Source organism: Puma concolor, chromosome B3 (genome assembly GCF_028749965.1).
Source record: "Puma concolor isolate L17-30 chromosome B3, mPumCon1.1.hap2, whole genome shotgun sequence".
NCBI lineage: Eukaryota > Metazoa > Chordata > Mammalia > Carnivora > Felidae > Puma > Puma concolor.
The window spans coordinates 60,602,988-60,747,166 of record NC_141672.1 but is presented as its reverse complement, the minus strand read 5'-3'; the positions used below and the strand labels follow the sequence as shown (position 1 = coordinate 60,747,166).

At 37.4% G+C, this 144,179-nt stretch overlaps 4 protein-coding genes and 1 pseudogene across 12 annotated transcripts in view; 2 read left to right on the top strand and 3 right to left on the bottom strand.

Annotated features, from left to right (window-relative positions):
* The window catches only part of SEC23A (SEC23 homolog A, COPII component), a 66,365-nt gene extending 12,688 nt beyond the window's left edge, over positions 1-53,677 (bottom strand). Inside the window, exons 1-19 of one of the 2 annotated variants that reach the window (XM_025918989.2) lie at positions 53,539-53,677; positions 47,711-47,952; positions 45,841-45,898; positions 45,550-45,636; positions 44,425-44,661; positions 40,230-40,309; positions 39,326-39,470; positions 36,955-37,113; positions 35,694-35,809; positions 30,098-30,221; positions 27,317-27,397; positions 26,106-26,195; positions 24,807-24,913; positions 17,677-17,830; positions 9,166-9,243; positions 6,049-6,210; positions 4,017-4,103; positions 2,338-2,493; positions 16-81 (exon numbers count right to left, since the gene is read on the bottom strand). In XM_025918989.2, the coding sequence (XP_025774774.1) occupies positions 16-81; positions 2,338-2,493; positions 4,017-4,103; positions 6,049-6,210; positions 9,166-9,243; positions 17,677-17,830; positions 24,807-24,913; positions 26,106-26,195; positions 27,317-27,397; positions 30,098-30,221; positions 35,694-35,809; positions 36,955-37,113; positions 39,326-39,470; positions 40,230-40,309; positions 44,425-44,661; positions 45,550-45,636; positions 45,841-45,898; positions 47,711-47,931 (2,208 nt within the window). In that variant the 5' untranslated portion in view covers positions 47,932-47,952; positions 53,539-53,677. The remainder of the gene's footprint in view (positions 1-15; positions 82-2,337; positions 2,494-4,016; positions 4,104-6,048; positions 6,211-9,165; positions 9,244-17,676; positions 17,831-24,806; positions 24,914-26,105; positions 26,196-27,316; positions 27,398-30,097; positions 30,222-35,693; positions 35,810-36,954; positions 37,114-39,325; positions 39,471-40,229; positions 40,310-44,424; positions 44,662-45,549; positions 45,637-45,840; positions 45,899-47,710; positions 47,953-53,538) is intronic. The other variant, XM_086709866.1, reaches the window with a different exon arrangement.
* A 13,099-nt stretch (positions 53,678-66,776) lies between these two features.
* Positions 66,777-93,909, top strand: GEMIN2 (gem nuclear organelle associated protein 2). Of its 7 annotated transcripts, none has more exons than XM_086709859.1 (10): positions 66,777-66,937; positions 67,329-67,413; positions 69,416-69,505; positions 69,788-69,847; positions 72,181-72,294; positions 74,098-74,142; positions 75,692-75,760; positions 80,042-80,152; positions 83,148-83,206; positions 93,021-93,909. In XM_086709859.1, exons 1-10 carry the CDS (start codon positions 66,801-66,803, stop codon positions 93,055-93,057), a joined length of 807 nt encoding a protein of 268 aa, XP_086565985.1. In that variant the 5' UTR covers positions 66,777-66,800; the 3' UTR covers positions 93,058-93,909. The 7 variants fall into 7 exon arrangements, with proteins under 7 accessions (XP_086565985.1, XP_086565984.1, XP_086565983.1 ...); XM_086709858.1 differs by having other exon boundaries at positions 93,018-93,909; XM_086709857.1 differs by lacking the exon at positions 93,021-93,909 and adding an exon at positions 85,087-85,476.
* Positions 93,910-95,106: 1,197 nt separating this feature from the next.
* On the bottom strand, positions 95,107-110,349 carry TRAPPC6B (trafficking protein particle complex subunit 6B). 2 transcript variants are annotated; one of them, XM_086709865.1, is made up of 6 exons: positions 110,250-110,349; positions 101,870-101,937; positions 100,774-100,891; positions 99,404-99,487; positions 97,511-97,604; positions 95,107-96,545 (listed from the first exon to the last, which is right to left on the bottom strand). In XM_086709865.1, the coding sequence occupies exons 1-6, from the start codon at positions 110,253-110,255 to the stop codon at positions 96,514-96,516; spliced, it is 402 nt and encodes a 133-aa protein (XP_086565991.1). In that variant the 5' UTR covers positions 110,256-110,349; the 3' UTR covers positions 95,107-96,513. The 2 variants fall into 2 exon arrangements, with proteins under 2 accessions (XP_086565991.1, XP_025775313.1); XM_025919528.2 differs by lacking the exon at positions 110,250-110,349 and adding an exon at positions 106,644-107,038.
* A 215-nt stretch (positions 110,350-110,564) lies between these two features.
* PNN (pinin, desmosome associated protein) lies at positions 110,565-117,661 on the top strand. The gene is made up of 9 exons (XM_086709856.1): positions 110,565-110,767; positions 111,441-111,512; positions 111,894-111,962; positions 112,453-112,525; positions 112,627-112,721; positions 112,886-112,961; positions 113,955-114,110; positions 114,193-114,331; positions 115,028-117,661. Exons 1-9 carry the CDS (start codon positions 110,655-110,657, stop codon positions 116,560-116,562), a joined length of 2,328 nt encoding a protein of 775 aa, XP_086565982.1. The 5' UTR covers positions 110,565-110,654; the 3' UTR covers positions 116,563-117,661.
* A 6,697-nt stretch (positions 117,662-124,358) lies between these two features.
* LOC112855739 (transcription factor BTF3 homolog 4 pseudogene) lies at positions 124,359-140,034 on the bottom strand (annotated as a pseudogene).
* Positions 140,035-144,179: the final 4,145 nt, after the last annotated feature.

The window sequence follows — 144,179 nt, the reverse complement described above, 5'->3', positions numbered from 1 at the left end:
ACTATCTACACTTACCTGTCCCCAGGCATACATATTATTATGAGTCTGGGAAGGGTTGACTTTTGAAAGCAGGAAACGGGCCTTAAAAGCAAAGAAGAAATAACATCCATCAAAAATAGATTTAGTTAATATGAGCCAAACAAATACATTATGTGATCTAAAATTTAATTAAAAGGCAACTTTTTAAAAATGAACTAATTTTGGAAATATGTAGGCCACTACATGTTACAAATAAATATACCCTCTTCTCTCTAAATCATACATTCATAACAACAAATAATAAATTAGTCAAAAATTCAGTATATAAAAATTATGTGTGCAACAAGTAGGACAAGATTAGTGTGAATTTTACTAAACACTTGGTCTAAAACATCATCAGAGGTTTGAAGTTCCAAAAAGTGACCTACACATTCTTTAAACAATGACTCTCAAACTTTTTTAAACTGCAGGCTATTCCATAAGACAAGTTACCTAACATTTTAACCATCTATCCATTAAGTCATATCATTGTAAAAATAATAACCAAAATAAAAGCAGAAAATAGCACTATACATGGTAAGATGGTAAGACATTGATGAGAGAACCAGGCATGAATATAATTTCATATTGGAAGAACACAAGCAGTCCTATCTTTTGAAATTTAGTACCACACAAAATCATTTTCTACTCTATGAGTAAGCAGCTTAACACAAGAAAATTGGCTCTAGAGTCAGAACACCTAGATTCAAATCCCAGTTTCTCCATTTACTGTGTTTCCTTGGCGACAAGTAACCTAAGTCTTGGTTTTATTATCTGTAAAATGGAGGTAACAACAGAATTGTTAGGAGGGTCCAATGGGATAAGGTGTGTAAAGTACTATCAGCTTTGCAAATTCTCAATACGTGGTAGCTCCTATTATAAATATAATAAAATCCTAAAAATAACTGCTATCATTTCTGAATAATAGTTACTGATATTTACCACCTACTTTATAATACTGCACTAGGCACTACGGATACAACAATAAATGAAGCAAGATCCCTGCCTTTAAGGAGAAGAGAAACAAACTTATAATAATTTATAATTACTTTATTATAATTCTAATAAAATTACAAGGGAGAAGTAAAAAGTGTTTTCAGAGTGTACAGAGGCACCTGAGGCACCTGGGTGACATAGTCGGTTAAGTGTCCAACTCTTGATTTCTACTCAGGTCGTGATCTCATGGCTTATGAGACTGAGCCCCACATCGGACTCTATGCTGACAGCACAGAGCCTGCTTGGGATTCTGTTTTTCTCTCTCTCTGTCCCTCCCCTGCTTGCTCTCTCTCTCAAAATAAATAAAAACAAAGTTAAAAAACAAGTGTATGGGGGTGTCTGGGTGGCTCAGTAGGTTGAGCATCCAACTCTTGATTTTGGCTCAGGTCATGATCCTAGGCTCATGGGATTGAGCTCCACATCAGGCTCCATGCTGAGCATGAAGTCTGCTTGAGATTGTCTTTCCCTCTGCCCCTTTCCCCCACTTACTCTCAACCTCAAATTAAATTTAAAAAGGCGGAGGGGAGGAGGCTCTTGAGTGGCTCAGTTGGGTGTCCAGCTTTGGCTCATGTCATGATCTCACAGTTTATGAGTTTGAGCCCCACGTTGGGCTCTGTGCTGACAGTTCAGAGCCTGTTGCATGCTTTCGATTCTGTATCTTCCTCTCTCTGTCCCTTCCCTGCTTGCACTTTCTCTCTCTCAGAAATAAACATTTAAAAAAAAAAAAAAGAGTGTATGTTAAGGGGTCTTCAACTTAGCCTTCTGAAAGGCTATATGCACACATATATGTACATGTGTATATGTACATGTATCTAATTTAATCCTAATAATTCTAAAAACCAAAAAGCCTTTTGTAATATCATAATGTTTTCCTATTACATGACATTTTCTAAAAAACTGAAATGACAGAATGAAGAAAACAAAAAATTGTTACCATAAACTTCATATTCATAGACTTTTTCATTAAATACACAGATTAAAGAAAATTACACTGAAAAAGGTACACTAAATTATTTTCCAACTTGCTTTTCTTGCTCAGCTAAAGCAGACAAACCACCATAACACCATCCTGGCTCTGTTATTAAATCTGGGCTGGTAGCAGAAGATGGGAGAAACTGCTAGCTTTAGGTAACGAGTCAATAACCACTGCTTTGCACTCAAAGCTAAGGCAAAAAGCAAGCATATTTTCCCTTGTAAACCTCCTCCTATCCATCTCCTCCCTCTTTTACTTGCTTTGGGAAGCAGTCTATTCAAATTAAAGTCAGAAGGCAAATAGCAACAACTCATTACAAAACTAGCAACAAGCAAATTAACTGTACTTACCTGGCTACCTCCGTGTTCAGTATCAATGTATCTTGGCATTGGAAATCTGGAGTGAAGAATCTCCTGGGCATCATCCACTGGGGCTTGTAGAAGATGGCGGAAATTTTCATATTCTGGCATGTCTTGGTATCCTGACTTGCGCCACTGTGCAATGGTCTAATTTTAAAACAATTAAAGGAATTATTACTTTTAATTTCTTACCTATTCAAAATCTTTAAGAGATTTTTACAAAGGAATTAATCTTCAGAAAATAAGAAAACTATAGATCATTATTTCATTTATCTCAGGTTTTAAATTAATACTACGTATTTTTGAGTAAATACATGAAAAATGAGGTTACTTCTCCTTTAAAAGTAAAAAGAAGTAATAAACCAGAAAATTTGCCTACAGAAGACTTCCCAGATACTTCAAAATTAATCACTGACTATTATAAAACCTTTATCAATGGAGTTACATTCTAGCAAGACATGAAAACATAAAAACTTTAATAATAATAGCAATAACACTATAAATATGCCTGGAAAGAGCATCTGAGTCAATTCTTTTATTAAGGTAATGGCTCCAAAAAGCATGGGATTAAATCAACCAAAAATTTAAATTTGGTTTGGTTTCTAACTTAACTGCATCAGTCAATACATACTCTGCATCACTTTATATCTTTGTAGTTAACAGAGGAACAGTCATGTGCATTTCAGACTTCTCCTTTAATTACATTAACAAGCTACTTAAAATTACACACACACACACACACAAAAGCAAAATATTTCACTCTGTCATGTAATAGGCATTATTCTTAAAAATTAAAGGACATTAGTACTGATATCAATTAAAAACAATAATCAGTAAATCTTTTAAAAGGTCTAGATAATATTACTCAAAAGGATATTTTGAGTAACACCTCTACTCTTACAGTGCAAATCTAAAATCACAACTAAAACAATTGGAAAAGTAAATCTGCACAAGTTACTATAATTCTAGACTAGAAGTTTGAGTGTGGGTCTATGAAAAACGAATCTCTATCTTTCAAGGCATCCAGAAAACAGTACTTTCTTATACAGAGAAAGCATTTAATTATTGCTGAGTGAGTAAGTGCAGGAATGAACAGACCTCTGCTAAAGAACTGAATTAAAGTTTACTGACTACTCAAATATTCTTCTCTTTTCAATAATTTACCATTCCAATTAAGAGAAGGTATAAATTTTAATTCACTTATGCTTTAAATGAGTTTTTAGATCATGTGGAATATTTTTAAGAATAAAGTGCTTTATACACATCATACAGAATACTTTTTAAATGATTACGTGAAATAATGAAAGGGAAAGCCTGCCTACTGACAAAGGCAGACTTTTCTCCTGTTGAGGTCTTCAGGTAAAATCAAAAGTATTATACTCCTATGTTTACATCAATGTCCTTACTTTCACAATACTATGCTTTGTGTAAAATCCACTTGTTGAATCATATGTAGACAAATGGACAAAATAACCACAGGTGGGTAAACTGCAAATGAAGTCTAAAAACCTGTAGTAGGAAAAATCATATTTAAACCTATTTTATAAAAATGGAAATAAAAGTTTATCATAGAGGAAACAGTAGCCATTTAGTGAAGAGGGGAAAGTTTCCATAAATAAAAAGACTTTATTGCACATACATGCATAGCTTTAAATGCTATGGAATCTTACCTCACCATGGTAAATCAAAATCTGGAAGAACGTGTCCATGAGAAGAATGCGATCTGCAAGAATACTGCTGCTATCAAGAAGAACCGGCTAATGGAAGAAAACAATGAGAGAAGAGGAAGATGGAAAAATAAATTATTTAAAGATACAAAATAGATCTTTCCAAGATATTTTTAAAACTTTAAATTTCTACCTTACAACTTAAGACATCTTGCTTTCATGAATTCTTACAGTATATTTTAATTTTCTGAGAAATCACAACAACTAAGGTAACAATAGAAAACCAGAGTAAAGCCAAGAGAAAATCAGGGATAACTCCTAAGTCTGGTGATGACCCCACTGAGTGACAGACAAAAAGCTTGGGAAAGGGGAAATTTGGAGACAGAAAAATAGTTCTAAATAGAAAATGAAAGGGAGTGGCCAGAATTAATGACATAAATTTGGGTATCACATGCATAAAGATGGTAATTAAAGCTATGTGATTATACTGTATCACTCAGAGAAAGGAAGACAGAGAAGAATCCAGAGATAGAGCCCTAGAGCATGCCAACGCTTAAGAGATCTGAAAGGAAGAAGTCAGCAAAAGGAGACGGAGAAGGAACAGGCAGTGATTAGGAGGAAAACTAGTAGGTACTGCAGGTGTCAGAGAAGCCTAGGACAACAGGTTTCTAAGGACAATCCTCATTAGGTAAATGCTGTTGAGAGTTCTGGCAAGATGTGGGACATTGGTAGCTGCTTGGTAAGAGTTGTTTCAGTGTAATGTTAGGGACAAGAATCTGAATAATCTAGGTTGAGAAGAGAATGTGAGGTGAGATCATACAGTTACTCAGGTAACTTACTGAGTTTAGCTGCAACTGAGACCAAAGAAATGAGGTGGCAATTAGAAAAAATGTGAAGCCAAAGGTGGTTCTGTTTGTTGGTTTTTAACGTGGGTGCTATTTAGGGTTCTATGTTAATGAGAATGATCCAGAGGAACAGCAGGTGATGATGCAGGAAGGAGGAAAACTCCAAAAGCAAAGCCCTAAGTAAATGAAGCTACTGGCGTTCATGGATTAAATGGCAAGGTTAGAATTTAACAGCAGCAGGTAATAGGGATGGTGGGATTCCAAATTTCTTCTAAACAGTAATCTACATTTTACAGGTATCTAAATTTACATATATTACTCTGAAATTAGAAACAAAATCTCTAAAACTTTCTTTCCTGATTCAAAGAACTACAAGACCAAATAAATAACTAGACCATCACATTAACACCTTGTATTTTCTAGAAAAGTAGAAACTATGACAAACTACTAAAAAAAAATTATAGTAACAAAATAGAATGTTTTATAAACTATTTTTTACAAAACAGTATATAAAGGCATCACGAGAGATCATGAATCAAGAGATATTATAAATACCCTCTTTATACGGACCATTCTTCAATATTATTTTCACATATAGTCATTATATACTTTTAAGTGGTAAAACAGACAACATTAGCTACAAAATAGAAAAAACTGTTTATTTGATAATAGGTTAAAATAAGTGGGACAGTTTGCTAGGAATGGCATAGCTTTATCACGGATAACTTTATCATCACCTAAGCATACATCTTTATAATCAACTGTATCTCATGTTCAAGAGAGGCTACAAGAAAATGACATTTTAAGCAAGAAGCTTTGTTCAGACAGAATGTCCTGTCAGACACTAAACCCTGGAATAAGCTACAGGTTCTAGAATCATTACCTCTGGGCACTGTTAAAGATATGAGAACAATCATAAACCCTACAGAATTTGATCAACCAAATAACTGCATAAATTGATCTTAAAAGTTTCTTCCACCTCAATTTTTCTATTTTTTTAAATGATTTCCTAGTGCAATCTAGCATATAATAAGCACTCATAAATATCTGCAAATATATGAATAATGTAACATAACTTCTTAAACTAAATTCTTATATGTAGTAACTATATTCCAAGAAAAACTTAATTGTTTTCACTTTTTGATGACACATCACAGCAACAACCAATTTTTGTTTTCTGTTTCTCTTACCTCTGGTGGTCCACTAAAAGAATATGCATACAGAATAGGCTGAATCATGATTAGAGACTGAGTCAAATCTTGACGCATAAAATGATGACGATAATATGAACTCTCATCAGGACTATTGTTAAAAACTTGCAAGAAAGGAGATCTTCTTAAATGAAACATAAACTACAAGAAAAAAACATGTGAGATAGGTTTTACTGATTTCATTGCAACAGTTTACTATTACAAAAGCATCTGATTATAACTATTAACGCAATAAAACAAGTTATAATAAGAACATTCTAAACTGTACTCCTCAGAATCTTACTATGATCTTTATCAGTTATTTAAAAATACAATTCAACAACAAGACACTCGGTTGAGTGTCCAACTTTTTTTATTTTTTTTTTACATTTTATTTTTGATATATATATAGAGAGAGAGAGAGAAACAGAGCACAAGCAGGGGAGGGGCAGAGAGAGAGGGAGACACAGAATCCGAAACAGGCTCCAGGCTCTGAGCTGTCAGCACAGAGCCCGACGCGGGGCTCGAACTGACGAACCTAGAGATCATGACCTGAGCAGAAGTAAGACACTTAACCGACTGAGCCACCCAGGCGCCCCATTGAGTGTCCAGCTCTTGATTTTGGCTCAGGTCATACTTTCAGGGTCACGGTGTCCTACACACAGCATGGAGCCTGCTTGGGATTCTCTCTTTCTCTCCCTCTGCCCCTCTCCCCAGCTCACATGTGCACTCTCTCCCTCTCAAAAAATAAGTTAATTAAAAATATGTGTGTAGGTGTGTGTGTGTATGTATATACAAAACAATAAAAAAATTAAAGTAAAAGAGGTGACTCAAAAGGAAAACAAAAATAGGAACAAAAAACTCCTTGCTCTGGTCTAAGTTATACTACATGGTGCATTATCAGCATCCTTTGTTTTTATTCCTCATGTCTTTGGCCACAACTCTGAACTTTTTTATTACTGTTCCTTACCACCATCAAAAGACTCCAAGAGTAAAAGTAGATTAACAGATTTTCTACTTTTTGTAGGGCTCCCAAAAGTTGTACTGGGAAGGGTCAGCGATGACAAAAAAAAAGAAAGAAAGAAAAGGACTTACATATATTCACATTTTTAAGTTCTTCCTCATCCCTAAGAAACATTCTCTAGACTTTTTTTCATTACTTCTTTCTCCTTTCACTTTCCTTCTACCCACTCCTGATATTAAAGAGCTCAAAAGAGGGAGAGTTAGGCCTGAAATAGAGTCTCAGATACAATCAACAGAATCAGCTCTCCAAAGAACTCTTATTTGTCTTGGAGTTTCCTCCCAACTTCCTTCAGCCCTCAGGGCCCAAGTGCTTGTGTGTTGCTCCTGCCTGGGACTCAGTCCACGCTTCTCTCCCAGCAAAGGCAGCTCAGTGACATTCTCATTCCTTTTCTGTTTTCAGTGATCAGAACTCACTGAGAGGCTCTCTCATCCCTCACCACTTTAGCCATTCCTTACTAACAGAAATGTGTAATTGGTAAATTTGGGGGTAAATATTTTAGAAATAAAGACCTTCTTTAAATGTAAGCTATGCCACCTTTTGGAAGACCATCAGGCTTTGAAACCCCCCCAAAAAAATTATTTCTGGGCCCTCTGCTATTTCCAATAGAGGGGAAAAGATGGGATGTCCAGATCTCTTGGGAGATCTATCAACTATCAAAAGCCTAAAGAGAAGGTTTGGAGTTAGGAGAGAAGAAAAAGGAAAGTGTATGGCTTTCAGTCAAATACTTATTAGGCTAATGCCTTCATTCTCTTTCCTATTAGTTTCTGCTACTAATAGGCCTAAGGATTCCCAAATCAGAAATGTTCTGTCTGCTTTAAAACAAATAGACTCTGCCTTTTGCTAGTTCTCCAAACCTGCAACCAGAGGTTTAGGGAAGTCTCCCTGCATAAACAACAAGTTTCTACACCAGAGATCAATAAAAAATGTTCAAAAAAAATATTAATAAGAGTAGTTCAGAAAAGAAAGCTGAAGGTTTAAGCAAAGTTTTCATGGGCAAAATTTAAATTTCCACATCTCAATGTAATCATTATTCCAGACTGAGCTAAAATGCTCCTTCTTCTATAAAGGTGTATCACAACATTCACTTGGAAGGATTCCTCTAAATTTCCTTTAAGTTTTGCATATCTCTCATAGCATTTCTCTCTTTCTGTTCTGCATTAGGTATATTTCAAATGACACCCTTCAAACTGAAAGATCCTTGAAAGGAGGATCCATGTCAGCCATCTTTATTCTCCTAAAGTTCCCTTCACACAGAACTCAGGTGAATAAATGTTATCTATGCTATTCATCATATAAATAAGCAATCTAGACTTTTTTAAATATCGATCAAAATAAGACAGGTAGATTCAACTACCCAAGTGGAAAAACTTCACTAAGATACATAAAATCAGCTCTTTCTAGGGGCGCCTGGGTGGCGCAGTCGGTTAAGCGTCCGACTTCAGCCAGGTCACGATCTCGCGGTCCGGGAGTTCGAGCCCCGCGTCAGGCTCTGGGCTGATGGCTCAGAGCCTGGAGCCTGTTTCCGATTCTGTGTCTCCCTCTCTCTCTGCCCCTCCCCCGTTCATGCTCTGTCTCTCTGTCCCAAAAATAAATAAACGTTGAAAAAAAAAATTTTTTTTTTTAAATAAATAAATAAAAAATAAAATAAAATCAGCTCTTTCTATTTACCTGGTATATCAGATTGTTCTGTAAGACCAGCTGACCAGTAAAGTTACTTCCTTTTGGTACTACTGTAATTAGATCCTTTATATTAGATGGAAAGTTGAAAGTTAATCTGCCTGACATCTGATTCTACTCCACACTAGGACTCCAGTGTAAATTTCTACTCACCACAAACAGATGAATATTTTCAAGGCCATCATAAAAATACTATACATTTAGGGGTGGGTGTAAAAAAAAAAAATACTATATACTTTTCACTGACTACTCAAGCACAATAGTGATTTCTTAGCTATCCCAAACTTACAACATTACCAAAAGAATAACCCAATACAACAGGTCCTATAAGATGAGTAATAAAATACAACAGGAAAAATGAGACCCAATGCTACTGTCAACACTAAGAAAAGAACATGGACCTTTTATCTACTCACCTGAGGGTAAAGGGAGAAAGTTTCTGAAAATCTGAAGGAGCTTGGATCATCTTTGTGATATTCTCCAAATTTCTGACACTAAATAAAATAAAATGTGTTAGCAATATTTTCCCTGGCACACAGCTAAACAACCCTCTTGCCTATATGTTTTCTATTTTTAAAAAGCTATTACTCTTTAGAAGGCAGATAATTGATATAGGATAAAATCTGAATATTACTTATAGACTTACCAAGAGAATAATTACAACTAAAGAAATACATTTGAATTTGAGAAGCAAACAACATATTGCTCCAATGAAGTAACCAGTCTTCTTCAAATGTTTGGATTTTTTTTTTTTTTTTTTTTTTTTTTTTGAGAGAGAGAGAGGGCACAAGTGAGAGAGAGTGGGAGAGGGAGAGACAGATAAGTGGGGCTCACCAAAAGCAGGGCTCGAGCTCACCTGATGTGGGACTTGAACTCACAAACCATGAAATTATGATCTGAGCCAAAGTCAGATTGCTTACTGACTGAGCTACCCCAGCTGCCCTAAGAAATCTTTTTTTTTCTTTTAAGTAAGCTCTATGCCCAACATGGAGCTCGAACTCATAACCCGAGATCAAGAGTCACATGTTCTACCAAATGAGCCAGGCAGGAGCCCATTGTTGTTATACCTGGGTAACCAGTGATATCCACAAGGCTAATTTTCAGAGTAGGGCATGTTTGAGACTTATGTCCAAAATTTTCCTTGCATTATTAACATTTTGTATATCACTAAATATAATCTATTATTCCATTGAACATTTTTCATATCACTAAATATAATCTATTATTTCATTTTTAAAAGCTGACTAGCATTCCACTACATTAAAATATACACCATAACAATCTTATCTAATCCCTCACTATTAGCATATATATTTATCCTGTTATATATTTAGGATAAATTCTTAGTGGTAGAATTTCTAGGTAAAAAGAAGTTTTTAAGTTTTTGACATATGTCACCAGCTACCTTCTACATATAAGGTTATACAAATGTTTATAAAAGTTGTGCAATTCAAACCAACAAGCTATGATGCTGTTTCCCTGAATACTAACCAATTCTTAAGCGTTACTGTGTTTTTCTAATTCTTACCGGTTTGACAAATATTGTTGTCTTTTTCTATTTTCTAACTTTGATTATAAATAAGATTGATAATTTTTTCATATGTTTACTGGTCACTTGCATTCCCTCTTTTGCTAATTCCTTGCTCATGACCTTTGCTCTTTTTGCCCAAATCTTATTGATTTATAAGAGCACATATACATGAATATTTCCATATTCTGCCAAATGTAAAGAATATGTCCTACATACAAATCATACATAAAAGATGGCATTAAATTCTGCTAATGGTATTTTTACCACAGATTTTGTTTCATTTTAATACATCTATTAATATTCTTATTTAATGCTCCTGCTTTTCATTTCATGTTAAAAGTCCTTCTGCCTCCAGGTTAAATGCATATTAACCTATTTCCTGATAAATATAGCCTAAAGTATAAACTATATATACAACCTAAATAAAGTATGTATCGGGTATAAGTATATATGTATAGGTTAAAGTTGTATAGGTTATACTATAAATAACAATATAAAACTTGCATAATATATATATATATATATATATATATATATACACACACATACATACATTTCTAATCTTTGCATTACTTCTTAAAAAAATTTTTTTTAATTTTTTTAATGTTTATTTATTTTTCAGAGAGAGAGAGACAGGGAATGAGTAGGGGAGGGGCAGAGAGAGAGGAGACACAGAATCTGAAACAGGCTCCAGGCTCCGAGCTGTCAGCACAGAGCCTGACGCGGGGCTTGAACTCACAGACCGCAAGATCATGACCGGACGCTCAACCGACTGAGCCACCCAGGTACCCCACTTCTTAAAAATTTTTTGAACATTTATCAAGTGCCCTACATTAATTACTGGAATCATGAGGAGCAGTCTTATACAACCTAACCAAAATATAAATATAGATGGGAAAAAAAAAAAGATTGAAGCATAAAGGAAGTGTATCAAAGATTCATGGTCTGACTTACTCAAGAGTTAATAAAACCAGGCAGATAAAGCAACAGTAATATAATTTTCTTGAGGAAAATAACACTTGCAAGATATCTAGTTCTGTCTTTAATTCAGTAATTATTTATGCATAAAGGCATACAAATAAAAGGACCCTAATGGTCAAAGTCTAACCTCTATAAGAAAATGGTACTGGGGCACCGGGTGGCTCAGTCGGTTAAGCGTCCGACTTCAGCTCAGGTCGTGATCGCACAGTTCGTGGGTTTGAGCCCCACGTCGGGCTCCGTGCTGACAGCTCAGAGCCTGGAGCCTGTTTCGGATTCTGTGTCTCCTTCTCTCTCTGACCCTCCCCCGTTCATGCTCTGTCTCTCTGTCTCAAAAATAAACGTTTAAAAAAAAATTAAGAAAAAACAGGGGCGCCTGGGTGGCGCAGTCGGTTAAGCGTCCGACTTCAGCCAGGTCACGATCTCGCGGTCCGTGAGTTCGAGCCCCGTATCAGGCTCTGGGCTGATGGCTCAGAGCCTGGAGCCTGTTTCCGATTCTGTGTCTCCCTCTCTCTCTGCCCCTCCCCCATTCATGCTCTGTCTCTCTCTGTCCCAAAAAAAAATAAATAAAAAACGTTGAAAAAAAAAAAATTAAAAAAATAAAAAAAAAAAAATTAAGAAAAAATAAAAAGAAAATGGTATTGACAAATGTGGTCATCTTTTTTTTTTTAATTTATTTTTTAATATTTATTTATTTTTGACACAGAGAGAGACAGAGCATGAACGGAGGAGGGGCAAAGAGAGGGAGACACAGAATCTGAAGCAGGCTCTAGGCTCTGAGCTATCAACACAGAGCCTGACGCGGGGCTCAAACCCACACACCGTGAGATCACGACCTGAGCTGAAGTCGGACGCTCAACTGACTGGGCCACCCAGGCACCCCAGAAATGTGGTCATCTTTAAAAACAACACATCTAGGGGCGCGTGGGTGGCTCAGTCGGTTAAGCGGCGGACTTCGGCTCAGGGCATGATCTCGTGGTGAGTTCGAGTCCCGCGTCAGGCTCTGTGCTGACAGCTCAGAGCCTGGAGCCTGTTTCAGATTCTGTGTCTCCCTCTCTCTGACCCTCCCCCATTCATGCTGTGTCTCTCTCTGTCTCAAAAATAAATAAACGTTAAAAAAAATAAATAAAAAAAAACACACCTAAACTGCCTTGTCACACTAATGTTAAGAAAAAATTTGGCTAGGGTAGCATTTAGTAGGAAAGTCCCAAGAGTCTTAAACAAGAGACATTTCCTAGGCCAAATCTAATCAGATGAACTGAACAGGGAAAATACAATTATTTTCAAAATAACTAACAAAACACTTGTTAGTGGTAAACCAAAAGTCTAAAATGGAAAAAAAAAAGTCAAATATCAAGTTTAAGTTGTAAAAGGATGTCACTCAGTAGAAAAGGTCAGGAATCAAAAATGTAAGGAACAACAACAAAAAAGGTAAGAAACAAATCCATGAAGCTGGGCATAAATAAGGTGGACTCAAAAAGAGACTGAGGATGGATGCAACAAATCATATGTTGATACCAGTGTCTTAAGTGATTCTGACAAAGGGAAGCAAAGACTTACAGTAAAAGTGTCAGAAGCAATTGTGGTACAGCACCGATCTGGCCATACATTGCCCCATCATCTACAAAACAGTCTTTTTTAAAAAGATGTTGAGGGGCGCCTGGGTGGCACAGTCGGTTAAGCGTCTGACTTCAGCCAGGTCACGATCTCGCAGTCCATGAGTTCGAGCCCCGCGTCGGGCTCTGGGCTGATGGCTCAGAGCCTGGAGCCTGTTTCCGATTCTGTGTCTCCCTCTCTCTCTGCCCCTCCCCCGTTCATGCTCTGTCTCTCTCTGTCCCAAAAATAAATAAACGTTGAAAAAAAAAAATTTAAAAATAAAATAAAATAAAATAAAAAGATGTTGGGTTTCGGGGCACCTGGGTGGCTCAGTCAATTAAGCATCCAACTTTGGCTCAGGTCATGACCTCACGGTTCACAGGTTCAAGCTCCATGTCGGGCTCTGTGCTGATAGCTTGGAGCCTGAAGCCTGCTTTGGATTCTGTGTCTCCCTCTCTCTCTGCCCCTCCCCCTCACACACTCTGTCTCTCTCAAAAATAAACATTAAGGGGCACCTGGGTGGCTCAGTCGGTTAAACGGCCGACTTCGGCTCAGGTCATGATCTCACGGTCCGTGAGTTCGAACCCCGCGTCGGGCTCTGTGCTGACAGCTCAGAGCCTGGAGCCTGTTTCAGATTCTGTGTCTCCCTCTCTCTGACCCTCCCCAGTTCATGCTCTGTCTCTCTGTCTCAAAAAAATAAATGTTAAAAAAAAAAAATTTTTTTAAGAAAAATAAAAAAATAAAATAAACATTAAAAAAAATTTTTTTTAAGATGTTTGTTTTGTTTTTTGGGTTTTTTTTATTTTTTTGAGAGAGAATGCATGCACACAGGTTTGCATGCAGGAAAGAGACAGGACATAGGGAGAGAATCTTAAGCAGGCTCCGTGCCTAGCTCAGAGCCTCAGATGTCACTACTGTGAGAGCAATGACCTGAGCAGAAATTAAGTAAAACACTTAACTGATAGAGCCAACCAGGTGCCCCAAAAGATGTTTATGTTTAACAAAAATTAGAGTCATCAAGAAAAAAAGAAAATTATATTCACTATGCCAAATTAAGGCAAGAAGTTTAATATAATTTCATAGATTTTTTTTCATTAGCAAAAATTTATAAAAGTATAGTACCTAAAAGGTATTACTAACCCCTTCTCTATTTGTTATAATTGCTACAGCTAAAATTTCAGCAGTGCGAAATCAGTACAAAAGTGTTTAGCTTCCATAACTAAGGTTCATTGGTCATCACCTGAAGCTTCACTTCAACTGTATGCTAATATTCAATCAAAGAAAAATGTAAAGATCACCTTCTCACCACATTTACCACATATGAGGGTCTCTTAGTCACTAGGGGTTCATAAGAGACTGTGATTTTGTCAAAAATTGGTGTTTGCATACCATAAAATGCCAGCCACGATGATGGACAGTTTTCTAAATCCTATTAGCAATTTCTTCTAGCCATCTTACAGTCCTGTGTGGCACTATGCAGTAGGACTATGCTCACTTGGAGAACTCCATTTCCAGTTTTTGATGTAAGACAAGGGAGGCCACCAATAACTGGTGAAAGCTATTTTGCCCAGAAAGCAGGGTGATAGTCTGATAATGCCAGCCTCTCCTTCCCAAATTACCTCTACCAATTTTCTCTTACACACATTTGCCAACTGAATTATAGGAAGAGACAAGCTAGGGGTGCCTAGGTGGCTCAATCATTTAAGCGTCTGACTCTTGATTTTGGCTCTAGTCATGCTCTCACGATTGAGATGAAACCTTGCATCAAACTTCACATGGAGTCTCCTTGGAATTCTCTCTCTCCCTCTCTCTCTGCCCCTCCCCTGCTTACATGCATGCTCTCTCTCTCAAAATAAATATGTTTTTAAAAAATGGAAGATATGGGGCACCTGAGTGCCTCAGTCGTTGAGAGTCTGACTTTGGCTCAGGTCATGATCTCAGGTTCACGAATTCAAGCCCCGCATCGGGCTCTGTTGCCGACAGCTCAGAGCCTGGAGCCTGCTTTGGATTCTGTCTCTTCCCTTCCCCTGCCTGCACTCTGTCTCTCTCTCTTAAAAAATGAATAAATGTTAAAAAAAAATTTTTTTTTTAAAAAATGGAAGAGACAAGCTATACTGGTGTGACAGAAGAGTAAAATTTTTAGCATGCCATGAGTCATCTATTCTCTATCCCCAAAAGCCCTGCACTGCCGTTGTAATGCTATAAAACTGCAGAATGTGCAGACGTGAATTATAATTTTAGGTTTTTGTAATTTTGTATTTTTTGTTTAACTGTCTCATTTAGTTCTTTACAAGGCCATTTTGTTTTATATTTTAATAGTATTTGTTTTACAAGTATGTCAAACAATGCAGCAAATTTTGAAGTTCTGGTATAAGATAGAAGAAAAAGATTCTAGACATAAGCCCACAAAGAATTCTAAAGAATTATAATCTTCTGAGTCATTTCACTACACTCGTGCAGCAAAGGACACAGAAAAGGTCTGTATTTACAATGAAAGCTACTTATCAGTGGGTTTTATGTGGACTGATAACCAAGTTGTACTATTAAATTTTATGTCATATTTGATAACCTACAAATTCAGAAATAGTTCTAGTAAAATGCAAAAGCACTTTCTTACAAATCACAGCCATTTAGCAAATAAAGGTGCTGATTACTTCAAATACCTTCTTTTCAAAACAATAAAGTGTTTATTAAAACAAAGTCACCTTCATTGAAAAGGCTCAGGAAAGGGGGTGCCTAGCTGGCTCAGGAGGTAGAGCATGAGACTCCCAACCTCAGGGTCACGAGTTAAAGCCCAACATCGGGTATGAAGCCCACTTAAAAATATAACAGCTTCTCTATTCAGTTTGATGAGTCAACTGATTTCACTAATGTCATGTCTAACTGCTAAATGATAGTGAAATTCAAGAAAATGTTTCTGCTGTCCTAAACTAGCAAAAGTCAAAATATATTTAATATTTTATCTTCCTATCTAGAAACAATGGTTCATCTTAGAGGAACTGTGTTGGTATTTGTACTGATGGTGTCCAATTAATGGTTGACTCTATGAGAGGTTTTACCTCTTTTAAAAAGACATGCTGATGTTGTAACACTGTTTTCTTCACAGAGAGGTGCTAGTATAAAAACACTCTTCAAGTTAAAATGAAAAAAAAAGTTCTGGATGATGCTACTTAACGACAAATTTTATTTTATTTTTTTAATTTTGTTTTATTTTTGAGAGAGAGAGAGACAGACAGAGCACAAGAGGGGGAGGGGGCAGAGCGAGAGGGAGACATAATCTGAAGCAGACTCTAGGCTCCAAGCTGTCAGCACAGAACCTGATGCGGGACTTGAACTCATGGACCACGAGATCATGACCTGAGCCAAAGTCAGACGCTTAACTGACTGAGCCACCCAGGCGCCCCTCTGATCATATTAAACAAAGACTAATTCACTCAATAATGTGTTAAAAACTACACAAAAATCTAAACAAAGAGCACAAAAAACTCCTGCTAGAAACAGAAATCTGATAGCTTAGGGGCGCCTGGGTGGCTCAGTCAGTTAAGCGTCCAACTTCAGCTCAGGTCATGATCTTGCGGTTTGTGAGTTCGAGCCCTGCATCAGGCTCTGTGCTGACAGCTCAGAGCCTGGAACCTGCTTCAGATTCTGGGTCTCCCTCTCTCTCTGCCCCTCCCCTGCTCATGCTTTGTCTCTCTCTGTCTCTCAATAATAAATGTTAAAAAAAAAAAAAAGAAATCTGATAGCTTAGCAGAGAGAGTTCTCAACAGGGTGTCTGACTAAAATAATAGGCCAGAGTTTGCTGAGTAAAAATGGGGTATTAAGAACAGAACTTAATTGGGGTGCCTAGGTGGCTCAGGCAGTTAAGCATCTGACTGTTGATCTCAGCTCAGGTCATGATCACATGGTTCATGGGATCAAGGCTCACATTAGGCTTTGTGCTGACAGCACAGAGCCTGCTTGGGATTCTCTCACTCTCTCTCTCTGCGCTTCCCCTGCTTGCTCTCTATCCCTCTCTGTCTCAAAAAAAAAAAAAAGAATACAACTTAATTGGGGCACCTGGATGGTTCAGTCAGTTGCACGTCCACCTTCAGTCATAATCTCATGGTCTGTGAGCTCAAGCCCTATGTTGGGCTCGCTGCTGTCAGCACAGAGCCCGCTACAGATCCTGTGTACCCCTCTCTGTCTGCCCCTCCCCTGCTTATGCTTTCTCTCTCAAAATTAAATATTTTTTTAAAAAAACTTAAAAAAAAAACCAGAACTTAATTAAGCATTCTAGGTCATACTGTAAATAATGGGTTCCTGCCGTATCAAAAACCCAAATATACCATCATTATCAATAACTTTACTAACACATACTTTAGTAACATAGATCCAGATAATCAAAACTTACCCATATTTTTGTATGTTAAAGTGTATAATTTTTATATCCCAATTAACTTCTCTTAAATAAACACAGAAAACTAAAACCATAGCAATGAAGAAAAATATGCAAATAAGCACTAAAAAACAGTCACAATAATTTAGGATCAAATTTGGAACAAATGTGATACCAGCACCCCCCACCAAAAAAAAAAAAAAAAGAAAAAGAATAGGTTACATAATTGTCACTCTTTCATTTTAAAGAAAAAGGTATTTTAGCTCAGTTGGAGACATAAAGGTACTTACAATTCATTCAAGCTGCCTTTCTCAGCAAGTTGAATAGGTATCCCTCATACAGTCTTGCAGTTAAAGTGTTAAGTATGTTGAAAGAGATTATCAGCAACAAATACTTATGACAAACAAAAACATACAGATTGAATAAAGCACCATGTTTCCATCTTACCAGTCGAATGAGCTGTCTGTCGAGCCATCTAAGTACATCTGGTCCTTCCTCTGTTTCCGCCCTGTAGATTGCCAGCCGGGCCATAAGAATGGCAGCTGCCTCCTGGTCAAAAGATGCAGCAATGTTTTGGATTTGAGTTTGAGCATCCGCCCAGCTAAAGCCAAGAAGAAAGCATAGAAATGCGCTGTATTATTATATTCACAATATCATAGTTGACTATGACACAGATTTACATTAAAATGATGCAGAAAATTACTCCAATATTTCAAAATTCCAACATCATCTGGAAAATTAACATTTTAAAAATCACTAACAGCAGTTTCAGTATAGCATTATTTTTCAGAAAAATATATCCAAACCTAATAAAGTCCTCTAAAGTAATTATTTATGTTTTTATTTTATTTTTGAGAGAGAGAAACAGAGTGTGAGCGGAGAAGAGGTAGAAAGAGAGGGAGACAGAATCTGAAGTAGGCTCCAGGCTCTGAGCTGTCAGTGCAGAGCCCGACATGGGGCTCGAACTCACAGACTGCGAGATCATGACCTGAGCCGAAGGGATGCCCAATTGATGTAGTCACCCAGGCACCCCAAGTCCTCTAAAGTAATTATAAAGACAAATCTCCAAACACACTCCTTAAGACATTAACATTTTTACAACTAAGAAAATAGCACAGGTATGTGTGTGAATGTGCACATGTGCACATAGAATCACAAGTCTCTATATCAGACTTTAAATTGTATTTCTTCAAGGGCATCTGGGTGGCTCAATAAGTTAAGCCTCCGACTTTGGCTCGGGTCATGATCTCCTGGTTTGTGGGTTTAAGGCCTGCATTGGGCTCTGCACTGGCAGTACAGAGACCATTTGGGATTCTCTCTCTCTCTCTCCCTCTTTCTCTGCCCCTCTCCCACTTGCTTTCTCTATCTTATTTAAAAAAAAAAAAAAAAAAAAAAGAGGGGGAGCCTGAGTGGCTCAGTTGACTGAGTGCCCAACTTCGGCTCAGGTCATGATCTCACGGTTTGTGAGTTCGAGCCCTGCATCGAGCTCTGTGCTGACAGCTCAGAGCCTGAAGCCTGCTTCAGATTCTATCTCCTTCTCTCTCTGCCCCTCCCCACTTGTGCTCTGTCTCTCAAAAATAAATAAATGTAAAAAAATTTAAAAATAAAAAAATAAAATAAATTTTAAAAAAGGAAAAAAAAGAAAATTTATTTCTTCAATTTTTTAAAGGCAGAAACATGGAAATATAACAAAAATAAGTAACTCATTTACTAAACTGTAAACTAAAAATTATCAAAAATTATTTTCTCATTGGTATTTAATTCAATTAATGGAAAAAATGATACAATTATAGTTTCTATGTATTCTTTTCCCTCCATGCTAAATGTTAGTAAAAATTTTAGTCTAAGGGATTAATTTGCTATTACACATAAAATAGCAGTAATCTATTAAATTCACATGTTCTATAAATCCAATCCAGTCAAACTCATCCTGGGGAGACCCAGCAACAGTTTTTGTCTAATGTTTCACAGAGTTTTGTAATACTTCAGCTGATTCTAATTCCAAAGTACCTCACTTTAAGCAAGTCTAGAAAAATTTAAAGATTTTTGAAAAGCTAGACCACTTTTGCATGACTCAAAGATGCAAGAAGTCATCCCCCAAGATTTAGGCAGTAACATATTCAAAATTCTTCCTTTTTTCTTTATTTTTAATTTTTTTCAAGTAGACAAATAATTTTTTAATATTTTCCAGATAACTGTTAAGTATCTCAGTCTAGAGAAATAGCAAGAGGCAAAAAAGAATGAGAATCAGTAAAAGAATAAGAACCAGCAATTTTGAAATTATTTTTTAAAGTAATTTAAACTTGGTGGTTATACTAATGGTTTACACTATTTTTTAAATTTTAATTTAAAAAATTAATTTTAGGGGCGCCTGGGTGGCGCAGTCGGTTAAGCGTCCGACTTCAGCCAGGTCACGATCTCACGGTCCGTGAGTTCGAGCCCCGTGTCAGGCTCTGGGCTGATGGCTCAGAGCCTGGACCCTGTTTCTGATTCTGTGTCTCCCTCTCTCTCTGCCCCTCCCCCATTCATGCTCTGTCTCTCTCTGTCCCAAAAAATAAATAAACGTTGAAAAAAAAAATTTTCTTTTAAAAAATAAAAAATTAATTTAAAAAAATTTTAATTTAAAAAATTTAATTTAAATTTTAATTTAAAAATTTTTTTAAATTTTAAATTTTAATTTAAAAAAATTAAAACAATTTTAATTTAAAGAACTAAAACCAAAATTATCTAAATCAGCATTTTCCCAACTAAGATGACCATGATATTCTCTTGCTGCAATCTGAAACATAAAGGTGACATTTTAACTACATTGACAAGTAAGCGCATGCAAATTCACGAATTAAATCTTATTTAGCTATAAATTAAAAATTATGCTCTTAAAATAAAGTTTAAAGAGTTTGTTCACATTGTAAAATCTATCTTATTTCCAATATCCCCTCCTCACTGTAATTCTTACAAGTAGTTTTAAACCAAACTTTCCAGGTCAAAGTTGTTTTCTATATGAAAAATAGGGTAACTTTTGACTGTATCTCAGGAACCTGAGTTCTTTACTTTCACATGGCTCACTTAAACAAGTACACTCGCCTAGGCCCCTAAAATCATATTACTAATAAATAAAGAAAAAATAAGTGCTGATTATTGAAAATAGGATAAGTTAATTTGAAAAGATGGGTGTTTGGGTAAGACATAATGACATAAATAGCACCAAAACATACATGATATATAGCTCTACAATGGCCTCATAAATTCTGTGCAAACTGAAAATATATAGGGGCACCTGGATGGCTCAGTGGTTAAGTGTACGACACTTGGTTTCAGCTCAGGTCATGATCTCGCAGTTTCATGGATTCAGACCCTACACCGGGCTCTGTGCTACCAGCGCAGAGCCTGCTTGGGATTCTCTCTCTCCCTCTCTCTGACCTCCCCCACTCATGCTGTCTCTGTCTCTTCTCAAAATTAATAATAAAATAAAAACTTAAAAATATATAAACCCATGAAATTTCTCCAAGAAACTCCCTTTCTCTTAAAAGACTACCTATTCTTGTTTGTTTCACGTTTTTATTTAAATTCCAGTTAGTGAACATATAGTGTCATATTAGTTTCAGGAGTAGGATTTAGTGATTCATCACTTACATGTAACACCCAGTGCTTATCTCAACAAGTGCCTGCCTTAATGCCTATCACCCACTTAGCCCATCCCCCACCCATCTCCCTTCCACCAACCCTCAGTTTGTTCTCTATAGTTAAGAGTCTGTTTTATGATTTGTCTTTCTTTTTCCCCCCTCTATGCGCATCTGTTTTGTCCCTTAAATTCACATGAGTGAAATCATATGGTATTTGTCTTTCTCTGATTTATTTCACTTAGCATAATACATTCTAACTCCATCCATGTTGTTGCAAATGGAAAGATTTCATTCTTTTTGATGGCTAATATTCCACTGTATGTATACACACCACATCTGTATCCATTTGTCAGTCAATAGACATTTGGGTTCTTTCCATAATTTGACTATTGTAGATACTGCTGCTATAAACATCAGGGTGCATGTGTCCCTTCGAATCAGTATTTTTGTATCCTCATGGTAAATACCTCATAGAGCAATTTCTCAACTGTAGGGTAGTTCTATTTTTAACTTTTTGAGGAACCTCCATACTGTTTTCCACAGGGTCTGCACCAGTTTGCACTTCCACAAACAGTGTAAGAGGGTTCCCCTTTCTTCACATCCTCACCAACATCTGTTGTTTCTTGTGTTAATTTTAGCCATCTGATAGGTGTAAAGTGATATCTCATTATAGTTTTGATTTGTATTTCCTGATAATGAATGATGTTGAGCATCTTTCATGTCTCTATTGGCCATCAGCATGTCTTCTTTGGAAAAATGTCTATTCATATCTTTTGCCTTTTTCTTTTTTTTCCAGAAAGAGAGCGAGAGCACGAGTAGAAGAGAGAGGCAGAGAAGGAGAAAGAATCTTAAGCAGCCTCTACACTCAGTGTGGATCAGTCATGGATCCCATGACCCTAGGATCATGACCTGAGCCAAAATCAAGAGTCAGAGATGTTCAACCAACTGAGCCACCCAGGAACTCCTCTGCCCACCCCCACCCCCCCTTTTGAAGTTTATTTATTTTGAGAGAGAGAAATGAAAGAGATAAAGTGTGAGCAGGAGGAGGGGCACAAAGGACAGAGAGAATCCCTATCAGGCCCCATGCTGCCAGCACACAGCCTGACACAGGGCTTGAACCCAAGAACCATGAGATCATGACCTGAGCGGAAACCAGGAGTTGGACACTCAACCGATTGAGCCACCCAGGCTCCTGCCTGGGTGTCCTGCCCATTTCTTCACTGGGTTGTTATCTAACTTTTTAAAACTTTTCATTTTAAAAATATTTTACACATAAAAGCTATGAGTAGAATAAATTCCTATATATCCATCATCTAGATTTATCAATTGATAGCATTTTAACATATTTGCCCCATCATTCTCTCTTCCTTTATACATAAACATACTTTTTCATTTGCCAAACTTTTTGAGATTAAGTTAGAGATATTATGACCCTCTCCCGTGAACACTTCAGTATATATCTCTTAAGAACAAGAGTATCTTATAGTCTTATATAGCCTTAATTATCAATTCATGAAATTACACATGGATTTAATATTATCATCCTATACATAAACCATATTCAAATGTCTCCAACTGTCTCAATGGCATCCTCTATAGCAAATATTTTCCTGACACAGGATTTTATCCAGAATCACATATTGGCTTTAGTTGTAACATCTCTTTAGTCTCCTTTAATCTGGACTGGTTACTAATGCTTTTCTTGCCTTCCAAGACATTTTTGACAATTCTAAGCCAGTAGCTTTGTAAAATATCCCTCAACTTGGTATGTCCAGTTGTTTCCTTAAGTAAATGTTCTGAATGTCCAATTTAAGTTGCACGTGTGTGTGCATGTGGGTGTGTGTGTCTGTGTGTGTGTGTTGAGGGGCATAAATAAATTGACATGTTTGCCAAGAATCAAACTTCCAAGTTCCTGATATGAAGTATTAACAAATCTAAGTGAATGCTTAGTCAGCTGGGATATTTAGCTCAAATGAATAATATATTCCCCTGACACTGATGCAGGATTTTAAGTCAAAGCAAGGTAACAGAGGAGGACAATAAATAAATCTACGTATAATCCTGTGATAAGTAACAGACCATACAACCAATACTCAGTTCAAACATAAAGCTAATGTCCATCACTCACCAAAACAATCTCATGATTTTCAGGAATGAAGCCAGAGTATAAATACAGTTCAATAAAATGAGAGCTTCAGATGTCTCTGTGTTCATTTTCTAGCCCATGCTTAAATCAGGTAAGTTTATACTGATCAACACTTTCCCTACCCAGACAATCAAGTTCAAGACAAACAGAAATAGACCAAAAACTGGTTTGCCTCTAGACACACCTCATCTAAGAATCCTTTCCTGACTAATTTTATTCCAAAATGATCTTCCCTTTGTTTTACATGTCACAAATATATACAGAGGGGTTATCAAAGGAGCTGAGAAATAATTTATTTCTAAGAAAACAGAGGGGCTATAGGTTCAGTTCAACCTGTTCTCTGTGCAAATGCTGTGCAAGAACACGTCACCAAATATATGTCTTATTCAGTGAATACATCATATAGATACGAACAAGAAAAGGCATCTGTCATGCCTAATCACTTCCTTTCGGAAACTTAACTACATTAATAAATGTAGGACATGGCTTTGTTACACAAAATACTACCCTATAATATTAACTGTTAAGAGACTTCACCTTTTGTGGTCTCAACCAGTGCTACTCAAAGTGTGGTATACAAACCTAGTATCAGTTCACCATGTGGTAAGAACAGAAACTGAGACTATATGTTTACTAATTTTTAAGCAATTTAACAAAATAATTTTTTGTCTAATAAGTCTAATAATAAAAACAGGGACCTGCATTGTGAATTTTTTAAATTTCATTTTCTAGTAATGCATTTTTAGTGTATTTACAAGTATCAGTCTCCAAAAAATTGGAAGGAAAAAAACACTGTCCCCTCACTAACAGAGAGGTTGAGGACTGGACTCTTCCATATCATATAGCAGACCAAGTATGTTCAAGTCCTTTGCATTCCATACCCTGCCCCAAAATTACCTATGCCACAAAGAAGACACTGAATGAAGATTTGGTAAATGAATTAAATGACATTATAATAAGAGTTGAAAAAACATACAATGATAATAGTAGCTAAGAACTTTATCATCAATTGAAAAGTAATGCTATTAATTATTGTGTTATATGAGGTATGTATATACATATTATTATTGCCTATAATAGGATGTTTATTAGCATTTCTCCTCCTCTCAGAGAAATATGGTAAATAAAGGAAATTTTTTTTTTCAACGTTTATTTATTTTTTTTGGGACAGAGAGAGACAGAGCATGAACGGGGTAGGGGCAGAGAGAGAGGGAGACACAGAATCGGAAACAGGCTCCAGGCTCTGAGCCATCAGCCCAGAGCCTGACGCGGGGCTCGAACTCACGGACCACGAGATCGTGACCTGGCTGAAGTCAGACGCTTAACCGACTGCGCCACCCAGGCGCCCCAGGAAATTTTTTTTTAATGTTTATTTATTTTGGAGAGAGAGACAGAGACAGAGACAGAGAGAGACAGAGTGTAGCAGGCAAGGGGTAGAGAGAGAGGGAGACACAGAATCCAAAGCAGGCTCCAGGCTCCAAGCTGTCAGCACAGAGCCCAACGCAGGGCTCTAACCCACAAACTGTGAGATCGTGACCTGAGCCAAAGTCAGATGCTTAACCACCCAGGTGCCCCAACAAAGGAATTATTTTGAAGAATATGTCTTAGGAGTAGTTTTTTAAATTGCTTTACAGATCCTAACAATGAATATTCTGGCAAATAAGCTAAATTAAAAAGAAATAAAATGCTATTAGTCATAAATATTCATTTTATAATTATGAATGTCACTCAAAACAGTAACCCAGTTTGGAAGCATGACCCAGGATAGTTTTGATACGTAAATTAAATCTCTAAAAAATACAACTTACTTCCTAGCAATGGTGGTCACTCGGATGCGTCTCTGTCCACTTGAATGCTGATACTGAGTCACAAACTGGATGGCACCACGCCCTCCTTGAGGAATTGGAGCATTATGCTATGTAAAAATAAGAGTAAAAACTAAGCAAAATCAATTACAGTCTTATCATATAGTTACCCTAGCATTAATGAAATTCATTCTAAAATCGACCAGAGGGATGCCTGTTGCCAGTGCACACCAAACAGCTATGATTTGCCACATAAGAGAAATGGACCTGGGAAAGGGGGAAAATGATGAAGGATAGAGACATGACTCCAGCTATGATATCAATTGCAAGTAATACGCAATTCAGAGGGACATGAAACAAAATGAAGGGAGAAGTATTAAGAAATGATGAGATACAGAAAGGCATAAGTAAGGCAATTTTGCCTAATAGTAATTGGATAAAGAGAAATTGAAGCAAGTTCTCCTCCCCTCGTTACGAAAAATGAAAACACAACTTTTAGGAAAATAATCACCTGATGAAGAGGTGACCAACAGAAAACTATTAATGAGAAAAGCCCAACAGTAGTATATAATAATGGTCCTCAGAAAGAAATAGCAAGTGGTCAATAAGAGAAACTTTCTTCATGACCTTTGACAATTAGCATTCTTGCTTTTTTGATTTTTTTTTTTTTTTTTTTTTTGGTAAGAACAACTCTTTTTCACATATTTTGACGCTTAAAGAAAAAAAATGCCTGTACATGTCTTAGGAAGGCTATTAATACTTTGTGGTTCATTTTATGCCTAAAAACTATTAACATGTAAGTCAGTAATTTGTACATTATATCGTTCTTTAATATGATAACTTCTTCCTGCAGCAGAAAAAAAAAAAATCTTTTCAAGTACTGGAATCTTTACCTTCCAATCCTTTTTTATGAATTTTGACATATTAAACTTTCTTGTAGAGATTTCATGTATCATTATATACCTTGTGACAACCAGGAGGAGCTAGATGCCTAATTACAAAAATGCATAGCTAGAACAGAATTTAAGATTTATTTAATCTTCAATTTTATATTAAAACAACAACAACAACAACAAGAAAACTGAGACTAAAAGTTGGGTTGTCCAATGCTGGGAATTTGCAGGTTTCCCTAACATCTCTTTCTATTATAGTTTATCCTCTCACCAAAGAGTTTAGTCTTGAAAAACAGAAAATGACAAACAAAAATTCCAAAACAGAATAAGCTCTAGGTCATAATTACTATTAGAAAAAATATGAAATATTTATGGCCTAAATTGAGTACTTCAAGATAAAAAGTCATACCTGATTGACAACCTCAAAATATATGGCTAAGGTTGTAGTGGGACTGAGTCCACATATCTTCCATTGACAAGTGCCACCTGTTCCTATCTCCTGTAAAAAAAAAAAACAAAAAAACATAGTATGTTTGAAAGCTAGAGAACACAATTTTTTAAGATTTTATTTTTAAGAGATCTCTATACCCAAGGTGGGGCTCAGACTCACAACCACAAGATCAAGATTCACATGCTCCACCGACTGAGCCAGCCAGGTGCTCCCAATTTATTACTATAATATATATTAAGGTAAAAGGGGGAGAAAAAACTCCAGTAAGAAAAACTAAATTTCAGGTGTCTAACTAATTTAATGAATGTTAAAAGTCTAAGATTTTTAAAGTCATATAAACTTATCATGAAATAAAATCAAGTAATTTTTACACAACAAAATTATAAAACAATTGAAATTCTTTCTAAATATTGATACACATTCTTAATATTGTAGACTTTAACAGTATAAACTATTTAGTGAAGTAATTACAACTATCTTTCTATCCAACTGTTTCATTGATATAAAGAGATATTGACTTAACACATAACATATGCATATATAGAATACAGGTTCTCTAGAGCAGAATTCCATAAATCAAACACTCTGATTCCCAAAAAAACTTCTTAGATAAGAATTTTTACCATGCAAACTGCTTAAAATTAATTTTTAAACTCTGACACTTTACAGATGATTACTCACCTTATTTGCTCCATCATCCTCTCTACAGGTACATAATTCTACCATTTTAAAGTATACTATACATCCACTAGATGGGTAACAAAAAAGAAAGGAATTGAAACTAAAATCTGGCTAATTTGGTTACTTTGTTGGAAATCCTACTAACAAAAAAAATTTCAGATTTGACTTTCAGAAGTCTCCAAATTTCCAAATCACAGTTGTTGGGTTTTTTAGGCACACTGGGGGAAGGAATAACTTAGGCATAAAAAAACAAAAGACTGGTGACAGCACGAAGGTTTTAATTTAGGGGTAGATGGTAAAAAGGGTATGCATAAAGAGCAACCACAAACAGATGTATACTAATGGAAATGGAACCACATTCTACTGAAAAACTTAGCCCACACAATAATTTTGAAAGGATTACTATAGGCTGTCATTCCAAGTCTATTGTTGGTCTGTCCTTTGAATTAACTAGATTTTCTTTTTAGAGTAAATTAAAGGTGACTTACATTTTCAGACACACAAGGTCCTTTAGAATTGAGAGACACACAGGGTCCAATAGCTCCTGAAATCTTTATTTCCCTTGAGGTCTGCAAAATAAGCATACAGTGAACACTTTAGTGTCCTCAAAGATAAGTTCAAATATACATTCAACTATAAGTACATAAGAATAAAGACATCTGGGGCGGCTGGGATCAAGCCCCATGTCAGGACCCACACTAAGTATGGAGCCTACTTAAGATTCTCAGTATCTCTCTCTCTCTCTCTCTCTCTCTCTCTCTCTCCCCCTCCCTCCCTCTGCCCCTCTCCCCATGCTCACACTCTCTCTGGCTCTTTAAAAAAAAAAAAAAAAAACGAATAAAGACACCCTTCCACATTTATAACCCAGAGGTTAATGAAAACAAACTAATGTTAAAAATAATAGGGGCGCCTGGGTGGCTCAGTCGGTTGAGTGTCCGACTTCGGCTCAGGTCGTGATCTCGCAGTCCGTGAATTCGAGCTCCATGTCAGGCTCTGTGCTGACAGCTCAGAGCCTGGAACCTGTTTCAGATTCTGTGTCTCCCTCTCTCTGACCCTCCCCCATTCATGCTCTGTCTCTCTCTGTCTCAAAAATAAAGGTTAAAAACAAAAATTAAAAAATAATAATAATAATAAATCAGGGGTGCCTTGGTGGCTCAGTTGGTCGAGTGCATGACTCTTGATTTTGGCTCAGGTCATGATCTCATGGTTCGTGGGATCAAGCCCCACATCAGGCTCTGCACTGACGGTGCAGAGCCTGCTTAGGTTTCTCTCTCTCTCTCTCTCTGCCCCTCCTCTGCTCATGTGCATGTACATACACTCGCTCTTTCTATCAAAATAAATAAATACACTTAAAAAAATAACAATAATGAAATCAGTGGACACTTCTAGGTTTATAACTCCCAAATTTACGATCTAGCCCTGACCTAACTTCAATACTCTATTTCCAGCTGCCCATAGGAGGTCTCCATTTGGTAATCTCACCCTCAATTCAAAATAATACCATACCCAAAATTCATACATCCTAATTCTAAACTTTAAACACTATCTTCTGTTTTTCCCCCTGTAGAAAATTTGTCACCAAGATTGGTTTCTTTCCAATCTCTGACACCAAAATTTAAGCCACTGTTAGTTTCCATCTAAGAAAACTAGAAAACCTAATTCACTTTTCCTACTCGAGATTCTTCTTCCTGACAAACTGAATACCATTGTCAGACAAATTTTACCTGAAACACTATTCTTTATTAACTTACAATTGCTTCTTCTGGCTACACATGCATCACCAAAATACAACTGACCACATAATTAAAACTATTTCCCTTACACTGCAATACAAACCATCCACTCTCACTGAAGTTTCCCCAAATATACCACGCTGATTCTCACTTCTTTACCTTTCCTCACATGGGATCCTACTAAAATGTGTTTTCCTCAACAAACTTAAATTCTGCCATCTTTCAAAACCACTGTAACTCACTATAAAACCATTTATCACCAAGAATAAATTGTGTCCTGCATACATTCATTTTTCTTCCCTAAACCTTTATAGGACTTTTATAATCTACTGTTATTTCATTCTATCACAAATGTTAATTTTATCTATCAAAACTAAGTTTCTTTTTTTTTTTAATTTTTTTTTAACGTTTATTTATTTTTGAGACAGAGAGAGACAGAGCATGAACAGGGGAGGGGCAGAGAGAGGGGGAGACACAGAATCTGAAATAAGCTCCAGGCTCTGAGCGGTCAGCACAGAGCCCGACGTGGGGCTCGAACTCACGGACCGCGAGATCATGACCTGAGCCGAAGTCGGATGCTTAACCGACCGAGCCACCCAGGTGCCCCAGTTTCTTTTTTTTTAAAGTAGGCTTCCCACCCAATGTGGGGCTTGAACTCACAACCCTGAGATCAAGAGTTACATGCTCCACTGACAGCTAGCCAGGTTCCACAAGACTTAAGTTTCTTCTTAAGAAGCACTGTGCCTTATATATCCCTTGAGATCCTCATAATTTCCCTGCCTAATGCTATACACATAGCAAGCATTCAATAAAATAAAAAGATTATGAAGAAATATTTAATGGAAGTTCAAAGTCAATGATTTTGTAATACGCTTTTATAACACTAAACTTTTGGGTTTTTTAAATCAAAATTTGAAGTGAACAGTATCAGGGAACCTGGGTGGCTCAGTTGGTTGAGCACCTGACTCTTGACTTAGGGTCAGGTCATGATTCCACGGTTGTGGGATCGAGCCCTGCATCAGGCTCTGTACTGGGCATGGAACCTGCTTAGGAGTCTCTGTCTCTGCCCCTCCCCTGCCCACATGTACACACATGCGCATGCACTCTCTTTCTCTAAAAAAAAAAAAAAAAAGAAGTAAATAATATCAACAACCTACTAATCAAAAAACAATTACTGATTATCCAAATGGAATAGATTTCTCTTCAGTTACTGATTCCCAAAATAAAATAAATCTAGCACTCACAGAAGCAAATACAGCACTAAAAAAGAAAAAAACACACTTAAAAAGTTAAATCCTATATAAAGAAAAAGCAGTTAAAGGAAATTTTACCTATATAGTATCTCCTTTTCCAATAATTATTTGTAAATGCTCAAGTAAAATTTCATGTACATTTAATGATGATATATTTTTCTGGTAAACAAAATCTCTACTTTTAAAGTCTATATTGAATTTGATTAATGATATTTAAATATTATGGTTAAGACTACAAATTTCTTTTAATAACATACCACACATGTCAAGTTTTGATGCTTACCTTTATTTCTAATGTACCACCAAAGCCCATTTTAAACTGTCCATGCATATCTTTGGTAAAAACTCTTTGAAAAGTCTGCTTGAATAAGGAAGTGTTGAAAGAGTCACCCATTACCATGTATCCTCTGCACAGAAAGAACAAAAAATAATATATGTGACACAAGTACTGGGCCTATGTGTTAAAACCAGAAAAGTAAATTACCTCTCAATACTACCAACAAATTTTAAAGATACTTTCTAAATGTACTCTACTACCATTAATTTTAAAAACTCAAATATATGAGAATATCTTCACCCTACAGATAATCTCAATCCTGAGAGCATCTGAGTGCCCCTAACACTTGCATTTGTTCTCAGTAATTTATTAACATTATTTTTTATAAATAGATAACACATCCACATACTACAAAAACTCAAAAGATACAAAATGGTACACAGTAGCAAATGTGTCTCTTCCATCCCAGCCACCCAGTTCTCCAGCACACATTCTCATTCTTGAAAACAAATATATACCTGCATATGTATATATATGCATATACTGCCTGTATGTATCAATCACATCAGACATAACAGGATCATGAAACTTAGCGAAGAAGAATAGGAGGATGCTGTGGAACGATTTTCACTTTAAGCACTATGTACATGTACTGTACAAATTTTTTCAGTAAGCATGTACCTGTTCTCATTTTTTTAAGTTTTAAAAAACATTAACTATCAAATAAAAACAGTTCTGAGGTACCATTTTTTCTCTAATAGATCAGCAAAAATCACAGTCTGATGACATAGTCTGTTGGTGAGGCTGTAGAAACAGTTACCCTCATACACTGCTGGTAGGAATGCAAAATGATGCAACCTCAACACAGGGGAATTTGCCAATATCTAACAAAATTACACTTGTGGTTTCTCTTTAATCTAGCCAACCCACTATTAGGAATCTATCCCAAAAATATTCTGGCAACAAAAACAAAAAGCAAATATATGCACAAGGGTATTCAGTATTACTAGTTATAAAAGATTGGAAACAATCCGGAGGACCATCTATTAGAGACTAGTTGGGTAAAATATGGTACATTCACACAATGAGGTAATATAGTGCCGTAGACTACTATCTAGAATATAAGTGAAAATGCAAAGTGGATAAGGATATGTAGAATTTTCTCCTGTTCTACAAAAAGGGGATAGATACACCCATAAACTCATATGCATACAAACATTTACATACATTTGCTCATATTTTTAAAATATTTTAAGTAGCTTTCAAACAATACAATAAAAATTAAAGTAGGCAAAAGAATAAAACTGATATGGCATAATTAATTAATGGTAATTTTATTTTTGATACTGGATTTATGTTATCTCTGATGTTATTATATATTATATATCTTTTTAGATGTTGTTTTATCTATATTTGTCACTGGTATACAAAAATATAGTTGAATTTTGTACAACGACCTTGATCTAGAAGTCTTGACAACTTAACATATTAATTCCAACAGTTAGTAAATAGGTTCTTTTAGATTTTCTACTTTTATAAACATCATCTATGATGATCTATGTTATCACTATACCTGGTGATATGCATCCTACATTAAAGACAACTTACACCACCCTACTTATCTTTTCCTTTTCACAACAAACCTCCATGAAATAACTGTCTATAACCTCACTACTCGGTGTGGCCCTTGGTCCAGCAACATTATTATCAGCAAGGATCTTGTTTGAAAAGGAGAATTTCAAGTCCCATCCTATGCACAGCCAATCCAGAATCTGTACTTTAACAAGATAACCAGATGATCTGCACATGAAAGTTTGAGAACTTGTAATCTCTACCAGCTGTTTCCATTCCTCTCTTTCTGTTCTTTTTTTTTTTTTAATGTTTATTTATTATTGAGAGAGAGAGACAGAGCATGAACATGGGAGGGGCAGAGAGAGGGGGAGACACAGAATCTGAAGCAGGCTCCAGGCTCTGAGCTGTCAGCACAGAGCCAGACTCAGGGCTTGAACTCACAAACCACAAAATCAGGACCTGAGCCAAAGTCGGACGCCTAACTGAGCCACCCAGGCACCCCTCTGTTCTTTTTCTAGTTCACTCTAAGTCAACTTGCACTGCTCTTAGATTGCTAAATCTTACAATCTCATCCATTTTTACTGCTATTAAAAAAAACACCAGTGGGGTGCCTGGGTGGATCAGCTGGGTAAGCATCCAACTCTTGATATCCACTCAGGTCACGGTCTAACGATTCATGGGATCAAGCCCCATGTTTGACTCTGCACGGACAGAGCAGAGCCGGCTAGAGATTCTCTCCCTCTCTCTCTGCCCCTCCCCTGCTCATACTCTATCTCTCTCAAAATAAATAAACATAAAACACACACACACACACACACACACACACACACACACACACACCATATTCTGACAACTCCCACATTTATGTCTCCAGCCCAGATCTATCTTCTGTATTCTATGTTATAATATCAAACTGCCTACTCAACATCTCATGGATATCAACTGGCATCTTAAACCAAACATGTTCAGAACTAAACTCCTAATCTTCTCCCCAAATACTCTTCTTTTCACAGTCTTACTCATTTCAATAAAAGGCAATTCAATTCTTCCAGTAAATTCCTTTGATTTTCAGTTTTACCCAAACCCTGATCCAATCTATCAGCAAATCTTCTACTTCTAAATATATCCAAAACCCAACCACTTCTCAGCCACCACTTGGTATTCCTGCATTCCTATTCACCACTGAAGGTAAATGGAGTCAGATGATCCTTTTTACAGCATTACAGATCATATCACTCCTCTACTGATCTTACTCAAAGTGAAATCCAGGGGCGCCTGGGTGGCTCAGTCAGTTAAGCATCCAACTTTGGCTCAGGTCATGATCTCACAGTTCGTGGGTTAGAGCCCCGCATCAGGCTCTGCACTGACAGCTTGGAGCCTGGAGCCTGCTTTGGATTCTGTGTCTCCCTCTCTCTCTGCCCCTTCCCCGCTTGTGGTCTGTCTCTGTCTCTCTCAAAAATAAATAAACATAAAAAAAAATTAAAAAAACAAAAGTGAAATCCAAAGCCCTTACCATAGTCAAAAGACCATCACAATCTGTCCCTCTCACTCACCCTACTCCACTACTGTGGCCTCTTTGCTATATTTCAAACGCCCTATGCATGTTCTCAACTTTGCCCTTGCTATTCTGTTTGAACACTCTTCCTTCATCTATGCATATGGCTCACTACCTCATTTCCTTAGGTCTTTGCTAAAACCTCATCTTCAATGAGGCCTTCCCTTCTCACCCCTTTAGAACTGCAAACCTCATTTCCTGCGTTATTATTCTCCTTAACGTTTGTTACCTACTGACATCCTATCTACTTTACTTGTCTCATCTCCTCTCACTAGAACTGTGCATCCAAACATGCGGCTATTTAAATTTACATGTAAATGGGGCACCTGTGTGGTTTAGTCAGTTAAACATCCCACTTTGGCTCAGGTCATGATCTCGTGGTTCATGAATTCAAACCTTGCATCGGGCTCTGTGCTGACATCTGAGCCTGGAGCCTGCTTTGGATTCTGTGTCCATCCTCTCTCTCCATCCCTCCCCTGCTCACACTCTATCTCTGTCTCTCAAAAACAAATAAACGTTAAAAAATTTTTTTTTAATTAGAAAATACAAAAACTTACATGTAAATCAATTAAAATTAAAATTTTAAATTCAGTCCCTCAGTCACACTCACCAGATTTCAGTGGGACAACACAGAGAACATGTTCAATAGAAAATTACACTGAACACTCCTACACTGGAAGATAAGCTCCATGAGGGTAAATTTTTAGGTTTCGTTCATTGTGTATATCCAATACCCTGAACAGTTTGATACATAGTAAGTGCTCATTAATATTTATTAGATGAATAAAATTAAATAAATAAACCTGAGAAATGAATTGACATACATAATTAAGTTTTTTTAATGTCTTTGTATTTTTTTTTTTTAACGTTTATTTATTTTTGAAACAGAGAGAGACAGAGCATAAGCGGGGGAGGGGCAGAGAGAGAGGGAGACACAGAATCAGAAGCAGGCTCCAGGCTCTGAGCCATGAGCCCAGAGCCCGATGCGGGGCTCGAACCCACGGACCGTGAGATCGTGACCTGAGCTGAAGTCGGACGCTTAACCGACTGAGCCACCCAGGCGCCCCTGTATTTTTTAGAGAAAAAGAGTGTAAGCAGGGCAGAGAGAGAGGGAGACAGAGGACCCAAAGCAGCCTCTGCATTGTCAGCACAGAGCCCAATGTGGAACTCAAACTCATGAACCATGAGATCACGACCTAAGCCGAAGTCGGATGCTTAACCGACTGAGCCACCCAGGAGCTCCCCTAATTGAGTTTTTTAAAGCCTATTTAAATTATCCCCGAAGTAATGCTTACCAATGCAAGAGGAAGGAACACTTCCCAACTCATTTTATGAATCCGGTATTACCCTGATGCCAATACCAAAGACATCACAAGAAGAAAAATAAAACAACTATAGATCAAGGTCCCTTAAGAAGATAGACGCAAAATCCTCAAAAAATATTAACAAATCAAATCCAGCAATATATAAAAAGTATTATTCACAAATGAGATTCATCCCAGGAATACAAGGTTGGTTTAGCACATAAAAATCACTGTAATACAACATATTAATAAAAAAAGGACAAAAACCATGTGATCATCTCAATAGATGTAGAAAAAGCATTTAACCAAACCTAACACCCTTTTATGACAAAATCCTCAACTAAGGATAGAAAATCCTTCAACCTGATCAAGGCATCTACAAAAACCCACAGCTAGGGAGCCTGAGTGGCTCAGTCGGTTAAGTGTCCGACTTCAGCTTAGGTCAATGATCTCACAATTCGTGAGTTCGGGCCCCGTGTCAAGCTGCTGACAGCTCAGAGCCTGGAGCCTGCTTCGGATTCTGTGTCTCCCTTTCTCTCTGCCTCTCCCTGACACACACTGTCTTTCTCGCTTGCTCTCGCTCTCAAAATAAACATCAAAAAAAAAAAAAATTAAAAAAAAAAAACTCACGGCGAACATCATACTTAATGGTGAAAGATGAAATGGTTTTTCCCTAAGATCCAGAGAAGGTAAATCTATAGACAGAAAGTAGATTAGGGGTCTAGGCTGAGAGAGAAGGAGAAGGAAACCGCAAAGGGCATTGACTGCTAATGGGTACAGTTACTTCTTGGGGTAATGTAAATGTTCTAAAACTAAATTTGGTGATGGTTCCTCAACCTGTGAACAGATCAAAAAAAACCCACATTCAATTGTATGCTTTAAATGGGTAAATTTTATGGTGTGTGAATTATAGCTCAAAAGCTCTACAATAATAAAACAATGACTGCAGGACATCAAGATGAACTTTTCAAACAGAACTTGTGCGTTTATAACTGAATTTTAGAAAAAAATGTAAAGTGAGCTTTACTGAAAGCAGTATCAAAAACTGTTAAGAGTTGTCCTGGAGTGGTAGAATGATGGCTGTTTTTCCTAAACTGTCATTATTGGTCTATATTTTGTAAACTAATTATTAGCCTATAATCCTAAAAACTACAAAAATTTAAATACATACCCAGTAAGGTTGGGACAGCATTTCATCTCCAGGAGACCTGTCTGATCTAACGCACAGGCATAGATATCAATAACATGACCAGTTGTAGCAGCTCGATTAGCCAATGCTTCAAAATGCTACAAAAGATTTTTTAAATCAAATCAAATCAATGTATAAACTCAACCATCCTATAAATCATTTTTCCCATAAGGAGATCAAAATGGCGTAAAAAAAATACTAAAACTATAACCCATAATAATTTAAGTGTGCTATGTTCTAATTTTCTATAATAGAAAACTCCTCATAAAGTGATACAGTAACTTCTATAAGTCTGACACTTTCACATTTTTAAGGCATTCTAATAAACTCCTAAATTAAGCTAAACTTGGAGAAAAGGTATAACAAATATCTTGCTCTTCATACATAAACATAGTAGAAGAGGAACACAGAACTCTTTTTCTTGGCTGAGTCACACCCAGATAACAAAAACACCAAAATACAGAAAAACACTAACAAAAGCTGTAAGATAAACAAATACAAAACATTTTTTGAACCTCTAAGAAAACTTCCAACCTCAAAAGGGAAATCTGGTGGCAGGAAAAAAATCCAGTAATAGTGACAAAAATTATGTTATTATTTACACTTTTAAAAATATTATGACTACCAAAAAGAAGTGTTAATATAGTACAACTAAACTAAAATTGTAAACTCCAGAGAATTTTTTTTTTAAAAAGGAACACTAACAGCAGAACCAATTCAAGGGAGTCAATAGTCAAAAGTGAAAATGTACTAGCACAAACTCAAATAAAATTAAAGTTACATGAACAGAAAACAACTCATAAGTCAATGATGGACTATTCACCCTCTGAACAAAATACATATCTAGAGGAAGCCTCTTACAAATGAAAAACTGGAAAATTCAAGAAATTTTTCCTGAAGCAGGAAAGATATTCTTTAACGTGAATATCAAAAAAGGCACACAGGGTTTCTCTCAGGAGTAATCTTTAAAGAGACACTTATTGGGGAAAAAAATACAACCACAAAAAAAAAAAAAAAAAAGAGTTACCTACTGGTGCTACTATTAAGTCTTTAAATATTTACAAGCAGAAAAATTGTAACTTAAACTATCAAAAAAAAAAAAAAGAGACTATTTCTCCAATTCTGAACAGTAGTTACAGCATCAGACTTCACAATATCAGATTTCTTATTATAAAGTATGCGTATTCTTCCTCTTCCATCAAATGAAATTTTTCTATTAAAACAAAAAACTTAACCAAATTACCTTTGTTCCCTTTTTAACATATTTGGCATTGTCTTTTTCAATGTCATGCCATGATCTTATAGGTGTCTTCAATTCATCTCCAACCACCATTCCAGGCCCCTGAGTGGCTGGACCGCCAATGAACATCATGATACGAGCACCAGTGTTGGGAAAAGTACACTATCAGAAAAAAGTAACTTGTCAAAAGAGTTTAAAGGCAGATACAAGGATATATATTTCTAAAAGTGAATTCTGATATATTCTTTCTAGAAAACAAGAAAGCATAAATTATCCAAGAATAATCAAATGTTTAAAATGAAATTTAGGGGCGCCTGGGTGGCACAGTCGGTTAAGCGTCTGACTTCAGCCAGGTCACGATCTCGCGGTCCGTGAGTTCGAGCCCCGCGTCAGGCTCTGGGCTGATGGCTCAGAGCCTGGAGCCTGTTTCCGATTCTGTGTCTCCCTCTCTCTCTGCCCCTCCCCCGTTCATGCTCTGTCTCTCTCTGTCCCAAAAATAAATAAAAACGTTGAGGAAAAAAAAAAAAATTAAAAAAAAAAAAAAAGAAATTTAAACACATGGTATTTGAATACCTTTCTTTTGAAATCTTATCTTAAATGATAGTGCCTTCCTAGCTTTAAAATAATTCATATGGGGTGCCTGGGTGGCTCAATTGGTTAAGCATCTGACTTCGACTCAGGTCATGATGTACAGTTCATGGGTTTGAACCCTACGTCAGGCTCTGTACTGACAGCTCAGAGCCTGGAGCCTGCTTCGGGTTCTGTGTCTCCCTTCCTCTGCCCCTCCCATGCTCATGCTCTGTCTCTCAAAAATGAATAAATGTTAAAAAAAAATTGTTTTAAATAATCTATAAGCCTGATCCCTATAAATAAGGATGCTGCTCCTGCTTAACCAGTCCTAGACTGGAAGGAGTAGAGAAGAAGTAAGAAAAGGGACATCTTCCTGTTTTGCTGCTGTAGTTCTATTTTTCTTTTTTATGTTTAAAACATATGCATGGTTTATCTTTCTAGTTTAAGATGATGGACTGAGTATTCCAATCTACCTTTCCTTCTTCCAAAGTGAAATGAGAAAAATGGTAGAATTTTTAAAATAAATAACTACATAAATGAAAAATAAGAGTGCTATCAGTAGACTAGAAATTTTGAGGACTCAAAACAGACAGGATTGCAAAAGCTGTATCATTTACATTCTTTTCTGAAGCTATAATGTAACTTGAAAAATGTGCTCTGTATTTTTGTCCAACAACTGCTTACGGATATTGCAAAGTATTTCTAATATAATTATATAAATACCATTAACTGTGGAACAAAGTAATTATACACAGAAAGAAGGAGATGTAAACTCCATAATGATATTAATAAATAAATATAGAAACTGAAAGTTTTATGCAGAATGGGATATTTGCTTGGTTTCAAAGACTCTCATTTTCCAATGTTTATTGATTACAAAAGGAGGGGAAATAAGAGTAATTTTACAGTGTAAAAATGTGGCAGACACAATCTTAGTAAGTGATCATGGTGATTATATCACCTTGAATGGGGCAAATGAAAATCATGTGCCACCTGACAGGGTGTAATGAGAACACAGCATTATTTCTATGATAGTCCTGCTGCTATAAGACCTGAATCTAATTGTGAGGACATATCAAAACAAAAGTAATTTGAGAGTCTATAAAATAACTGGCCTGAATCTTCCAAAGCATTAAAGTCATGAAAGTCAAAGAAAAGTTGAGGGACTGTTCCACACTGTAGGAGACTAAATAGACATACCACTAAATACATGTCTCTGAATGTATTTTTAGTAAAATAAATTTTTAATGAGATTCTTTTTAGTAAAAGAAATTATTGAAATAATCTATAAAACTTGAATGAGATCTGAAAGCTAGGTGATAGTAATGTATCAGTGTTAATATTATGATTTTAATAATTATATTGTAGTTATATACAAAAATATCCTGATTCATAGGAAACAACTAAAGTATTCAAGTGGTTAGGAACATCATGTCAGCAACTTAAATAGTTCAGAGGGAAAAATGTTCTTTACAACTTTTCTGTAAATTGGATAGCATCTCATTTTTTAAAAAGCTTTTTTTTAAAAGTCTCTTTTCTAATTATAAAGCTAAGGTATGTATAGTGTAAAATTTTCAAATTCTACTTAAAAGCAAAATTCCCCTTATTCTACCACTGTTAACATTTGGATGAACAAACACCCTTCCAGATGCATCTCTATACACAAAAAAATATAATACCACAGATCAAATTTTAAGTATTTGCTGTCTTAATGACCTAATTTTTTCACTCAACATTGCCTTGTAGGTATCACTGATACACAAACATACACGTTTACATTCCAAAACAAAGCTATTGTCACTACCTCAAGTAGTCCTACAGCTATGGAAAGTGCCACCCCAGAGGAACGCAAAGGTCTCTTCCCCTGTGGTACAGGCCAAGGGTCTCGCTGCAGTTCTCCCAGAAGATCTGTGAGATTCATGTCTATTTTCTGTACTGGCTGCAAGAATCTGCAAAACAAAATTAAATCAAAAGTCATTTATAAATATTTATGGGTAAGACTGTAAGAAACAAACTGTTTCCTTTTTTAGAAATAGAAAAAAGTAATTTGAATACATGGTAGACCCATGGTTCTCTAACTTTTGTGTGCATAAGAATTGGTGGGAGGACTCATTTTAACAGATTCCAGGGTCTTGTTTCTGCAGGTCTGAGGTAGGCCCCAAGAATGTGCATCTCAAATAAGTTCCCAGGTGATGCTATCTACTGGTCCACAACCAAAGTTTTAGTACAACCACTGTAAGTGAAACACTCACACCAAGTATTATATCAGGACTACGTCTTTCATTTACCAGTTAGTCAGCCTTAGGGCTACTGAAATAATTATGAGAAGATATGTCAACTCAATTTTAGTAATACTACTTCTGATTAGTAAGTTTGGGGAGGGGGAAACTACCTCTAAGGCTAAATGAAAAGTTTTTTAGGCCCTACTTTTGTTTGGCTGCCTTCAACTAGTTTATGAACTTAAAAACAGGAGATCAGGAATATATCAAAACTAAAAAAGTCCTTAACACTGTAATAATAAGAAACCAACTATTTCAGTGGCATGATTCTGCCTCAACTTTTTAGAAGATGTACTAATGCTGTGTATTTATATTCCTAAAAATATAACAATATAGTATTACTGAATGTCTATGTTCCAGTTAAGGGTACAGGATGCTTAAAAGAGCTGCACAAATTGTAAAATTCTCTTTGCCATATTTAATAATTACCTATTGGAAGGAGGTGGCTGTTGTACCTGAGGACCACGTGTAGCTTGAGTCACGGGTACTTTAGAGAGTCCCAGCATTTCCTGTAAAGAGATTATTTTTGTGATATCCATTTAAGTACTCCTACAAAGATGTATCAACTACTTACCATATGCAAAATGCTGTGCTAGGTATTATGAACACAAAAATAAAGAACATAAAGTCTCTTTCCTTAGAATGCAAAAGGTCTAGTTAGAGAGACCCTCAGGTAAACAATAACAATGCAAGGAAATAACAAGCATAAGAGAACAAAGTATAAGGTGCTATATGAGCAAACAGGGATACTAGCTCAGAAATAGTTTATTTCTAATTAAGAGTCAAAAAGTTACTATGTAACATCAATGTCTGTACTTCTTTTAAGTTTTATCTTATTTATTTAAAATTTTTTTTTTTTTTCAACGTTTATTTATTTTTGGGACAGAGAGAGACAGAGCATGAGCGGGGGAGGGACAGAGAGAGAGGGAGACACAGAATCGGAAACAGGTTCCAGGCTCTGAGCCATCAGCCCAGAGCCCGACGCGGGGCTCGAACTCACGGACCGCGAGATCGTGACCTGGCTGAAGTCGGACGCTTAACCGACTGCGCCACCCAGGCGCCCCTTATCTTATTTATTTAGAGCGAGAGAGCACGCGAGTGCCAACAGGGGAGGGGCAGAGAGAGAGGGATATAGAATCCCAAGCAGCCTCCGTGCTGTCAGCAAAGAGCCCGACACGGGGCTCATCTCATGGGGCTGTCTCATGAATGTAAGATCATGACCTGAACTAAAATCAAAAGCCAGAGGCTTAACGGACTAAGCCAACCAGGCGCCCCACATGAATGTCTATATTTCTTAACTTGTATTCATCCATCCCTTTGAGCAACTATATTTCAAGTACCTGCTATGTGCCAGGCATCTAATGGTAAAAAATATATATATAGCCCCTGACATTATGAAATTAAGATCTGGTGAAACAGACAGCAGTTAATAAAATCATTAGCTAAAAAAGTATAAAATTACAATTGTATTAAATGTTATAAAGGAGAGGTACATGGAATCGTATAAAGGGGGTTATAAGATATACATATGTATGTCTATACTTAATTTTCTGACTTAATTCCTAACCAGTTTTGTTTGATTTTTAAGTGTACAAAATTCCTCTCTAGACACATGAAAATAATGTTATTTTACTGAAGTTTTCTTGAATCTTGGTCACGAAGTAAGAGTAAAAGTATACAACAGAAAATCAGAAAGTCTAAAGATTTGCAAAGAAAAAATTATTGAACTAATCCTATATTTCCTACACTCCTAGCAGGAAGAGCAACTTTTTCCTAAGAACTTACTACGTGCTAGACTCTGTGCTAAACTCTTCACATATACTATTTCTTCACAGAATAATAATGAAGAATATTTTTTAATCCCTGCTTTATAAATGAAAACTGACACTCAGAAAGGTTTTTAACCTGCTAAAGGTTACACAACTAGTAAGTTGCACAGCAAGATATTAAGCCAGGGTTTGCCACAAAGCCCTGTAAGAGTTAACACTATACTGACTGTTCTTACATGATTTCCCTTAGCATGAATAGTAACCTGGTAAAGTAAGAATTATTTACCCTTTTCCACAGAGGATAAGAAAACAAGCAGAGATCAACCCAATATTACACAACTAGAAGAGTTTCAGATTTGAATTCAGGACTATTTGGGGAGCAAAGACCAGGCTCTTTTCAACCAAATGGATAGAGAAGGAAAACAAAAACATTTCATCACAGCACAGCCCAACAATAGTTAATGCTTAGCCATGGGGACCATGGGAACTTTCTGAAGATGATGGAACTGCACTAGGGTTGAAACTAATGGCTGTAGAGTTGTGTTTTTCAGCTTGAATCTCACCTGTGATTTAGTTTTGTTTAATGTCCTTTCATGACTTGATTTCTCTCATATGCCAATGTATTTGTAGGTTTCCTAGATTTTATTTTTAGGGAGTGGGGTAATAATATCTTCCCATTTTTTGATTAAGCTGGTTCAGCTATGGTGCTATTCAGTAGGTATCTTCAGTGTCAGGTTCCATAGCTGAATGCCATTGTTATTATAATAATTACTTGTAATCACATTGTAAGCTTGAATTTGGGCTTATACCTGCATCTTTAGTATTTTGTACATTCAGTTATTTAGACTTTGGGAGACCTCCTAATCAACTTTGTAGGTTAAATAGACTTCATCAACTACAGTCTATTTTGAGTTTATAGTTTAATTCAGAATTGTATTAAATTGACATTTTGCATTTGACTTCATTTTACATTAGTTTGAAGTAAATTATTTCATTTTTGGATTCTGGAATTTTGAACATTTACTGTAATTGTTAATATAACTGCCGTGAAATATTTGAATAAAGATGGCAAAAAATAAAATAAAATAAAATAAAAACATTTCAATGGAGGAAAATATTTAGCCTGTAGGCATTTATTGCCTGCAACAAAAAAGCAGGTATCTTATGTGTTTCATATGCAATAACATAACTCAAGTAAAATGTACTCTACAATCAGAAGTAACACTACAGAACTTTAAATAAGTTTGCAGCTTCAAAATAACAATAGCAAACAGTTACAGGCACAATCCATTCAATTTTCATGACCACTGTATAAGGTAGACACTATTATTAACTCTTCCACAGATGAAAAAAACTAAGGCACAGAAAGATTAAACTTGCCCACTTTCTGTCCTGTCTCATGGAAACTGATGAGCCTCTTCTCCAAGGTACTCTGCTTCCTCTCTTCCTGAAGGCATCCCTATCATGTCCTCTGAAAGCTCAGCTCACTCTTGCTTTCAATTCACCCTCTTTAGTCTCTCTTCCCCTTCTATGTATAAACACATTCAAGTTCCCTTCCTAACCTAAACCTGTTAACTCGGTTCTCTCAAATTCCCACACTATCGTCTTCCTTACCTTCAACAAACCTCTGGAAAGAGCACAAACTCTAATTTTCTTCACCTCCTCAAACCTTATTCGTGATCTTATTCACTGTTCATCATCCTCCCCATCCCAACTTGCAAATTCTTCCACTACTTTCTATCTCAGTTAACTGCAGCACTACTACCCCAGTCTGCTAAGCTTCAAATTAGAATCATTTAATATTGTTCTCAAAATCTTCTTTTCCTTTTCATTTGGGATACCTGGATGCTCCAAAGTCTGACTTCCTAGCTGTCTACTTTATGCAAGACTTACCTGCCATCTTCCAGGGTAACTGTTCTTATCAAGATTGTATCAGAATCATTTATAAAGTTTTTCAAATGCCTTACATGAACAATCCTACCCTCTCAACAGCCTCCCAAAACAAGCACACGTTCACTTATTTTCTCATGGTTTAGCAAAATCTCTGGGCAAAACATATATATATATATATATATATATATATATATATATATATATCCCTAGATGATCCTAGTAAGTCACACATAACCTCTCTGCCTTGGAAGATAAAGCTTCAATTTACTCCAAAAATAAAAATGTTGTCCTAGTGTATGAAAAAATATGTACTCTTGGTTCATACATACATACAACTCTCAAGACTTAAAATACCTCCCCCTGCCAAACATAGTAAGAGTGTTCAGGTCCTAAATGAGATGTCAAAAACAAAAGCTAATATTCTGTGGTTGCTTTCCCTCAGTCTTCAGCATGACTCTCCCATTAGCCCTTCAAATCTCTAGCAAAACACCTTCAGTCTCACCATTAAAAGTGAGGGGTCTTTGGGGCACTTGGGTGGCTCTGTTGGTTAAGCGTCTGACTTCGGCTCAGGTCACGATCTCACCGCTCATGAGTTCGAGCCCCATGATGGGCTTTGTGCTGCCAGCTCAGAGCCTGGAGCCTGCTTTGGATTCTGTGTCTCCCTCTCTCTCTGCCCCTCCCCTACTCACATGTGTGCACAAACTGTCTCTCTCAAAAATAAATAAACTTAAAAAAAAACTAAAAAAAGAAAAAGTGAGGGGTCTTCCATCTGTATAACAACAATTCAAGGGCAAATGAAAGAAAACTGATGTCAACATTAAATAAAGCCTTTGTCATAATACAATTATATTAGTCATTCACAGTAAAAATATTTTCTAGAAACTTAAATCCAGAAGGCATTTATAGACATTTATGGAGTGATGCCCACAGATAAGGCTGAAACTACCATTCTTGTTGTTTACCTGCAGTTGTTTGGCAGACAAATCTTTTGTTCCTCTGAACACGTAGCTTTTTGAAATGCCCTCACATCCAAGTTCATGAACCTGTACCATTCTCCCAAAAGTAATAAGTCCAACCAAAGCTGTAGGTGGTAAAAGACTCAATGACATCTGCATAGATTCTTTCAGGGCTTGTAAATCTTCATCTTCCATGCAAGTATCAACCACATAGAGGAATATCAAAGGCATCTGAGGACCACGCTTTTAAAAAATGTTGTAATAATTAGGAAATAATGTATTAACAGTCAGCACAATATACAAGGATAATTAGTAGAGGATAAATAATTTACAATACATTCATAAAATGAAATCTTAATAAAATCATTTCAGAAATGAGAGAAGTTATCTATGCATGGAGAGATATATGAGACATATCAAAGGAAAAATTAAGTTTAAAAACATTATTTATAATTACATAAAGGAGACTTTCATCTTTGATCTGTTTAACTGCATAAGGCTTCGTTTCTTATAACAAGTATTTATTTCTCCTAAAATAAGGAAACAGTAGTTATAAAGCTTAAAAACAAAACAATAAAGATCTCAACCTGAATTAGACCATAAGAGAACTGGGAACTAGCTAGGCTGCTACTTCCTGGCACATGTGAACCATACTCTGCTTTCTCTACTAGAATCACAGAGGATATCGTTACTTTACAACTTAAATACGTAAACAACTACGTAAAGCTGTTCAGAAAGGGAAGAAAAATGATTTTCTTAACAAGGACCAATGCAAAAGTAACTTACAGTTAGACTTGGGGATATATCATCAGGTCCTAGCATCATAGTAACTTAACTTTTGTGAACTGACCTTCCAACCACACAGCAACATTGAGAGTGTACTGTTTATTGATCTACTCAGTATAGCAAATCACACCACACCACTCAATATCCTAGCCACCCGTTAAATAACTACAACAGGGAAATTACCTTGTTCAAATTGAATAGGACAGTTCTTATCTCTGAAATGCTCCATCAATTCAATGTGGGAATCAGGAACAATGCCCTTTAAGTCATCTCAATTTAACAATTCTATTGGTATAAAGTAAATCGCTGAATATTTAAGACTTTCTTAAGGATTTATGTTCTTACCAGAACTACATATTCAATGCTAGAAAACTGAGGTAAGAGCTCCGCAGGCTGATTCAATTCAGATATACCAGCGTAAGTAGGTGGAAACTACAGAGAGAAAACAATGAACATTTTGAATGAATTATTTGCCAGAATGAAATTTTAAACTGCAAATAATTTTCTGATCACTTAACTACTAAAAACTATTTTTCATCATATGAAAAATTATTTCATCTTTGTTTAAAATATGCATTTTTCTACATATTAAGACCAGTACTACAGCATTAACATCTGCATTGGGGGTTTTCTTACCTGATTCCTTTGATAACAAAAGTTGCAAGCCCAGAGTTTTGCTCGGTAATCCACTTGACTGTTTTAAGAAAAGATACAATAGAGCTCATGTTTCAGTTCCATCGTACAATGATCCTAATTTTAATAAAATTAACTTCTTTCTAAAAGAACTCATATTTTTAACTGTATATACAAATGTTCAGTTAAATGAACATATTATTACTTTTAATATATAGCAAACATCAGTAAAAATAATTTTTTTTTCAAATGATTCAGTGATTTCTACACTCAGATCTAGAAAACATTCATTTAATTCAAAAATGTATTTATTCAATGCTTAATATGTACCAGCCATTATCCTAGGTGCTGGTGATACAGCAGTAAACAAGAGATCAAAGGTCCCTGCTATCATGGAGCTTATTCTGGAACAGAAAGACATACAAAAAGAAAGTAGATGTATAAATACAAATGATACTTTCAGACAGTAACAATAACAGACTAAAGATAACAAAGCAGGATGCGAAAGTGTGTTTGGGAGGACTACATTATTTATTTTTTAAAGTTTATTTATTTATTTTGAAAGAGAGAAAAGGGAGGGGCAGAGAGAGAGGGAGAGAGAGAATCCCAAGCAGGCTCGGTACTGTCAGCGCAGAGCCCAATGGGGTGGGGTGGGGATCAAACCTAGGAACCATGAGATCATGACCTGAGATGAAATCAAGAGTCAGACACTTGACAGACTGAGACACCACGGCCCCCTGGGATGGCTACTTTAAAAGACGACCTTCTGAAATAAACAATTGAAATTTGATCTAAATGAAAAGGAACAGGTCACAGGAAAATCTAGGGGCAGAGTAATCCAGCAGAATATACAGCTATTATACAAATTCCAAGATAGGCATAAATTTGGTATGTTCAAGGATCAGAAAGAGGGTAAGGTATAAGGTAGATAACAATAAGGGAAATGAATGATATAACACATAGTGTTTTGTAAGTCTTAACTAGCAGTTTGGATTTCTCATTCTAAGTATAATAAGACAAAACTGAAGGATTTTAATAATCTGATATACATTTGTAACATTCTAGCGTCTGGATAGAGAATAAACTACTGAAAGACAAGAATGGAAACAAGGGGGCCAGTTAGGTGGGTAATGAAATTGTCCAGTAAAAAGATGGTGTATCTTAAAGTAGAGCGTACTAGCAGCAACTGAATACAGGAGACAGAATCAGTAATGTTCTGGAGGCAGAATCAATCTGAGTTGCTAACGGATTGGGTGGGGAGACAGAATGGAAACAGGAATAAAGGAAGATTCTAGATATTCTGGTTTATGCTATAAGAAATTGTAACATTTTCAATTCAAACACCATACCAATCAATTATGACTTTTCTAATGACACGAGATGGGTCTAATGACACACAGCATCTAGATATACTAGTGATTGGATCTAACAGTTCATATAGTGACAATTTTACATTTTGTCTGTAATCAACTCACTATAACTAGAATATCCTTCAATTTCACAGCTCTTTGGATTTGACTATCCTAATTTGAAAAAATAACTATAAATAAAAAAGACATTTTTATATAAATGAACAAGAAACTACATTTTTAAATCATATTGCCACAGGGGCGCCTGGGTGGCTCAGTCAGTTGAGCGCCCGACTTCGCTCAGGTCATGATCTCGCGGTCCGTGAGTTCGAGCTCCACATCAGGCTCTGTGCTGACAGCTCAGAGCCTGGAGCCTGCTTCAGAATCTGTGCCTCCCTCTCTCTGCCCCTCCCCCACTCATGCTCTGTCTCTCTCTCTCTGTCAAAAACAAACTTTAAAAAATAATAATAATAATAAAAATAAATCATATTGTCACATTAATTGTTTCAATATATTTTAATTACCATAAAGGATTCAAAACTGCACGGCAAGTGGTCCTGCTACACAGAACAGGTTCATACTGAATAGGTGGTAAATCAGGTCTCTCCTTCAGTGGTGTAAATAAGGCTGCTACCGGAACAACCATTCTTGTAGCTTCTAGTCGACTTGATGGCCAAACATTCCAGCTAAATCGGACTCCATCTCGTTCTTCATTTTGTTGGATGAATTCCAAATAGGTTGTCATTGTAGAGCCTGATTCTTATTTCTGTGACAAAATTTAAGATGTTTAAAAATCCTCATAAGGAAATCTAAAATAAATGTTTTTCCCATGTTCAGCGATATTAATCCACAAGAAATCAAAATGAAATAAAAGTATTCATCTCAGAAAAAAATTAGCAAGCAACAATAACCTCACTTATAACAAAAATAAATCACCCTCCAGAACCCAATGCTCATTAAGCCCAGCAAGAGGTATTTTATCCTTATTTATTCATTCCTGAAAAAGCTAGAGCAAAAAATAATAATAATAATGAAATATGTGTCCTATTTATTTAAGCGTGTATAAGAAACAAAGATAAAAATGGGGGAAAATTTAGATCCTATGTTTTCCATATCAGCCTTGTAAGTTATATTATTCTAATGAACAGATTACTGAAACCATTAAATTCTAAAGTTCATATGGTTTTGTATGTAGAAAATGACAAGTTTCTACTAAACTTGCTAGAAGTGAATGCTTAACAGTGCATAACAAAAAGATTTTTCTAAAACTAGGTACTTCTATTTTAGACAGGTAATCTTTTCATTGTGCAAATATAGGGTATTTGTGGCACAATAAATAAAATGCTTAATAAGTGGTGTTCCCTATGATTTATATGCCATTTAACTTCTTTTGCAGAAAATTAAGCCAGAATATTTTTTTAAAATGTTTATTTTTGACAGAGAGAGCACATGTGTGGAGGAGGTGCAGAGAGACAAGGGGACAGAGATCTGAATCGGGCTCCATGCTAACAGCAGAGAGGCCAATGTGGGGCTCGAACTCATGAACCATGAGATCATGACCTGAACCGATCAGACACCCAACCAACTTGAGCCACCCAGGTGCACCTCACCCAGAATATTTTTAATATTCCAATTTAGGAGGGCATTTTTTTTTTATTATTTTGGAAAGTGGGAGAGCATTTTAAACTCTAATTTGAGATATACAATTTCAATATAATCATTTACATTTATTAGCAGGGGGAAGAGGATGCCACTCTGGTTCGGGCCCAGTATCAAGAGACATCTCCATCTTGTTACTCTCTTACTGCCTGTCTAGAATGCCAGCTTTCCTACCTAGGCAACAGTTCTATCTCACAGTCTCAAACTTCAGCAGTGATCAGTGTTGGAAGGAAATTGCAAAATACACAGTTCTGAGAGGACAGAGAGTTTCAAGTGTTAGGTGGCTGGCCAAAAGATTTGTAGGAGAGATGAAGGACATCAAGAACTGAAGAATTATGAAGGTAGGATGCCAAAAGAGCCAACATGGAGGGTGAAGTTGCAAAGAACAACAATAGGATGAGGAACTGATTCTAAAATGTAACTGAGAGAAGAAAAGGTATTTGAAAAAAACATACTGAATACAATAATTTTAATTTCAGAAAATTTTTCAAAGATTTGATAATAAAAATTCCAAAAAGTGAAGCTCAACAAATATGACTACCTTAGCAGCTAAGAATTTTCTTTTCTTTGAAAGAAATAAGAATGTTATATATTAAACATACCTCAGTTTAAAAAAAAAAAAGAAAAATTAAACACTATTTTCTATCAGAAGCTCAGACACAACTAGAGAATTTTACACTAATCAAAAACAGACACAGAGTTTTCAAAGGCTGATAAGGATAAAGAGGAATCCTAAGGTAACTAAATTTGTTTAGAAAAGATTATCTTTAAACTAAATATAGAAGGCAGTTTGGAGAGAGAGACTATGAGTTTTCAAGAAAATGTGGGTGTTGAAAAATAATGATAAAACAAAGATCTGGGATAGTCAGAGGTGTGTTACATGCCAATCTCAGTTTTATTTGTTTATTTTTTAATTTTTCTCACATTCATTTATTTATTTTGAAAGAGACAACATGAGAGTACAAGCAGGGAGGGGGTAAGGGGGCACAGAGAAACACACAGAGAGAGAGAGAGAGAGAGAGAGAGAGAGAGAGAGAGAGGGAATCCTAAGCAGGCTCCAAGTTATCAGTGCGGAGCCCCACATGGGGCTCAATCTCACAAACCGTGGTATCATGACCTGAGCTGAAATCAAGAGCCGGGTGCTTAACCAACTCCGCCACTCAGGCACCCCCCCCCCCACAACCTCAGTTTTAAAGGAGAAACAGGGGCACCTGAGTGGCTCAGTCATTTAAGCATCCAACTTGGGCATAGGTCATGATCTCATGGTTCCGGGAGTTCGAGCCCTGTGCTGAGCTCTGTGCTGACAGCTCAGAGCCTGGAGCCTGCTTCTTAGTCTGCAGATTAGCAATAGCTTCTGTGTTACAGATGTGAATATAAATTCCGGGACTATTCAATCCTTCCCATAATTTCTACAGAATGTTAAGCAAATGAAGTTTTCTGTTTATTACCTAATTGCATGTATAATCTATGTCATCTAAAATGCATCACCAAAAAGCATTAAAATACCAGACCAATCAGGGTTTTTTATCTGAACCACAAAAACACAAAAAAATGTTTTGACTATTTTCTCAATTCTCCAAAACTGGTACATAACTAGTAGTTAGCTATGTGGCATACATTTTCTCAATAATGTTGAAGTGAGCCTGTAACCTGGAAAATAATTGACAGTATTTATTAACAATGAAAAAATTTGAGTTTTCAAGCAAATATCAAAATTTTTGAAAACCTTGGGTCCACTACCATGAGCTTCACAGCTTGCTAATATGTAAAGATTTTTCTGAGATCAGGGATGTTATTATCGTGATTTTTCTATTATATAATGAACCATGTCCACATTTAGAAAATATACCTTACTCAGTGAAGCAAAATCTCCCAAATGATCAATTCATGATGTTACAAAATCATGCACAGGTAAGGATCCATGCATGAGTAAAGACCCATTCAAAGTGCAGAACAGACCAATGAATTTTAATGCAATAGAGTGCAAAAGTTCATTTCTAAGATTTCAAATTTCACACTGCTATTAACCCTTGATTTATGAATTAAAACCATCAAGTTGTAGTGCAGTATCTCTCTCTCTTTTTTTTTTTTTTTATTTTTTTTAACGTTTATTTATTTTTGAGACAGAGAGAGACAGAGCATGAACTGGGGAGGGTCAGAGAGAGGGAGACACGGAATCTGAAACAGGCTCCAGGCTCTGAGCGGTCAGCACAGAGCCCGACGCGGGGCTCGAACTCACGGAGTGTGAGATCGTGACCTGAGCCGAAGTCGGCCGCTTAACCGACTGAGCCACCCAAGCGCCCCTCTTTTTTTTTTTTAAAGTGGCTCTGCACTGGGTGTGGGGCTTGAACTCCAAACCCCAGCGTGGAGCTCACACTCATCCTCTTGTAGGGCTGGGATCAAGACCTGAGCTGAGATCAAGAGTCGGACGCTTAACCCACTGAGTCACCTAGGTACCCCTGCAGTGTAGTATTAAAGAAGAATATGCAGAATTATCTGAAAAAGCTATTAAAATACCCCTTTTTCCAACTACATATCTATGTGAAGCCAGATTTCTTTCATACAATTCAAGTATAATAACATATCACAATAGACTGACCGCAAAAATAGATATGAAAATCAACCTGTCTTCTATTAAGGCAGGCGTGTGGTTTTTCTTTTTTGTTTTTTTTTAGAACCTCAGTAATGTTTAAGAGTCTAAAGTGGTCCTAAGGACCACCATCTTAGGACAATAGGGCTTACTTAATTCGATCAAGGATCCCAGTAGAGAAAGGCTCTATGAGACTTAGCATAAAGACATTTACACACAATAACCAGATTGTAACTCCACATCCTGACTTTTTATTATGACACACTAAATACCACCTGTATATTTTGTGCACAATTAACTTCCTTTTCCTCACTTTTTCCTTTCAATCTCTCTGTTCTAAGATCATATATGCTCACTAAATAACATGTTTTATTTTGTACGTTCTCACTTTCCAGTATTATTTTTTAAAAAGTCCCACCTGTTTCTTCTGAACTGGTCCAATTACATGGCCATGCACAACACCTCCTTGACTTCCCTCACCTTTCCACGGTAGGTATTGTGCCTTTTCAAAATCACTAATTCTAGATTTTCTAGGTAGTGTTTTTTCTAGTGTTAATTTCTAGATAGCTTTCTAGTAGAACACCTGCCAGGCTGGGCCCCATATCCAACAATGGCATATCTGAAATAAATTCTTTTTACAGACTAGCTTTTTATAAAATATCATTATTTGATCAGCACTCTCTCCCCTAAAATTATGTTAAAGCCAAATAAAAATGATTCAGACACTATATTAGGATGGAGATTTAATATAGTAGTCATATTTTTTTAAGTGGTACAAATACAAAAGACCATTCTAAACAAATGTGTCATTTCCCAGCACAACTTATTGTGAGTGGGAGTTACTTTGGTTAATTAATTTCTCCTGGTATAACTAAAAGCAAAGAAGCAAAACACTTAATGCCTCTTTAACCTAGCATATCAAATACATGCCCACAGTATTTTTAAAAGCTTCACTTATTCAATAAATAATTGGAAATTTTCAATATTAGAGCACTTTTATAGACTCTAAATGAAAAATATCCTCAATTGCAAGTAAAATTTGAGTTTCTTCCAATCAGATGTATTTAACAATTAAGTGTGCCTCTCTACTTTTCAATTGTGAAAACCTCAATAAAGTGTTTTCAATTGCTTTCCATAGCTGTATGATCTTGGACAAGAGCTTAACCTCTATGATCCTCAATTTCTCATGAAAAAGATAAGGGGCTTAGGCTAGAAACTACAAGGCCCCTTCTAAATCTAAAATTGTATGAGTCAAATAAAAATGATCAGACTTCCAAAACGATGTTAATTAGGCTACTGAAAAGGAGAGAGAAGGGAGACTTAACATTTATATTTAAATCTAAAACTTTTTTTAACCAAGTTAGTTTGTCTAGGTATACATGGCTTTGCAGGGCGGAGGTCGAAGAAATTCATGTGAATTCAACAAACCTCAGAGGTTACATGTAGATTGACCATGCTTTTCCCTTCCCACCAAAACGGGAAGAAAACACGAGCACAACAGAAAAGACTGATCGGATCTGAAAACTGAACTCCACTTGTAATTGAGGCCTAAGGCGTTAGCTTTACCTGGCAATTAATTCTCCTTATCCCCTTTGACTCCCAAGGCCGAACTACCCGTGACGAAGTCACCTGGGTTCAAAGTCTAGGGCACTTCAGATCCAGCAAGGTAAGAACCAAGAAGCCCAAGGGTCCAGAACCGGTGATAGGCTGGAGTAAGGAAGGCAGATCGCCCGGGAGGCGGGAGTGGGCGCTGGGCGAGATGATGAACTACCTTTTTTTCACCCGACTTCTATCTTTCGCACCTTATCCAAGGGAGCTTGGTGAGGGGACCGGGCCCCCAGGCCCCGGAAAAACGAAGCAGAGCGGTTGGTGACAGGGCGAAGGGGTCAGGATTCAAGGCTGCCCCCCAGAGCCCGCCCGCCACCGCAGGCGCGTCCAACCTGTTCCCGAGTATCATGAAGGCAGAGCGGGCACCATCCCGGAGACCCCGGCCCGCCCGCCCGCCGGCCCACAGCCGCACAGCTGCCCCTCCCCCGCTTTCCGCTGAGAGCCCGCGGCCCCTCCAGGGAGCCGGGAGGAGGCGGCCCAGAAGTCAGTCCCTACCACCGTGCCCCCAGACAAGATCCGCGCCGGTTGCAACCTCCGCCCAGCAAAATCGGTCCTTTCCGACGAGCTGGAGCAGCCGTGGCACTCGATCAGGGCCGGCGCCGCCCCGCCCCCGGCCTCCGCGCAGAACACGACTGGGCCAACATGGCTGGTGCCGCCTCTGCCACGTCAAGGGCTGGCGGGGCGGGGCGGCCGCGCCGGGGAACTTAAGGGGAGAGTGCGGGACCCGGCAGAACAGAGCGGGTATAGGGCGCGAGGGGAGAGGAGGGAGGTGGAAGGGGCGGGGACGGAGCCGGGGCGGGGCTACCAGGGGAGGGAACTAATGGTGAGAGTGCGGGACCCGGGCGGAGCCGAGCGAAGGGTGGGGAAGGAGAAGAGACTGGAGGGAAGGGAGGCTACGGAGCCTGAGGGGCGGGGACAACCGAGACAAACCAGACTGGGAAACGCCAGAGGGCTAGGGACCCCAGCGGAACTGGAGCGCCTTAATCCTTTCCCAGGAACCGCGGCCGACCCCACTCCCTGAGGGCCGCAGGCCAGAGTGGCACCTTCTGCGGCCACTCAGACAACGTCCAGTAGGAGGACATCCTCACCTGTAGGGCCCTGGTTGATTCCTAGGACTACAAAACCGCATCTCCCCAAAAAAATACAAAGTGAGAAGTTCGTTTGTTCACTTAGTGCAACAAATATTTACTGAACATCTACAATGTGCCAGGTACAGTAGCAATGCTAGTGATATTGATGTAGGCAAAACAGGCCAAAATCCGTGGCCTGTATATTGGATTTTTGTATTCCTAGACAGTCTACCTCTTGCCTGCTACACTACATCGGCCACCTCTCCTCCCCACTACTGCAATCTCTGGCTGATTCATCTTAATGCGTTTTCTGCTTCTCTTTCCCAAAGGAAGAGCTGAGCAAAATGGGAGAGACAGAAACGGGTTGGAAAGACATTACAGCTTGGCGATCTCAAGCACCCCATCCCTAAGTGAGGTTGCTCATGGAATTAATTCCAGACATGACTACACCTAAAACCTTGCCAGGCTTCGCCTTCGAAGCATTTTAAGGAGTTGGAAAAAAGATCAAATCCTTGTTCTTCATTATAGTTGAGAAATAAGATGTGTACCAAACATGTATTTTCTGCCTATAAAGTGTATGCTAAGGTTGTTTTGTAAGGTAGAAGAGGATGACTTTGTCTGTGAAATTTGAATAAAAGTCTGAGGAGGAAATGGGAATCAAACAAAATTTAGGGGTGCCTGGGTGGCTCAGTCTGTTGAGCGTCCGAGTTTGGCTCAGGTCATGCTCTCCTGGTCTGTGAGTTGGAGCCCTGCGTAGGGCTCTGTGCTGACCGCTCAGAGCCTGGAGCCCGCTTTGGATTCTGTGTCTCCCTCTGTCTCTGCCCCTCCCCCACTCGTGCTCTGTCTCTCTCTCTCTGTCAAAAATAAACACTAAAAATTAAAAAAACACTAAAAATTTTTTTAAAAACCCACAAAATTTAGCATAGGCCTGCAAATAAGGTGAGCTCAGGATGCTACCTCAAAGAGGATTCTTGACTGAAAGCACAGCAAGTAAACAGCTGTGGACTATGGTATAAAAGTGGAATAAGGACATTCACAAAAAGAAACACGATCCAAGAACCAATAGACATAGAAGAGAGGATCCATGGGGATCTTGGAATTCAATGAGGAATAAACCAAAATATAGTACCTTCGGTAATTTCATTCATTTCATTGTCCCCAGAAATGTGTCTTGCCACCATGCAGCTCAATGAAGACTAAAAAGTCATAACTCCCTTGTTCTTAGCTGAACAAAAGCCTCTGTTCCCTGTTACAATGAAACAGATGTTAGGATGGGTAATGAATTCATTTAGATCTGTCTTTATGTTCTTTAAGATGAACTGGTTTGCATTTAACCATCAGATACAGCATCAAGATCTACTGGACCCAACTTTAGTTTTCTGGAATTTTCTTTTTTTTGGAGTTCTATATGTAAGAATCCATACTTAATGACTTTTTAATCTTTCTTAGAGATCTTCCAAAGAACACAGAAAATAATTTTTTTAATTTATTTATTTGAGAGGGGAGTGAAGGGGGAGAGGCAGAGAGAGAGGGAGATGGAGTATCAATCCCAAGTAGGCTCCATGCTGTCAGCACAGAGCCCAACATGGGGCTCAAACCCACGAACCATGGAACCATGAGATCATTACCTGAGCCGAAAGCAAGAGTCAGACGCTTTTTTTTTAAAAAAATAGAATAAAACTTGCAATTGCTTTATGAGTCCATTGGACTCTTGTAAATCTAGGATACATTATGGGATCTTAGTGATCTTATTTTTCCTATATCTTGAAACATTCTGCTAATTCATCATGAAATGATTTACTCATCAATTATTCCAACTCTTCTTTTAAAAAGACTAAAATAATAAGAAAACCAGAAAAATGATAGAATTACCCAAGACGATACAATAGTGGAGTAAGCTATCATTCTTGCATTTTCTCTTTGCAATGCCTAAAGTAGTGCAGCATTTTTCAAGACCTTTGTACATGTTTTTAGTTATCAATAAATATAGTTGAGAATTCAGAATTTGGAAGATGAATGCCAAGAGACAGAGAACAGCAATCTAGATCCTGATAATGACTGTGAAATCTTAGACTGTTAATTTTTGGATTACCATCTCCTAGATGAATTTCTCAAACTCAAGGATCATCGTGTTAACATTATTTCTAAGGTCAAAAAATGTTATTTTCATCCAGTTATTCATTCAAAAGGATAACTTGATTACACAATATTTTGCAACAAAAATCTGGACCATCTCATTTTGCTAAGAACACATATTACAGTATTTCTTTCATCTTTTATGATGTTTATGTGGATAAATTTACTTAATAAGATTCTTAAGTAGACAAATGCTAATGGCAGCTATGTATATACAAGATGATATCTAAGGAAATAGATAACCTAGAAATTAAAAATCCTTTTTTTTTTTTAATTTTTTTTCCACGTTTTTATTTATTTTTGGGACAGAGAGACACAGCATGAACGGGGAAGGGGCAGAGAGAGAGGGAGACACAGAATCGGAAACAGGCTCCAGGCTCTGAGCCATCAGCCCAGAGCCCGACGCGGGGCTCGAACTCATGGACCGCGAGATCGTGACCTGGCTGAAGTCAGACGCTTAACCAACTGCGCCACCCAGGCGCCCCTAAAAATTCTTTAGGTTGATTACTTATAAAGCCAAAAATACAAAAGTCTTACAATTAGGGAGCAAAGATGGCTGTCCTTTCTTCAACAAAATTATGAGCCTTTAGAGGTCTCAAAAAATTCTTCAAGTCCTGTGTTTTGATGATACAAATGCATGAAGAACCAGAAGTAACAATTAGCTAGGATGTAGTAGTGATGCATCTGAAATCTGCAATCACTGTTTACAAAATAGGTATGTTCCAGATTCATGTATCACAGGCAATAAGCTGGTAGTTGCATTCAGAGGACATTGCCCATTTTGGATATGTCTTCAAAACCAGGAAAATATGAAGTGGGTGATGGGCATTGAGGAGGGCACTTGTTGGGATGAGCACTGGATGTTGTATGGAAACCAGTTTGACAATAAATTAAAAAATAAAAATTTAAAAAACTTAAAAAAAGGAAAATATGGAATGAAAATTGGTATTTGCTATGCTTAGATACTTATTTAAATTTTCAGTAAAGTTGTTTTCCATTATCCCTTTACTCTTTTTATAACAGCTTTACTGAATATCCCTTTACTCTAATTTGTATAAATTCATGGAATGATATAAAGATATAAAAATTAAAAAGAGTCAATTAGACCCAGCTTGTAAATGGTGAAGACTATTTTTCTTGGTATACTGAAAGTTAAGAGGTTTTGGGTTGAGGAAGAAGAGAGAGAAAAAGAGAGAGAGAGGAAAATGTCTTGAGCTCCCAGAAAGGAGAGTCAGACTAGGAATTGGAGAAAGGGGACTCTCCTAAAACAACCTTCTCTGGCTTTCTGACTAAACTATAGACATTCCTGGACCAAGGCATTTGAGATTAATCTGTGAATCTGAAGGATATTTGTTAAACATTTACCAACATGCAACTGATTGCAATTGTTTGCTCTCATTACAGCACTTTGTCAGATCCTGACACAAAATGATTGTTCCTTAAATATTCATGAATAAGCATGATAACCTAAACAATTATAAATTATTATCATCACTTTAATGTTTTGAGATTGACTATGAAAATATAAAACCTGACATAAGCCCCCCAAAAAATTCCTTTTTATTTTCATTATTTAAAAACATTTTTTTTTTTAATTCCAGTAGTAGTTAACATACAGTGTCATATTAGTTTCAGGTGCACAAAATAATGATACAACAATTCTATACATCAGTCAGTGTTCATCACAGTAAGTGTACTCAATCCTCATCACCTATATTACCCATCCCCCCACCTACCACCCCTCTGTTAACCATAAATTTATTCTGTATAGTTAAGAGTCTGTCTTTTGGTTTCTTTTCTTCTTTGTTCATTTGTTTTGTTTCTCAAAATCATATGAATGAAATATGAGTGAAATCATATAAATGAAATATGAATGAAATGAGTGAAATCATATGGTATTTGTCTTTCTCTGGCTTATTTCACTTACCATTATGTAGTCTCTAGATCCATCTATTTTGTTACAAATGGAAATATTTTATTCTTTTTTATGGCTGAGTCATATATACACACATACACTTACATATACACTTCTTTATTCATTCATCTATCAATGGACATTTAGGTCATTGCAAATAATGCTGCAATAAACAAAAGTCTTTGTTAAAAGCCAATACTCTAAGATCATTACTTCCTCAAACTGGCATTTTTCAAAATTCCAGAGAATATTACAAAGAGACAGGGAGGGGTGGCTGGGTGGCTCAGTCAATTGAGTATCTGACTCTCAATTTCAGCTTAGGTCATGATACCAGGGTCTTGGGATCAAGCCCCACATGCGGCTCTGAGATGAGCATGGAGCCTGCATGGGATTCTCTCTCTCTCCCTTTGCCCCCTCCCCCCTCCCTCACCCCCAAATGCTCCCACATGTGTGCTCTTTCTCTTTCTCTAAAATTAAAAAAAATAAATAAATAATAGAGAGAGAGAGAGAGAGAGAGAGAGGTTCTATAGTCAAATAAAGTTGGGAAACACCAGTTAAATTATGAAAAACTTGGTCTTTTGACTTTCCAGGGATTTTAGTATGCTAACATTTATTGTGAACCTTTAAGAGCAGGATTTAAATACATTTCCCAAAGATATTTGATCTTGGAACTTTTTTTCCAGGGACTATCTGGGATCAAGTATTCTAAACACCCTATGACTTTGTTTTCAGTCATTAATTACCTTAAATACTAGTTAATGTGTAACAACCAGTATTTTTCTTCCTACTTCTGAACTCACAGATGTTTCTAAACTGAAGATTGTAGCCAGAACTTCAAAGATAGTCAAGTGAAGTATATCATAAATTTCTTGGAATTTTACATGGTTACCACCAGATGGCGCTTTCACCTGTACTTTTTCTTTTTGGTTTAATCCATTTCCTAGTACAAATGAAGCACTTTGCGTTTTTTTTTAACATGGATTCTCTTCCATTTGTTCAGATGGTGACATTACATGGCACTGGCCAACTCTTTTTGTAGTACTCCCTAGAAAAACAATAATCAGATTGTTCTAACTTTGAATTTTCAGCATCAATAGGGTGTCAAGTCCATACATAGGATATTATGGGTCTGGTGCTCTAGTATGCACACACAATTACTACAATCACATTAGATATAGTAATACTAAACAAGGCTAATTAATAAATTACACAGGAGAGTTACGGAATTCTAAATTCAAACAGACCTTAATGATCATTTGGTCTAATCCCTGTACATGACAATGAATGTAAAGATAAGAGAGGTTAAATTGCACATCCAAGGTCAAGGTGCTGAGGCTCACTTAAAACCTACAACACTGACGGGGCGCCTGGGTGGCGCAGTCGGTTAAGCGTCCGACTTCAGCCAGGTCACGATCTCGCGGTCCGTGAGTTCGAGCACCGCGTCGGGCTCTGGGCTGATGGCTCAGAGCCTGGAGCCTGTTTCCGACTCTGTGTCTCCCTCTCTCTCTGCCCCTCCCCCGTTCATGCTCTGTCTCTCTCTGTCCCAAAAATAAATAAACGTTGGAAAAAAATTTAAAAAAAATAAAAAAAAAAATAAAACCTACAACACTGTTTTCATTTTATGGCTGTCTTTTCACCTTGAAAGGCTGACAAGACTTGCCTTTAAACTTTCCAGCTCTTGTTCAAACAGCAAGTGCTTCTGTTCCACAGAGTGACCTACCAGCATGATACTCCAACATCACTTCATTCTGCCACTCTGACCAACTCCAGAATGATTACTAAGAGTTTTATTTAATCAAGCTAAACAAAGGAAATGCTTTCATCTACTCTTTTTTTTTTTTTTTACATTTATTTATTTTTGAGAAACAGAGTGGGACAAAGCGTGAGTGGGGGAGGGGCAGAGAGAGAAGGAGACACGGAACCCGAAGCAGGCTCCAGGCTCTGAGCAAGCGGTCAGCACAAAGCCTGATGCGGGGCTCGAACCCACGAACTGAGATCATGTCCTGAGCCGAAGTCAGACGCTCAACTAACTGAGCCACCCAGGCACGCTCTACTCTTTTTTTTTTTTTTTTAATATAATTTATTGTCAAATTGGTTTCTATACAACACGCAGTGCTCATCCCAACAAGTCCCCTCCTCAATGTCCATCACCCACTTTCCCCTCTCCCCCACCTGGCATCAACCCTCAGTTTGTTCTCTGTATTCAAGAGTCTCTTGTGGTTTGCCTCCCTCCCTCTCTAACTTTTTTTCTCCCTTCCCTTCCCCCATGATCTTCTGTTAAGTTTCTCAAGATCCACATATGAATGAAAACATATGGTATCTGTCTTTCTCTGACTGACTTATTTCACTTAGCACAATACCCTCTAGTTCTACCCACATTGCTGCAAATGGCCAGATTTCATTCTTTCCCATTGCCAAGTAGTGTTCCATCGTATATATAAACCACATCTTCTTTATTACTTTTATCTACTCTTAAACCATTTACAGTGACACAAAGAAACAAATAATGGATATCTTTTTAAATACACAGGGTTTTTATTTTATTTTATTATTTTTTTAACGTCTTATTTATCTTTGAGAGAGAGAACGTGAGCAGAGGAAGAGCAGAGAGAAAGGGAGACGGAGAATCCCAAGCGGGCTCTGCACTGACAGCAGAGAGCCTGATGCAGGGCTTAAACTCACAAACTGTGAGATCATGACCTGAACCGAAGTCAGATGCTCAACCACTGAGCCACTCAGGTGCCCCTATTTTATTTGATTTTATTTTGTTTTGTTTTGTTTTATTTTATTTTGTTTTTTGTTTTGTTTTATTTTATTCTACTTTTTTAAGTAGGCTCCATGCTCAACACAGAGCTCAAACTCACAGCCCTGAGATCAAGAGTCATGTGCTCTACCAACTGAGCCAGCCAGGTGCCCCTTCTTTTTACCTAATATTTATATTTTGATTTGTAAAGAACATAAAAATTATTAAAACTCATGTAGCAAAAAAGGGAACTTCTACTTCAAAAGGAAGAAGCTGCGTTTGTATTTTTACTTAAAAATATTTTTTTAATGTTTATTTTTGAGAGAGAGAGACACAGAGCGTGAGCAGGGGAGGGGCAGAGAGAGAGAGAGAGAGAGAGACAGACAGACAGACAGACAGAATCTGAAACAGGCTCCAGGCTCTGAGCTATCAGCACAGAGCCTGATGTGGGGCTTGAACCCATGAACCGTGAGATCATGACCTAAGCCAAAGTTGGATGCTTAACCGACTGAGCCATCCAGGCACCCCTGTATTTTTACTTTAAAAGAGGAGTAAAGTTTTGGTTTTGTTTCAGGTTCTATAATTAAACTAGTCCTTGACTTGATTTTCTGATATCAAGTTAGCTTTGTAGTCTTCTTTGTGAATCTGTACCCCAAAGGTGGAGGACAGCATTCTCAAAGAGAATGAGAGATGGAGACCTAGAGACAGAGAGATAAAGAGACTGTTCATGTCCAGAGGATGTATATTAAGACACACTCCTTATATTTATCTTTTCATTGCCTCTCTCGGCTCTATGCCTCTCTCTGCTCTGGTCATTAAGTCTCTATTTAGCTACTAACTTTTATTGAGCTGTATCTTGTGAAAAATAGGGATTTAGAGCAATGGCTCCTTAAGTCTGACCACGCAGAACAGAATCTCAACTGCATCCACTTCCTAGTTGGGTGACCTAGGCATGTCACATAACTTTTCCTGAGTTTCCAGAGTTTCCATAGTGTCTTCATCTGAAAGCGAAGATAAATACAGTAACCTGCCACTTAGGATAACAACATATTGTAAGGATTAAATGAGATAATCTATATAGAACTTTTAGTCCTGAGAAAGAAAAGGAACTTCTTTTTTTTTTTTTTTTTAATTTTTAAAAAATGTTTATGTATTTTTGAGAGAGACAGAGACAGACCATGAGTGGAGGAGGGGCAGAGAGAGCAGGAGACACAGAATCTGAAGCAGACTCCAGGCTCTGAGTTGTCAGCACCGTGCCCGATGCAGGGCTTGAACCCACAAACAAAGAGATCATGACCTGAGCCAAAGTCTGATGCTTAACCGACTGAGCCACCCAAGCGCCCAGAAAAGCAGCTTCTAAGAGCCTGAAACTGGCCTGGCTTTATCAACCAGGCCTAGGTGTTTTTAGGAGCTGTCCTGGCACCCACAGCAAGACCATATTGTTCTCCTGTTAAATATAAAACAATTCACAGCACACCAGCATCAGACAAGGTCACTTAGTGTCCCTGAAGGATCAAGACAAAAACAAGACAACTCTGTAAACGTGTCTGAACTCAGACAAATCAGGAAGATTGTCCAAACCACAAAATGACCAAATACCTCCCTAACTGGCTATTTTGAGTGACTGCTATTTCTTTACCAATTATAGCATTAGCTTCCCTTTTTCATTCTGCCTTCTATATAAGAAATTATTAAGATACCTAATCACAGAATTTGTCAAGTGCTCAGATGAGCTGGAGAGAGAATTGAGCTGCCAGATGTCAGAGTAGGCAATTAAAACAAAAATGAGCCAAAATGGAAATAACAGTGAAGCCTCTAATTACTTACTATGACTGTATAAGCAAAAGAGTCTGTCCCATTACCCCCTGGAACCAACTCTCCCACTGGTTGAGGGTCAGGTGGATCAGTGCAAACCTGGAGGTTATCTCACTATTGAGGGAGTCCCCAACAAAAGCTTTCTGCAGATTTATGGAACCAGGGCCATTGTCTGGGGAGGGGGGAAGGGGAGAGGGTGACAGGAATGGAAACGTACTGCATAGTGACAGAGTGGGTAAGTTTCCTGATAAGGAGACCTCCAAATGGGAACACCTGGCTAGGAATGCAACTATGCACAACAGCAAGGCCAGCCAGGTGGGACTGAGTCTTTGACTGCAACTCCCTTCAGAGACTGCAGTGCACTGGCTGTGCACCAAGCTGGTGCAGGAGGGCAGTTTTGCCCTGTGAAGCCTACCAGGTAAAGCCTTTTTAACTGCTTACGGTCAGGCACGAAAATTCACCCATACGTTTTTAAGCAGCAGTCAGACTCAAAACTATCCTCAATTCCTCCACCATCCCCAAATCACCAAGGCCCCAATCCTACGATAAATAAGTTAGTATTAGCATCCTTTTACTGAGACATACCCTGGTCACATAATCATGTGACTACAGGAGTGTTCCGGTAGCCTTTGGTTGGAGGGCATTGATAGCCCCCAGCACACAGCAAGAAGGTGCCCCATGCATAACTATAAACAGCTACATTTCTCACAACCCTGTCCAGGTCCATTCACTCCCTACTTTCTATGCATCAGCCATACTGACCTCCTTCCAATTTTTCCAACATGACCTACTTCTTCTAGTAATAAGGTATTGAAAAAACTCCTCTACCTGCTGAGATTGAATATACAAATGGGCAACGGCCAGACCACATATATATAAAAATAGAGGACTCTGACCTACAATCTGCAGCAACCATCCCAGGAAACCAACCTATTATTCTACAGTAACCCGCCAGGGAAAGCAGCCTAGAAGTCAGACTTGTAGGATGTCATATGGCTATCTCTAGCAACAATCCAGGAAGCCAAACAAAAACCTCATAATAATTGTCCCAGAACTTGATTAACAGTTGACAGCTTTTCTAATATTTTCCCCTGATTCCAATTTAGGATCAACCAACCAAAGAAAGCCAAATATGCACCCCAAACCAATTTCATAGGATGTCCCTCTTCTAAGTAGAATAGGGGTTCAGAGCATGCCACCCCCAAATATGCCACTTTGGCACTTAAAGGCACTTTTTAAAAAAGCATATGCAAGAAGGACCTTCTGACCTTCCTTTTCCTCTTTCTTCCTGAAAGCAGGAAATAAAACTCTCATGTGAAAGGTAACCAGGACTATCACCAGAGACAGGGGGACTTGAAGCCAAGATAAACATGTACAAACAAACCTTGTTAAACTCAACTCTTATCTTCCTACTTTCCCGCAATTAACTGTGCCAGCCCAGACCCTTTTGTCTTGTTACATTTTTCAAAATGTACTACTCTTTGTGCAACCTATTATATAAGCTTTCAGTCCTGACTCGTTTAGGTCTTGATTTTTCTTGTGAAGCGCCCCACGTACATGTAAGAAATACTGAACAAAATTTGAATGCTTTTCTCCTGTTAATCACTCTTATGTCAGTTTAATTATTAGGCCCAGCAACTCTTATAAATTTTTAATTTACTTTCCTCTTTCCTGAATGAACTCATTCCTATGTATTTAAATCTTTACGGGCCCCTGGGGGAGGTTCAGTCGGTTAAACGTCTGACTTTTGATTTCCGCTCAGGTCATAATCTCACGATTTGTGAGGTCGAGCCCTGCATCAGGCTTCGTGCTGACAGTGTGGAGCCTGCTTGGGATTCTCTCTCCCTGTCTCTCTGCCCATGCCCTGCTCACTATCTCCTTCTCTCTCTCTCTGTCTCTCTCTCTCTCTCAAAATAAATAAATAAATAATTCAAAAATAAAACAAAAATTTAGAACTATTTCAATTCATTCATGTACTTAATTACTCACCTCTTCTTTGGAAAATAATTATTTCCCAGGACAACCTTTGTTCCATTCCGCTATTCTCCTCCTCCATGCATGGTTCTGCCACATACTTACACAGTGAGTCCAGTGTTAAGCATGGTTCCACTGGTGGTTAGTCTTCTAGGTAATCACCTGTTCTTTTCTCCAAAAAATGAGTGGAAATTTCTAACAAGTTAGTTTCAAAAAAAAAAAAAAATTGTGAGAAAATCCAGAAATGAAGTCATTACTTACTGTTTCTAATTTTTTCTTGATTATTACCAAAACACTTAGGGACAGAAGTCTCCACATTTTCCTCTAAGTTTGTCTCTTACAAAATCAGTAAAAAAAAAAAATTGTTGTTTTGAAATGCTAACCACCATAAATGTAGTTACCATCTGTCACCATACAAAGTTACTACAAAATCAGTAACATTTTTAACCAAATAACATTCTAGTTTGACTGCAGCCAAGCAATGTGTTTCCAAGTCTCCCAATTGTTTAGTTACTGTTCAGAAGTACAAATTCTTCAGCACTTAACCTAAGGAGTGTGTCTTGACTTTATCTTCAAATGAGAAAGCTGCGTTCTGGTTTTGAAACCAGTTGCCTTGAGCACCTGGGTGGCTCTGTTAGTCGAGTGTCTGACTCTTGATTTTGGCTCAGGTCACAATCTCATGGTTTGTGAGATCGAGCCCCTGCGTCAGGCTCTGAACTGACAGCACAGAATCTGCTTGCGATTTTCTCTCTCTCTCTCTCTCCCCCCCTCCCATGCACGTGCAAGCACTCTTTCTCTCAACATAAATAAATAAACATTTAAAAAAAGAAGAAATCAATTGCTTGCAAGCTAACAGCAGTCTTTAAAAAAAAAAAAAAAACCTTAAAAATAAACATAAATCTTAGAAAATAAAAGTCAATTGTATTCACTCAGAGCTTGTTTAGAAAGAATGAAATATAATACTTTCATTGTTTCTTGGAATTTGTTACCCAGCGCAAGTTACTTAATCCATTTCTGACTTGTTTCCTCACCTATAAAATGGAGATATAACAGTACCTACCTCACAGATTGGCTCTAAGATTAATCATGGTAACTTTTGAGTATTGGCATTAGCTTTATCCTTTCACTATTTTTATTTAAGCAAAGGGATCTTTCTAGAAAAAAAAAAAGAAGAAAGTGATGGCTACTCAAGGACTAACATTCATTTCAGACAAATATAAAGTGATCTTTCAAGTAACCAAGCACAAGAAATTTCTCTGGAAAATTAATTTTTCATTCATTTGGCATCAGATAAATCTGGGTTGGAAATGGCTCTTTCTTTTCGGGAGAAAGTCACAGTTGTAGTATTTAACCCCTCTTTGCATTGATTTCCTCCCCTACAAAACGTGGATAATATCACTTACTTCAAAAGATTGCTGTAAAAATTACATGAGTAAATATAGTTGATGTGTCTACCAGGAGTTTAAGAATCTAGAGCTGAGAAAGAAGGAAAGAAAGAAAGAAAGAAAGAAGTTTCTTGAAGACAATTAAAAAAAAAAAAAAAAGAATCTGGGAGCGCCTGGATGGCTCAGCCGGTTGAGCATCGGACTTCATGTCACGATCTTGGGGTTCCTGAGATCCAGCCCGGTATCTAGCTCTGTGCTGACAGCTCAGAGCCTGGAGCCTGCTTCGGATTCTGTGTCTCCCTTTCTCTCTCTCTCTCAAAATAAATAAACGTTTTAAAAAATTAAAACAAAAAAGAATCTGGAACTCAATAAATGGTAATTACAGTAACATGCTCGTTAACTCAAAAAAGTTCAAGAATCCCTCATTACTGCAGATGTATAAAGGTTAATAATCCTCAGTCTTTACCCTCGCCTTATAAGAGAAAACAAAGGGAAACACGAAGAAATACTTCAGAACCATCTTTGCAAGAATCGAAATTCACAGTCTTCGTTACACTACCGAAACCTTAACTTTTGGACAATCCGCAGGCTTCCTCAAGAACAATTACGCCCCCTAAGCCCTGCCTCCCTCAACTCCGCGCCTAAGGTGCCTACTTCTGCGCCTGCGCCGTGACCTAAATTTGGCGCATGCGCCGGATGGGACTGCTGGATTAAAAACCATGGCGTGGATACCAGCAGAGTCTGCAGTAGAAGAGTTGATGCCCCGGCTGTTGCCAGTGGAGCCCTGCGACTTGACAGAAAGTTTTGATCCCTCCGTACCCCCGAGCACGCCTCAGGAATACTTGAGGCGGGTCCAGTGAGTGATCTGACCCTTGAGGGTGGGCTGGTCGTCCTCTCTGCCCCCTAAATGTGATAAAGCGCTCTGCCCCCGCCTCTGTGGCCGTCCCCAATCTCTCGCGAGGTAGGGTCGAATCAGGATCACTTGATTATATCTTTATATGGGCGAGTTTTACCTGTGTCAAGTTTGGTGCTCTTAAATCCCTTGCTTTCAGTCCAGTTAATTTCAGAAATATATTGTTTAGTACTTTAATTGCAATTCTGAACTTTGTTTTCTAATTTCGTTAAGAACTGTAGAAATGGATCGCTTGTTTTTTTTTGTTTTTTTTTTTTTATGGATCGCTTGTTTTACTACACATGAACAAAGCACAGCCGTAATCACATTTCTTGGATTTATTACTTGTTTGTAGGATTGAAGCAGCTCAATGCCCAGATGTTGTGGTAGCTCAAATTGACCCAAAGAAGTTGAAAAGGAAGCAAAGTGTGAATGTTTCTGTAAGTTATATTACCCAGCGGGGGATTCTTCCTCCCCGCCCCCGCCCCGCCGGAATTGAAAGATCAATGCTATGGTATCCCACAGTATCTCTGATGGTATATGTAAGATTTGACTACTCCCTGTGACTTTAGACATTAACTTGTACTTTTTCCCCAAAAGGACAGTTGGCATTTACTGCTTCCAGAGAGGTTTTCAGTAACCCTGGCATTCATGAAGACTTTCTGATCATATTTTAAGGAGGTGATCCAATCCTAAAGGACTCTTTAAATAGGTTACTTACACTATCCTTTATTTTTAGGGAACCTTTTCCCAGTTGTCTTCATAATTATTCTTGGACTGGTGTTTAATCTTATTTAGTATAGTTTGCATGTTTTGAATTTGACTGGGTTTTGTTTTTTAAAAATAGAAACTCAAATTTCTTACATTTTTCTAACTACTTGAACACCTTGCACATGTTTTTCATTTATATTATCCAGAGTATTTTTTTAAGTGTTTATTTATTTATTTTGAGAGAGAGAGAGAAAGCAGGGGAGGTGCAGAGAGAGAGGAAGACAGAGAATCCCAAGCACGCCTGATATGGGGCTTGAACTCATGAACTGCAAGATCATGACCTGAGCTGAAATCAAGAGTCAGACGCTTAACTGACTGAGCCATCCAGGCACCACATATCCGGCATATTTTTTAATTAAGCAACTAGGTTGTGCCACTCACTGGGAATACAACAGAGAATAAGACAGAAAAATCCCTACCCTAGCAGAGTTTACATTCTCTTGAGGAAGACAGAGAGCAAACAAGCAAAGTAATAATTATATATTGTGACTATTGCTATGAAGAAAATTAAATGTATAATGACCAATAAGTAACAAGATAAAGTAGTCACAGAAGATCTCTTTGGGAACTTACTATTTAACCTAAGGTCAAAGGAAAGCAGCAGTTTGTAAATTGTGTTAAGTCCTTTTCCTTTTATGTTCTAAGTAATTTCTTTATCTGATGTTTATAATCAGGAAATTTTAACTTAGATACTGTAATGTTTCATATCATTCCTATTTATAAGTTTTTAGTTGATGGAAGAGAAGGTCTTATATACTTAGCTTTTAAAAAGTGGCCGTACTGTTTTATTTCAAGGCGGTATGTGATTAATTTTGAACTGTAGTGCTGTCTTAGGAAGCTGAAGTAGCCCTTGTAAAGTCAAGTGTCTTAAATTATTTAAGAACATTCTACCCATACCAAAATCCTTTATTTGTGATGTATCTATTTGTTTCCAAAGTTTTGTTATTTTTTTTAATGTTTTTTTTTTTTTTTAATGTTTATTTATTTTGAGAGAGAGACAGAGGGAGAGCAGGGGAAGGGCAGAGAGAGAGAGAGGGAGACAAAAAAATCAGAATCCGGCTCCAGGCTCTGAGCTATCGGCACAGAGCTTGATATGGGGCTCGAACCCACAAACCGTAAGATCACGACCTAAGCTAAAGTCAGACACTTAACCAACTGAGCCACCCAGGCGCCCCAAACAGTTTTGTTATTATAGAAAGATAGGACTAGATTATATCTTCAGGACTCATATAATATTTCTTAGTTTAGAAACTTCAACTATGAACCATTCCAGATTGCTCTTATTGAAGTGAGTATGCAAGGATCATTTCCTAATGTTTAATGTGTGTTTGAGAGAGAGAGAGAGAGAGTGAGTGCGTGCGCTCAAGTTGGGGAGGGGCAGAAAGAAAGGGAGACACAGAATCCAAACCAGGCTCCAGGCTCAAACTCAGGAACCATGAGATCATAGCCTGAACCACCCAGGCTCCCCGTTTACTAATGTTTAAATTTGAACATAAATAGTAAAGTGAAAGGCCTATGTTTTGCATGTGCAAAAAGTATAGTATTTTTCTTATATGGTCTTCATCATCTACTTTATTACTCTTCATCTTGATTCTGCTTTTACTTTATAGAGGCATGAGATTCTACTTATACCACTGACATTTGCTGTAATATTTATGAATTGATCTCTAGCTTTCAGGATGCCAGCCTGCTCCTGAAGGATATTCTCCCACTCTTCAGTGGCAACAACAACAAGTGGCACAGTTTTCATCTGTTCGACAGGTAAGTGTACTTTATTTAAACCAAATTAAACCTCTCTCCCGTCCCTCCCTTCCTCCATCAAGATTTATTTCTGTTCTTAGGCCATAGTTGTAAAAATAAGATTCATTATTCTGAAGGATGAAGTTAAAATATTTATGAATCAATTACCAAATAATAATTATTAGAGATAATACAGTTTGAAACATGTTTTCCAAATTTCAGGATTGTTAGAATGTTGCACAGCTGATTTCTTTTTAGTTATCCATTCACTGGAGATCACTTGTCTAACTTCTCTTCCTTCAGAGTGTGATCAGACATAGAAGTCACTGGAAATCACAACAGTTGGACAGTAATGTGACCATGGTATGTAAGTTTAAGTTGTACAATGTGTACCTATTTGAGATGGTTCCTATTTATTGCCAGTCTTTAAAGATTCACCTACTTAACCTATATTATTTTTGTTCCTTTTCACTGACCATTAATAGAAACAATTCCATTATATTGGTGGTCTTAAAAATATAGAATCAGTAATGCAAGTTGTTATTTTATGACAGTTTTAATCCATAGCATCTTGAGAGGCTTTGGATAGGTATTGTTAGGCCTCTACAAATTTTAAGAGTTCTTCTAGACATTGCTTTTTTAGAAAATAAATATATTTTTTAAAGAAAGAAAATAAATATATTTTCAGTATTTACAAAAAGATTCAATGAGGTAATGGTGCCATACCACAGACATTTTGCTAAAGCCCGTCATGCATACTAGAAAGTAGTATTTTCTGTGCTTTATCAACTTAGATATAATTTTAAACTCTTCGGGAGTAGTCTCTGGACTACTGAATAAAAAGGGGAGTTGGGGAAGAGATGGATACATTGTTCCAGGACAATATTTTTAATGTTTTAGGGAGTCTCATGTTCTTCCTGAGAATCAAACGCAAGTTATTTATCTTCAAAGGAGAAAATTGTGTGCCCCAGCACACAGTTTTGCTCACAGTTTCAGGTAGCTGGTAGATTCCAGGTTTTAGAAGCTTCCTATAGGCAGTGCTTCCTAATGTCTTTTACATGGTGACACATTGGGATAAACGGAGGAGGCTGCTTGCATAGCCTTGGACTACCAGCTGAAAGCTGAGAGATTCACTATATAGACTCTACTTTCTTCTCCATACCAATTGAAAGCTCTGCTCTAGGAAAAGTGTGAAATGAACTAATGTTACTTGCCCACAGTCATTTAACTCATAAAAGGGATAGCTGAAATTCAAATTGAAGTTTGTTTGGCTATAAAGCCTTTTGCTGTGTTGTGAGGCCTCCTGGTAAAAAGGGGGTAGGGGAGGAAGGGTAGATGTGTAGATTTTTTTTTTTTTTCTTGCTCAGCATCAGGACTTTAGGGTACATGCTTACTAATTTAAAAAGAAGCTGCATCAGTAACATTATGACAACGTAATTTTGTCAAAAATGTAAATGACCTAACATAATTGATTGAATAAATTCTGGTCCATCAAAACAGTGGAATATTAATAGCAATAACATGTTCATCATGGCAAAAGTAATCGTTACGTAAATAATGAAATGAAAAATGTCTAAAGCATTCTGACATTTAAAGCAACTATGTAAATATAAACATTTATTGATCTATTCAATCATTTATTATAAAGTACCTGCTGTAGTTAATAATCTGGGAATTATTCAGTGTTACCTGAAGCAGAAATAGTCTCTGACCTAATGGAGTAATGGAAAGGGCAAATACATTGTTTTAGTACAATAGACTTTTTCGGGGTCTCATATCTGTCCTGAGAATCTAATGAAAGCTATTTATCCTCAGGGGGAAAAACTGTACCTATGCAAAGTAATGTGCAAGTTGATATGTACAAATAAAAATTGTTTCTTAATGTGGTTACATTGAGCTGAATGCCTCTCCCCACTGGTCCTACATTTGATGGTGTAGTATAAACCTATTCTTTCTTTGACTGAACTGCCCTTCCAGGTATGCGAAGTACGTCATCCTGTCTCTTTCCCTGGTATAAACATCCTTTGTTCTTATAAACATTCTTAGTGTGTTTTTTTTCCATACCAGTTTCCATCTTTATCACCCTTTTCTGAGCCTACTCTTGTTAGTGTCCATTAAAGTGTGATCCAAACTAGACATGTCCCACGTAATGTGTAACGCTTGGGCACTGTATTAGTTTGCTAGAGCTGCCATAACAAAATACTACAGATTGGGTGTTTTAACAAACAGTAATTTATTTTCTCACAGCTCTATAGACTGTGAAGTCTCAGATCAAGGTGTTAGTAGGTTTGACTCCTCTTGAGGCCTCTCTGGCTTGCAGATGGCCGTCTTCTCGCTGTGTCCTCACATGGTCTTTCCTATGTGCACAAGCATCTCTAGTGCCTCTTGGTATGTCTGAATTTCCTCTTATAAGGACAGTAGTCAGATTGGATGAAAGCCCACCCTAAAAACCTGATTTTAATATAATCCATTATAAAGGTCCTGTCTCCAGATACAGTCACAGTCTAAGATACTGGAAGTTAGGGCTTCAACATACGAATTTTGGTGAGACAAAATTCAGCCCATAACAGGTACCATATCTTTGTGTTGAAGTTGTGGGAATACAGAGGACCTCACTTCTTTTTTTACTATTCAGTAAAAGAAAAATACATAGAAATAAGTAAATTCCTTTTTTTTTTTTTTTCTTTTTCTTTTAGCCAAAGTCTGAAGATGAAGAAGGCTGGAAAAAATTTTGTCTGGGTGAAAGGTTATGTGCTGAAGGGGCTGTAGGACCAGCTACAAGTGAAGGTCCTGGAATCGATTATGTACAAGTAGGTGATATGTGGATAAACAAAACAAAAGTGTTCTAATTTTGGTGTGTAATTTAACATAAAGACTTCACAAACTACAGCCTAGGCCGAATCTAGTCTGCAGCCCGTTTTCGTGCAGCCAATGAGCTACGACTGTTTTTTATAATACTAAGCGACTGAGACCGTGTGTGGCCTGCAAAGCCTAAAATACTTACTGTTTGCCTCTTTACAGAAAATGTTTGCCAACCTATGACTTAGTTAAGTGGCTCTTTAACTTAAAAATGTGCAGCCCAGTTTTTGAAACAGTGTACTGTGACCTTTCTTAGGTGGGCTTCTTATCTCTTAGGTTTTAGCTATGTGATAATTTTGTGAGTTAGATAAAATTCAGGGTTTTTGTTTTTTCTTTTTAATGTTTATTTTTATTTTTGAGAGAGAACCACGCACACGTGCACATGCGTGCAAGCAATGGAGGGGCAAAGAGAGGAGACAGAGGATCTAAAGTGGGCTGTGTGCTTTCAGTGCAAGGCCCAATGCGGGGCTGAAACTCAGAACTGTGAGATCACGACCTGAGTGGAAGTCGGATGCTTGAGCTGCTCAGGTGCCCCCAGGGCTTTTTTTTAGCCTGGGTTATGAGTTTTGAGTCATCAGGGAAACAAAGGAAAACATGACACAGATGCTTAAAAATGCTTAGTAGATTTCAGGGGCACCTGAGAGGCTTGACTGGTTAAGCATCCAACTCTTGACTCTTGGTTGTGGCTCAGGTCATGATCTCACGGTTCCTGAGTTTGAGTCCTGCGTCAGGCTCTGCCCTGACAGTGGGAAGACTGCTTGGGATTCTCTCTCTCCCCCTTTCTCTCTATTCTTCCCCCACTTGCATGTGTGCACTCTTTTTTTCCTCTCTCAAAATAAATAAATAAACCTAAAAAAAATACTTAGTAGATTTCATATTCTGGAGATGAAGTGTTAACAACACTTCACAAAACAACAAAAACTAATTGGTCCAAAAAATGTAAAATCTCCAAAAATCATGAAAAGATCAAGAACCCAATTAAAACAGAAAAGGCTAAGGATATAAGTAGCTCACAGAAAGAAAAATATGAATTTCTGTTACATGAGAAGATGCCCGCATTCACTTGTAATAGAAATATAAGTCCACTGAGCTGCTATTTTCCAGCTAACGTTGACAAAGGAAATTTGATAATCTGTGTCAACAAGGGTTGGGAAAATAGGCACTCTTACACATGGTGGTAGGGGTATAAGTAAATTCAGATCTATAAGCTAGCTATCTTGACACTGTTTCTTACACAATCTGTTGTTCTTCTGGGTAATATCCATAATGTATGTTACATTTCAAAATGTATTTTAATTTGACAATTAAAACTTATTAAAATTTATTGTATTTATTTTACTTATATATACAAATAAAATACATCATGTGAAAGAACCATTTAACGACGCAGAGTTAATGCATATCCTCTTAACTTTCTCAGAAATCAGTGCTGTTTTCATAATGAGGGATCCCAGCATTAAACTTCAGCGTACTTTTTTAACTGAATCAGATTAGGTTTGAAAAAAAATCACTCTAAGTCAAGTACCTTTAATTCCTAAAATGTTAGCTTTAGCTGAAGATTTTGAAAAAGTGTATACAACATGTTATTGTCATAGTATCAATTTTTTCATATTATCATTTTAAGAAATTTCATACTTTAACATTTTAATTACTAAAATCATTATCTTTAAATTTATGTAGTCAAATTGAAAAACATTTTTCAATACCTCCTTTATAATACCATTTAGTAAATTTCAGTCTCATTTTTCTTTCAGATTGGTTTTCCTCCCTTGCTTAGTATTGTTAGCAGAATGAATCAGGTAAAATCCATAATAAGGATGTATTTATTCTTTTATTTCCAATGTGTATGAAAGTATTATGAATACATTTATTGAACACTTACAATATGTAAGATCCTGTCCTAAACTCTTTAACAGTTCTTATTTAATCACCAATATAACCCTTTATGGGGAGTTATTATTAATATCCAACTTTTATGGATTAGGAAACAGAATTGGAGATGGTTATTCAGCAAAATTTAATGGCAACACTGGGATTCAATCCCAGTTTGACCTAATTCCAGAGCTCATGCTAAATCATTTTGCTAAACTATTCAATTGTGTACATTTCAGTTATAAGTCTTAGATTTTGGGATTTGAAGTAAAATGAAGGTGAAATTGCTATGAAATACACAGGGGCACCTGGGTGGCTCAGTTGATTAAGCCTCTGACTTCGGCTCATGTCATGATCTAGCAGTTAGTGAGTTCAAGCCCAACATTGGGCTCTGTGTTGACAGCTTAGAGCCTGGAGTCTGCCTCAGATTCTGTTTCCTTCTTTCTGCCCCTCCCCTGCTTAAGGTCTGTCTCTCTTTACCTCTCAAAATTAAGCATTAAAAAAAAATTAAAAAGAAAAAGAATAAAATAATTTCTTAGACAAAAGGGGAGAAAAATGGACTTTGGTTCTTCAGTCTTTTAGGATGAGGAATTCTATTACCTACTTAAAGAGCAAGTAAAAATTTTGATTGTTTTGCCTTCACATAGCACTAGGTGCCCTTGGAAGATAAATTTTTTTAAGGGTCATACGCTGTTGTAAATCATATACTGGCTAACAGTTTCACTTACTTGATCATTTGCATTAAATGCTGTAGTAGTCATTCTCAGTGTCCAACTATACTTGAATAAGCGAGAGAATATTTTCAACAGTTTAATAAATTCTGTCTATATAGCTTTAAAACAGATCTTTCTGGGGCGCCTGGGTGGCGCAGACGGTTAAGCGTCCGACTTCAGCCAGGTCACGATCTCGCGGTCCGTGAGTTCGAGCCCCGCGTCAGGCTCTGGGCTGATGGCTCAGAGCCTGGAGCCTGTTTCCGATTCTGTGTCTCCCTCTCTCTCTGCCCCTTCCCCGTTCATGCTCTGTCTCTCTCTGTCCCAAAAATAAATAAACGTTGAAAAAAAAAATTAAAAAAAAAATAAAACAGATTTTTCTCCACAGTAACTTTTTTTTTATATTTTCACTTTGACTTAATGAAAATAACTTGAAGGTATTTATGCAAAGATTTTTTTTAAGAGCACATGGAATTTTTCGAGTATTTGTAAACTAAATTAGTAGTTACAAACTAAATCCTAGGATTTAAACCAAGATATTGATACTTGAAAGTATATAAGAATATTTGTCTAAAAAGTCTTCTCACTGAGTGAGCCACCTAACCAATTACTAACTACAGTCATAATTTTCTCTGGAAGTCTAAAGAATGGGACCATTTTAAATATCAGAGTTGTTTTCTAACTAAACTTAATGAAACCCATGTTGAGCTTGTCTTTGTTTTATTACTAATTCATTTCTTCCACTTCCCCTTTCTCCTTTTTTTAGGCAACAGTAACTAGTGTCTTGGAATATCTGAGTAATTGGTTTGGAGAAAGAGACTTTACTCCAGAATTGGTAGTATTGCTTCTTTTTATTTTAATAATGCAGACAAAATTATACATACTTATTTCATATATGAGATATGACTAACATGTTTATGGATAGGTGTATGTATCATACCTGTGTATAATTATGTGTATGATGTAAACTATGTTTGTTTGCACTGAAATTAGTAATTTATGCTAGCATGCAAATCAACATGCTACTTCTTTTGTTGAAAAAGACTTGCCTTAGAAAAAGTCAACTAAAGAGTTGATTTATATCCTGAGAGAAGCAACATATCTCATGGCAGTGTAGTAACAAACAGTCACAAACTGGCATCCAGTCTGGAGGTCCCATTTTGACTGGCTTAACAAAGTTTGAAATACATTTTCTCAAATGGCTTTGAAATCCAATCCACAAAAGAATAGTAAATGCCAACAATAATACCAAGCACTATGTGCCAGGCATTACTCTAAGAACTTTGAATATAGTGACTCCTTGAGTCCTCCAGTAACCTATGAGCTGTTATTTGCATTTTACAGATAAGGAGACTGGAGCACATAAGGATTCAGTAACTTGCTTAAGATCACACATCTCATAACTGGCAGAACAGAGATTCACACCCCAGCAGTCTGGCTATACTCTTAACAACTACGCTTCAATGGCCCCTCTACTTTATAGTTTTATATTCACAGCTCATTTTTCACCTTCAAAAACGGGGTCAGTTTGATGGGCATTATATAAATGAATTATCTGCATTAATCCCCTAGTAAGAAATTTTATTGTCCTTTGAAGCTAGATTTGATTTTTAGAAACATGTATTTTTTTATAGTTAAAGATATTTGTAAAAGAGTGTACCTGAGGCTCCAAAGCTCCCTGTCAAAGCATAAGATATAATCTTTGCCCTCCAGAAGTTTAGAATCTGTCTGGGAGAAACAGATAAACCAACATTATATAGTGTACAAATTTCTAAGCTTGCCATTCAGCCAACTGGCTTAGATAAGGCTCTTACATAAGTATGATGGTGATATCCTTTATCACTAGATTTTCATTTTTTGTTTTTGTATTTTATTCTTTTAAGTCTCTGCTATGTTACATGTACTTTTCTTAAGGGGAAAACAATGTTTAAAATCACTGCTTCTAAAAAATAAATCAAAATAAGTCACTGTTGGGGCACCTGGGTGGCTCAGTTGGTTAAGCGTCCGACTTTCGCTCAGGTCATGATCTCACGGTTTATGAGTTTGAGCCCCAAATTGGGCTCTGTGCTGACAGCTCAGAGCCTGGAGCCTGCTTCCAATTCTGTGTCTCCCACTCTTTCTGCTCCTCCCCAACTCGGGCTTTGTCTTTCTCTCTCAAAAATAAATAAAAGCATTAAAAAAATGTTTTTAATTAAAAATAAACAAAAATTAAAAAAATAAATCACTGTTTCTGATTCAGTGCTCAAACATGTCTTTTACATAGTGTAATTAACGTACTATTCTGGAATTTTTAGCTCATATTACATATATATGTTTCCGTATGATAATATAATTCACATAATTTCCATTGTCTTAATGCCTTATAGTTTACTTTGATTCTCTCATTATGATCATTTGAGTTCTTTCTTATATTTTACAATCATGACTAAATTATAAACATTTATATTAATTTCATTTTAATTGTCAATTTCTTAGGATATTGCTAGAATATAATTATTGGGTCAAGGTTTTATAAGCATTTGTAACACTCTCCCAGATTGCTTTCCAAAAGGAATGAACTAGTTAAGAATGCCATCAGCAAAGGATTCTTATTTCTTTTCCCTGCAACTCTATTTTTCTGGAACCATAATGCAATTGCTATTTCTGTAGTTTAAAAACATTTGATTATCAGTAATTCAGTATGGTTCAATCTAACATTTTATAATTTCTGTTTTCAAATTGAGTGGATTTATAGTAGTATTTCAAATTAAAGACAATTTATATTTCTTTCAGTGTCAGTGAAACAATATTTTTCCCATGCATTAGTATATTAGCTATACCTTCAATAGAAAACTTTGTTCGTATTCGTGTTACTTGTTCATTGGCATCTGTGTATTGAACTCTAAATTCTGTATCAATTCTTTCTGTCTGATAGTGAACTTTTAGCAGTATTACATGACCTGTTTTCCTTCTCTTCCTTTAATCTTTATTTTTTTAACTCTGTGCTGTAAGATTTTTTTTTATTTTTATTTTTTAACTTCTAAAGATTACTCACTGAAGAGGGTGGTAAGTTTGGCTTTTCCTATTAATTAGTGAAAGCATATTACCAAAAAGTAACTGTATTTGCCAGAGGAACCATCGAAGTGTTTCTGAACCAATGACAACTGCTTTACTAACTTGTAACCTAGTTAATCCTTTGAGTCTAACTTTGAGTAACTGTCTCTTAAATCAAAGTGTTCAATTTCTGTATCCAAGTAACCATACCAACAGAACACTCCTATTGAGAATATCAGTGTTTAAAGTAAAAACCTAGATCATGAAGTTTGCTTATCATATACTAACAAAAGGAAAATGGAACTCTTTTTGAAAATTTCTGTACTTGGGATTACTTTAATATTTTTTTGAGAAATACAGCCTCATTTTTCATCCAAATATAAAAGTATTAAGGAAAATTTTTTGCTATTTTGTGGTGGGTTTTATGTTTTAGTATTGCCACAGTGTGCTCACTGTTTGCTGACCTTTGAAAAAAGGAACCTCTCAGTATAAATCTTAGACAATCAGAGGTTTAAGCACCATTTGAATACCTGAATGCCAGCTATATATAGTAAATGTGGTGCTGAACATGTGAGTCAAGTTTAAATGTACAATAGCTTTTTTGATATAGAAGAGAATTCCACTTACTATTTATTTAAAAAAACCTAGATGTGAATCTTTTGTTTAGGAAAAAGTTTTATTGATTTTGGGGTTGCTTGAGGAGCTAATTTACTTTTGTTGCATAAATTGCTATGTAACCGTTGTTCTAATATTCTTTAGGTTTCTCCAAAGTGATGTATTGCTCAGATTAAACTCTGTCATATACACTGCTGGTAGAAATATAATTGGATACATCTTTTATGGAGTAAAATTTAGTGGTTATATCTCAGAAACCTTTATGAACATACATACGCTTTGATACCACCATTTTATTTCTAGGAATTTAGCCCAAGAAATCAATGAGAAATGCTCTAAAATTTATTTTAAGGATATTTATCACACTATTTTTTATATAACAGCAACAAATTAAACCTCTTAAGTGCTCAATAATAGGAAATAGGCTAAGTAAGTTTTGGTGCATCCAAAATGGAACATTCATTTCACAAATATTTTAATTAAGCTCCTGTTGTGTTCCAACTCTAGACTGAGTCCTGGGGGTATAATATCTATCATTATAACCTCACAGAGTTTGGGGGAAAGAAAGAATAAACCAGCTATGATAGGAAAGTATGATAAGTACTTGGTTAAAGAGTATTTATATAAGTGCTATGTTGAGATTAATAACATTCCCTCGTTAATCCCATTTAACAATGTTGGGAGATATTTATTATGTATTGCAAGTAAAAGAGATGGTAACAAAATGTTATTACCCCACTATTAATGTTACAATAATGATAAAACTTTATCTTTTAAAAGTTGTATGTGTAAACAGGAAAAAGATGAACATTTTTTAAGTTTTAGCAAAAATTTTATCTGAATGGTGGGATTGCAGGTTTATTTGTTTGTGCTTTTTGTATTCTTCAGTTTTTCTGCATTAAGTATATATTCCTTTTGTAATTGAAAAAAACCTATTTTATTTTATTTTTAGTGGTCTGAAAAAACCATTTTAAAAGAGGATGGGGATAGATTTCATTTGCCATGGTACTTAATAGAAGTATAGAAGTATCAAAACATTATTTCATCTAGAGTATAGTTCCTTTGTATAGACACAGGGGACAGAGTTATAAAATTATAAAATTATTCATGTATCTGTCTATGGACGGAAGAGGAAAAAATGTATCTTAATTTTTGCATGGACTTACACACTTCTTAATGTAGTTTTCTGGTCATGAATTAGGACTTCATTTATAGTAAGAACCTCTGAAATGAACTCTTTAGGGCTAAGGGTATTTTGAAGTGTCTGATGTTCTGTGTTTCTAGTAAGAGGATACAAAAGAGATCAGCTGGCTGTCTAGATGATCCTTTGTTGTCTGTATCCAAACATAATACAGTTAAATGTTACATAAAGTTATCCATAGCAAATAACCAGACACAACATTGGACATTTTAAGTTAAACTTATAGTGTAGTATTTGCTACTTACTACCTTTTAAAATCCTGTTTAGGGAAGGTGGCTTTATGCTTTATTGGCTTGTCTTGAAAAACCTTTATTACCTGAGGCTCATTCACTGATTCGGCAGCTTGCAAGAAGGTGCTCTGAAGTAAGACTCTTAGTGGTAAGTTACAACTTACTATTTCAAATTGAAAGCACTCTTCAATTTATATGGTGATAAGAAGGATCCCATTGAAATAGGAAAATGTGGAATATTTTATTAGTGGAGGTTAGATTTAGGCACATAATAAAAATGGGCCTAAAATAACAGGTTAAACAAAATGGAACTGTTTTTTTCTCAGATAAAAGAAGTCTGGGGGTGCCTGGCTGGCTTAGTCTGAAGAGCATGTGACTTGATCTCGGGGTTATCATTCAAGCCCCACATTGAGTGTAGAGATGACTTAAATCAAGTTTAAAAGAAATAAATATTAAGGGGTTCCTGGGTAGCTCAATCAGTTAATTGTCTACCTCCTAGGCTTGATCTCATGGTCATGAGTTCAAGCCCCAAATTGGGCTCTGTGTGGAGCCTACTTAAAGAAAAAGAAAAATTTAAATAAGGGAAGTCTACAAGTGGATAGATCAGATCTAAGATGGCAGTAACCCAGGCCTTTCAGTTCTGCTTCGTGGCTTCCATCTTCAAGCTCACCTCATGATCCAGGACAGCTGCTGGAGCTTCAGCCACTATATTATTTGCTTTTGGGAAGCTAGAAAGAAGAAAAGGTATCCTCTAATAAAGTTTCCCAGAGGTTCCACAAGCACATCTGGCTGTATAGCTCATTTAGCCAAAATTTAGTCACATGGCCATAAAGAACTGTGGGAAATGTTTACTTTTAGCTGGTGGCAGTGTCCTCAGCTAAAACTGAGCTTCATTTGCTAAATAGTAAGGGGACACAAGCTGGAATGGTCAACTAACAGTCTCTGACAAAATGATTATTTTGAATTTCTCCAGTCAGATGCTTAACTAACTCATGCCTGCAGCATTATAAATAAATTTTATGCTGGATTAAGCCCATTTGTAATTTTTTCTTTCATCCCTTCTTTCCCTTCCACAAAATGTATACTTGTTCTCCACTGACTACTCCAAAATATTTTTATTAAACATCCATGCTATGGCCGAAACTAACTTATATGGCCTGTACTCCAAGCCAAATGTACTTGCTACTAATACTCAGTAAATATTTCCCATGTTTTGTTCCTAGAATTTATTTCCTCTACAGAAGTGCCTTTTCAGGCTTCTAGTTCTGCATCTAAATACCATTTACTTTTTACAATCTGGCTCATATTCTACTACTTTTTTTTAAGTTTTTATCGATTTATTTTGAGAGAGAGAGTGCAAGCCGGGGAGGTGCAGAGAGAAAGGGAGAATCCCAAGCAGGCTCTGCACTAATAGTGCAGGGCTAAAACTCATAAACCTTGAGATCATGACCTGAGCCGAAGTCATACACTTAACCAGCTGAGCTACCCAGGCCGCCTCATATTCCACTACTTTCTATGATACTTTCCCTGACCCTAACAATTAAGAAGAATCTCTGTATCCTCTATTTTCCCAGTATACTTTGTATCTTTTTTATGGGCACTTAGCACATTTTTCCTTTCATTAAAGTTAATACAGATATTTCATCTTCTGTGCTATTAGCAAGTAGTAGGTTTTATTTAGCTTTGTTCCATATAGCACTTGACACATAGAGTTGAGTACACTAACACCATGGAAGTTTGTCCTGAGTTTGAATTAACATGGGATATGTCTGTTACAACATTACTCAATAGGTTATTGTGACTATATCTTGAAATGTATAAAAATAAATATCAGGGGCGCCTGGCTGGCTCAGTTGGCAGGCCATGTGACCCTTGATTGTGGGGTCGTTAGTTCAAGCCCCTACGTTGGGTGTGGAGATTACTTTAACAAAATAAAATCTTGGGGTGCCTGGATGGTTCAGTCAGTTAAGTGTCTGACTCTTGATTTCTGCTCAGGTCATGATCTCACCATGGTTTCTGGATCGAACCCCACATGGGGCTCTGCACTGTCAACACAGGGCCTACTTGGGACTCTCTCCCTCTCTCTCCATGTTTTTTCCTGCTCGTGCACACACAAGCTCTCCAAAATAAACTTTAAAAAAGTAATTTTAAAAAAATCTTAAAATGAAGAATGAATGAATAAATAAATTTTATACTCTGTAAGACCACTTTATAAAACATACAGTTCAGCAACTACCTTCATTACAATTGAGAACCCTTACCTGAACTGGTTTCTGGTATGTCTGTTATTTTTTTTACATTTATTTATTTATTTTTGAGAGACTGAGACAGAACACAAGTGGGGGAGGGGCAGAGAGAGGGGGACACAGAATCTGAAGCAGGCTCCAGGCTCTGAGCTGTCAGTACAGAGCCCGACATGGGGCTTGAACTCACAAACCGTGAGATCACGACCTGAGCCAAAGTTGGATGCTCAACCAATGGAGCCACCTAGATGCCCCTCTGGTATGTCTTAATTTAGAAGGGGTGCCTGGGTGGCTCAGTGGTTAAGCGTCCGACTTCGGCTCAGGTCATGATCTCACAGTTCATGGGTTCGAGCCCCGCGTCAGGCTCTGTGCTGACAGCTCAGAGCCTGGAGCCTGCTTCAGATTCTATGTCTCACTCTCTCTCTGTCCCTCCCGGCTCACACTCTGTTTCTCTCTCTCTCTTTCTCAAAAATAAATAAACATTAAAAAAATTTTTTTTTTTTTTAATTTAGAAGCCAGGATTTCACTCCTCAGTTGTAAGCTCTTTAACACATTTTTATATAATTTTTTTTCACTACTGCCTAGTTAGGATATAGGCTCCTTTTTTTTTTTTTTTTTTGCTCCTCTACTTGGAACAAGAAAAGATCTCTCTCCCAAGTTATTCTCCTTTGAGCCTTCAACTGTTTCTTTTCCCTGTTGAGGATCTTTTTTCAAAAGATCATGTTAGATGTTCCTCAAGGGTTATTAATTCTATAGTTTTATCCTTTTTCTTTGAGGTTTTCTATTGCCGTGTGATTATTACTATTATCTAATAAATTTTTCATGTTTTACATCTTAAAAGCAAATTTGCTTCAGAAATATTAGGGAGAACTCTTCATTTTTCTGTTTTTTTCCCTTTAGGACAGCAAAGATGATGAGCGGGTTCCTGCTTTGAATTTATTAATCTGCCTGGTTAGCAGGTAAGTAACTCTTGGCTCCTTGCTTTATAATAGTGTTATTAATGGAGACTATTGTTTTCATTTTCTTTTTTTTTTTAATTTTCTTTTTTTTTTTTTAACATTTATTTTTGAGACAGAGAGAGACAGAGCATGAATGGGGGAGGGTCAGAGAGAGGGAGACACAGAATCTGAAACAGGCTCCAGGCTCTGAGCTGTCAGCACAGAGCCCGACGCGGGGCTCAAACTCACAGACCGCGAGATCATGACCTGAGCCAAAGTCGGCAGCTTAACTGACTGAGCCACCCAGGCGCCCCTATTGTTTTCATTTTCAAGCAGAGTAAATTAAGGTGTAAAGAAACAATATTATATGTATCGCAATTCCCTATTTAAAAATTTTTTTTTTTTAATGTTTATTTATTTTTGAGAGAGAGACGGAGTGTGAGTAGGGAAGGGGCAGACAGAGGGAGACAGAGAATCCAAAGCAGGCTCCAGGCTCTGAGCTGTCAGCACAGAGCCTGATGTGGGGCTTAAACTCACAAACCATGAGATCATGACCTGAGCTGAAATCAGACGCTCAGCCGACTGACCCACCCAGGTGCCCCACAATTCCCTATATTTCTAGTTTTTCTCTGTAAGTAATGCTTCAGTGAAGATCCTATTATTTCCTGAGGGCAAACTCCTAGAAGTAAGTTGAAAGGCATGCCATGTAGTTTTATTTATTTATGCATGTACTTTTTTTAAAGTTTATTTATTTATTTATTTTGAGGTGGGGGGGCAGAGGGGAGAAAGAGAAACCTAAGCAGGCTCTGCACTGTCAGCATGGAGCCCATTGTGGGTCTTGAACTCAACCCGTGAGATCATGACCTGAGCAGAAATCAAGAGTCAGATGCTTAACTGACTGAGCCACCCAGGCATGTAGTTTTAAAACAGATATTTATTAATAGTTTCCCTTCCAGAAACTCATACCTTTCTGTATTCCCAGAACGTGTCAGTGAGACCGCCCATCTCCTATTCAACACTGGGCATTTTCTTTTTTTTTTTCTTTTTTTTTTTTTTTCTTTTTTTTTTCAACGTTTATTTATTTTTGCGACAGAGAGAGACAGAGCATGAACGGGGGAGGGGCAGAGAGAGAGGGAGACACAGAATCGGAAACAGGCTCCAGGCTCTGAGCCATCAGCCCAGAGCCTGACGCGGGGCTCGAACTCCCGGACCGCGAGATCGTGACCTGGCTGAAGTCGGACGCTTAACCGACTGCGCCACCCAGGCGCCCCAACACTGGGCATTTTCAATTAATATAAATATTTCCATTTTCATAATAAAAAGATGTAAATTATTTTTATTTACTTGTGTTTAATTACCAGTGAAGGTAAAAAATATTTCATTCTACTGCAATTTTGTTTCATTTGATTATTTTTTATCTTGTTTTATAATTACATAAAATACTTACATTATTCCAAAGTTAAAATTTTAATTCAAGATACATTTGAAATATTTTAGAATTCACCTTTATCGTCTTTAGCCTTTCTCCCCCTTAGTTTTCCATTTTATTATAAATTTTTGGTTTATCGTTTATTGTTTCTTTTTAAAAGTATAAGCAAGTATATATAAATATATCTGCATTTGTACACATGCTCACAAATGTAGCATACTAAACATACTGTTCTGTACCTTGCATTTTTTTTTTTTTTTTCACTTATTAAATCCTAGAAACTGCACTATAGCAGTGTAGGTATTTTCCTCATTCCTTCTTTACAGAAGCCTCATAGTCTTCCACTGTGTTGATGTACTGTTATTTATTCAACCAGTGCCCTTATTGATGGATATTTGGGTTATTTGTGGTGTTTTGCTATTACAAATAGTGCTATTAACATTTTTTAAACGTACGTTAAATTCTTTATTAGGTATTTTGACCAACGTGATTTAGCTGATGAACCATCTTGATGTAGTTGATCTCTCAGGAATGGAAGATACTGGTGATGAAGGCAGCCTGAGTCTGAGGATATACAGTGACAACTCAAGTATCTTCAGCACTATTTGAAGGACCTTCATCTTAACCTGTGCATCTCAACTTGATATTCAGAAGATAAATTGCATTGCTTTGAATATCCAAAGTATCTTTGGAAAATCCCAGCGAGTTTTTGATGAATAGTTTAAACAGTTTTCTGTAATCACATGCTTTTAAAACAAATTGAGTGCCATTTATTGGTGAAGCATCCTGTACAGAAACTGTATGGTGAAATTGTACAGAGGTGCTGTTTCATTGTGTTTTTACATATATACACATGAACTTTTCTTGTAAATGTGTTTTTTGGGGCACCTGGATGGCTCAGTCAGTTGAGCCCAACTCTTGGTTTTGGCTCAGGTCGTGACCTCACAGTTTGTGTGATCAAGCCCCACATTGGGCTATGCACTGACATTATAGAGCCTGCTTGGGATTCTCTTTCTTCCTCTCTCTGCCACTCCTCTCTGTTTCTCTCTCAAAATAAATAAACATTAAAAAAAAAAAAAATCTTGTTTGACTCTTGACAAAAGATAATGGATAAATGTCCTTACTATTAGAATTAAGATAATTTTGATTGGGGTGCCTGGGCGGCTCAGTCGGTTAAGTGCCCAACTTCGGCTCAGGTCCTGATTTCACAGTTCATGGGTTAGAGCCCCTCATCAGGCCCTGTGCTATTAGCACAGAGCCCGGAGTCTGCTTCAGATTCTGTGTCTCCCTCTCTCTCTGCCCCTCCCCCGCTCACGCTCTGTCTCACTCTCTTTTTAACTTGTTAACTTTTTAACATCATTTTCAATAATACTTTTTCTTAACACATCATTTTGTCTGTCAAATCTCTTATTCATATCACTTATAATTTATGTGTTTTTTTATCTATTTCTTTGTTGGTTAGGAATATTTTCTACTTTAACAGATTCAAGTAGCAATGGCTTTTCAGTAGGGGATTATTTTTCTCACACAACAAGAAGTCTAGAGGAGCTAGAGGAGATGGCTACTAGCATTGGTTCCATGATTGATCCCACAATACCAATGTCTCTGAGAATCTTTTGGCCTTTCCCTTGTGGTAACAAGATGGCCACTGCAGTTCAAGGCAATGTGTCTGTACTCAGGACCAAAAAAGGGGGAAGGAGTCAGAGCCTTTCACATCTGATTCTTTTGTCATGAAGGCAAAACCTTCTCCAGAAATTCACAGCAGATTTGTGTTCATCTGTTGTCCACAGTGTATAACAGGATCACCTGTAGCTTGGAGAAGGGTAGGGAAGCAAAATTGTAAGCCTTTCCAGTCTTTCCAGTAAGAGGTAGAAAAGGAAAAGGGGGGAGGGGCAGGGGAGTGAAAGGAAGAGGGGATTGGAAATACCTGTGGACCAAGCTACCAGTAGTTTTGCCACGAGTTACAAATTGACTAGAAATTTTGTATTTGAATCTTGTTACATCTTAGCTGATTTTTAAATCATAGCCTAATAATCCAAATTGTGTTTTACCATAATTTAAACACTCTCATTGTTGGGTATCTAATCTGTTTTCAGTGTTAATCCCATATAGAAAATGCTACCATGAATATCTTCATTTTTAAAACTTTTTCCTTTCTTTGACCAGAAGTTCCCAAGAGTAGGGTTGCCAGTAATGAGTTTATCAGTTAATACTGCATTTGAAAACTGAACTGAGGTTTTAAAAATTAGGGATTTACTTTTGCTTCTCATAATAATTGTGGTGTAACAAGTTCAGGGTTGGTAAAGCAGCTCTACGATATCTTAAATGCCCTGGACTACGTCCAGATCTCTCTTTCATCAATTTTAATAGCTTTCATCTTTTTAGTCATGATATGGTTGCTTTATCTCTTGCCTCATATCTAGATTCCAGAAAGAATAAAATGGCACCACTCCCTCTTGTCTATATCAAGGGAGCAAAACATTACAAGAAACGCTCAATTTATGTATTATTTGCCAGCAATCTATAAAATTTTCTAATTATAAAGAAAGCTGGAAAGTATAATTTTTTAGCTGATAACACTGTCAGGCCTGCCAAAAATGGGGGTTCTGTTAGAAAAGAGAGTGAATATTGGGTAGGGAGCCAGCACTGTCTACATTAAAGAGTTTAGATTTCCAACCTATACCCCAGTTACCAGTGTACAGCCTCACATTTTTTGCTGATTTGATGCTTAGGGGGTGAGGGGCTGGGGGTTGATTTAATAAAGTTGAAATATTAATCTTTTAATTTACATTTCTTCTATAACTAGTGGCTGAGCATCTTGTTACACATGCTGCTCACAGAAGAACATAATTCCTATGGACTAGATTAAAAAAGGCAATTTTGCATGTGCAGAAGACAAGTGGTATAAATTAAGTAGTTACACCTCTATTTTCCAGCAAGCCACAGAATCTCTAATAGTGAACTGAGAACTCATGTTTATAAGGACTCATCTGGCATAGGATATTTTTCAGGAGTGTAGAGACAAATGAAAGTTAAAGACATTTTAAACCACTCATGTCCTAAGAATAAAGTAAGAAGACTACCAATATAGCTTTAGTGTTTATCAAGCCTTTCACAATTAAAAGTACCTTTGATTTTAATGAGAAATTGAGGAGAAAAATTTCCCCAACTCTTAGGTAGAAAGCCTTAAAGTTCAGGGGCGCTTGGGTGGCTCTGTTGGTTAAGTGAGTTCAGGCCCCGCATCAGGGTCTGTGCTGACAGCTCAGAGCCTGGAGCCTGCTTTGGATTCTGTCTCCCTCTCTTTCTCTGCCCTTCCCTGTCTCTGTCTCTCAAAAATGAATAAACGTTAAAAAAATTTTTTTTAAAAAGAAAGAAACTCTTAAGCTTACTGAAAAATTACACATCTTAAATGTGAAAGTTTTATTTTTATTTTTAAAATTTTTAACATTTATTTATTTTTGAGAGAGAGAGCATGAGCAGGGGAGGGGCACAGAGAGGCAGACACAGAATCTGAAGCAGCTCCAGGCTCTGAGCTGTCAGCACAGAGCCCGACGCAGGGCTCAAACCCACAAGCCATGAGACTGTGAGCTGAGCTGAAGTTGGACACTTAACCAACTGAGCCACTCAGGTGCCCAAAATATAAAATTTAGAGGTATTTTGAAAATTACAGCTACCAAGTGGTAGTTTAATCATGTCTATGATGGGAGCAGTGACAAAGTAAATTAGATTGCACCTATAATTTTTTTCCACATAAAAGATTACTTCTTTTGTTCAGGAGGATATTATATGTTTATTAAATTGTGATATTTTAATTAAAATTATATTCATTTCTATTTCTAAAAATAAGATTATTTCATCTGTGTCTTTTAGCAAAATAAGCAGTTAGAGGCCGAATTAGATTAAAAGTGGTTCAGGTTATCAGTTCTAGCATCTGGGGACAAAGATAAAAAAATGTTTTAGAGGGGTGCCTGGGTGGCTTAGTCTGTTAAGCCTCCGACTTTGGCCCAGGTCATGATCTCACAATTTGTGAGTTCGAGCTCCACGTCAGGCTCTGGGCTGACATATCAAGAGCCTGCAGCCTGCTTCAGATTCTGTGTCTCCCTCTCTCTCTGCCCCTCCCCCACCTGCTCGCGCGCGCACGCGCGCGCGCTCTCTCTCTCTCTCTCTCTCAAAAAATAAACATTAAAAAAAAAGAAAAATGCTTTAGAAATTATTGAGACAGGTCAAGTTGACCTGTGTTCATGCCAAGATTATATTTTGCCTATATATGTTACCAAATTCCCATCAAATTTGTAAAAAAAAAGTTTCCCAAATGATGCCAGAATATTGATTTATGTGAGCTATTAGGGTTTCTGGAAAAAAAAATGGTACTGTGATCAAGTACTAGATAAAATAAAATTAAGCTGATTATTGAGGTTTTCAGAACCTGTAAAATGTCATTAATGTGCATTAAAGATCTACAAAAGAGGATGGATTCCAAAATATAGTTGATCACAATGCTCATTTTTCAAAGAGCATTTTGAAAAGCTTTTGTAGGTTCTGTCCAGTTTCTTAAAATTTGATGACCCCCAAAACTGTGCCAATTCCAGTTTCTGCAATCAGTCTAAGGGCCTGAGTGAACTCCCATCCTATAGCTATATTCTAGTAGAGCTTTGAAACAGTTCACCAGGCAACGTTGGCTCTAGGATTTTGTTTCCTTTTGTCACTGCATATTGGGTCCTGCTGTGGACTGGATACTTATGTCCCCCCAAAATCCATATATTAAAATCATAACCTTCAAAGTGATATTAGGAGGCAGGGTCTTTGGGAAGTGATTATTAGATTATGAGAATTCTGTCCTCATTATGTGATTAGTGCCCTTATAAAAAAGACCCCAGAGAGTTAGCTAGTACCCTTCTGCCAAATAAGGACACAAGCAAAAACATCTGTGAACCAGGAAGCAGGTACTCACCAGACACTGAATCTCCTTGTCCCTTAATCTTGGCCTTCCCAGCCTCCAGAACTGTGGGAAATAAATTTCTGTTTCTTATAAGCCTATTCTGTTATAGTAGCCCAAATGGACTAAAGTTCTGATGACATCTCCAGTTACAAGGTTTGATTGCTAGACACAAGGACTCAAGCTGTGTCATTATGGTTAGTAGAAGCCACTGACTAAACACTTTATGCTGTCCTCATAGTTTGTCATTCATATGGTACACTTTTCTACTTTCTGCTCTTTAAAACAGGTATGCTACTCAGTAAGGGCCCTTGATGACTCTAATTAAGATGAAGTCATGCAAAAGGATACTGAAATCTAAGCCACTTTCTAATTGCAAAAGGCTTATAAACCAAAACATTCTGTGTGATATTTTTATTCTTTATTTCCATATGTACACACAATAGGCACTGTGCTATTTACACAGATTATCTCAATGTTTACACCAATCTTATGATTTTATCCCTTTTAGCAGGTTTCTAACCTGGAGCCCATGAACTTGAAAAGGAAAAAAATTACATCTCTATTTTTACTATCCTCCTTTTACTTAGCATTTCCTCCAGTTATAAATATAGGAAACAAACCATAGTATCATTCATCAATACCTGTGACTTTGTTAGTTAGCATCAGAAGTCCTAGATGTTTTCATATCAAAGTGTAGTTGCAGATATTTCAGAATATTCACACAGTAGTTCAGAATACAGTAGATATAAAACCTGCCTTTAGATCATGTCTGACTGCAGATTTCCTGTCTATAGCTTCTGGTGCCAACTTACTATAGGCCTGGAAGCCAACACCAAACATTGTAGTTGTGTGTTCTCACTCTGGTTTCACAAATATCTGCATTACTTTCTGGTATTACCTAGGTATGACTGATCTATAAATGGAAGGAACTGAGCCACAAGACTACTTCAGTTTAAAGAACACCCCACAGGTTCTTAGGCAAGCTAAACAACAGCTGTCATTCTGATGTCTTCACATAAAAATTAATTTTAGGGGCGCCTGGGTGGCGCAGTCGGTTAAGCGTCCGACTTCAGCCAGGTCACGATCTCGCGGTCTGTGAGTTCGAGCCCCGCGTCGGGCTCTGGGCTGATGGCTCAGAGCCTGGAGCCTGTTTCTGATTCTGTGTCTCCCTCTCTCTCTGCCCCTCCCCCGTTCATGCTCTGTCTCTCTCTGTCCCAAAAATAAATAAAAATAAATAAACGTTGAAAAAAAAAATTAATTTTAATTTGTCTCTCTCTCTCTCTCTCTCTCTCTATATATATATATATTTCTAAGTTTGTTTGTTTATTATCTTTGGTAATCTCTACACCCAACATGGGGCTCAAACACACAATCAAGAGTCACGTGTTCTTCTAAGCCAGCCAGGCATCCCTTGCCTCTATTTTAAATATATTGCCTTGTTTAACATAAAGCACATATATCGCATTTTTTTTAATGTTTACTTACTTTTGAGAGAGAGAGAGAGAGAGAGAGACAAAGCGCAAGCAGGGGAGGGGCAGAGAAAGAGGAAGACACAGAATCTGAATCAGGCTCCATGCTCTGAGCTGTCAGCACAAAGGCCGACGCGGGGCTCGAACTCAAACTGTGAGATCATGACCTGAGCCAAAGTTGAGCACTTAACCAACTGAGCCACCCAGGCGCCCCTACATCACATTTTAAATACTTTGAAGTGCACCGGGGTGGCTCAGGTGGTTAAGCACCCAAGTCTTGACTTCAGCTCACGTTATGATCTCACAGTCATAAGACTGAGCCCCGCACCAGGCTCCACACTGAGCACAGAGCCTGCTTAGGATTCTTTCTCTCTGCCCCTCCCCTGTTTGTGCTCTCTCTCAAAAAAAATAATGTTTTGATAACATTTTATCAGTACAATTGTTTCCTTTGTAGCCTTATGTATTTTATTTGTGCATTAAAAACATTATGAGAAGGAGTTCATAAACATCAACACACTGCCAAATAGGAGTCCCTGGCCCCCAAAAGGTTAAAAAACAAACAAACCCTATACTATGAGGAAATGAGTTTTCACCACTGTCCCATCCATCCCAAATATGGGTCCTGAGAGTTTTCCCCTTCAACATTCCTCCCAAGAACTCCTGCTACAGGGGCACCTGGATGGTTCAGTCGGTTAAGCATCCAGTCTTGATTTCAGCTCTGGTCATGATCTCAGTCTTAAGATTGAGGTCAGCCTCAGGTTCACAGTGAGTGTGGAGCCTGCTTAAGATTCTCTCCCTCTCCTTTTGCCCCTCCTCCACTTGTGTTCTCTCTCAAAAGATAGATAGATAGATAGATAGATAGATAGATAGATAGATAGATCGACAGATAGAAAGATAGATCTATAGAGAGATGAAATAAAGAACTGCTTCAAAGAAGGGGTTATTATCAAAAGGGGCAGTTTGGATGAGGCTCAGTACAACTTTGGGTGAGACTGGAGAAGTATTCCTTCTGCAAGCAGATCTATAACTGATAACCCATGGATTCCCCCTTTTGAAAGAGAAAACAACAGCTTACATGGTTCCTCAGCACAAATGGCTGAAATACTTCACGATCTGCATCACTGGCTTGACTTCCACATAGTAAACGATCTCTTCTCTGTGGCACTGGGCATCTTGATGTACAATAAATCCTCTTTCCAGATGGCACCCTCCATAATGTCTTTCTCCCTAACCAAAGACCTCTGCTAGTTAGCCCTCCTGACTTAGGGATTGTGGGATGATTACTTTAAAACTCAAATAATATAAAGCTAAAAGTAAAAATCTCCATTTATTATACAATTTACTTGTAACTTTCCAGTCTTTTTGATAGTATCATGTATATTTATACATTATATGCGCAGTATCCTGTAACAAACTTCTCTTAATACCAATTAACATTCATTTACATAAATATATGTTGATCTAGTTCCTCCCTTTCACCAGCAGCACAGTATTTCCTTACATGACAGTACCATAATTTAATCAAGTGTCATCAATGAACACTTAACTAGGGGCACCTGGGTGGCTCAACTGGTTGAGTGTCCAACTTTGGCTCAGGTCATGATCTCGCAGTTCATGGGTTCTAGCCCTATGTTGGGCTGACTGCTGTCAGCGCAAATTCCACTTCAGATCCTCTGTCCCTCTCTGCCCCCACCCCCACTTGCACTCTCTCAAAAATAAATAACACATTTTTAAAAAATGAACACTTAACTAGTGAAAATCCTTATACATACAAGTTTGCCTACTCATTTTTCCCAGCTTGAGATATATTTGACATATAACATTGTCTTTTAAGTGTAAGGTGTAGAGTGTGCTGGACTAATATGCATATATATTGCAAAATGATTACAATAGTGAACACATCCACCACTTACTCCAGTTAACAAAATGTTGTGTGTGTGGTGAGAACTCTTAAGATCTACTCTCTTAGCACCTTTTTTTTTTTTTTTTTTTAAGTAGGCTTCAAGCTCAGTGCAAAGCCCAGCACAGGGCTTGAACTCATGACCCTAGAGATCAAGACCTGAGCTGAGATCAAGAACCAGATGGTTAACCAAGTGAGCCACCCAGGCATCCCCAGCAATTTTCAAGTATACAGTATTGTTAACTATAGTCACCATGTTATACATTACATCCCTAGAACTTATTCATCTTATAACAAGATTATACCCTTTGACCACATTTACCCTCATTTATTTTCTTAGGTTAAATTTATAGAAATGGAATTGCCACATTAAAGGATATCCGTGTTTTAAATTGATGTACTTTTATTTTTTTTTTTTTAATGTTTATTTATTTTTGCGAGAGAGAGACAGCACAAGAAGGGCAGGGGCAGAGAAAGGGAGACACAGAATCTGAAGCAGGCTCCAGGCTCTGAGCTGTCAGCACAGAGCCCGATGCAGGGCTCAAACACAGGAACTGGGAGATCATGACCTGAGCCAAAGTTGGACACTTAACTAAGCCACCCAGATGCCCCATTGATGTGCTCTTTTAAAGGGCAGATATGCACTTATGGCAAATATGATATGCACTATATTTTCCCCTATTTTAACATTTTAATAGTGTTTTCTGCCATGCAAATAGTTTTTAAAATTTTTGTCAACAGTTCTGTCTGCAGTAAAAAAATTAAAACACATTAACATGAAATCTACCTTCTTAAATTTTTGTTTACAGTATTGTTAACTATATGCACATTGTCAATGCAGATCTTAGAACTTTTTCATCTTGCATAAAACAAATCCTATACTCCTTGAACAACTCCTAATTTCTCTTTCCCCAGCCCTGTCAACATGCTACTTTCTGCCTCTATGAATTTGACCACTTTGGGTACCTCGTAAAAGTGATAACCTTTTTTTTTTTTTTTTTGGTCATTCTGTGACTGGCTTATTTCACTTAAGCATGTCCTTAAGGTTCATCCATGCTGGCATATGACAGGACTTTCTTCTTTTGGTTATACCATATTTTCTTCATCCATTCATCTGTTAAAGGGCAAGTTGTTTCTACCTCTTGGCTATTGTGAATAACACAAGAGACAGGAGAGTTCAAATCTCTCTTCAAGTTCTTGATTTCAATCTTCTGAATAGTCACAAGCAGGATTGCTGCATCATACAGCAGTTCCAGTTTTAGTTGTTAACGGAAATTCCATAGTATTTTCCATAGGAGTTATATCATTTTACATTCCCACTAACAGGGCACAAGGGTTCTAAATTCTCCACATCCTTGCAAAAAATTTTTTTTTGGATAATGCCATCCTAAAAGGTGTGAGGTGATATTACGGTTTCAATTTGCACCGGTGATTACTGATACTGAGCATCTCTTCATATACGTGTTGGCCATTTGTGTATCTTCTTTGGAGAAATACGTTTAAGTCCTTTGTCCATTTTTTAATTGGCTTAGTTTTTTGCTATTGAGCTGTAAGAGTTCCTTATATATTTTAGGTATTAACCCCTATAGACACATGGTTTGCAAATACTTTTCCCATTCGGTAGGCTACCTTTTCACTCTGTTTCCTTTATGTATAGCAGCTTTTAAATTTGATGTTGTGCCATTTGTCTGTTTTTGCTTTTGCTGCTTGTTTTTGGTGTCAAATCCAAGAAAATATTGCCGAGACCAACATTATGAAGCTTTTCCTCTGTTCTACGAGTTTTTTGGTTTCAGGTCCTAAGTATCAGTCTATAATCCACTTTGAGTAAATTTTTATGTATGGTATAAAGTAAGGATTCAATTTCATTTTCTTGCATGTGGATATCCAATTTTCCTAACAGCATTTGAAGAGGTTATTAATTTTTTTTACTATTTTCCTTTATAACACTGTACATTTTTTAAAAAGTCCTTCTCTACTACAAGATGATAAAACTAATATCTTCTTTAGTACTTTATGGTTTTATCATTTTACATGTAAACCTTTAAGTTCTTCTCTTCCCTCCCTTCCTGAGAGAAAAAGAAATTCAATTCTCCTATATTGTTTTTTGTATAAACTAACTCTCTCCTTGCCTCAGCTAGAAGAGACTTCTTTTTGACTACAAGTAACAAAATACAGAAGCAAAAGTGGATTGAACAATATAAGGAATTTATTATCCCATGTAACAAAAAGTCCAAAGGTAAAGCAGTTCCAGGATTGGTTAATTCAGAAGCACAATAAAGGTGCTTCCTATTGATGCATCCTGCTATCCTCAATGTGATGACTTTCATCTTCACACTTGTCTTCTCTCGGTTATCAGATGGAAGAGGAGATGATAGACACACTAGATGAGCACTGACCCAACCCACTGAATAGACATTGTCCAATGAATATTGGTGTGACTAAGCCAATTATCCACCCCTCTGCTCTTGGGAAATAGTAATTAGGGAATAAAAATAAGGATGTTAGAACCTTCACCAGTCCTTCCACACATGGGGGAAAAAGGTGAAAGTCAAAACTGTAACAGGAGTAAGTATAAAATTCCTTCCTAAAATGCCTAATAGTCTTTGGCCCTGGAGTCACTGAATTCACATTTAAACTAATCTATATTACACTTTAATTACGTTAATGGAGTTCTCAAGGACTGAATTCTATTAAAGTAAAATTAAGGACTAAATTCTGTTAAAGTAAAATGAACTTTTTTGCAATTTAGGCGGTTAGATACAGTATATATATGTATCACACACATAATACACAATGTATATAATAAAATTTTCATAGGCATAAAAATTCTTAATAGAAATAAATTATAATAAAATAAAAAATGTTTAATTTAGTGTACTGTTTGCTTTTCTTAAATACTAAAATAAATTCATAAAGCAAAACTGAAATGTGCTCATTTTTACAGAAATGATTCTGATTGATACATACTTTTTTAAATTAAAAAAAGTTCGTAATGTTTTATTTATATTTTTGAGAGAGAGAAAGAGAGCATGTGTGCATATGCTAGTGGGGGAGGGGCAGAGAGAGAGGGAGACACAGAAGCTGAAGCAGGCTCCAGGCTCCGAGCTGTGAACACAGAGCCTAACGCAGGGCTTAACCTCATGAACCACGAGATCATGACCTGAGCCAAAGTCAGACACTTAACCAACTGAGCCAACCAAGCACCCCTGATGCATACTTTTCTTAATGCTAATTTATCAAACCCTGAGTTTTGCTTTTCTATCTGTGGTTAAATACATACCAGTCTGAGCAAATATGAATGTTTAAAATAAGGGTTCTAAATCTTGGGGTTTAGTTGTTTGAAATCAGGTTTTCATTCTGAATAGTTTTAGTAAAATCTATGTTATGGTAGAATGTGTCTTTATCTGCTTTAACTTGGTCTGTGTTAAATTAATAAAATACAATCTTACTCCTGGTTAAGAGTGCATCTTTCATTACATAAATTAGCAAATAGCTTATATCAATACAAATGTCCAACTACTTGAAATACTTTATACACGAATAATTTATCTCTTTACACTGTTGAAGCCTTGCCTTGCATTTCAGTATGTTTTAGAGCTTCTGTATCATCACCTGAAATTTACCTAAAAAAAGAAAAATGAAAAATCATTCCTTGACTTAGGTACAAAGAAAACAAGCTTAAACATCAATTTTCTGTTCTATTACAAAGTAGTTTCAATGGAGAAACCTGCTATGTCAAACAACTTTTCACACTTTTCACAATACTCAACAAAGCAAATTTCATTTTTATAAGGTGATTATTTGTTTTGTGAATAGATAGGTGTCTGCTTCTCCTCTTTGTGATTCCTACCTTTTGGGTATTTCGCTGCTAATTATCATTGTGAATAAAAAGGAAATACAATGATGCTCAAGTCAATTTTATTCTTGGTTGGTAGCTCTGGTGAAAATATCTTTGGAAAGGAGTTTAGCAGTAAAAGACTAGTTGGCTTTATATAGCTTTATATATAATAGACGTACTCTAGAAAACTTCCGTGTTTATTTTTGAGACAGAGAGAGAGAAAGAGAGAGAGCATGAGCGGGGGAGGGGCAGAGAGACAGGGACAGAGGACCCACGCTGACAGCAGAGAGCCCAATGTAGGGCTTGAACTCACGAATCACGAGATCATGACCTGAGCCGAAGTCGGACGCTTAACCGACTGAGCCACCCAGGTGCCCCTAGAAAACTTTTTAAAAAAGACATTTTCAATGGTATAGGGCAATTTGCTATCTTAAAAGAATAATGCAGAAATTTTTTCTTTAAAAGTTAAGAATCATCACTTAAGCTGTCTTATAAATTTGGACTACTTTAGCCTACTTTCTTAAATTGTTACCATTATAAATTTTAAACTCTTTGAATATGAATATAGGGATGCTACATATTACTACATTAAATGTTAAAATTGGTAAAAGTAAAACAAAATGGTTTTAGCATTTTAAATTTCCTCTAAGTTAACTCTAAGTTAACAAAAACAAACAAACAAAAACCACCAGACTTGAAAAATAATCACTAAAAATAATCACATTTTTAAGAAATGTGAATTCAACTTACAGGCAGGCATTGAAGACACTTCAGCCGTTACAATACTTTTTATCCCCAAGTTTGATAAGCCACCTCTGATTAAGCCACAGGTAAATGCCAAATACTGAAAGGAAGAAAAATGTAAAGAATATTAAGGATTTACTAAGAAAGCAATGCTATTGATAAATATGACATTGAGTCAAGCCTTCCTATTAATAAGTCATTGCTGTTTAAAAAAAGGTAGTGGAAGAATTTTTTAAGTTATTGAAAATTATGATTGTTAAAACAAGTTCCCAGCTTCCTGGCAACTAAACCATGGACACGTGACTTGGGTGCTCCACTCACAGACTCTGAATCTAGAATAAGTGAAAAAACAACCTGGAAACAGGTTAGAATTAGTTCTAGAGGCAGCAAACGTGGTTTGTGTCTGTTAGTGCAAAGGACTCTAACTAGACCCTGCCTGAGGAGTGACTTGGGCTGTCTTTCTGGCTGCCCTAACCTTCTACAGTTCTTGCCTGCTTTCTGAGCTTTCTCATCAATTCTGTATGTTTTTTCCCCTATTCAATCAGAGTTGGTGTCTGCTTTCTACAACCAAGAATCTTGATTTGTTCAAGACTTACAGCCAATCTGCCATAACACAGAATTATCCCATTCAGAATCTCAACAGTACCAATGTGGGAAACCCTGTCATATGGAAACAAAAAAAAGGGAATGGGGCTGAGCTACAGCACAGAAAGCCAGATAAGAACAGGAACCAAAAAATAAATTATCCAAGGAATTTTTGATTATGCACATGTTTCTACTGCATGACAGCCAATAACACAATATATCTATGAATAATATAGATAATGTTATAATTACATAAATGGGTACTGATCAGTAATTAAATCTGGAGTCATGAAATTTTGACCTGGAAAGGACTTTAGAGATTGTTAATAATATAGGTACTATTATAACCAACTTTATTAATGTGGGAATTAAGGTCCAAAGGGGGTTATATAACTTATCCAATGTCACAAAACTGTAAATTGCATAGTTTAAAATTTAGATTTATTTGGTTCCAATTCCATGCTCTTTCCACTATAACTATAATGCTTTTGTTAGATAATTTATATACAGATAAATGTTTACAGATAAATAATAGCTCATACTGCCCCAGATATTTTAATCATCTCAAAAGAACCCTTACATTAAACTTGTCAGCTTTAATATATCTGCTGATCTACTTATTGATTCCTACCTGAGATTGAAAAACAAAAACTAGACAAAACACAGAAACACAGATATACTTAACACAAAAAACGTATTCTTAGAAACACGTTAATAACAGGGAAAAGTTTTTGTTTTAAGTTTATTTATTCATTTTGAGAGAGAGTGCACATGCAGGTGCGAGCAGGGGAGGGCAGAGAGAGTGGGAGAGAGAGAATCCTAAGCTAGCTCCGCACCGAAAGCATGAAGCCCGATGCAGGGCTCAATCTCATGAACTGCGAGATCATGACCTGAGCCAAAATCAAGAGTCAGATGCTTAACCAAACTGAGCTACCCCAGGCGCCCCTCAAAAAATTTTTAATTAGCTAAAGGATATTATACATATAAACTCAGGTGAGTAGTTTTGCACAGTTAATACCTGTTTTATAAGTTTGACTATCTTTTCTGATACACCTATGCTAAATTCAAGAATCTAACATTAATCTACATTTCAATGGCATTTTGTTATAGTGTTTCATTAGTCATCATAAGCCTACTCAGCTATTGGTTAATACAGATTATTTTAGTATGATGAACACCTGTCTCCTATTTCACAGAAAAGCACTTAAACAAGAAAAACAACAACTTTAAAACCTATTTTAAATTCAAAACTCTGTTGTGGTTGACATCATACTCTTCCCTATGAAAATCCCAATCTTCCATTCCAATAAATACCTTAGATGCATGTTCTAAATACTGTTTTCCTGCAGACATCTGAGTAAGCAGACGAAATTTGTTGTCCTGAAGTACATAGATGCCCTGTTTCAAAAACAGAAAAAACATCCAGAGTCAATGTATGCTGTAGTCCTTAAAAATTTTCTCCTCACAACAATTAAGAGTTTTTAAGTTATTAAAACTCTCCTTTCCATTGGTCAAATTTCTTTAAATGAAAAGAGTTTTGCAGTGTGTAGGCTGAAAAATTGTTGAGAACTTTATAAAGCTAATATTTATTGAAAGATTTAAGATACTATAGATACAAAGATGCAAAAGATAGTTCCTACCCTTAAAGAACTCAAAGGAATCAGAAATACATGTCCAGGTGGAATTAACAGTTATATATTATTAGCTCATATCTAGAAAGCCAATAACCAAATTCACTTCCTCTCATTAGCATTTCAATACTTACAAGGTAACAGTAATATTGTTATATAAAAAAATGAAAAGTACTGGTAAAACTACTAGATACATTATTTTCATTTTCTAATATTTAATCAAAATGCCAAATCCACTCTAAAATATTTCCTTGAGTTTTATAAATCTATTTAAATGCATAATTTTCCACGCAATCTATTAAATTTTATCTATTATATTTTTTTCTTAAAATTTTTTTTAATATTTACTTATTTTTGAGAGAGACAGAGTGTGAGTCAGGGAGGGACACAGAGAGAGAGAGAGAGAGAGAGAGAGAGAGAAGGAGGGAGGAAGAGGGACAGGGAGAGAGACACACAGAATCCGAAGCAGACTCCAGGCTCTGAGATGTCAGCACAGAGCCTGATGTGGGGCTCGAACTCACAAACTGTGAGATCATGACCCGAACTAAAGTCGGAGCTTAACCGACTGAGCCACCCAGGTGCCCCAATCTATTAAATTTTATTTAACAAATTATTTTAATAGAAAAATGACCAACAATGCAACAAATAATGCAAGAGTTACTTAAATATGCTCTATAAATTAGACATCAGAAATTACTCTAAAGACAAACATGATATATTTGTGGTTCTACATATAATCACCATTAAGTAATGATAACTAAGGAACCAAATCCTAAAACCTTTATCATTCTGACATTCTGCTACTTTTTAAAACTTAAGATAACGTTTTTATTTGGGGGAAAGAAACAGCTATCATTACTGATAACTATCTATTTGTTCTTATACACTGTATCCTATTAGAGAAAAAAAATCATGATGTATTAATAACATGTAAGAGAAACATTTCAAAGTTGACTAGAAATTATTTTAAGTTTTATATAATAAATAACTAAAATAGGACATTTATATTAAGTCAAAGGACTTTAAAAAATAGGCCTTAATTTGCCTAAATACCTGATGATTTGTCCTTAGATTGTCGATTTGTTTCTTGAATACTGTAGTCCAAAAATCTTTACAAATGAACTTCATGATATCTAATTCATCCTTGAACCTGGCAGTATCTTTTGTAAACCTAAAAAGATCAACTAAAAGTAATCAGTATTTTTCCTCCAAAGAAAGCAGGAGGGTCACATTATTCACTAATTTTGAAATGCCAGAACAGCACTGAACATTTATTGATGGTCACAAAGTGATAAGCACCAAGCAAAGGAGATCTCATCTCAATTTACATTCTGTTATGCAATTACAGTATGAAAATTAGTCTAATAGCAAGCTGCAATTTTAAGTAAAATTAATTCTAGCACATTAAAAAAAAAAAAAAAGCTGGGCATAATCACGGTATTGTTATATAAAATATAACCAGAGTTCAGCTATTCAAATAATGAGAAAGGAATAAGACCTTAAGACTGGATCTATAAATTGAAAAATTAGTACATACATTAACATAGACTCTAAAGAATTTCCATCCCTTGCATTTAAACAAAAATCCATTTAGGTTAAAGAACCTACTAGACCTTAAGTAAAAAAGGCAGCAAGATTTTATTATTTATTTTAATAAGCTTTTAAAAAATGCTTATTTATTTTTGAGCGTGCAAGCAAGGAAGGGGCAGAGAGAGAGGGAGACAGAGAATCCCAAGCAGGCTCCAAGATATCAGCCCCGCACCCAACGCTGTCAGCCTAGCACCAATATGGGGCTTGAACCCACAAACTGTGAGATCATGACCTGAGCCAAAATCAAGAGTCGGACACTCAACCAACTGAGCCACCCAGGCACCCCAAAAATGCAACAAGATTTTAGATAGTACACCAAAGTTTTCAGGAAAAAAGTCTAAAATACAAATATATATTTTCTTCTGATATTAAAAGTTTTAACCGAGTTAAAATGGCATCAGAACTAAAGAGAAATTTCAATCTGTGAGTTAAAGAACACAGGATAAATAAAATTTAGAAATTAAAATTAAAGTACTTCAAATTTTATGCAATCTTTTGAAATGGATCATCTTTGTTTATAACCTACCTGGAAGAAAATTTTCAAATCCATACTGCTCACCTTTCTATCAATCCTTGTCCCACTCGAAACCCCATGTTTTCCAGCTTAGTAATACAGCGTCCATTTTCCTATTTTAAAAAATAATTGTTTTGAATATTTTTAGAATACCAAAATATCAGTATTCAAAAACTGTTTTAAGATGTTGACTAAAAATATAAAAGTACTTATACTTTTTTTACTAAAATATTCTAAGAAAAAGTGAATTATAAGTTATATTTCAATTATCTTAGTACTAATCATTTCATAAGGCAATAAGGTAAACAGGGAACTGTTACTACTTCTCAGAAATGCCAAAGCCTCTGCCTAATTACTCCCTCTACACATTTTTTTTTCCATTTTCAACTATTCTTCTCTCCTCAGTTATAGAAATGAAGTCAAAGTATCACCTTTCCACCAGTCACTCCCTTTGGGCAGTCATTAAATTCTATTGTTCCTGGCTTCAAAATGTCTCTTAGAGTCATCCAAGCTTTCCAGTCCTCAATGTGTCTTAGTTGATGATCCCACCATCCTATGTCAGAAATCATGCAATTGCTTTGTTTTTTCTTTGACAATCTCATCCAGTCTTCAGACTGTAAATACTACCGCTATGCTGAAGACTCTCAAAATCCTCTGGATCGTCTACAAAGTTCTCTACAATCCAGATTTCTCTACCCCTCAGGTCTCAACTTTCTACTTTTCTTCACTCACATGGGCTCTAGCTACAGTGTTCTTACTGTCCTTGAATATGCCAGGCATGCTCCCACCTCAGGGTTCCTGCATGGGCAACTCTTCTTCCAGATAGCCACATGACCAATTCCCTTGCTTCAAGTCTTCACTCACATGTCACCATCTCATGAGGTCCATCCCCAACCCCCGCCCTGCCCTGCTTTTTCAGGTGTACAATATAATCATTCAACAATTCTAATAGATTACTCAGTGCTCACCACAATAAATATATTCTTAATCATCCTTATCTATTTCACCCATCCTCCCACCCACCCACATCAGTGAGGCTCTTTTTTACTATCTTCTTTAAAACTAAATTATTCCCCTTTGGAAATTCTCTATTCTGATGATTCTCAAAGCATGCCCCAAAACCAGCAACATTAGCATCAAAAGCTGCAAATTCTGAAACCCAGTGTAATCTGTGTTTTAAAAAGCCTCTAAAAGTAGGGTGCCTGGCTGGCTCAGTGGGTAGAGCATATGACTCTTGATCTCAGGGTTGTGAGTTCCAGCCCCACGTAGGTGATAACTGATGCCCTATCCCATTTCTCTGCTTAATTTGTCTCCAAAGAACTTCTTTCATCATTTAACATACTATATACCTTACTAATTTCACATTGTCCATGTCCCTCTATCCCCACCCTCTGCTAGAATACAGCTCCAAGGTGGCATGGATATTTATATAATGGAGCCTGTTTCCACTTCTTAGTGGAAGTGGAAACTTCCATAGGCCTCATTATTTGCTCAACTTTTTTTTAAGGAACCATGTATTCTACTAATGAGGTTGTGACAACTAAATCTGTACTTTTATAGTACAGACTTCATGGGACAGAGCCATCTAGAGGTCCCACAGTTTCCTCAAATAAGGCATATTCAAAATGATATTATTTTAATGTCCTCATCCTGTGCTGCCTCTAAAATTCCTTAACTTCATTAAAAGAACCACTATTCATCTAGTTACCCCAACCAGAAAACTGCCATTTACTTTACCTCTTTATTCCCAACCTTCCATCTGCACTGCAGTCCTACGAAGCCTATTATCTACATGCTTTCAAAATCCATCTCTCTCTATCCTTACTACTTAAGTTAGCCCTTCTCTTTTCCCTACTGGTTTCCAGTTAATGCCTTCCAAATTACCTCTTTGTCTCTAGTTTTTTCTTCCTTTGATTTACCTCCTATATTTCTGATATAGAGTTTCTAAAAATAAATCAGGTTATTTCTCTACTGAACCTTTTAACACCCTCTCCTCTTTCTTCAAAATAAAGTTCAACTCCTTAGCATGGCATTATGTGCCTTTCCTTAAATGATCCTGGTTAGTTAACCAGATTTACTAACAGCCATATATCCACAAACATCTCTCCTTCTTCCACTCTGAAATTTCTGCAGCAACTCCAGAGTTCCATGCGCATCCACTCCTTAGCACATGCTGTTCCACAGACTATACACCCTTTAAATTCAGTTCAAGTATCACATTCTCCCAAAAGCCTTCCTTGACACTCCTTTGGGTCCTATGCTGTCATAATGCTCTGCACACAAATATACTATCACAGTCATTCGTTTTTCTGTTATTCTCCAACTCATTTCAAAACATGTTCAGGTGAGAACAAACAAGCATGCTCAGGTAGAATAAGTAACCCATAAGTTTTGTGGAACAATACGTTTTTTGTAGAATCACCCAAGAGTATGTTGATTAGCAGGAACTATGTTTATGTAGACATTCTCAAATACTATGATCACATAAGCTTTTGAATTATGCCCTAGTAAATACCTCCTGATTTTGCTACTTGTTCATTCACTTTGGCATCTGTGAATGCTCACTAGTGGGTACCAAACTTTTAAAGAAAATTAAACTTGAGAATATTTTATTCTCTATTAACCTTTTAAAAAATCTATTCTCCATAAATTGGTAAATGTCCAATTACGCCATTTTTAAAAATTTAATTCCTCTCCAAGCATAGTTTGAAAATCATTGATTTGAAGGCTAAAAACTACTGGTTCTTTCCTTTATTTCACTTCAAAGTTTATTTATTTTATTTATTTAAGCAATCTCTACACCTAATGTGGGGCTCAAACCCACAACCCGGAGATCAAAAGCCATGTGCTCCACCAACTGAGCCAGTCAGGCACCCCCCTTTATTTCACTTCAGAATTTAATGACTTCATCTCTGAAAAGGTATATAAAAATTACAGCTTAATGTCAGGATTACGTGTCTTTCTTTTACATTTATTATGAAAAATTTGAAATACACTCAAAGTAGAGACACTAACAAAATGAACCGTCATACACCTAGATTCCAACATGGATTCTAGTCTTCACAGCCACCTAATTTTTTTTTTTTTTTTTTTAACCAGGCTCCAAGCCCAAGTTTGAACTCAGGACCTTGAGATTAGGAATCACATACTGTATGGACTGAGCTAGCCAGGCACCTATGCTACGTAACTTTTAAAAATCCTTTTGGCTTATATGTACTTTCAATTCCTTACTGTAAACAAAGTGCAATAAGAAAAGAAAGGTATTATTAGTTTATTCATTTATTTTTAAAGTAGTTTGTGTATTTGCTTATTTATTCATTTATTTTTAAAGTAGTTTGTTTATTTGCTTGTTTGTTTATTTATTTATTTATTTATTTATTTATTTGTTTGTTTGTTTATTTATTTATTTATTTATGTGTTTAGCTTCATGCTCAGCACAGATCCACAGGGCTTGAACTCATGACCCAAGATTTTGTTTTAATGTTATTTTACTTATTTATTTATATACTTATTTTATTTCATTTTTTGAGAGAGAGAGAATGCATGAGCAGAGGAGAGGAGCAGAGGGAGACAGAGAAAATCCCAGGCAGGCTCCACGCTGAGCTTTCACTCCTATACTTAACTGAGTCCTTGAGATTCTATCTCCTATTTTACAAACCATTCTCTCTTCTTCTGTCTTAATTCAGATCTTCATCATCTCCTGCCTGGACCCCTGAATTAACAACTCTTCTCACTACAAACATCCTCTCTCTCTAACCTAAACACGGGATTATCTTCCTAAAATGCAAATGGACCATGTCTTTCCCCTCTTTAAAAATTCTCCACGGAGAAGGTCAAATTCTTTAATCATACAGGACTCCTTCCAGCTTCAGCTTTCAACACTTCTCACTCTCCAATCATTCAATTTAGTCACAGTGAAATATTTAAGCATAAATACTCCACACTCTTTCATACATCTGTGCCTTTACTTTTGCCCACTTTCCACCCATCTTTATCAACAGCATTATACAAAGAGCTTCTGACTTGAGCATGACTTAGGAATATCTCATTTTTAATAATCATTACAACTCCATGATTCTATTCCTAATTACTACCCAATACATTAATTATTCATTGAACCCCTATTCCCCAGTAACTATGATCTTATCTAGCACAGTGTCAGGCTCACAATACACCTGATAAATATTTTCTGAATGAATCAGTGAATGAATGAGGATTCCCACATATTAGAGGTAACCTCCAGGAAAATGGAGTCACTGTTTCGTTCATTACTATACTCCCAACACACAAAACCACCTCTGACACATAAGGGCACTAGATAACATTTTTTAAAATTAAATTTGTTTCCTAATTATAGTAACGCCTGCAAATTTTCCTTTAATCTTAAATCTCATTAGCCTTCTGTCTTCGAGAAGCGTGAATACTGAGGGTTACGGAGAGGGGATAGGGGTTGATTCTCAAGTATGTCCAGTGGTAGTGCTGGAAGTGACAGAAGTAGGGGTGCCAAAATCAGCGTTGCAATGAACCCTGCCATAAATCATGGCAGCAACAAGGCTAAAAGTAAGAAATTTTGTGACCTGCAGGAATCAGATATGGGCCTGGACCCAAAAAAAGTGTCAAACAGAAAATGCGAAAGAGAAGAGGATTAAAGACTGAAGACAGCTCACAGGTTCTAGTCTTAGGATACTTGGAGGTGGACCAGTTTGTCTACACTTCGGGAGGTTTTGGGTGGCGATAGGACAGGGATTGAAGGAAAGAACTGAGAAGAAACAAAAAGTGTCACCGCGAAAGGACCTCAAGGGCCTGTGGGAGAACTCACCACCTCCCCCTGCTCCGCGGACTTGTACACTCCAGAAACCATCTCGTTATGTAGAAGCAAAAACAACGCCTCGTCCGCCATTTCCTGCTTATTCTTCCAAGCGCAGAGTTTAGGCTCCAGTTTCGGCCGGGCTCAAGGGTTCCGGCTAGCGCCTGAGCGATTTGCACTGTGGCGCCGCAGCTCCTTCAGTCCACAGCTGGTCCCTGGTTGCTAGGAGACCAGGAATTCGCTCCGTTTCCCCAAGGCTGCTACAAGAGTGAGGCCGGTACCGGCGCGAGCCCACCCCAAGGCCAACAAGCCCTCAGGCCCAAAGACGGAATCTGACAGCAGCCGGAACCAAACGGAGTCAGCGGAGACCCTATCCGGCCCCTGGGCGGGGGGCGAAAACCAACTTCCGGTCCCCTCTACCCCGGCATTCCGCCAGCTCTATGATCACAGAGTTCCTTTTCCGTGCTGAACTCCTCGCGTCCCCATAGGGTAAAGGTTCCTCCTCCAGACGATATCGGAGGCGGGGGAGAGAGGGAGCAGCATAAAATAAAACAAAAGGAGCTCCCGCTGCCGTCCGTGTGTTACCTCGCTCTGTGTTAGAACTGACAATTAGCTTCATCAAAAGCTTTTATTTTTGCCACATGTTCAATAGGGAGAAAAGTTGTAAAAAAAAAAAAAATGAATAAATCATTTTTTCAGGCTATAAAATTTAGATATATTGAGAAATTAGCCCAATCCATTGTGGATTAAGCCTGGGTATGCACAAAGATTTGGAGTCATTATGGCCACAAGGAAGTTTACTGGGAGTGGGGTATAAGGGTCAAACGGGATGAAGTAAGCAAAGAACAGGACGTATTTGAAACAAAATACAGGGGCACCTGGGTGGCTCAGTTGGCTTAGTGGGGCTTCAGCTCAGGTCATGATCTTGTGGTTCCAGACTCTACCGGACAGCTCAGAGCCAGGAGCCTGCTTCTGATTCTATGTCTCTCTCCTGTCCCTCCTCAGCTTATGCTCTCTGTCTCTCTCTCAAAAGAAATAAAAATTTAAAAAAGAAGAGAAGAAGGAAGAAGAAAAAAAAAGCAACTTCACTGTGAGAAGTAGTTCATAAGAATCTACGGCAGATGTGGGATTTAACTACTACACAGATGCAAATACATAGCTAGATCATGTGCACCTCTTAAATTTTGGCAAATTCTGGCTTAAAAGTGTTGCTTAGCCTGTGATTGTTTACTTAGTAATTCACAAGGAAGATTTTTTCCCCCAATTAATGTTTCCCCCAAATTAACATACTGAGTTTTCTCAAGTTGTTAACAAGAACCTCTCAATTCTCCATATTCTTCCACAGATATTTAAGATCATGTTCCATAATTAGAATTATGGCAGCTTCTTCCTTCCTTCCTTCCTTCCTTCCTTCCTTCCTTCCTTCCTTCCTTCCTTCCTTCCTTCCTTCCTTTCTTTCTTTTTTTAAGTAGTCTTTCTGCCCAGTCCAAAGCCCAGCACAGGGCTTGAACTCAGGACCCTGAGATCAAGACCTGAGCTGAGATCAAGTCAGAAGCCTAACTGACTGAGCGACCCAGGTGCCCCTGGATCAGTTTTTAGAGCATCACATAAAAATTCCACCTAAGCCTTTGAAAACACTGTTAGAAAGAAAACCACAGGCCCAAAATGGAGTCATTTATGTTAGGCCCCTCACCAAACTGGAGCTTACCTCCACCAGAAATGTAGTCTTAACTGGTCAGTTACGAATATTTCTGGCCGGCACCAATAAGGTAATCTGTCACAGAGGCCCTCTCTAACCCCCAAAGATAGATGTAGTAAGCCACTTTATAAGCCCTTTTGTCCCCAAAGGAAGGTGACCTCACCTCAAATAATCCTTTTTTTTTGTTTATGACTTGCTTGTCCTACCTCTAAAAATCTTTCTCTTTTTGTAGCCTTTTGGAGCTCCCCCTCTGCTTGCCAGATGGGATGCTGCCCAATTCATGAATCAATTAATAAAGCTAATTAGATGTTTAAAATTTATTGTTTAGTTTTTGTTATTTAACAATAGTAGTGAATTTCGAAGATCATTTTGCAACCATAATCTTACTTTTTCCAGCACTAATATTTCCATATATGAAATCAGGTCTCTTATGTCCTGACTGCATTCTCCCTTCATCACCACCATCAATTGTTGAATTGTCTAGAATCCTAGTAATAGGTCCTATGGAAGTAGGAACAGATCCTATGTTTTTGGTTGCCTCTAAAAGCATTTTCTCATGGGGGCACCTGGGTGTCTCAGTCAGTTGAGCATCCGACTTCAGCTCAAGTCACAATCTCTCAGGGCTCTTGAGTTTGAGCCCCACAATGGGCTCTCTGCTGTCAGTATAGAGCTTGTTCCAGATACTCTCCCCCCTCCACTCTGTCCCTTCCCCGCTTGCACTCTCCCAAAAAATATTTAAAAAATAAAATAAAAGCATTTTCCCATGTAAACATTGTTACATTTGGTGGTTAGGATCTACTATTACCACAATCTTATGCTTCATGTTCAATCTATTACACAGCCTTGTAGTAAGGATCATTGGAGACTAAGTACGTTTACAATCATAATTAATTTCTTATTTATCAACCCTTATCCCGTTTACCCAGTTTTACTTTTTTTTCCTATAGCACTTGTCCATTTCTAACATGTTTTGTAATTTACTTATGTTTATTGTCTGTCTCCAAGCTCCTTGAAGACAAAGATCTTTTTGCACACTATGAAAGTACCTAGAAAAGTGCCTGGCACATAGTAAGTGCTCAGCAAATACTTATTGAATGAGTGAATGAGTTACATGAATGATTTTTGCTCCTTGAAGAGCCTACAAACTCCACAGAAGCAGGAACCACATTGATCTTGTTCTAGGTTTTATCTTCAGAGCCTGGATTACTGGTGATGCTCAATAGGAGCTTTTAAAGAGACGAATTAAAATGGTAACTAGAGTTAAACAGTGTTGTCTAATGCTTGGTGCAAGGTTGATGCCCAGCTAATAGACGATGAGAACCAAGGTAATTTATAACACAGTTTCTTGGGGAAATGTTTTCTGAGCTGTAATTTGTAAATGTATTTCTGGAACAAAACAGTTCTCATGTTGGCTCTGTACACGGAGCAGAACCACGAGCTAGAGGACACTGTCGTACACACACAACTAACAATAGGGCCGCTACTTCAGACCCCATCTTAAACCAGTTGTATAGGCCGGGTGTAGAGGATACCTGCAGTCTTTTCGTCGGTATTTTCATCTAGTATACCCTTGCGAGGGTCTGATCAGACACTGATTCTCAGCTGGCGTGACCTAGAGATAGTTACAGTATCTACTGATTCAGTTTCCTTATCAGTAATAACAGGCAGCTTATTCAAGCTTTTGGTTTGTGAGGGACAAGTTGTGTAAAACGTTTCATTTAGTATCGAACAAAATAATTGTCAGCTATTACGATTAATGATTTTTCATGTTCATTTTTTGCTTCCCTCATTTTGGTTTAATCCAATGAAGGGAGGACTGCGCCACCCCTCCAACTCCTCTCTGGGCATGCGCACCAACGGAACGGCCGCACCCTTTCCTAATCTGATCATTTACTGGGGAGAGGGTTAAATAGACTCGCCTCCATCTCACTGATGTGATCAGGTGGTTAAAACGATACAGAGCACGTCATATCACAGGTTAAAAGGGCTGGAAAACTCTGCGCGCCGCGCCACAAGAGCAGATCCGTGAGCCGGCGTCTTCGAGGACCCAGGAAGTCTCAAACGGGCCCCTGCTCTGCGCTAGAAGCGGGGCCCCGCCACCCGCTTCTAATTGGGGAGGGAGGCAACCACCTAGAAGACTTTTCATTGGCCCCGAGCCACAGAGGCCGTCAGCTTCTCCCCCTTCCGGACGCTGAGTGGTTGAGGCCGAAAAACAACGCCTATAGTCATTGGCTGGGCCCTGCTGTCAGTCCTCTCGCGTCTCGCAGCGCGACACAGCCAGGCGCGGCCTGTAGAGCAGTCTGGAAGCCTGCTGCAGAGAGAAGATGGCGGTCGCGGTGAGAACTTTGCAGGAGCAGCTAGAAAAGGCCAAAGAGAGCCTAAAGAACGTGGATGAGAATATTCGCAAGCTCACTGGACGGGATCCGAATGACGTGAGGTAAGAGGTGGATGAGAAATTCCGGGTCCGAGAGATAGCTAGCAAGCTGGGGTGAATTGGGGGCGGGAAGGGCGGCCAGCCTTGAGAAGACTAGAACATCGAGGCCTGTTCCCGGGAAGGCGGGAGAACCCCGTCCTGGACGAGGTGAGGAGTCTCCCAGGTCCTCGACGTAGGTTTCGGGGCTCAGGTGCGCGAGGAAGGAAAGTGGGTCCTAGCCATGCCGGATGGCTTCCTGCCGTGTTGGAAGGCCTGGGCTGCAGATTCCCGCCCTCGGCCCTGCAGGCCGGGAACTGCAGCACAAAGCCCCTTCCCCATCCGGCGGCTTCCCGGCCTGGTGCTGGTCCAGAGACCCTCCTGGGACGCGGGCCGCCGCCTCTCCCCCGCAGGCTTTTGCCCACGTGCAGCTTCCTTGGAGTTGGCGAAATTCGGGCCTGATCCAAGCTTATTAATGGGTAGTGGCAATGAGGTAAATATAATTCCTGTGATGCTGATTTTGTAAAAAACAAGGGAGTTAAAATAGTATTTCCTGTCTGGTTTCAAGCACGTGTATTTGAAACCGTGTTATTTGAACCTTTCTGGTCATTTTTCTCTATGATGTACCGCATCCGTGGAATGTGGGGTAACATTAAATAAGTCCACATGGTTTTCTTACTGGTTTGTAAATATCTTTTAGGCCTATCCAAGCCAGATTGCTGGCCCTTTCTGGTCCTGGTGGAGGTAGAGGACGTGGTAGTTTATTGCTGAGGTAAGATTTTCTTAGGACTTAATTTACATGCTAAGATTGTACAGACTTAATACTAAATTAAGTGTTGGTCTAAAGATTCGTGGTAGGATCAATGTTAGAAATGTTTGTGTTTTGTTTAAAGCTGTGATCAGCTGTAGTTTTCCGTGTACTTGTCTTGGAACTTCATTTATATGTAAAACTAGAGACTGAAGAATACATTAACTACCAGCTTTGTGTAAACTTGGTTTATTTTTGTGGTTTTTAAAATAGTGCTAAAAAGCATCTTGGAGTGAATGCTTGTTTGTGGTTGCTATAATTAGAAGGGTTTTTTTTAAAACTCAAATTGTCTTGCTATTTATCTTAAATTTCAAGCGTTTTCTGTTGCACATTTTTAATTGGCAGGCGTGGATTCTCAGATAGTGGAGGAGGACCCCCAGCCAAACAGCGAGACCTTGAAGGGGCAGTCACTAGGTACGTTGGAGGAAAGGTTCCGAAGACATTCTTGTATGCTCTTTTCTGAGGTAGCATGTAAGTTTAAGTATTTAATAAATACTGTTCAATTGTGTTAGAGTTGAGCAGTATACCACTTCCCTTGATTCTGTTCCCTTTACGTTTGATTGAACTAAGCCGATGTCCCTCAGAACTCAGTTCTTCACTAACAATAACAGACATTTTACCAAAATAAATATCATGAGAAGAATAAGATTGAGAAAATAGTTTGTGCCACTTTTCTGCTTTGTACTATAAAAATTTAACCACTTGAGAAACACGGGATATCAATATTTGGATTAAGCATTGGTGACACACTTTATCCTTTTACTACCAGAGGATAGAGTAGAATGGGATGGAGACTGATAAAATGAGACTTCTAGAAATAAGTCATAATAAAAGTAATCACTTGACCTTGGTATGCACTTAAATCAAATTTTAAAATTTGGCCTTTAAAATTCTTCTATGTTAGGCTGGGCGGGGAGCGTCGGACAAGAAGAGAATCACGCCAAGAAAGCGACCCAGAGGATGATGATGTTAAAAAGGTAACTGAGATCAAAAGAACTTTCTATACCATCTTAGTATGTTTTGGAGTGCCACCCTTGAATATGCTTGTTAAATTACTGAGATTTGTTTTCTCCTGCAGCCAGCTTTGCAGTCTTCAGTTGTAGCTACCTCCAAAGAACGCACACGTAGAGACCTTATCCAGGATCAAAATATGGATGAAAAGGGAAAGCAAAGGTATCTTTAGTTTTTTATGTGTGAGAAAATTGCTGTCAAATAATGCAATTTTAGGAAAATTTATCTTTAAAAATTGTTCAAGTGCCTGTAGTATGTTTCTTTTAGGAAATGGTGAGCTTAAAAGTGGAACCTACTGAAATTGAATTTTTCTTTCTGTTCTTTAGGAACCGACGAATATTTGGCTTGTTGATGGGCACTCTTCAGAAATTTAAACAAGAATCCACTGTTGCTACTGAAAGGGTATTTACAATTTTCCTTTGCTTCCTTTAAGTTATCAAAGTAATTTATTACATGTTTTGAAAAGAGTGGAAATGCTCTTGAGACTGAATTGTAAGCCTAAAATGAAGCTGAGAAAAAAACTTGTAAAAATGTTCTGAATTTGTTATATTTTTAGCTGGTCTCTTTTTGAGGTCCTGTGAAGTAACAGAATGAACTTCTCTTTATAGAGCCAAGAGCCTTGGTCTGTGACTCAGGAGAATTGGGTTCTGATCCCAGCTCTACAACAGTCTTATTTTGTGGTCTTGGAGAAGACTTGTCATTCTTTAGGCCCCAAAGTACTTTCAAACAAGGGAGTGGAACTCAATCAGCATTGTAGTTCACTAATTCCACATAGCACTCTGGAAGTAAAAGCCTAAACATTCCCTGCCTTCCACAGTTTTTTTAACTATGCAATCTTTGTAGAAGTTTTTGTTTTATTAAACCTACAAAACTGTGTCCTTGGTGTTGAACACCCAAGTTATTCTCAAGGGAGAACTGTGGTGGAAAGGGAGATAACAATTCAGTTATAGATTAATAAAGTTCTATTATAGCTTTTATATGTTAACTTCCCTAGAGAATATAAAAGGCTTCAAAGCATCCTGTTCGAAAATAGGATGTTCCTTCTGTCTTATTCTTTGATTCAGGAGAAAGAATAACTAAAGATAACTTACAAAGACAGTGCTCTTCTTTTTTAGGTTAATTATGAAAGAACCTTATTTAAAAGTTATGTTAAATGGAACAGTTATTGATAGTATGGCTAATGTCCATGGTATTTCAATTTTTAAATGGAAAGGCTTCAGTCTGCCTTTCATGAAAGAGAAATTGGGATTAGCTTCAAATGCTAAGTACTAAGTTTGAATTAGCTGGTATCCTGAATTGCAAATATGAAACCTATACAGATAACTTAGTAAAATTGTAATGTTTCATATAATCACGATATGTAATAAGTTGTTAAAGATCATCCTTTATTTTCAGCAAAAGAGGCGCCAGGAAATTGAACAAAAACTTGAAGTGCAGGCAGAAGAAGAAAGAAAACAAGTTGAAAATGAGAGGAGAGAACTGTTTGAAGAGAGGCGTGCTAAACAGACAGAACTGCGGCTTTTAGAACAGAAGGTTGAGCTTGCGCAGCTGGTGAGTAGTAGTTCGGAATTGGAATTCTAAGATTGGTAATCCTTCATGTTTACAAAAACCTGACCTTTTACCTTTTCTTTAGCAAGAGGAATGGAATGAGCATAATGCCAAGATAATTAAATATATAAGAACTAAGACAAAGCCCCATTTGTTCTACATTCCTGGAAGAATGTGTCCAGCTACCCAAAAATTAATAGAAGAGTCACAGAGAAAAATGAATGGTAAGTGTACATGTAGAGATACAGTGAAATTTTCTTAATGAATAAGGTGACACACTCAACGTATACATGTTTCCTGTAATTGTGTATCAGTAGTTTTTTTTTTTTTTAAAGATTCTGTGAGATCGTAATGGGTTTGAAGCAGGAGTGTTTGATTTATGATGGAACTTAACCTGAAACTTACCATGTTTTAGGCAGTATTTACATAGATTTCTTAGGTGTCTGAATGAGAGGATTTCTTTTTAGCCAGATATAAATGCTAATGAAGCAAGACAAAAGTGAACATTGATTTAATCCATAGAGCACACATGGAAGGATAGACACTGCTGAGATGGTGATTAGATGATTAGTGTTTTTCTGGGATCAGAAAAATTAATGCATGATATGATAGCATAAAAATGATTGTATTTCAAACACAATTTATTTCTCATCCAGCATGAAGTAAAATGGCAAAAAATTGTTCTGTTTTTCCATCAGTTGGATAATGTGGTGTAGTTGCCTACCGATAATAGGTTTTTGGGGGGATCTTTGCTTGTGTCATTTTATGTCAGTTTGTAATTGCTTGCTATAATCAGTCTTGTGTCATTATCTCTTTACAAAAAGACATTTAGATAAAGCTTGATGACAATTTGTGACTAAGTGTCAAATTGTGAGTTTGAGGATTTTTAATTTTTATACATGTATGTTTTTACCCTTTAGCTTTATTTGAAGGTAGACGCATCGAATTTGCAGAACAAATAAATAAAATGGAGGCTAGGCCTAGAAGACAATCAATGAAGGAAAAAGAGCATCAGGTGGTGCGTAATGAAGAACAGAAGGCGGAACAAGAAGAGGGTAAGGTGGCTCAGCGAGAGGAAGAGTTGGAGGAGACAGGTAATCAGCACAATGATGTAGAAATAGAGGAAGCAGGAGAGGAAGAGGAAAAGGAAATAGGTATAGTACATAGTGATGCAGAGAAAGAACAGGAGGAGGAGGAACAAAAACAGGAAATGGAGGTCAAGATGGAGGAGGAAACTGAGATAAGGGAAAGTGAGAAGCATCAGGATTGTCAACCTGACGAAGTTATGGATGTGCTAGAGATGGTTGAGAGTGTCAAAAATGTAATTACTGAGCAGGAGGTAATGGAAATCAATCAAGTTGAAAGTGTAGAACCTTCAGAAAATGAAACTAGCAAAGAACTGGAGCCAGAAATGGAATTTGAAGTTGAGCCAGATAAAGAATGTAAATCTCTTTCTCCCATGAAAGAGAATGCCTGTGCTCTAGAAATGGAAAATGAGCCTGAGGAGAAAGAAGAGAAAGAATCTGAGCCTCAGCCTGAGCCTGTAGCTCACCTCCAGCCCCTGCCTCAGCCCCAGCCCCAGCCTGAGCCTCAGCTTCAGCCTGAGCCCCAGCCCCAACCCCAGTCCCAGTCCCAGACCCAGACCCAGACCCAGACCCAGACCCAGACCCAGACCCAGTCCCAGCCCCAGCCCCAGCCCCAGCCCCAGTCCCAGCCCCAGCCCCAGCCCCAGCCCCAGCCCCAGCCCCAGCCCCAATCCCAATCCCAATCCCAAGCAGTACTCCAACCTCAGCCTCTTTCTCATCCTGAGACTTTGCCATTAGCTGTTTTACAGCCACCAATTCAGGTTATTCAGGAGCAAGGGCATTTACTACCTGAAAGGAAGGAGTTTCCTGTGGAATCTGTAAAACTCACTGAGGTGACGGTAGAGTCAGTCTTAACAGTTCATCCAGAAAGCAAGAGCAAAACCAAAACTAGGAGCAGAAGTAGAGGTCGAGCTAGAAATAAAACCAGCAAGAGTAGAAGTCGCAGCAGTAGCAGTAGTAGTTCCAGTAGCAGCTCAACCAGTAGCAGCAGTGGAAGCAGTTCCAGCAGTGGCAGCAGTAGCAGTCGAAGTAGTTCCAGTAGCAGCTCCAGCACCAGCGGCAGCAGCAGCAGAGACAGTAGCAGCAGCACTACTAGCAGTAGTGAGAGTAGAAGTCGGAGTAGGGGCCGGGGACATAATAGAGATAGAAAGCACAGAAGGAGCGTGGATCGGAAGCGAAGGGATACATCAGGACTAGAAAGAAGTCACAAATCTTCGAAAGGTGGTAGTAGTAGAGATACAAAAGGATCAAAGGATAAGAATTCTCGGTCCGACAGAAAGAGGTCTATATCAGAGAGTAGTCGATCAGGCAAAAGATCTTCAAGAAGTGAAAGAGACCGAAAATCAGACAGGAAAGACAAAAGGCGTTAATGGAAGAAGCCAGGCTTTCTTAGCCTATTCTTTGCAGCAGAAGATTTCTTGATGAGTAAAAGGATTACCTTCCCTTGTAAGGAGGATGCTGCCTTAAGAATTGCATGTTGTAAAAAATCTTTTTGGAAAATACAGACTGTTTGTTTACCAGACATTCTTGTACTTTTTGCATAATTTTGTAAGAGTTATTTATCAAAATTATGTGAGGTTCCAAAATATGTACAAATAATAATAATAAAAAAAGATTAACATCCCTTGTCATCTTTTTTAAATAATCCTATACTCTTCAGTAAGAATCTGTATATTTTAATAGGTAAATCTTTAAGTCTGTTCCCTTCTAATTCTGTACCATACTTTGCTTTTGTAGAAATAAATGTGCATTTCTTTCATTAGTTTTGGGATGTCCTCGTTGACACTTGTATAATAAATGCCCTCTTGATATCATTTTCAGCTTTTATCACTAGATACTGAACGTGATTAGAATGTCTTTGAAGGTTTCTTCACTTTTACTTGCCTTAGATGATTATTTTGAGTTGTCAAAGTCAGATCTTTGCAGTTTTCAGGGGGAACATAGTTCTCAAAGTCATTTACTATTTTTTTCTAATCTCCCTTGTTATTTTAATCTAAGCATTTCCCCCTGTTTCTCATATATAAATCATATATTTGGTAGATAACTTAAAACAGTATAATTTGGTTCGCATTTTCTTCATGATTATGGGAGCATCATTCTTTTGTCTCCATGGCTACTTGTGTGATATAGCATATACATCTATTGAAGAAAATAATCACTTTGTAGGGGAGGGAGGTAGAAAAGTATACTCTAAACTTGGTTTTTGAGTTTGTGGTCTTGTCTTAACTTTTGTGTTGGCTCTAACTGAAACATGCCAATATGTGTTTTCAAGAGTTTTTGTTTAAGTATTGTATGAAAGTTTACAGAATGAAGGAAGTTCATCTACACTTGAATCTGTAAGCAAGATAACACACAAGTGTACCAAGTGATTAACTTTGTTGTTTTATCAATTTGTATGAATTTGGAGTATCTGTTGCCATTACTATACATGTGCAAATAAATGTGGCTTAGACTTGTGTGACTGCTTAAGACTAGTACTTGTATTAACTTTTTGATGCTTTTACACAAGAGAGCACTTTAATTGCAAATTTTGAGTTCATAACATCGACTAGTATTAGGCTTGACTGAATATTATTTCTTCCCTTGACAAGTAAATGGTGACAGTGAAAACGTCAATAAGTATTTCCAGCACTGTAAAAATAGAAGAGGACATATTCAAGTACTCTAAAAAAAATCCCTTCTTGGAATAATTATTAAACAGTAAGTGAGTGGAACTTTTGAAACTGCAGAGCTAGCTACCTGCGTTCCTGGGCTAGTTTCCAGCGAGTAACTTCATCCAGGGGTTTTAATAATTTCTGGGATGCAGTATAAATTTTATCCTGTATAACATGATAAGGAAAAGGTTGGTAAAAATTTAAAAGGGATGACCGTAAATGTAACCTGGTTCTTAAAATCCTTATTAGATGAATCTAAAATAATTGTATGTATTAAGGTCCTTTGTAAAAATTAAGTTTTCACTCATTTTTACCTGGAAAACTTGAACACTTGTCATGATGCTTTTCAGGAATTAATTTTGGCTTTAAGCTCAGTTGTTGAAAGTGGTAATGGGGCTGTAATGCATGGAGAGAAAAAAAGATCTTTGGAATTTCAATTTTTAATTATCTTAAATTTTGATATATATACACACACACAATTCTATTTTAAATTCTTTTTTTTAACGCTTATTTTTGAGAGAGAGACAGAGAAGGGGGAGGGACAGAGAGAGAGGGAGATCACAGAATCCAAAGCAGGTTCCAGGTGGTCAGCGTGGAGTCCCATGTGGGCTCAAACTCACAAACTGCAAGATCAGAGTCAGATACTTAACTGACTAAGCCACCCAGGCACCCCAAGAATTCCATTTTAAATTTTATAACTAGTGATATGCACTTCTAAATTGGAAGATTTTTTTTTTTTTTTAATGTTTTATTTGTTTTTGAGAGAGAGGGAGACACAGAATCTGAAGCAGGCTCCAGGATCTGGGCTGTCAGCACAGAGCCCAATGTGGGGCTTGAACTTGTGAACCACGAGGTCATGACCTGAACCGAAGTCAGCCACTTAACTGACTGAGCCACCCAGGTACCCCTGGAAGACTTCATTTTTAAAACTGAAGGATTTTTTTTTTTTTTTGGTGGTGGTGGGGGGGGGTGTCTTTGATTTTTTGATGTTTCCAATTAATGCTTTGTCCTTAGAAGTGAAATTATATGGAATTTATTTTCAGAGAACCATGTAATTGGTTCCTTACAAAGATACAAGAAGAATGTAAAAGTAATGACAGTTTCCTAGGGAAAAGAGATAATGGGGTCCTCCTGTTGGATGTTACAAATTCTTGTTAATGGAAAATTTAGAAGCAGAAGATGGATAGGGCTCAAGACTAAGGACTGAAATTAGTTTGGAGACATCAAAGGAGCTGTTTAGGAAACATCTTGATTAACTGAAATCCCAAGGTTTGCACATAGAAGATAGTTTGATCTTCAGTGAGTTGTATTTCCAAATAGGGCTCATTTATGCACTATTTCTAGAACTCCAGTAAATACACAAATACACTTTAGTAATTACGTTAAACAAATCCCACCAAAGTAATAAATTATTAAATTGACATAAATTTGAAAGTAAAGCTACTAATGATTATATGGTGAAGTAACACGAACCAGTGTTTGTCAGAACAAGTCATTAAAATGTTTTGGGGTTCAATTACTTAAAACGTTTTAAAAATTTTTTATTTATTTTTGAGAAAGAGCAAGCAAGGGAGGCAGAGAAAAAGGGAGACAGAATCCGAAGCAGACTCCAGGCTCTGAGCTGTCAGCACAGAGCCGGACACGGGGCTTGAACTCCAGCCGTGAGATCATGACCTGAGTCGAAGTTAGCTGCTTAACCAACTGAGCCACCCAGGTACCCTCCACCCCCCCAAAAAAAGAAGAACTTTAAATCCTTGAGTAAAGTCTTAACCAGTTTTCCTTCTTGAGGTAATTCCATTAAAGCACTTAGCCTAGAAAACAAATTACATGGTTGGATCTTCGTACTAATAAGTCCGTGAAGAAGACTGCAACTTGATAAAAAATAAACCTGAGAAATATGAAAATTTCTTAAATATTTTTATGTCCCCTAGCATTATCTTTTCCAAAAAATGATACTCAAATGCCTACAACTGCTTCCTATTGCCATTTGAGTACTCTGATTTTCTTAAAATCACTACTTGCCATCACTGTCCCCTTGCTTTATTTTCATAACATTTACCATTATATCATATAGTTAACATTGAACCTCGGTTTATTTGCTTCTCGAATGCACGCTTGAGAACAAGGTTTTTAAAATTATTTTTAACCCATTGCTCTATTTCAAATACTTAGGATGGGGCCTTGTGCATTATAGGCAATTTATAAGTAAATTACGACAAGTCCTTAACATGGCTTCTGTGATTCATTCTGTCTTTCAAACTTTAGTTGCATCTCTTCCAGCACATAAAGTATGCTTGTTTCAAACAGTGAACCAAGATGCAGCTAGGAGCCATTATGGCTGGAGCAGAGTAACCAAGGAGAAAGGTTGTAAAGTATTTCAGAGAGGTAATGGGGGTAGGTGAGCAGCTGGTACAAAGCATTACAGGCCATTTTAAGTCTATAGGGATTTTTAGGTGAAGTGATAATAAAATTTATGTTAACAGAATTACTCTGGCTGCTGTGCTGAGAAAAGATGAAATGGGGCCAAGAGCAGGAACAGAAACGAGACTATTGCAATAATTAGGCAAAATATAATGACTTAAACCAAGATGTTTAAGTTGTGAAAGTGGTCATCAGGTTTTGGGTAAAGATATTTCCCAGGGGATATGCTGGTGGACTGTGGTGGTTGTGAGAAGTCAGGATGAGTAAAGATTTTACCTGAACAACTAGAAATGAATTGCCATTAGCTGAGATGAGGACTAGAATGAACAGGTTTGGGGATAGTAGATATGAGTGGGTTAGGAGTGACCCAAACTCTGAACATGAATATCTCCATTATTCAGTTTCCTTTAATGTTTTTCCATAAAGGTCTTAGATTTCATTTGGGAAATGTATTCCTAAGTAACTGACTCATACATGGATAAACAGATTGCTCTTTTATTGAGATTAACAGACACCATATACAACTTTATGAATTGTCAGAATGCTAACACCTATGTAATTGCTGAGGTGAAGAACTAGAATATTGCCAGGACCCAAGAATCCCTTCCAATGATTTCTCCCTCCCTTTCCTGCCCTACCATGACCACGTACTAAAACAAGGAAGCTCTAATCCATGGCAGCCTACTTCAAACTAAAACCTAAAACAGAGTAAATTCCTTGAGGTGCCTCAAGGTTAGGAAATTGAAAAACCTACAGACAGCCAATCACAAACAGCAACTTGGCTTTCACAGATAAGGCAATTGCTTCAGCTATAGCCAATCAAATAATTTCCTTGCTTTGCTTCCTGTCTGCTCTATAAGAGCCTTTCCCCTAGCTCTTGACAGGAGTTTAGTGCTGCCCAGATTCAAATCAATGTTTGCTCAAATTTCAAAATTTTACAGTGTGTTAGTTTATCTTCTATACAACGCTATCCTAACTTTATGGTAGTCCCTTACTTGCTTTCCTTCATAGTTTTGAAAGTGATTCATGCATTCTCAACATTGGTTTATTTTTTCATCTCCTATTTTTTACTCTACATAAATGAGATCATAATGTATTTTGTATTTTGACTTCTTTTGCCCACATGTTTCTGTGACTCATTTTTGTATGTCACTTAATATCTATCACCAATATATGGATATTGAGATTGTTTTCAATTTTAGGGTCTTACAAGTCTGCTATAGAACATTCATGTCTTGGTAAACATATGCATGGATATATGGTATATTTAAGAGTGTAATCACTAGGTCACAAGTTACATATTTTTTAATGTGGATTTTCTAGATGACTAATGGGGTTATGTTTTCCATTTTTTGAAAAAAACCTTTAGATATCCTCTTTGGGGACTGTCTCTTCTTGATTTTAAGAGTTCTGTATTTATTCTGGAAATAAGTCTATTGAATATATGCACTGCAAATATCTTCTACTTTGTAGCTTGGCTTTTCACTTTTTTAATGGTATTTTTTTTTATTAAGAAGATTTCTTGATTAGGGGCTCCTGGGTGGCTCGGTTAAGTGTCTTGACTCTTGATTTTGGCTCAGGTCATGATCTCTCTCAGTTTCATGATTTCGAGCCCCACATCCGGTTCTGTGCTGACAGCACTGAGCCTGCTTGGGATTGTCTCTCCTCTCTGTCCCTTCCCTGCTCATGCTCTCTGTCTCAAAATAAATATATAAAGTTAAAAAAAAAAATTTGTAGGGCACCTGGGTGGTTCAGTCAGTTAAGCATCTGACTTGATTTTGGCTCAGGTCTTGATCTCATGGTTCATGGGTTCGAGCCCTGCATTGGGCTTTGTGCTGTTGGCCCTGTCCACGTGGACTCGGAGGGATTCTCTCTGCCCCTCCCCCACTCTCTCAAATAAACTTAAAAAAGATTTCTTGATTATAATATTAAGTTTATCCATATTTTTATGGTTAATTCCTTATGTGTCTTATTTAAAATTCCTCTCCTCTCGCAGTTGGTGGGTTAGAGCCCCGTGTCAGGCTTAGTGCTGACAGATCAGAGCCTGGAGCCTGCTTCAGATTCTGTGACTCCCTGTCTCTCTAGCCCTCTCCCCACTCTCTCTCTCTCAAAAATAAATAAACATTTTAAAAAATTTAAAATTTAAGTGCCTCTCCTCATTTCAAGGTCAAGAAAATAGTCTCATATTTTATCTTTAAGAAGCTGTGTTACCTTTTCTTATGTAACTTGATTATTTCCCTGGAATTGGTTTTTGTGTATGCTGTGATTTTGGGGTTATTTCTCATTTCTTTTTTCCAGGTGAATGTAAAATTGCCCAATCTCAGTTACTGAAAAGTTTGTGCCTTCTACATTACTCTGCAGTACCATCTTTTGTATCTAGTATCCATATATTCATTCTCTTTCTAAGCTCTCTAATCTGTTCCATTGGTCTACTCTATGCTTGAGTTGATACCACTGTCTTGCATACCTTAGCTTCATATTAAGTCTTAATATCAGATAGAGCAGATTCTTCCACCTTGCTTTACTTGACTCTGCTGGTATTCTTGCCTATTGCTTTTTCATATAAATTTCAAAGTCACCCTTTGAATATCCACACACACACAAAAATTGTTGGGATTTTGACTGAATTGCTTTGAATCTACAGATTAATTTGGGAATCGACCCCACTGAGTCTTCCACTCTATGAACATGGCATTTTGTTAGGAATCAGGATAATGGTTATTGCCTGTTTTATGTTTTATATAAACAGATTCTTCTATATTTGTTCAACATTAGGTTTGTGAGGTTCATTAATTTTGCAGTTTGTAATTATCTTTTTTTGCTGTGCATTACTCCACTTTGTGCATATTCCACAATCTGTGTATCCATTCCATTCTTGATGGGCATTTGTGTGGTTTCCACACAGTTTGAAGCCAGTATGAACAGTGCTACTACCAACATACTTGTCCATGTGTTTTGATGAACATATGTAAACATTTCTCATGGTATATATAAGGCACCTGATTTTTAAGTTAAAAGGGAAAGTTCAGTGCCTGTGGCTTCTTCCTTTTCTGGTCCAACAATCCACAACATCAATTTTATCATGCATAAAATGCTTACTTCTCTTAAGGGATATTTTTATGGATCTCATTTCTTTTCCTTTGATTCATTTCTCAGATACAGTATTTGAGTTGTTTGGTATTTGTCCCTGCAAAAACTCTTTCACCTTCTGCCTTTAAGTTGAAAGCAGTTTCCTTGGGCTCTCATAAATGCTTTTAAGATTTCTTGCCTTTTTTTTTTTTTTTAACATTTATTTATTTTTGAGACAGCACAAGCAAGGGGAGGGGCAAGGAGAAAAGAAGACACAATCCGAAGCAGGTTCCCGGCTCTGAGCTGTCAGAGGGCCTGACGCAGGACTTGAACCCACAAACCGTGAGATCATGACCTGAGCCGAAGTCGGATGCTTAACCAGCTGAGCCACACAGGCGCCCCCATATTTTGTTTTTAATTAAATTTTTTCGTATGTCTTTTGAGCATATTAAGGTCCATCACTTAATGTTTTTTAATAAGGACACTTTTCTCAGCTTACCTGTCATAATAAAGAGTCAAATATACTTCCTAGGACATTTATAATTCAGGTTGTTTTACATTTAATTTTTAATTTATCATAAAATGATTCATTAAATAAAAAGATATAGGAATCAACTTTTTCAAAAAAGTTGCTATTAATAATCCCAATATAATTATTGAATAGTTTTGTCTTTCTCCCTATATTGAAATGTAATCATAGAGCAAATTAACATATTTTCATTGGTCTATTTATAGACTCTATTCAATTGAGTGCTGTTGCACTAAGGTTGTGTTATGGTAGGTTTTAATATCTAGTGTGCTAAATTCTCCCCCAATTATGTGTTGTTTTTTTTAACTAGGCAAAGAACTTCATTAACCTCTGTTTCAAAATTTATTCCCAGGCTTCTTCAGCTTAATTAGCTGTGAAGAATGAATTGTGACAAGCAAAAAACTGAAAAGAGCTGCTAGTGGCTAGGGGACTTGGGCTTAAAACTATCAGATCTAGATTTTATCAGGTTCATGAACAAAATTTTAAAAAGCAGTTATAAATAGTAGCAGATGCTACTGTAAAGTAGCATCTCCCAGTAACTTCTTTGAGTTCTGTCTTCTTCAGAAGCCAACTTCCAGTCACATTGTTGCATTCTTGGAAATGCATGAAAATTATCCACAAGATCTGGAACTTCATTATCAGTCTCTTCAGTAGCAAGTGATGCTTTTCCATCCCCAGAGAGTTTAGACAGAACTTCTGCCAGTCTCCTTACACTAGTCCCACTGTCTGTACCAAGCTGGGTTAAGATGCTGGGTAGGCTTTCTGTCAGCAGTTTTGCCTCAGCATGGCCTGTAATGGTGAAAGTACTGGCTGCCAGAGACACCTGAACTTTAGAGTTGTGATAATGCCTCACTGTTCCTTGATTTGTAAATATAGTCACCTCTTCAGTGTGAGAGATATTGTTGACTCCTAATATTCTTTCAGGAGAACTAAAGATTTTTTCTCTTCTGCTATAGCTATTCTGTGAACCACCTTCTTTCTGCAAGCAGTTCCTTTTCCACCCGTGCGTACTTGTGCCTGCAGTGTGGCGAGTTTCTCCTGGCTCACGATAGTTCCTTTCTTCTTGTCGGGGTGGAAGTGGGGTTGTTCAGGGAGCTAGGGTTGTCACTCAAGGGGTTGCAGGCAGACCAGCTGGGATTAGGGGCACACAGGTAGGGATGCCCCCAATTATACTTTTCCAAATGTTCCAAGACAATATGTACTTTTATTTTTTTTTTTCAACGTTTATTTATTTTTGGGGGGACAGAGAGAGACAGAGCATGAACGGGGGAGGGGCAGAGAGAGAGGGAGACACAGAATCGGAAACAGGCTCCAGGCTCTGAGCCATCAGCCCAGAGCCCGACGCGGGGCTCAAACTCACGGACTGTGAGATCGTGACCTGGCTAAAGTCGGACGCTTAACCGACTGCGCCACCCAGGCGCCCCAATATGTACTTTAATGAAAACTTTAGAATCACTTTTCAAGTTTCCAAAAAAATAATTTTGACGTTGATTGTATTGAATTTATAACTTAGGAATAATCAACATCTTTAGAATATTGACTCTGACTAAACAAACTAGTGTTTCTCTCCATTTATTCTATCATATATGTTAGTAAAATTTTAGTTTTCTTCCTATAGGTTCTGCACATTTTTATTAAGTGTAGGCCTAGGGTTTGTGTGCATGTGTCATTTGCTATTTTGAATAGGAATTTTTCCTTGCATCATATATTCAGTTAGTTGTTTATAAATAGAAAATTTGGAGATATTTTTCCAGTCTGCAGGAAGCTGCTTTGTTTTCCTCTTGTTTATAGTGAAGACTTGTGTGACTATTTTCCTCTCTCCAGTGACTGATTGAATCATAGTTAAAGAAACCAGGTAAGGCACTTCACCAGAAAGACGAAAATTTCTTTTTTTAAAATTTATTTAATCTCTACACAATGTGGGGGTCAAATTCATGACCCTGAAATCAAGGGTCGCATGTTCTGCCTGAGCCAGCCAGGCACCACAAGAAAATTTCTTTTTGTTATAGGTTGGACCTATAACATGTTTAACTGATTTGAATGATAAGTCTTAATTCATTAATAGCTAATTTTTTCCCCTATGGCTATTACCAACAATGCTCTGTTGAACCTCCCTCTGGTATCAGGCTTTCTTAACAATTTGGTCCAATTCTGTACCCTTAAAAAAAGCCCTTTTTTTGTGAAATTGAGGGACAAAAAGGGTTGAAAAGACTTCGCTTACTACATTCTGTTTTATAGTTTTGACTTTGGAACCATGTGAATGGTTCATATAAAAAACTTGAATCAACAACCTAACCTTACACCTTACAGAGCTGGAAAAAGAACAGCAAATAAAACCCCAAACCAGCAGAAGACAGGAAATAATAAAGATTAGAGCAGAAATCAATGCTATTGACACCAAAAAACAGAACAGATCAATGAAACCAGTAGCTGGTTCTTTGAAAGAATTAACAAAATTGATAAACCCCTAGCCAGTTTGATCAAAAAGAAAAAGGAAAGGACCCAAATAAATAAAATCAAGAATGAAAGAGGAGAGATCACAACCAACACAGCAGAAATACAAACAATAGTACGAGAATATTGTGAGGAATTATATGCCAATAAAATGGACAATCTGGAAGATCTGACCTCAGCTGCAGCAGCTTCTTACTCAACACATCTCCAAAGGCAAGGGAAACAAAAGCAAAAATGAACTATCGGGACTTCATCAAAATAAAAAGCTTCTGCACAGCGAAGGAAACAATCAGCAAAACTAAAAGGCAACCGATGGAATGGGAGAAGATATTTGCAAATGACACATCAGATAAAAGGTTAGTATCCAAAATCTATAACGAACTTATCAAACTCAACACCCCCAAAAAAACAATCCAGTGAAGACATGGAAAGAAGACATGAATAGACACTTCTCCAAAGAAGACATCCAGATGGCCAACCAACACATGAAAAAATGCTCATCACTCATCATCCAGGAAATACAAATCAAAACCACAATGAGATACCACCTCACACCTGTCAGAATGGCTAACATGAACAACTCAGGCAACAACAGATGTTGGTAAGGATGCAGAAAAAGAGAATCTCTTTTGCATTGTTGGTGGGAATGCAAGCTGGTGCAGCCACTCTGGAAAACAGTATGGAGGTTCCTCTAAAAATAGAACTACCCAACGACCCAGCAATTGCACTAGTAGGTATTTATCCAAGGGATACAGGTGTACTGTTTCTAAGGGGCACATGCACCCCAATGATGTACAATGGAGTATTACTTGGCAACAAAAAGGATGAAATCTTGCCATTTGCAACTACGTGGATGGAACTAGAGGGTAGTATGCTAAGCAAAATTAGTCAGAAAGACAAATATCATATGACTTCACTCATATGAGGACTTTAAGACACAGAACAGATGAACATAAGGGAAGGGAAGCAAAAATAATATAAAAACAGGGAGGGGGGACAAAACATAAGAGACTCTTAAATATGGAGAACAAACAGAGGGTTGCTGGGGGGGTTGTGGGAAGGGAGATGGGCTAAATGGGTAAGGGGCATTAAGGAATCTACTCCTGAAATCATTATTGCACTAGATAGTTACTAACTTGGATGTAAATTAAAAAAAAAAATAAACAAACTTGAATCAAAAGGAAAAGAAAATCCCTAAAAATGTGAAACAAATAGATACAAGTGAACTTTGGAGTATATCATTGATGGTATAACCACACAGAAAAAAGTATTTGAAATGACTTTAAAACTCAATCATTTGATATACCTTCCTGGCAGGATATATCTTAAGTAAATAAAATAGTCAGTTGTAATTGGTAGTTCTATTGTTAATGGTAATATTAGTATTGTCACTTTGAAACTACTTTGTGCACTATGTATATGTATATGTGTATATATATATATATATATATATATATACACACACACATATGTATATATGTGTATATATATGTATATATATAATGCATAAACAAGTAATTATGTTAATTTCATTAAATATTTTCTGTGTAATAAAAGATACAAAAATATATAAATAAAAATATAAAATCAAAGAATTTAAGGGAAAACTCTAATTTCATTTGATTTGGAAATAACTATATGAATTCATAATTTAGTGTTCTTTCAAAAATTCACATGTTTCCTAGCTTTGTCTACAGAGTGGACATAGAAATAATGACAGTCCAAAAGTGGTGAGGCATCCCAGTGCTGTAGTCTCTGAATGCTATTTTCCAACAAAAAGAAGCAGGGCTCCTTGAAGAAATGGCTGACCCTAGATCTAGGGCAGGAAATGTACAAGATGAGCTTATCATGATAGAAAGCAGGGATACTAAGGGGCACTTTTGGAGGTTTCTGGGACAACTCATTCTTTTTTATTTTTTTAAGTTTATTTATTTATTTTGAGAGAAAGAGAGAAAGGGTGCAAGCCGGTGAGGGGCAGAGAGGGAGGGAGAGAATCCCAAGCAGGCTCTGTGCTGCTAGCACAGAGCCCGATATGGGGCTGGATCCCTTAGAACCATGAGATCATGACCTGAGCCAAAACCAAGAGTCAGATGCTTAACTGACTGAGCCACCTAGGCACCCCTCTGAAAATTTTGTTTTAAGTGACACTGTACCAATGATGGCTTTATTATAACTTTTTTGATACATGTATCAAAGTTGGGTTTTTTTGGGTTTTTTATGGGGTTTCTGGACCACAAGAGACACTAGAATGCTGATTTTCATTTGCATAGTAATAAAAATCTGGATATTAAATAAGCACTCAAGTTCATCCTCTGCTTTTTGGAATATGTGATGGTTAATATTATGTATCAACTTGACTGGGCCACAAGTACCCAGATTTTTGGTTAAAAATTGTTCTTGATGTGTCTGTGAAGGTGTCTTTTATTTTTTTAAGTTTATTTACTTTCAGAGAGAGAGAGAGAGAGTGCACTCACACATGAGCAGGGGCAGGGCAGAGAGAGAAAGAGAGAGAGAGAGAGAGAGAGAGAGAGAGAGTCCCAAGCAGGCTCCTCGCTCAGAGCAGAGCCCAACTTGGGGGCTCTATCTCACAACCTGAGATCGTGACCTGTGACCTGAGCCAAAATCAAGTCCATTGCTTAACCGACTGAGCCACCCAGGTAACCCTGTTAGGGTATTTTGGGTGAGATTAACATTTGAATTGGTGGACTGAGTAGAGCAGATTGCCCTCCCTAATATGAGTGGCCCCCATCCAATGGCCTGAATAGAACAAAAAGGCTGCCCCTCCTACAAGTAAGAGGGAACCCCTCCTGCCTAACTACTATGAACTGCACATAAGGTTTTTTTCAGCCTTTGGACTTGGACTGAATGATTGGCTCTTGAGTTCTGAGCTTGCTGGTTTTTGGACTGAAACACTACTGGGTCTCCTGAATCTCAAACGTACAAACTTGGATTGGAACTACATCATAGCCTCTTTTGGATCTTCAGCTTGCTGACTGCCCATCCTAGAACTTTTCAGCCAATTCCTTATAATCTCTTTACATATAGCCATCCATACTATTGTTCTATTTCTCAGGAAAACCCTGGCTAATGACAATTAATTACTCTGTTTGATATCCCTTCACTTCTGCAGGTTTGAATTTTAACTTCTAATCTTCTCAGTTGAAAATAAAAATTAAAAATTAGTACACATTAAAAAATAGTCAAATGAGAGGTGGCTTAGTCGGTTGGACTTCTGACTTTGGCTTAGATCATAATCTTGGGTTTCATGGGTTTGAGCCCCGTGTCGGGCTCTGTGCTGACAGCTCAGAGCCTGGAGCCTGCTTCAGATTCTGTGTCTCCCTCTATCTCTCTGCTCCTCCCCCACTCAAGCTCTGTCTCTCAAAACTAAATAAACGTTAAAAATTAAAAAAAAAAAAAAAAAGTCAAATGAGAGTGGAGGTTCCAAGATAGTAAAAAATGCTCCCTTGAGAATGGTAAAGAAAACTTCATGAACCTGACATTTGTAAGAATGTCCCCCAGAGGTCCATGTCCCAGTTGGGGAACTCTGGAGTGTGAAAAGCTCTACCTCTAAGTCAGAGGTGATACTGTGTAATCATTATTCCTGGGCAGACAGAAAGATGAAACTTACCTCCTCTCCTCTCACTTGCAATTAAGTGGAGCCATGTACTTCATTTTGGCCAACAGAATGTAGACAGAAGTAATATAAACTACTTGCAGTTCTGGTCTTTAATAGCATTGGATGTGATTCTCCATCTCTCTTCTTCCATAGTGACCTTGGATGCCTCATATTTCAGATGGTATAGCTATGTTAGCTACATCAAGGACAGCTCACATCAGACAGTAGTGGGAAAAAAACACAAATTTTTATTGTATTAAGTCACTGAGATTTGTGGGTTGTTTAAAAAAAAATTTTTTTTTAATCTTTATTTATTTTTGAGAGAGAGACAGAGTGTGAGCAGGGGAGGAGCAGAGAGAGAGGGAGACACAGAATCGGAAGTAGGCTCCAGGCCCTGAGCTGTCAGCACAGAGCCCAACTCGGGGCTCGAACTCACGGCAGGGCTGGAACTCAAGAACCATGAGATCATGACCTGAGCAGAAGTCGGACATGGGATAGTAAGATTATGTTTATTTTGCTTATGAGCAGTTGGGATAGTAAGATTATGTTTATTTTGCTTATGAACAGTTTGATAAAAAGAATTCCCAAATTATAGAGTTAGATTGACAGTCCAACACAGGAGTTCTTAAAAATGGAAAGGAAGATGTGACTACAGAAAAAAGACACAGAGGGATGCAATGTTAATGGGCTTTGAGATACAGGAAGGGGCCTCCAAGAAGGTGGAAAACGCAAGGAAACAGATTCTCCTTCCAGGAGAGAACAGAGCCCTGCCAACACCTTGATTTTTGCCAAGTGAGGGTTTCATTGGACTTTTGACCTACAGAAAAATAGGTGAATTAGTGAATAATTAAATAACTAAATGTGTTTTATTTATTTATTTTAAATTATTTTTTAAAATGTTTATTTTTTTTTTGAGAGAGAGAGAGAGAGGCAGAGAGAGAGAAGGGGACAGAGGATCTGAAGAGGGCTCCACACTGATAGCAGGAGACCGATGTGATGCTTGAACTCACAAACCATGAGATCAAGACCGAAACCGAAGTCGGAGGCTCAACCAACTGAGCCACCCAGGTGCCCCAAATGTGTTTGTTTTAAGCCATTGTCTTGTAATTTGTTACAGCAACGAATAGGAAATTAATAGTTATATAATTAAATAATGACACTGTGATTATATTAGCTTAAATAAAATATACTCAAATTTCACCTGATTCTTTTTATCTTTAATGTGGGTATTAGAACATTACATATATGGCGCACTGTTTATTTCTATAGGACAGTGCTGATTTAGAACATTATGGCTGGATCATTCTGTGTGTTGGAGAATTGCAAAATTAATTTTTGAGAATTCTTGGACTGTCCTCAAGCCCTCCTTTGGGTTACCTTCAAGGTAGGTCTGGGAGATAACTTTCTATTTAGTCATTAGACCTCTTGAACTCCTCAGCTTTCATAAAACAGTATCAGTCTCATCTCCATTCTGCTGAGTTAAAGCATATGATTCAGCATTAATAGGCAAGATAGAAGAGTTCTACATGTTCTACATATTGTCAGGGAACATGACCTCATACTCACAGTTGTTCAGTACTTACCTATTTGAACAAAATCACAGTTTAGTGTTCATTTAAATAAGTCATGCTATTGCTGAAATTACAGAAGCCAAGATAAATGTTACACATCTTTCTATAGGCCTAGTTCAGGACTAACAATAAATTTTTGCACAGAACATACTATAGGGTTTTTTGTGATGGAAACCTGGCTAGACACTATCTAGACACCAAGTATTTCTTCTTTGTGCATATACATTTCTTAGCCTTCCTTGGAGTTAGTTTGTAGCCATGTGATTAGGTTCTATCCAGTGGTAGTAGGCAGAGGAGATAATACTCTGCTGTCAGCACAGAGCCTGCTTTGGATCCTCTGTCCCCTCTCTGTCTGCCCCTCCCCTACTTATTCTCTCCCTCTTTTTCTCTCTCTCAAAAATAAATGAACATTAAAAAAAAAGCATCAAAAGGAGCTTTAAAACAATCTATCCATTATCATTCACACATTCTCTACTCCTTCTATATTAACTTCAGAGGCTACATGTTCAAGATGGCAAAATCACAAAATGGAAGGATCCTGGATCCCTGAGATACCATGTGGAAGAAAGCCACCAAGTGAAGTTGGATGACTGAGTTTGTGAGTAAGAAAGAAGCCATTGATTTTTTTTTTAATGTTTGTTTATTTTTGAGAAAGAGAGACAGAGTGTGAGCAGGAGAGGGGCAGAGAGAGAGGGAGACCCAGAATCAGAAGCAGGCTCCAGGCTCTGAGCTGTCAGCACAGAGCCCGATGCAGGGCTCGAACTCAGAGACTGAGAAATCATGACCTGATCTGAAGTCAGACGCTCAATCGACTGAGCCACCCAGGTGCCCCAGCCATTGCTTTTTTAAGTCAAAGAGATTTTTGTGGTTTATTTGTTGCCATAGCATATCTTAGCTTACACTTAATAATACAGTTCTGTTTAATAATGACTTTTTAAGAGTTGTTTAATTCTGGAAATCACAGGGGTAAGTTTATTTCCAACTACCCATAATCTTCAAAGTACCCATGCCCATCATCTAGCAGGTAGACAGCTCTGGAAATATAACTAATTAAAAAATGTGGAAATATTCCATGTATCCTTGGGGGCGTATATGAAAATTCATAAAGTTATATTAGAAGACCATGATAAATTTTGTTATAATTCTATAAAGTTATAGTTTGGTGACCTACTGGAAACTGGGTACTTGTAGATTTTAAACAAAGATAGTACAGATGGCATTTGTCTTGTTTCTATTCACGATATCAGGTCTTAGTATTTTCCAAAATAAAAAGTACTTCTTCAACTACATTTTTATTATTTCAAACCATGTTCCTACATTTTTCCAGGTAGCTACATTGTTAAAGTATTTCTAGATATTTTGGAAGCTCAAAGAATAATGGCAAAACTCCTCTGTACTTTTTATTTATTTAATCATTGTTTTACATATTTCTTTTTTTTGTAATGTTTATTTTTGAGAGAGAGAGAGAGAGGGCATGAGCAGGGGAGGGGCAGAGTGTGAGTGGGACAGAAGATCCAAAGTAAGCTCTGTGCTGACAGCAGAGAGCCCCATGTGGGGCTCAAACTCACCGATCATGAGATCATGACCTGAGCAGAAGTTGGATGCTTTACCGACTAAGCCACTCAGGCACCCCTCACATATTTCTTTTGTAATTAATAGGAATATTAATTATATATCAGAACCTACTTTATTACTGAAACTGATAGAGTTTATATAGTATTTATACTTGTAACAAGCCAATGAGGCTATTTTAAAAAATCCTTCATAGGGGCGCCTGGGTGGCCCAGTAGGTTAAGCGTTCGACTCTTGGTTTCAACTCAGGCCATGAACTTGTGATTGGTAAGATCAAGCTCTGTGCGACAGTGCGGAGACTACTTGGGATTCTTTCTCTCTCTTTCTCTCTACCCCTCCCCCACTTGCATGTGCTCTCTCTCTCTCTCAAAATAAACTTTAAGAAATCAATTTAAAAAATAATAAAAATTCCTTATAAACACACAGAAACCCTGTTTTTATATTTTTATCATACAACTATGGTGGGAAATGACATTCGATTCAGAATCCTAGACTGATGTCAAAACTAGCAGCACTTCACAAAGCCAAAATTGTACTTTTTTGAAGGAGGAAATGGGGTGAGGATAAGAGGAAGAAAAAGGGCCACGAAGAATGATACACAGAAGACATTTGTAGAGTCATTACTTTCCCAAGAGTTTAGAGGGATATCTCTGTACTTTGTCCTGTCCAGGTGAGTCACAGACTCATACACCTCATAGCTATACTAGTGACAATGTCATGGCCTCCTGTAGTGTTGTTTCTAATAATGCACATGCTTAAAAGTTCAGGAGGACTAATCACAAGGAACTTTAATGCTGAAAGATGCAAATTTTCTTCACTGAGGGCTTTGGGAATGAGATGTTTAAGATGGCATAGGTATGAGATCTTGAAAACATATTAGAAGTTATGACAGAGTCAAGTTTAGTCATAGTATGCAATGATTGTAATGTGAATTTTTGCTTCTGTAGTTATCTGTAGGAAACTTGAAATCCCAACCAAATCTCTCTTGCCTTCAAGATCATTCCTTTTGCCATCAATTTACATATGTGCTGAGAAATAGAAATTCATTTTACTGCAAGTTTAAGAAACATGCTATTTGAAAAGTATTGGCAATTATTTCCCAGGATCTCATAATATGTTCCAAATCCAAATACTAATTACTCACTTATTCTCACTGTTTATGAGGTTAACTAAGAGTTGCTATCAGATGTCCCTTCAGTTAGACTAAGCATTAGCTTAGTCCAGAGGGGTAACTTATGGGAAAAAAATTGAGAGCAGTAAAGTTAATCCAATAGTAGAGACCTTGTTTGGAGTTTCCTTGGGTGGTAAGATCTGCACTATTGAAATGAGCAAGGACATGATTAACATGCTTTAAAAATTGTAACTGGAAAGGGAATTTGTCATTCCTACACAAACCATAATAAAAACAATTTTCAGATAATTCCAGAAACTTCCAAAATAGTGTGGCTTGTGAAGATAAATTCCCAAGATTTCTTTCATCACATTGTGGGAGATAAATAAACAGAACATAATCTCACATGACCCAGGAAAAAACCCATAAATTGTCAGCTCCTCAGAGTCACTGGCCAGGATGACATCAGGCCACGTTTTCTAGGATCTCAACTAGCAACCTTGCCCCACAAAAATAACTTTTTTTTAATGTTTATTTTTTGAGAGAGAGAGAGAGACAGAGCACGAGCATGGGAGGGACAGAAAGAGAGGGAGACACAGAATCTGAAGCAGGCTCCAGGATCTGAGCTGTCAGCACAGAGTCCGATGTGGGTCTTGAACTCACTGTCTGTGAGATAATGACCTGAGCCAAAGTTGGATGCTTCACCCACTGAGTCACCTAGGTGCCCCCCACCAAAAAACTTTTTAAGTTAGTAAATGCCCTGGATCTTATTGATTTGATGTCAAGTAAATTATTTTTTGGTGCCAAAAAACATACACTTAAGATAGTTGTTGTGTGAAATCTTGTTGTAATGAAAAGTGTAGACTCGTATACATCATAAATGATAAATAGTGTTTAAAAATATTATGTCTTGGAGAAATTTAAAATAAACTCCTACCGTGATAGTAATACAAAATGTTTGAGGCCTTTGTTATATGATTGCCTTCTATGAAGCTATGGTGAACTCAAGTCACAGTTACTCCTGAGGCTAAAGCCTGGGTATATTTAGCAGTACAATTAGAGTAGATTTAGTGGATTAATTCAGGTTGATGGACAAAGCCTTGGAAAATACCTTCTCAAATGAATTCTTATTGTCTTTATCATTAACAGTACATTGTTAATACAGTTGGCTGAATTAGAACGGTACCAGTGCTTATTCCTGAGGTTAGTCAGATTGTATACTTTTGCTCTTTTTTATTTTTTTAATGTTTATTCATTTTTGAGAGAGAGAGAGAGAGAGAGAGAGAGAAAGAAAGCGGGAGAGGGGTAGAGAGAGAGAGAGAGGGAGACACAGAATCCAAAGCAGGCTCCAGGTTGCAGAGCCCTGCCCAGGGCTCGAACCCACAAACCACGAGATCATAATCTGAGCTGGAGTCAGACGCCCAACTAACTGAGCCACCCAGGTGCCCCTACTTTTGTTCTTTTTTAAACTAAATAGGAGGTTTGTGTGTGGTGAATCATTGAGTGTTATCCTGTAGATACAGGCTTAGGAGAAGAAAAAATGTGTGTGCTTGAACTGTTGGATCCATTCTATCTCTAATCCCTTCTGCTCTGTGAGGCTGCCTGTGGAGGAGAGGCCAGGATTCACAGCCTGGAGCCAGGCTGCACCCATCTCACCTCATTCAGCCCTCATTTAAGGCCGCAGAGACTGAGGTTTCTGCTTTTTTTCCCTTTCTAACCTTCCAGTTACTTCTCTCTTCCTTCCTCACTGCCACCTTCTGCCACCACGTCATTAGGAGGTTATTTGGAGGACTGTTATATAAAAGCAGACAAAATTGCCTGGCAGTGTATTGGGATCAGAATGGGTCATGGATATTATTTATGTAAGAAATAACATTTTAAAAACCAGTTATTATATTTCCAAATGTATTTTAATTAAATTCAGTGAGTCTTATAATTGATTTTTATTTTGCATTTCTTTTTACATGCTCGGTGTCACATTTGTGTGATTTATTTAATCTTTGACTAATGAAAAAAAGTCACAAAAGATACATTTATTTGTTTAAGCACCTTAAACTTTGAACTGGTAGAAAGGTTCAAAGGTAACCTTTATTGGAATTTTATCTTGAAATGATCAAAAGATATATTTATTTTGCTTTCAGTAATCTTATATTTTAAGTATCTTTATATTTTGCTAAAGAATTAATAAACCTCAGGAAAAGAATTGGCAAAATTAAGAATTTTCCGCATAATTCAGATAAAATAAGTTTTTGGATTAAATGTTAACTTTAAAATGACTTTGAGGGGTCATCAAAATGAAAAGCTTCTGCACAGCAAAGGAAACAATCAGCAAAACTAAAAGGCAACCAACAGAATGGGAAAAGATATTTGCAAATGGCATATCAGATAAAGAGTTAGTATCCAAAATCTATAACGAATTTATCAAACTCAACACCCAAAAAATAAATAATCCAATGAAGAAATGGGCAAAAAACATGAAAAGACACTTCTCCAAAGAAGACATACAGATAGCCAACCGACACATGAAAAAATGCTCAACATCACTCATCATCCAGGAAATACAAATCAAAACCACAATGAGATACCACCTCACAGCTGTTAGAATGGCTAACATGAACAACTCAGGCAACAACAGATGTTGGCGAGGATGCAGAGAAAGAGGATCTCTTTCCCATTGTTGGTGGGAATGCAAACTGGTGCAGCCATTCTGGAAAACAGTATGGAGGTTCCTCAAAGAGTTAAAAAATAAAAATTGCTACAACCCAGCAATTGCACTAGTAGGTATTTATCCAAGGGATACAGGTGTGCTGTTTCTAAGGGGCACATGCACCCCGATGCTTATAGCAGCACTATCAACAACAGCCAAAGTATGGAAAAAGCCCAAATGTCCATCGATGGATGAATGGATAAAGAAGATGTGGTATATATGTACAATGGAGTATTACTCGGCAACCAAAAAGAATGAACTCTTGCCATTTGCAACTATGTGGATAGAACTAGAGGGTAGTAGGCTAAGTGAAATTAGTCAGTCAGAGAAAGACAAATATCATATGACTTCACTCATATGAGGACTTTAAGACACAGAACAGATGAACATAAGGGAAGGGAAGCAAAAATAATATGAAAACAGGGAGGGGGACAAAAACATAAGAGACTTTTAAATATGGAGAACAAACAGAGGGTTACTGGAGGGTTGTGGGAGGGGGGATGGGCTAAATGGGTAAGGGGCACTAAGGAATCTACTCCTGAAATCATTGTTGCACTAGATGCTAACTAACTTGGATGTAAATTAAAAAAATAAAATAAAATAAATTTTTAAATAATAATAATAAAATGACTTTGAAGCATGCCTGGGTAGCTCAGTTGGTTGAGTGTCTGACTTAGGCTCAGGTCACAATCTCGTGGTTTGTGATGGAGCTCCACATTGGGCTCTCTGCTGTCAATGAGGAGCCCACTATGGACCCTCTGTCCCTTTCTCTCTCTGCACCTCCCCTGCTGGCACTTTCTTTCAAAAATAAAAAATAAACATTAAAAAAATAAAATAAATAAAATAAAATGACTTTGAACTGTTCTGTATGGTACAGTAGTAGTGGATACATGACTATGCATTTATCAAAACCCATAGAATTGAATGCTATAAAGAGTTAATTTTACTGTATGCAAATTAAAAAAAATCAACTTGAATGGCAGGGAGACCCAAGATGGAATGTAGGCTATGGCAAATAAATCTAATTGAATTATAACTGTATGACACAACCACACTAACAGGGATGGGAAAGAAAGGAGCTGACTTAAATAACTGTAAAAAGTGTTTTGATTAGTTACTATAAGACTAAAGATAAAAAGACTTATACCTAAACATCTAATTCTTATAAACTTGTTTACCACAGGGTATGGGTTATCAATTTTGAAACTATTTTACACGTATGATAGGGTTGAACGATAAGTAAATATATTACAGACCATGGGCCAGTTTTCTTACTGTTGGACAACTTACTGTTGAGTGCTTTGATATTCCTCCCTCGAAGAGGTGGAGTTAGCTTCTTCTCTCTTGAAAGTAGGCTGGACTTAGTAACTCCCTTCAAATGAACAGAATATGGAAGAGGAAAAATAGTTACTTTATGTTGGAGACACCTGGCAGAACTTAAGTAATCAAGGTTAATATAACCAGTAACAGACATATTGATACCATGTATACCCCTCTGATAGGCTGTGATGAGGAGGGTACACCACTCTGATATTCTTCCCACAAACTCTACAACTTTAGTGTAATCATGAGAAAGCAGCAGATAAATGCAAATTGAGGGACATTAAAAAGTGTCAATGTATGAAAAGCAAGGAAAGAATAAGAGACTGTCACAGAAGGTTGTCATAGAAGATTGAGGGGATAGGACAACTAAATACAATATAGTGTCTTGGATTTGATCTTTGAACAGAAGGAGGACATTAGTTAGAAAACTAGGGAAATTATAGTAAAGTCTGTAGTTTAGTTAATATATTGTACTAATGTTAATTTATTATGTTTGAACATTGTACTAGACTTATATATAAGATTACATAAGGTGTTGACTTGGGGGAAGCTGGGTGAAGGGTATACAGGAACTCTGTATTAGCAACTTTTCTGAAGTTCCAAAATTGTTTCAAAATTAATAAGGCTTTTGAAAACAGGCTTATGAGTACTTTTTTAAAACCATCAAGTTTTAATTTTTTTTCTGGAAATAATTTGCATTGCTTTACTTTCATTTACTTCACACGTCCTGAACCAAATTCATGATCTTCCTCTGTCTCTCTTCCAAACCTGCTCCTCTCCTGTGCTCCTGTCTCAGTAAATGGCACCTCCACGTTCTCTCTCAGTTGTCCAACTAGGAAACAGAGTCATCCTTGACTTTTCCTTCTCCCTTGCTTTGTGTTTATCTTTTATTTTTGTTTTTGAGAGAGTGTGTGTGTGTGCATGCAAGCAGGGGAGGGGCAGAGAGAGAGGGAGCCCCTCTTGTGAGATCATGACCTGAGCCGAAGTCTGACGCTTAACCAACTGGGCCACCCAGGAGCCCCTAAAAGTAAAGTCTTAAAAAAAAGAAAAAAAGACACCTGGGGGATGAGGTACTTAGGGAGGTGGACACCAAAAGAGGCAAGAAGGAAATGTTGCATAAATGCGGACAGGATAGCAGCAGAGTGAAGGAGGATGATTTTGGAAGAGATGGCATAAGAGTATATAAAATTGACCCATATTGGTTCTTAAAAGACACTAAGCTATTGATGATTGGAAATTAATAGGAATTAATTTTGCTCATTAACCTATTCATATAGCAGCCTGTTAAGCATTTCCTACAGTATTTGGGAATCCAAAGGCTTTCTAAAACTTTGCTGGATATTTACACTCTTACTGCTGCTACTAATATGAAACCATGACAAAGATACATATGGACCTAATTATTTTTGTAATATTTATTTTATTTTATTTTTTGTCATATTTTTAAAAGAAAATTCAATCAAAAGGATTATCTGACTTTCTGTTTGAAATGAGAGACAGCAGTTGAGCAGCACAACGGAAGGTAGAATTTCATTTAGTCATGAAGCATAAAGAATCTTGCTCTTGAAATCAATTCATTTATTCATTCATGCATGTATTCTTTCATTCTTTCAATAAAAAGTTATTGAGTCATATATTTATTAAAAGATTTAATCTAAGGTACTTGAAGAATAAGTAGAAGTTAGCAAAACAAAAACATGAAGTTATATGATAAAAATACAAATAATGTCATTCCCTTCCTTAAAACTTCCTATGGCTTCCCATTGCACTTAGAGTAAAACTTACACTTACTTCCACAGCCAAAAGTCCCTGCATGATTGGACCTCTATGTCCCCTACTTCATCTACCACTTCCACTTGCCTTTCTGTTTCTTGATTGTACATACCAAGGTATTTCTGACTTTTTAAAAAAAGTTTGTTATTATTATTATTATGTTTTTTTGAGAGCGAGAGAGTGGGAGGGTCAGAGAGAGAGAGAGAATCCAAGTTGGTTCTGCACTGTCAGGTCAGAGCCTGACACAGGGCTTGAACTCATGAACTGTGAGATCATGACCTGAGCCGAAACCAAGAATCAGATGCTTAACTGAGTCACCCAGGAGCCCCTATTTGTCACCTTAAAGCTTTGTCTCTTACATACTGGAATGCATCTGATATGATTCCTTCATTTTTTTTCTTTAAATCATTGGTAATCAAGCTTCAGACAATGAAGTATGATCTCCTCCTTAATTCTTCTGTCTGCACAAAATGTTCTGTCTTCCTATTCCCCTATCTTAAGTCAAATGTCACTCTCTAGAGATGCCCTCCCTGACAACTTTATCTAAGTAGACACTTTTCTCCACAGTAACTTATCACTACGTGCACTTATCTTGTTCATTTATTTGTTTGCTTGTTCTTTTCTGCCTTCCTTCATTAGCATGCGAGGTCCATGAAAGCAAGGACTTTGTCCTGTTCACTCCTATATCTCCAGTCCCTAGAAGAGTGTCTGACACATTATGGGCATTCAATAAATAATGTTTACCCTGAAGGATAAGATTTATATTTGAAATTTTTTTATATTTGAAATATTAAGCTCACTAGTACAAAGTTGGTGCTCAACAAAATTAAATTCCATTCCAATACATAGATGAGACTAATCAATTCAGCCCCCTGATCAGCAAATATCTCACACGTATGTTGAAGATGTTGAAGATGTTGCATACTATTAAAAAAAAAAACACATAGTAAAGGAATAATGACAGTGGGTGGGATATTCTCTCATTGCTCCTCCTAATCCACTCTTCACTCTGCCACTGTGTTCTGTGTCCCTGGAACACAAATCTTTAGTGCTACTTCAAAGGGTTTCCTTATTCTCTGGCATCTGGCTGGATTTGGTCAATGAAAGTTACCCCTGGGAGTTCAGAAAAGTAAAAGAGTGAAGTTTTCCTGACTGAGTTCCTTTACTGATGTCTTCGAGTTCCTGTTCGGCAGCCCTCTCCCATAGTTCTCTCCAGACAGTGGTCACTGTTCCTTCATGCTGGGGATGTTACATGCCTTGTTGGTTTCCCTGAACCCTGAACAGTGTCCACACTGTTGCAAACAGCACTTCATGAAAATTTCCTCAATGATAAGAGTAGTGCCATCTCTCAAAATGGAACACCCGTCTATCTCCTGTTAGAACTCCAATACCGGCAGAATAAGAAAAAGCGGGCAGAATTAAAACATGGCCTTCAGCAACACAAAAGCAACAAAGGTAAAAGGAGCCATGGAGTGACAAGCACATATCGTGGCCCCAAATGTGCATGTTCTGCCACCTCCCACTTTTGTGTCTTTGGATCACTAGTGTCTGAGGTTGTGTTCTCTAGAAGTAGATGCTGAAAAGAGTTAGGGGTTCAAGGGATCACCACTAATGAAAGGAAGGGGGAGAAAGCAGGATTAGGCAAAAGGTGAAGTCAAACTACAGTGCAGCTCTACAAAGCTTCAGTTAACCCAACAGGGAACTCTGGAGTGAGGAATGCCTGTCAGAGTGTCTCAACTGGGCTGAAATGCCTCGCGCCTTTGTACTCTCTTGTCATTTATCCACTAGATTCGCCAGATCATGCAGGAAGGGGTGATCGTGGGTAAGGTGGCTCTCTGCAGCTGAGACAGACCTTGAAGTCGTTGTCTGCCAGAGCCTACCTGCTACCTGTACTCCCTGCAGGTGAGCAGAAGGTCTTACCTTAAAGAGAGAATATGGAAGGGCCATCTCTATGTCTTCCACACCAGTCTGAATCTTAATCTTTCTTGGGGCTATCTCTCACTGCACATCTATCTACCATGGTAACTGTTTTCAAAGGCTTTGTTCTAGTACCCTCTCCCTAGTAAAAACTATCCCAGCTTAATTAGTTCAGCTTATCCCATGTAACTTCTAATCAAGTTTCTCTATCTTACGTATTTATAGAGCAACAGGCAGCTGGGTAAAGAAAATATGTTCCCATTTTAGGAAATCTGATGTACTAAGAGACAAGATAGTATAGTATCAGATTATACAGTATCAGAGACATATAGTATTTCTGATTATATAGTATCAGAAATAGCAAAACCAAGCAGAAGCACAGCATTCATGATTTTGTCTTTGTATTGTCATGGAAAGGGTTGCTCTGTGATATTAGCTCTAAGATACTGAACATGTGTGGCTTTGATGATTCATTCTTTAGCTTTATACAGTAAGTACTCTTATCTCCTGTATCGTCTCTGAAGAATGCCATAGTTCTTCCAAATCAGTATTTCTGACTGAGTGTTACCATGAAATCTTCCTCAGCAGCAGTATTATATTTTATTTTTTAATTTAAATTAAAAAAAATTTTTTATTTATTTTAATTTTATTTAAATCAAAGAAAGTTAATAGTGTAGTAACGGTTTCAGGAGTAGAATTCAGTGATTCATCACTTACATACAACACCCAGTCCTCATCCCAACAAGTGCCTGCCTTAATGACTATCACCCATTTGCCCATCCCCCCACCCAACACCCCTCCAGCAACCCTCAGTTTGTTCTCTATTAGTTAAGCGTCTCTTATGGTTTGCCTCCTTCTCTGTTTGCAACTTATTTTTCCTTCCCTTCCTGTATATTCATCTGTTTTGTTTCTTAAATTCCACATATGAGTGAAATCATATGATATTTATCTTTCTATGACTTATTTCACTTTACATAATACACTCCATTTCCATCCACATTGTTGCAAATGGCAAGATCTCATTCTTTTTGATTGCTGAGTAGTATTCCATTGTGTATGTGTTTATATATATGTATGTATATATATTGCAATTTATGATATTTATTTTTTTAATTTTTTAAAAATTTTTAAAAATTTACATCCAAATTAGTTAGCATATAGTGCAACAACGATTTCAGGAGTAGATTCCTTAATGCCCCTTACCCATTTAGCCCATCCCACCTCCCACAACCCCTCCAGTAACCCTCAGTTTGCTCTTCATATTTATGAGTCTCTTCTGTTTTGTCCCCCCTCCCTGTTTTTATATTATTTTTGTTTCCCTTCCCTTATGTTCATCTGTTTTGTCTCTTAAAGTCCTCATGTGAGTGAAGTCATATGATTTTTGTCTTTCTCTGGCTGACTAATTTTACTTAGCATAATACCCTCCAGTTCCATCCACATAGTTGCAAATGGCAAGATTTCATTCTTTTTGATTGCTGAGTAATACTCCATTGTGTATATATACCACATCTTCTTTATCCATTCATCCATCCATGGACAGTTGGGCTCTTTCCATATTTTGGCCATTGTTGACAGTGCTGCTATAAACATGGGGGTGCATGTGTCCCTTCAAAACAGCACACCTGTATCCCTTGGATAAATGCCTAGTAGTGCAATTGCTGGGTCATAGGGTAATTCTATTTTTAGTTTTCTGAGGAACCTCTGTACTGTTTTCCAGAGTGGCTGCGCCAGCTTGCATTTCCATATATATTTATTTTTTTAAAGTGTGTTTATTTTTGAGAGAGAGAGAGGGAGGGAACCAGTGGGGGAGGGGCAGAGAGAGGAGACAGGATCTGAAGCAAGTTCTGTGCTGACAGCAGAGAGCCCAACCTGTGGCTCAAACTCACAAACAGAGAGAATATGAACCGAGATAAAGTCAATTGCTTAACTGACTGAGCCACCAAAGTGCTCCTCCATTGTGATATACATACATCTTCTTTTATCCATTTGTCAGTCAATGGACATTTGGGCTCTTTCCACAATTTGGCTATTGTTGATAGTGTTGCTATAAACATTGGGGTGTATGTGCCCCTTCAAATCAGCATTTTTGTATCCTTTGGATAAATACCTAGTAGTGCAGTTGCTGTGTTGTAAGGCAGTTCTATTTTTAATTTTTTGAGGAACCTCCATACTGTTTTCCAGAGTGGCTGCACCAATTTGCATTACCACCAGCAGTGCAAAAGAGATCCTCTTTCTCTGCATCCTTGCCAACATCTGTTGCTGCCTGAGTT

Coding starts and splice junctions, on each gene's coding strand:
- GEMIN2 (XM_086709858.1), top strand. CDS start 66,801: ATGGCGTGGATACCAGCAGAGTCTGCAGTAGAAGAGTTGATGCCCCGG. Junction 69,848..72,180: donor TGGACAGTAATGTGACCATG/GTATGTAAGTTT, acceptor TTTTTCTTTTAG/CCAAAGTCTGAAGATGAAGA. Junction 75,761..80,041: donor GAGACTTTACTCCAGAATTG/GTAGTATTGCTT, acceptor AATCCTGTTTAG/GGAAGGTGGCTTTATGCTTT.
- TRAPPC6B (XM_025919528.2), bottom strand. CDS start 106,724: ATGGCGGACGAGGCGTTGTTTTTGCTTCTACATAACGAGATGGTTTCT. Junction 100,892..101,869: donor GGACAAGGATTGATAGAAAG/GTGAGCAGTATG, acceptor TGATCTTTTTAG/GTTTACAAAAGATACTGCCA. Junction 99,488..100,773: donor ATCTAAGGACAAATCATCAG/GTATTTAGGCAA, acceptor TTTTTGAAACAG/GGCATCTATGTACTTCAGGA.
- PNN (XM_086709856.1), top strand. CDS start 110,655: ATGGCGGTCGCGGTGAGAACTTTGCAGGAGCAGCTAGAAAAGGCCAAA. Junction 111,513..111,893: donor CGTGGTAGTTTATTGCTGAG/GTAAGATTTTCT, acceptor TTTAATTGGCAG/GCGTGGATTCTCAGATAGTG. Junction 114,332..115,027: donor GTCACAGAGAAAAATGAATG/GTAAGTGTACAT, acceptor TTTACCCTTTAG/CTTTATTTGAAGGTAGACGC.